This window comes from Gobio gobio, assembly GCF_949357685.1.
Source record: "Gobio gobio genome assembly, chromosome: 2".
NCBI lineage: Eukaryota > Metazoa > Chordata > Actinopteri > Cypriniformes > Gobionidae > Gobio > Gobio gobio.
The window spans coordinates 62,390,736-62,498,163 of record NC_137098.1 but is presented as its reverse complement, the minus strand read 5'-3'; the positions used below and the strand labels follow the sequence as shown (position 1 = coordinate 62,498,163).

Sequence of the window (107,428 nt, the reverse complement as noted above, 5' to 3'; positions counted from 1 at the left end):
TAAATAGGGAAAAATATCTAAACTCTTTGGTCATTTTTGAGCGAGATGCTAACGGTCTAATCAGATTCAATGATCTATGCTAAGCTATGCTAAAAGTACTACCGCCAGACCCGGAGATCGACTGAATGGATTCGAAAACGGTAAAACTCAACTGTTTAACTGTTGGAAAATGAGCCTATTTTCAAAAATAGTGGCGTGTTCCTTTAAATTAAGACTTAAAAGTAAAGAGTTTGAGGAGGCAAGGGAGGCAGTGCCTCCCCCCCAAAAAAAATTGGATGAGAAAATAATCCATATTACAAAAATAAAACAACGCAAATATTACAAAGTGTGTAAATCAGTTGTTTTTATAAAGTACCACAGTTTAACAGCGTCACCCGCGATTAAAGTTACAGCGGGACGCCGCGTCTCTCTTGCCTCCCCTGAGCCCATTGACTTTTAACTAAAGCATGCGGTGGGTTTGATGGGGGGCAATTGAGAATGAATGGGGGAATGTCACATTAGGGGAGGCAATGCCTCCATCTTGTTATGATTGAATATGATAGGTTCATATGATAAATCCCGTCTCTTGTTTTCCTGCACATTCAAGAATTGGTCTGAATGAACAAAATGATGGTGTTAGGAAGAATAATTACTTTAAAAAGTAGGCCTAAGTAAACAACTCACCCATCACTGATATCACTGCTTTATGTTACATCAAAATCAAACTTGAAACGGAATGAAAACATGATTGCTGCGGGGTTTTTTGTAGTGAGTTATAGCTTGGTGAAATTAAAGCTCAACTTCGTGACCAGTGTTTACCGAGCTTCATGACCGATGATCCGAAAATAAGTTGAATATTAAAAAGAACAGCTGAAAAACATATCAGTTCACAAATCGTATATATAGTTTCAATTGTTACTGCCTTTAGTTTTTGGAATAAAAAAAATGCTTTTGGTATAAATAAATAAAATAAAAATAAAAAAATGATTTTTTACTAGGTTTAAATAAATAAAACATTAATTACATTGTTAATTCAAAAATACAAAATAGAATTGCATTTGTGTTTATTTAGGCAATGAAAAGTAATGTACATAGGCTATTAAAACAGAAAAATGTGACAACATTAAGTGTAACTGGGACATTAATTTTTATTTGATTGATAAAAAAGACAACAACAAAAAACTGAGGACTTTGCGATCTAATTTCAGAACACCTCTACAGGCCTATCTGTAGAATTAATGAAAATAGGCTCATGAATGAAACTATTGTTGTACTCATTCTACAATCTTCTGAGTGATTTTCTTTACTTTGACCAGTAAAACAGCACTTTCTTTTAAACTCGATCAGCTTTCGATTAGCTATGCCTAAATCGATAACGCGTTTAGCTGTTTGCCATTACTTACCGTCGGCTTTAGCAGTGCGCATGCTCTGTTCCACAACTTCTACTAGCCTGAAGTGACCATCCAACATGTCGATGTGGCTTTAATGTGAACTCCTATTGAGTCCAAGTTTGTAAACAGAGAGGTCACTATGGAAATGTTTGCAGTTTTCTTGCTTTGTATGTTCAGCCTCGTTTTGGCAAACCAAGAGGAGCGATTGCCGAATAAATGCGAGGGTAAGAAACAGAAAGTATCCTTTCCCCTTAGGTGTTAAATGTAGAATGACAAAAGAAACTATCATGAAACCATCCTAAAATGTTACACTAGTGCAGAATTAGTCTGTGCACTTATATTTACATGCGAAAAGCGTGCATGTTATATGCAGTCGGGTTGTTTTTCAACTACAGGAGCTATTGCATTATTAATATTTTATGGCATCTGTTTTTTTTATAGTTTGTAAATTACTGACGGTGGAGTTGCAGGATGCTCTAGCAAAAACTGGCCGCTCGAAGGAAGTTCTGGAGCTCGGAGAAGTTTTGGACACTGGCAAGCGCAGGCGCAAAATCAAATACTACACTTCGTAAGTATGACATAGGCTACTATGGCAAGCCGTTTTGACTTTTATTCATTCCCAGGATATTAATTATTGATATCAGCAACTCAATTTTCACTAGATAAAATGCTTTCTTAATGACCGGAATTAGATTTCTACTAATAAATATCTTAATTCTTGATATCAACAATCGTCATTCGCAGAAATGCGAATTCTTGATTTCAAGAATTACATTTCAACTAGTAAAAAGTATAATTATTGATATCTGTAAATCAGGGCTCCAGACTAACTTTTTTCACTTGGAGCACAGTGGCCCCCAACTGAAAATTTTAGGGGCACAACCAGAAATTTTAGGGGCGCACACCATAAATCAACATGCTAACCAAATCTACTAATTTCCACTGTATTACTAATAGGGATCGGTATCGTTAAGGTTTTAATGGTATTACTACTCTTACCGATACTGCTTATCGATCCGGTACTTTAACAGTATTCTTACCGGTTCTTTTTATTATACTTTTTTTTTTTTTATAAAAAAAAAAAAACATAATTAAGAACATAATTAACATGGCTTTATAATCTGAAAAGTAAAATATATATAGCAAAAGAAACCGCAAAGTTTGAACAAAAATATAAAACATCTATTTGTAAATGGACCAGTGTGCAGGCATTCGGAAGGTCTGCTAACATTAATATTACAGTAAAGAACAAACCTACAAAGAAATCTAATAAAGTAATGAAATGTAAAATAACACTGCATAGTTTTCACTGTATAAATTGATAGATTAATGCTTATAAAAGCTAAAGTTATTAATTCAAGAGATGTGAATATTTTCAATTTGCCTTTTGTTCGATTCAAATTAATGGCTCAATCGTCAGTAGGTTTATTAGACGCTGCCCCTTTAAGACCGATCAATGTAGAAATAATATCATATTCTCCTATTTCTCCAAACTATTTACGCCCATTTAAGATATAAACTGTTAAAATAACTACTCTCCAATCCGGTCAATTTGACACCGGCTATTTGTTGTTTATTTGATGGTTTAGACGCGCACACGAAGCCTAAAATATTAAGTGCAAGTCGGTCAATTTCGCAGCACACACACATAAGCCGCCTTGAAGTTGGAAACAGCTAGCCTGGCTCCGCCCTCCTACGTACTTCCGCTCAATTTTCATTTTCCTTCAGTACTATGTACAAATGAAATGTACGAGAGTCTGGTAAAACCAGGCTAGGAAACAGCGTCTCTTGCGCGGATTATTGTGCATTTAATAGCTCTTTATTATCACACACATCCCGCAGCAACAGTAGAGACTGCAGTTTACAACAATCACTGATTCTGACGTTTAGTTTAGGTTTAGGGAGAAATGACAGCGCAGCTGTGAAGGGAAGGATGTCGCGCTCGACGGAACACGGCACGTGTTAAAACTAATAGTTTTACCTCATATCATCTTTTTATAATTCTTGGAAGCCAAAATCGAAAATAAAATTAGATTAATATCACAGCACATCCCTAAAGTTTAAGCAGACTAAACTTCTGTGTAGTTCTCTTGGCCATCCTCACTCATTAAGCTGACTGTGGTGGTGTTGTGTTCGCTGCAGCTCCACGTGAGAGCTCGCTCGCTTTCTCTCTCTCTCTCTCTTCTGGATTGCGAATGGCAAAAATGCATCACGGACAAATGATATAATATTATCTCATATAGAAACGGCTGGCAAAGATAGAATTTGCCAGACATAACGTCTATCAATTATAATTAGTAAGTGTATTTTCTTAATTTCTCCAGTACCGACAGCAGGCAAATTTACTGGTCGCACATGTGCGACTGGATGTAAAATTCAGTCGCACACTCTCAAATTTTAGTCGCAAAATGCGACCATTTAGTCGCACTCTGGAGCCCTGTATTCACCATAAGCTGCGTTTCAAATTCAATTATTAATATCAAGAATTTATTTTTTACTAGTTGAAATTCCAGTTTCATATTTCAGAAATACCATTCTTACTAGTACAAATATTTTTTTATATCAAGTATTACATGGTTACTAGTGCAAATATCTGTTCTTTATGTCAACAATTGAATTGCTACTAGTAAAATTTGTAATTTTTAAAAATCAGTAATTCGATTGTCACAAGTGACAATGTTAATTTCTGATATCATGAATATGATTGTTACTAGTAAGAAAGCCATTTTAGATCTGAAATTACTCTCCTAATTTTTAATATCAGAAATCAATTTTAAAATATCAGAAATTATAAATGTAACTTGTTGAAATACGTTTACAGATATTAAGAATTAACATTTCAAATAGTGAAATTACTAAATTATTGATATCAAGAATTTATATTGTTACTAGTTACCACATAATTATTGATATTAAAAATGATGTATTGTATTTCTTATATGTGTTCTTGGAATTTCAACTAAGAATTCAAATCTTGGTATCAACAATTAAATTTGAATGGCAGCCTATGGTGACATTTATCTAGTGATAATACAATCACAGATATTAAGAATTATAGTTTTTACTATGGTTGAAATTTAATTCTTATATGAAGAATTTGTATTTCTTGATGACGTCATTGTTGATATCAAGAATGAACATTTTCACTAGTGAAAATTGAGTTGTTAATATCCTGGGAATGAATAAAAGTCAAAACGGCTTGCCATATCCACTCTGTACCTGTGAGCAAACTGCCAGAGAGAGAGAGAGAGAGAGAGAGAGAGAGAGAGAGAGAGAGAGAGCGGAAGAAAGAGAGAGAACCCTGAAGTTTAGGAAAAAATTTAAATCTATTGATGTTCTCCCTCCTGTTGCCATTATTACGATTTATTTGTTTCCAGAGAGACACGACTCACTGAGGCCATGGACAACATCTGTGAAAGAATTCTGCAGTATAAAGTCCATGCTGAGAGACCAGGAAGCCTTCGCTATGCCAAAGTATTAAGCTCACCTTGGCACCATTTCCCCAGTCCTCAATTGCATAAAATTCTGTCAATTCTCATTTAAAGAGAAACTATGAAAGTGTGGCTCTTTGTTTGCAGACTAATGATGGTTGATTTTCGACTGCTGTGTTTGTCAGGGCACAAGTCAAACCATGAACACACTTAAGAACCTGGTGGATAAGGGAGTGAAGGTAGAACTGGGTGTCCCTTACGAACTGTGGGATGAACCATCAGTGGAGGTGGCGGACATGAAGAGACAGGTAATACACATTCACACACAAAGAAAGAGCTGTAGGTGATGTAGTTTTCATGCGCCGCTGCAGCCATGGTACGGCCGCGAAGATCCGCGACTATTACGCAGGAATGAGAAAGTAGTTCCTAGCCATATAGGTGTAGAAAATCGCAACTTTTAATTTTCAGTTGGTCTTAGCACACGATGTTACTGTAGAAGAGTCAAGTTTTAAATAGGAAAAATATTGAAAGTGTCTTTGGTCATTTTTTGAATGAGATGCTAATGGACTGATCAGAATCAATGATGTATGCTAAGCTATGCTAAAAGTGCTACTGCCAGATACAAAGATCGGCTGAATGGATTCAAAAACGGTAAAACTCAACTATTTAACTCTAGGGGAGTTGTAAAATGAGCCTATTTTAAAAAAAAGTGGAGAGTTCCTTTCATTTCGTTGACAAATAGTTTTCGTCATAATTTTCGTCAACAACCTTTTTCCACGGACGAAAACGAGATGATAACTAAATGAAAACCAGTTTTGGATGACAAAAACTATGACGAAAATCTACTGTAATTTCCATCAGCAAATAAAAACAAGATGAAAATGTTAGGGAGAGACGATTAGGGAAGAGATCCAGTCAGAACTGATGTCCTGTGTAACCGATGCGCACATGTGAATTGTAACGTGCGGATCTAACCATCCAAAACTGTTGCTCGTTCTACACGCTCACGCAACAGTGCTTCGGAGCAGCTCAATCAATGATGAATAGCGCATTTATGCCAGGTAATTATTTATGAACTAATGGTGAGGAATAATGACAATGTTTACTTTACCCTGTTTATATGATATGTTTTAGACGGTTGTAACAAAGCATATTTTATCTCCCTCATCTGAACTTGAATGAACAGCTGTAACTACAATATTAAGGCGTAGACATTTCAAAATAAGAGTTACTGTGTAGTTCGAGCTTAAAAGTCACGCATTATATATACGTTTTTGGTTACACAATAAACTGTATTTAATTTAATGCCCATTTAATTCATAGTATCCGGGTTATAAATTAAAGTTATGAAGATTTTTAATGGTCTTAGTTAACTATTATAACTTATAATAGTTAACTAAAACCATTAAAAATCATTACTTGAAATTAAATAAATGTTAACTGAAATTAAAAAAATAAATAAACTTAAACTTATTTGTAGCTTTAGCTGAACCTGATATAGTAACTAAAACAGAAATACATTATAAAAACAAACAAAAATGTGAATTGGGCTCTCTTTCGTGTGTTTTTGCGCTTGAACGGACCAAAAACACACAATAAACCCGTCTCCGGCGTGATGCCTTCGATCTTTCGAATATTGCACTTTAATAATTGTTTCATCAATACGGCATAAAACTAGACTAAAAATAAAAACAATTCAGGTGTCTAAAATATCACTAAAACTCAATGGCATTTTATCAAAAGACTGACTAAATCAAAATTTGCAGTCAAAATTAACACTGAACAAAATTTAGTGTTTTGCTTTTAGATTTATTATAAAAATAAAATGGATAGGGGTGCTCCGATCGATCTGCAACCGATCTCGATCGGTCAATCATCGTTTTGGGATGATTGATCGGCGGTCTCCAAAAAGGCCGATCTCATGAACCGATCGCATGCTGACGACATAAAACCCGCACCTGCCGTGAGAGCGAGGGCATGATATGCAGCGACACCGTCTCATTCTCTTTCCAGCGCGGGTAAAATAATTATAATGCTGAAGGTGAGGTACAATTCATATTTCTATATTAAATAACTTACGCAGTCATTTGAAAACGTTCTGTGGGACGTAACTTAAGTTCACCAACAGCGCGAGTGAATCACCGCGTGCGCGCGCTCTCTTTCAAAATGCTCAAATGGCTTCACATCAGCGTATCGCATCTGCTCTAAAATCGAGCTGCACAGTTGACACAGGATTTGCCACTTTGCACAATCGAGGCAGTGTCGCATCGTCACTAAAGTTTATCATTTGCATTTATTTTTAAGTCTTGCCAGTGTTCAAACCGCACTCACGCGCACGGTCTGGAGAGACACACACACACACACACACACACACACACACACACACACACACACACACACACACACACACACACACACACACACACACACACACACACACACAGGCCATCTCACAAAAAGCTTGCGAGTACAAATTGCGCTGAAATGGTCAGATACACACAAATGTATGTACTAAATGACCGTCTTGACGAGTGTGCACGTAAACCCCGTCGTGACTCGCGAGTGAACGTTTGTGCAGCTGCATGTAACCGCATTCGCTCTTAAAGTGACAGCTGTCGAATAAACTGCTGCTGTCTCTAAATTTCTCTTTGTCTTGTGTTGTTTGATGAACCTTTATGACACTCACTGCTCTTGAATGACTAACTTTTGCAACCTTAAGTGTAAGGATTAAACTAATTTAATGTATTCAGGGAAGACCAATATTAATTTACATTTGATTTCTTATTAAATGTCTTTAGTATTTCTTACCTCAATACTAATGTTAGACCTACCTGAAAAATTGTTTTTAAAAACACAAATGCACTGCATGATCAAATATTTAGGTGAGATAATTATATACATTTATTATATACATTTATTTGGGAAAGATGGCCTACAGTAGCCTTAAGTTATCTAATTTTCTAAAATAAACACTTGGTGGTTCTTCAAGATCTTGACTCAGTTAATTTAGAGTTAGTTTCATTTCTACAAATGGTGCAAGATTGTAGATAAAAGATTGCCATTCTGTGATCGGCAATCGGCAGATCATGATCTTGGTGATCGGACCCAAAAATGCTGATCGGAGCATCTCTAAAAATGGATATTATAAAAATGATCCCTCTGAAGTATAGCGAGAGTAGGAAAAGTCACAAAGTCTCATGCCATTTAGATGAGAGGAATTTCATAAAAATATAAATAAATAAGCTCAGATTTTACGATGGATAGTCTTGAATTGCTCCTGCATCATGTTATGTGAACTGCATTTATGACAAAGAACTACACAGATGCAGATATCATAACAATCTATCAATAAATGCACATACGTTGTTCTGTGCTTCTGACACTGGCGCTGCGCTGCTACGGTTTGAAGAACAAGCCGAATAACGCAGACTAAAATACAAGGAGGAGCCTAAGCCTGCTGCCGGTTTCATACGAGTTTTACAGGGGACTGAGGAGATCATGAATTAGTGTAAATATTATGACAATTATCGCACATTTTTAGGGGGGCTGGGTGAACATTTAGGGGGCTAAAGCCCTCCTACAGTGAGCCTAGTGACACCTGATTGAAGTTATTAAAAATTAGGTTTTAGTGGTAGTGATGAGCCTGACGTTGTCATACTCAGATTCGAGTCAGAATATGAGATACTGCTCCATTAGGCTGTGATTATGGGGTGTGTTTCAACCGAACCAGGAAAGAAAATGCCTCTGCACTCAATTGGATAGACCTACAACCAATCAGAGCAACGGAGTAAGTGACGTGTTGAGTGACGCATAGTGGTCAACAGACGCTGGAAGAAGTAGTAGAAGAAGAAGACGAGTGTAAACGATCTTTGCTGGTGTTGTGAAAAGAATTTAAGGAGACACAGAGCACTTACCAACACGATCATCATCTTTGAGAGAAATAAAGGTGAATACATATACCAACAAGTTCTCCGTTTAGTAAACAAATTCAACCCAAGCACTCTTTGGTGACGTGAATGATTACGTTACTGTTGATCATCTGTCCATCATCGTATAAAGCCCGCCCCTGACAATTTGATTGGTCCGAACAGCTCTGGTTCGAGCATAGTTGCTCCACAACGGATCAAGTCCAGACCGAACTTCCCGACCTCAAATGTTGTGGGCGAGGCTAAGTTTGGCTGGCATTCAGGCTAGGTAGTTATAACGCATAGATCTGGATATCCAAATCAAAATTCATTTTGGGTCAGTATGTTGTCTTTTTATGTTTTGTATTACAGTGTGAGACCATGTTAGAAGAGCATGAAGAGGTTGTGGAGAACTGGTACTTTCATCATCAAGACGAGAAACTTGAACGATTCTTCTGTGCAACCCATGTCCTCAGAGACTCGGACCAAGGTAGTACATACCCAACCCAAACACACACTTACACACACATCAAGCCGCCTCATTTTCCATCTCTTTCAGAGTGCCTGAATGAGGTATGGAAAGGTGACTTGGGAATGAAGCGATCTAAAGAAGAGAGTGAGGGAGAGGATGGAAGACAGACGCACGACGCAGGAGAACTGTGAAAGCAGAGTCATAATGGTTGATGAATGCATGCAACCTGGATGACGTATTTGCACAAAGCTACATGGGAACCAAGGAAACGTCAAAGAAAGCATTTTCTCAAGCGTTAAGATTAACGAAAATGAACTGTCAGTGTTCAACATTTTATAAATCATGGGGTGTGAAGTCCTTGGTGTTTTACCTCTTTGTCCATGCAGATATTTTAATGTCTATTTTTATGCTGTGTTATAGAATGTGCCTTTTATTGTTTACTGTCTTGTGTGTTAGAGCAAATACAACACTAACACTCTTTACTGATAGACCAGACTGGGAACTGTATTAGTATTTATCGTTACAGAATAACTATGCACAAACCATGGGTTCATGATTTTTGTATTTTGGGATACTTTTAAAATATTGTTTTCTCCTGATGTAATATGCACAGTATTTTTTAAATGATGCATTGTTGATATAATTCATGTGTGTGTCTTAATTTGTTGACGAAGTCCTACAAGGTCTTCAGGTTTTTGGACTCTTCATTCTCCAGTCTTTTCAAGATGAAAAATAATCCTATTCTATATCAATTGGATATACAGCTCCAGTGGCGCAATCGGTTAGCGCGCGGTACTTATACAGCAGTACAAAGCAGAGCAATGCCGAGGTTGTGAGTTCGAGCCTCACCTGGAGCAGTTTTAAAATGGATATGTCCACTAGTCATCATGACTTCGATGTATAAGTCGAGTTTTAAATAATCAAAACCGAGTTTTCCGGGTTGCATTTCAAAAAGAAATAAACGCTATTGTCCAGTTACCAGAAAACTCTTATTTATAACTGAAGGGATATTATTAATAAGGGTTTTTAAATTAAGGGATTTGATGCAATTGTCTCCAGATTCTCACGGTTGGGTTTTGTGTCCCTTGCTTTGAATTAAAGAGCCTTTAAGTGGGAAGTTAATAATTTAAAAATGTCAGAAACTGTCCTCAGACCAGAAAAATTATGCTAACTATATATTTAATTGTGTAAGCAATTAAGTTGCAGGGTGCATTTAGAGCAAAATGCTATTCTTCTGATGTTCTATTAAATTGTAACTAATATTTAAACAACAACATTTTTTAAAAATTATTTATGATAAATTATATGAAAAATTATCCATTATTGTTGACCCCAATTGGCTGAAGCTATATGATGTGCATGAACTGTCACCTAGTGGTTACATTTGAATTCATGCTTCTAGGTCTGAGCAGTAGCATTATGTAAAACACACATAAAATTAAAAAAAACGAGTTCAATACAACACTTACCCTTAATTAGTAGGTTACTTACGATTAAGCATGGGTTTTAGGAAAGATACAGTTGCGACCAAAAAGGGACTTAAACTTATTAGACACCACAAGGGGGCAGTAGAGCTCCAGCCATAACACATAAACTAAGAAACAAATTGTCCATTCATAAACTGGTCCAGATGATAAACTGTCCGTGTGAATAAACCAATAACTGATGCCGTTGCGTTGCGTGGTGAGAGTGGGTTACGTTCACATTTCAAGCTTTAGAAATACGCTTTCAATTCTATTGTTGTTATTATGAGATGCTCAGATTGCGTAGTGATGCGCATCTGAAGCTCCAGTGGCGCAATCGGTTAGCGCGCGGTACTTATACAGCAGTACAAAGCAGAGCAATGCCGAGGTTGTGAGTTCGAGCCTCACCTGGAGCAGTTTTAGGCCTAAAGCCGTTCTGTGTCCAGTTAAATAACACAGGATATTGTGTCTACATCTCTTCAGGGGTTCAGTCTTATGAAGTGTTCTACTTGTGTGTCGCAAGAGGTCAGTTTTATATCAGTCGCCAGTGAGCTGGTTATGCTGAACAATTAAGATTTAATAGCAGTCAAATGTATTTACATAAAAAACACTGGTTGCTGATTTATGATTTATTACCATAAATTGACAAATAATATCATGTTGAATATATTCGAGTTACTTTTACAAATTAAGGCTCCAGCTGACTACACTTCTTTCTTTTTGCTTTAAAGGTGAACTATGTAGGATTTTGGCAGTAAAATATGCAGAAACCACTAGGCCAGTGTTATATATTTTGTTCAGTTGAGTACTTAGAATATCCCAAATGTTTTCAACTATTTGTAATTCGTGAGAAAATTGCTATTTTAACCAAGGAACCGGGACGTGTGAGCTATGCGTGTGAGGGAGTCGCCTGTCGATTGCGTCATATCTGCGTCACCCTCGGTCTCCGGTTTTATTCAGTGAAACACTTTACTCTCACTGCAGTGTGAACAAGTGTCATAGCAGCCGCCGAGCGAACGTCATAACTTCCTTTTCAACACACTCAGATATATCTAATACGATAAACAGAGTTGCGTTACCTCATATACTCATGACTGGAAAAGAGGAAGTGACGCCGGCAACCGTGTCATAATAAAAGTCCCGCCAGCGACTATGCCGCGACAATCGCTCCTGCGGTTCCTCAGCTCCACAACACTCGCTCCTGCTCTGCTTCAGACTACAGTAACGTAAATAATCTCATCCATCAACATGATTTCTGCCCGAGTCCTATCCTGACTGTTTCCCACCGGCTGTGAGGTGAAGACCACATGTCCCGAGAATCTGCGCTCAAACGTGGCGTCATCAAACTACGCCTTTGTTTTGAACAGGCGACCTCTAGTGGACGGAAAAGTTACATAGTGTAGGTTTAACAGAGACAGACATCTCAAATCCTCCATCCATCATCAATCCTTCAAAAATGTGTTTTTGTCTTACCCCAGTTCACTATGTTAAGTCTATTATAAGTGTTTATATTTTAGACCATAGACCGTGAAAAAATATGGACGACGCGACTTCCCTCTCTTCCGCAGAAAAAAGTGAAGCCGTTGGAGGTTTGAATATGGCGCTGACATCTAGTGCAGATTTGGGACCTCGGGACCGGAGTCTGTGCGGTAAAGAGCAGGAAGTAGAGCCGCAATATCAAAAGCCTGCCCACACTCTCGCAGATGCAGAACAATCATTATGTCGGTGTGAACTAAACAGATATGGAAATGTAGAAATTAAAGCTAAAGCTCCAATCTCCTCCCGAAAATCCAGAAAAAAGTCAGTTAGTGCCTCAGTGACAACTTCACTCAGAGAAGCCGTCAATCTCAGCTGTCAATCATGACGTCACCCCCCCCCCCCCCTGTTTTTTATAGCATCAAATAACTAACTAAAACTAAACTTATTTAAAAAACGAACACTTGAAAAGAAATCAGCATGATAAAATTGCCTAAAATGACAGTAACCAACTTTAGGAAGAAAACATTTTAAATTGTAATTTGATTGTTTCGTTTGTCTCGCGCCCATTAGAATACATGGGGGTTATGAGCTATACTGGGACCAACCACCTGGGGGCGATCAAGGCGCTTTGGCTTCAGTTTTTAACACAAATGCGACAGGCTTGTTTTAGACCTGTCATGATGGTTTTCGCTGGAAATCGCATACATGCGTCACACGCCTGTGCGTTCCTCATCATAATAGAGAGAATCATCGTGTACTAAGACCGACGGATAATGAAAAGTTGCGATTTTCTAGACCGATAGTCTCTCATTCCTGCGTAATGATCAATGAACTTTGCTGCTGTACCATGGGTGCAGCGGCGCAGTGATATTACGCAGCGCAACTTTTCATTTTCCGTCGGTCTTAGTACACGATGTAACTATACACATTACAACATGTAAATAGGAAAATGTTGGTGTTATTTAGTCACTTATTGAGCAGTAGGCTAGCTGGAGCCGTTTACCTCCAGTCTTTGTGCTAAGCTAGGCTAGCTGGAGCTGTTTACCTCCAGTCTTTGTGCTAAGCTAGGCTAGCTGGAGCCGTTTACCTCCAGTCTTTGTGCTAAGCTAGGCTAGCTGGAGCTGTTTACCTCCAGTCTTTGTGCTAAGCTAGGCTAGCTGGAGCCGTTTACCTCCAGTCTTTGTGCTAAGCTAGGCTAGCTGGAGCCGTTTACCTCCAGTCTTTGTGCTAAGCTAGGCTAGCTGGAGCCGTTTACCTCCAGTCTTTGTGCTAAGCTAGGCTAGCTGGAGCCGTTTACCTCCAGTCTTTGTGCTAAGCTAGGCTAGCTGGAGCCGTTTACCTCCAGTCTTTGTGCTAAGCTAGGCTAGCTGGAGCCGTTTACCTCCAGTCTTTGTGCTAAGCTAGGCTAGCTGGAGCCGTTTACCTCCAGTCTTTGTGCTAAGCTAGGCTAGCTGGAGCTGTTTACCTCCAGTCTTTGTGCTAAGCTAGGCTAGCTGGAGCCGTTTACCTCCAGTCTTTGTGCTAAGCTAGGCTAGCTCGAGCCGTTTACCTCCAGTCTTTGTGCTAAGCTAGGCTAGCTGGAGCCATTTACCTCCAGTCTTTGTGCTAAGCTAGGCTAGCATTGGGTGCGTCAGACAGTTATGGCACGCACAGAGATGAGAATGGTATGTATGGACTTATCTAACTCTGGGGAATATACGGTCAATAAGCTAAAGTACCAAAAAGTCGGCGTATTCCTTTAAGTCCAATTTTTATGCCCTTTCCCTCGCTAACTTCCCTCCATCTCGCGGAACCCTTGAATTGTGTTTAATTGGAACTTCATCACTTGTAATTCACTATGGAGCTGATTTATTATTTGCAGTTTTTTTCCTAATGAATTAGTTTTATACACCATTCTATAGGCCTGTATGTATGATTGGGATGTTACAATTTTAAATATAAACAAATATTAAATATGAGTATATTTATAATATAAAGAATTAAAATATACACAAATGAAAATGATAAGAATAAGGTAGCAGCAACAAGTATTAAATTATGTTAAATGACAAAATAATGCCAATATCATTCACTAGAGTTGTGTGTGATGGGGGTAAGTCAAGCACTACTTGCTGTGATGTCACAATAATGGTGCATTGTGGTCTATGAATCTGCCTGAAGTGTACATGTTGAGTAGATTCGAGTAGACAAGAAGTTGAACGCACTTCAAAATGGCAGTGGGGATTCCCTCGAGGGGAAGTGCTTAGGGAAGTTTGTGAGTGTATGTCTAAAAGTGGAGTTAAACACAGCCCTTGTCAGGATGGTTTTCGTGGGAAACTGCATATTTACATCACTTGCCTATGTCTCGTCATATCCATAAATAGAGAGAAGTTGCTCCGGCTACTTTGATGTGTGTCTGGTGTGAGAGTGGCAGAGGTTAGTTGTCACAACAAGTGAGAAATGTTGATATCGAGCAGCTAAATCTCAAACCTCCAGGGAATCACTTGTTTTAAGCAAATGCTGAAAAGAGGAGAGTCTGCTGGTGAAAAGAGAACGAGACAGAGCTCGTAATAAAACCAGAATCAACATTGGCTTGGCTTGTGAAGTGGAGCCGAGATGGTGGTGTTTTTATTACTCAACAGGTGAGTAAGGTATTTTATTAAACAGATAAATGGCCATTTGTAGCTCTCTAACAGAGTTCATTGTGAAGCATTATCTATTGTGAAGGGTCATATTCATCCGCACAGTCACGCAGAGCCGAAGCACAACCAAAACAATGTCCTTCCGCAGAGGGCATGCAGTTTTGATACAGCGTGGACCTTTAAATCAATGGATTGTGAATTTAAATCGCTTATATAATGGACCGTTTCTTACTTTTTTCACTCTCACTTTTCCTAAAATATTCCAATTTCAAAGGGTTTGTTCAATAAACTTCTTAAATTCCCAGGAAAAATCAGGGCTAATGACTTCTATGACCAATTGCAGTCATTAACTTTACTACACATTCTTTTAAACATTATTAATCACGCATGCATGACTTACCACAAGTGCAGTTCTTTTGTTCTTGGTCATTTATTCCTGTCCATATGCATATAGGTAATGTCTGTACCATATAGGCCTAGCTCAGATCATTCTTGTCTCTTGATCAGTCCTGCATCACATGATTCACTGTCAGTGTGAACAGCAGGGTCGCACTCCGTACTAAAGTATAGTTTTGAAGAGAAACCGTTCTGCAGGCCTGCACATTATTTAGAATAATAATCTGTGAATAATGTGCCTGTCTCAGAACAGTCCTGAACTGTGAAGAGTGATTGTTAACAGGACAAAGCATATTTGATTTCCACAAAAATATCATTTGAACTTGTGAAAACTCTTTATTCAGCATCCTCCCATTAAAGGGTTAGTTCACCCAAAAAAATGGATAATGTAATTTATTGCTCACCCTCATGCCGTTCCACACCCGTAAGACCTCCGTTCATCTTCGGAACACAAATGAAGATATTTTTGTTGAAATCCGAAGGCTCAGTGAGGCCTGCATCAAGAGCAAAGCAATTTACACTCTCAAGATCCATTAATGTAAAATTTGAATCAGCTCATGTGAGTACCATGGTATAATATTAATACTATAAAGCGGCGAGAATATTATTAGTGCGCCAAAAAACTAAATAACGACTTCTGCATCATGAAGCTTCGGAGTGGAAACGAATCAGCGAGTCGAATCCTGTTTTGGATCGCGTATCAAACTGCTGAAATCACGTGACTTTGGCGTTCCGAACCACTGATTCGACTCGCTGATTCGTTTCCACTCCGAAGCTTCGTGATGCAGTGTTTTGAAATCGGTTATCACTATATAAGTCGTTATTTATTTATTTTTTGCGCACGAAAAATATTCTCGTCGCTTTATAATATTAAAGGGTTAGTTCACCCAAAAATGAAAATTCTGTCATTAATTACTCACCCTCATGTCGTTCGACACCCGTAAGACCTCCGTTCATTTTCGGAACACAAATGAAGATATTTTAGTTGAAAGCTGATGCTGAGAAAGGCTTCAGATAGGCCTCCATTGGCATTCAGTACATTTACACTCACAAGACCCATAAAAGGCACTTAAAACGTCGTTACAAAGTCCATCTCACCACAGTGACTCTACAATAATTTTACGATGCGACGACAATAGTTTTTGTGCGCAAAAAAAAAATCTAAATAACACCTTTATCCAACTTGTTCTTATCTTCCGTGTGTGCCTCCACGACGCATGCGCGAGAATATGACGCAGATCCGGCGTTCGGACACATGACCCAGAAGCGATTTGTTTACAAGCAGAGGAAGACGCGCGTGTCTAAGCTGTTGGATTCTACATTGATCGTGCTTTAGGTCTCGGCGTAGTTCTCAAAATGGGGTTAAAGTGCGCATTTCATGGATTCCCGAACCCCGGCGCTACATCATATTCTCGCGCATGCGTCGTGGAGGCACACACGGAAGACGAGAACAAGTTGGATAAAGGTGTTATTTTGATTTTTTTTTGCGCACAAAAACTATTGTCGTCGCATCGTAAAATTATTGTAGAGCCACTGTGGTGAGATGGACTTTGTAACAACGTTTTAAGTGCCTTTTATGGGTCTTGGGAGTGTAAATGTACTGAATGCCAATGGAGGCCTCTGAAGCCTTTCTCAGCCATCAGCTTTCAACAAAAATATCTTCATTTGTGTTCCGAATATGAACGGAGGTCTTACGGGTGTCGAACGACATGAGGGTGAGTAATTAATGACATCATTTTCATTTTCGGCCGATCTAACCCTTTAATATCGAAGGACTTGTACTCACATGGACTGATTTAAATATGTTTTAGTACATAAATGGATCTTGAGAGTGTAAATTGCTTTGCTCCCTATGGAGGTCTCATAGAGCCTTCGGATTTCAACAAAAATATCTTAATTTGTGTTCCGAAGATAAACGGAGGTCTTATACGGGTGTGGAACGGCATGAGGGTGATTAATAAATTACATTATTTTCATTTTTGGGTGAACTAACCCTTTAATACTCTCTACAAAAAATGTGATAGAATGGTTTCAACATCTATTTTAATTTGGTACGAAATCAAATTAAGATCATTTAGATAATTCGCCTGAGCCTGAATTTCTGCCATCTTATATTAGACTACATATTTTTCTGGCACCGTAATGTTGAAAGTTATTCCATGCGATGCTTGATCCAAACATTTATGAAATGTGTTTTCATGGTATTAATTATGACGCGTTTCATTCGAAATCAAAACACAAACTATGCCAAGGATTCAGACTTCCTTTCGTCTCTAGGAAAAACAAAGCTCTCACGAGCAGCTGCTTCGAAATCAAACACAGTTTGCACTGTTTGCATCATCAAATACTCGAAACCTAATTAAGGATGAAATGAGACGAGTTGCGACAACAAAAGATGAAGGAGAAAAAACGCGGTGATAAACGACTAAAGCTGGTTTTGATAGTATTTAAAGAGGTCGCAGAACCTCTAATTGCAATCAAAGGCTAATACTCGAGCGCTGGGCTTTGAACAACAAATTAAATCCATAACTTGACAACACTGACAAATGAAGTGCCTTTTCTGAACCGTTTTGCAGTCCGACCACAGTAGCTCTCACCTCTTTTTGGTGACATTTGCTCTTGCCGCTCACTTCTCTCCAACACTCTGGACCTCCTCCAGCCTGCTTTCAAAATCACATGGTGTAATACATCCAGCAGACACTTTTGTGTGTTGTAGCTCCCCAGTCAAACCGATCTGTGAGGTGAACGAATGCCAAGAATATGCGATATGCTCAATTGTACCAGTTCATCCCTCAATTAAGTGTTGTTGTACTTGACAAGCGTCCAAAAACATCAAACCTTAAAACGGCATGCTCTGTATATGGGCACACACAGCCATCCACCTGGGAAACAGTCCTCCGGGGAAGCCATCAATCAGTTTTATGGGACTGCTCTGGGAGAGTTTCTTTTGTTTTCCCTTTCAATTCAGTTGTTCTTTTTTCACTCTCTCCCCTTGCCTCACCCTTACTCACTATTTCCATATGTGTCAGCTTAGATCCTCTCCAGAGAGGGAGCGCCTCGTTCCTGCAGGGGTTACCCAAAGTGGTGTTTCAATTGCGCACTGAACTTTGAATTGACGCCCGCGGGGGTACAAGTTCAAGATCACGGTGCGTAACCAAAATTGCCCTAGGTGATATTTTCTCAGCTGAGGAGAAGAGGGAAGTTTGTGCATACATTCTTAATATGCTTAATGCATGGCATTCCGTGTGTGTGTGTGTGTGTGTGTGTGTGTCCTATGCCTGTGAAGGAGTTGACGTCAGGGTGATACGTAAACCCTGCCGCGCGCACCGAACGCGCTGCTCCGCCTGAGAATATCTGTCCACTTGTCGTGCTCTTATTGATCAACCAGGACGCGGCTACACTGGCAACCCGCATTGACACGCACATGGTAGGTAAACTCACTTTTGCTCGTGCATGTGCACCTTTTCTGTAGCTAAATTAAAACAGGCTTGTTCAGGACTGCTGACAAGAGATTTAAATTTAGACTAACACACTGAGCTGTTGATGAGTCTTAACCGGGGATAGTAAGTGGCCTGCGCAAATGTGTTCTTTAAAAATAAAAACAAATTCACATGGTGATGTATTTTCTTTTTTTATTTGATTTGGAAAATCCAACGAAAAAAATATAGGGACATAGCAAGTTTTTTTTTTCTGGCAACCTCAAGCAGGGTTTTAGTTTTAGAATCTCAATATCCAGCCAGATTATTTATTTTAGGCTACATCAGGCCTATTTGATATCATTTTTATTTGTTTTTTCCGTCAAATATAAATATTAACAGAATTTTCATGCAGTTTAACACATTTTTTTCCCACCAAGGAATCCGTAGTCTTTCATATATTGTCAGTTGTTGTCCTGTAAAAAAAAAAAAAAAAAGATTAAAAAGGTAAATAAATAAACGTTCTACATAATTAAAACGCATACTTCCTAATATTTAATAAAGCATGCCATTTGTAAATAAATGAACAATTATTTTATCACTATATTATTATTAGGCCTATTATTATTACCGTTAGGCTATTGGTAAATATTGCTTTTATAGATCTGCATTTTATAGGTTATATGCCATATAATAACGTTCTTTCTTTTAAGCGCGCGTGCATGACTCAATATGGCTAACATAACGCGATGTAAAACACAGGCCTGTGAAACCAAGTGATTCATTGTCAAAGTCAGGGCTCAGGAACCTGTAGCTGTCAGATGCGGATGGGCTGGATGATCTGTGAATTGTACCAAATTGTTCTGCCGGAAGGCTACGCGTAATTTAAGGATAATGACACCATTCGTCTACGCGCGCACCGCAAATCTTGTCAAACAACCCTGAAACATTAGGCTCGGTTAAGGAATATATTCTTTCGCATTCCCTTGCATGTTAGGAATAATTGTGTTTTCATTATAGCCGTAGTTTAATTATAAAAAAATATACACAGGTTGTAGACAACATTTTCCAGAATCGCGCGCGCAGTTCAAGTAGCAAATCTGGCATTTTGTAAAGACGTATCTCTTATTTATATGTAGGCTAATGGTGTTTTATGTCTTGTTGGGGTGCATAATTATGGTGATTTTTTTTTTGTTGGCAAAAGTGCCCCAATCACCCTGAATTCACCCTATCAAATGTAATGATGCAAACTAATTTAGAAAGTTTTCCATTTTTCCATCGGATTAACACGCATGTGACACAATCAGTTGTGTACTTGCAATAGCCTACAACAACGGGGTAAGACAAAAGTAAAAAAAAATAATAATAATTTAATAATAATAATAACAGCTTAAGGCCATGTAGGTGGCCAGCTGCGAAACCGTTATATTTGAGAAAAAATGCAATTTCCGTTCCCTGTTCTGCGGGCGCACTTCATGCCTCGTTATACTGTGACATATGTCGGGTCAACTGATAAACACGAATGGTTGTAATTATAGCTCCATAAAACAGAATTTTTCATTAAACGATCATTATAGGGTTCGCCTTAGTTCACCTCCCATGCGATTTAAATCTCATTGCGCAATTCAAACGCAGATTACAGTGGGAAATATAGAATTTGGAGGAAATCTCGATAGGCCTGCGATGATCAGTTATCTTTTTGTTTATATATAGGATGATCTGAATTTGAATGGAAGGATTGCCAGCATACTTGACAGGATGATCCATTCTCTCGTGCATCTTCTAAACACATGGTTAACCTTTATTTTAAACGTTTAATTAAGGATAAATGGGGTGAAACCCCCTTTGCTAATTGTTCCACCCCAGGTTCATCATGGAATGTTGTGCTTGGCATAAGTGGAGAGTGGAATCACGGACGGCCATTTCATGTGCATCTGTTTTTCAACATTGAGACGAAACCTGCAGGGAAATTTCATGATTTCACTGCCAGGGCACATAGCGTGGGAGAGAGAGAGAGAGAGAGAGAGAGAGAGAGAGAGAGAGAGAGAGAGAGAGAGAGAGAGAGAGAGAGAGAGAGAGAGAGAGAGAGAGAGAGAGAGAGAGTCTCTCTTTTTTCCCTTCTTTCTCTCCCTGTGCCGCTGTCTAATGTAGCCATGCATGTGTTTTCCCATTCAAACATGTATCCTTGGACCTATTAAGCATATGTTAAAGTTGACATGAGTGCACTATGAATATTTTTATGTAAACTTCAAAGCACACAAGGTTACATATGGCGTGGCTGTTTGAATAAGACTTCACAAAACGCGCGTCTCTCAAAGTCATAATTATTAAACAGACCTACTTTACACGTCACGACTGCATGTTCAACTGTACTGACAACAAAACATAATTTTTAATGTTTCGTGGTGTTTTTTTCACTGTAACCTGCTTTGGTTGTGCATCAGGTTCCCAGAGGTGTGTCTGATTCTAGCTGTACTTGTGCTGAAGGATGTTAGGCTAGTGTTCGACATTCATCACTGAAAACTGAAAGCTAATCTAATATCAATTCAAGAGCAATGTTTCCATACTTTGCACATCTTTAATTTTATGCAAGAGGGTCATTTGAAATCAAGCAGACGCTTGTAGAGGTGTTACTGGCAGCTGCTATTGCTAAACAGGTGTGTGTGTGTGTGTGTGTGTGTGTGTGTGTGTGTGTGTGTGTGTGTGTGTTCATGTTTTTCTATCCCGGTGGGGAGTTTTTCTATTCAGCCCGAATGCACACAGACTCATGGGGACTCTTGTCACTTTGGGGACCTAAATTGAGGTCCCCATGCGGATGCACGCTTATAAATCATACTTTTTTTATGTAAAAAACTGCATTAAGTTTTGTGTGATGGGTAGGTTTAGTGAAAGGGAATAGAATATACAGTTTGTACAGTATAGACACCATTACGTCTATGGAGAGTCCCCACAAAGATAGCGAACCAGTCGCGCGCGCGGGTGTGTGTGTGTGTGTGTGGCATGAGAGAAAGCGAGCGAGCTTGTATCCCTCGTACAACTCATCTATTTGGAAGAGCAAGAGTATGCGCATTGTGTTCTTGCTTGCTTTTGCTATCCTTCTGAGGAAAGCGAACGGACAGACAGTGATTGATGAATTAATGATGGACAGGGACGCAACAGTAATAAATCAGGCAATTTTTCAATCAGTCCATTTCAAGAACATGGATCCCACGCGTATAGGCCTATCTCGGGGATCGCTCGTCAAGGATTCAGTACAACCTTGGCTGGCTGTCGTCCACGAGGAAGAACGTTCAAATGTGTTAAGCAGGCCAAATCTTTCTCATCTGTCCGACATCATACCCAAGGGTTACGTTTTAGGAATTTAAGAGCAGCACTGTGCGCGCGGGAACTGACAGGTATCCAGATCTCCTAAGAATAGACCCGAGTCCTGCCAAAATCATATTTCAGAGAGGAAAAAAGGGAGACTTTCTATCACATTCTAAATCATTGGCTTTTATTGCAAATATGATGATTTTATTTAAATGTTTTTTTTTATTTTATTTCATGATGTAGGCTAAAAACCTATTATTGTTTTTGTCACAGAGTTTTTTCTTCTTGCTTTATGACAACTTAATGGCACAATATGTAAGATTTTTGGATTAAAATATCCAAAAACCACTAAAACAATGTTATATATTTTGTTGACTTGTGTACTTACATTATCCCAGAATGTTAAAATCCAGAGAAATAAGCAAATTTAACCAGGACACGGACCGTGTCCATACGTGGCCTATCTATGACATCATACCCGTGTTACCCTCGATTTCCCGTTTTATTTTAGAAACCATAGAAACACCAAAGACTCTGTAATAGGCCTCTATTATGTGTTTTATTAGACCAGTGAGCAACTGTTTGGATACATTCATCGACAGAAAACTAGTCTTGTTTTTTAAATCTTGTTTTCTTGATTTACCGCGAGTAGCCTACCATGTTTTATCATGTCTAATATTAATCTAGCTCACTGCAGTGTGAACAAGTGTCTCATAGCAGCTGAACGAATGCACAGAGTAGCATTATAACAACTTTCAACACACTCAAATGTATCTAATATGATAAACAGCACTGCGTTACTCAACATACACATGAAGGGAAGAAGAGGAAGTGCTCGTCTGTGGCATAATAAAAGCTCTGCGAAATCAAGGCACCATTAAGCTACGCCTGTGTTTTGAATAAGTGACCTCTAGCGGCGAAGAATTACATATTGTGGCTTTAATTTGATCTCTGTTTAACTTGTAAAGAGCATGAATAAAATATAGACATGTCAAAGTAGGCTAACGCGTTCTGGTCAACTAGCTAAATTAGCATTTTATTTTATTATTTATTTATTTTATATAATATAAAATAGTAAAATACTTTCTCCTATCCCACCTCAAGATGCAGAGACAACCAAGTAAGCCATTCGAAAATCATAAACAGTATGAAAATCCCCCTATTTGTGTTGATTTACTCGACCATTGATTTACTTGGGGGTGGGGTTATATGTTTAATCATGTCTGATTGAAAAGCTATTTGCTTCTGCACTTACTTTCAGTGGCATAGAAATTACATAGTAGGGTACAAAAACTAAAGGTGTACCGGGGTAAAAGGCGTATTTGACTTTATTCTCTTTTAAACCACTAGATGGCACAAGTTCAGCTCAGCACTTTTCTTAACAGCTTTTTGATGATGCACGTGGAAATTTGGCCTTCATACGATCTTGGGGAGCAGCGCAAAGTTAATTCTGTGCTAATATTTAATGCTTTTTTTAAAATGTAGATTTATGTAGCAAAATTATTGTCTATATTTTCAGACAAAGGTGTTTTGTTGAAGGTAATAAAAGGCGCCCCTGCTGTTGGGGCGAAAGGCACAATAATTAACATGATGATAAACAGCCGGCTGACTTTTCCATTTGTTGACGTCACATGGTTATATTCAGATGGTAAATATCATATATTAAGTTGGGTGTCCACCTTAGAGATAATACCCATATTTATAATGAAATTTTAAAAATATGATATTAATCCTATTATATAATAATATAAAAAATATTTTATATATGTAAATCTATTATGGGATCTCATTCAATGCTTTCAAAACCTTTACTTTTTAAATAATTTTGTTTCTATATTTTTAAAAATGAACATTTTAATGACAGTATATTTATTGAACAAAAATTAATTATTGATCAAAATAAACCAAAAACAGCACATTCTTTGCTAAAGTGATTGTTCTGAAGAAGTATTAACTTGATACATTATTAACAACATATTATTTTAGCTGAAGTATTTGTATATCAATACTTTGAGCCTTTTACCCCGTGTGAGGCCTACCTCGCCACCTCATACATTTACAAGATTTTTAAACAAACAAACCATGTTTATGATTTATTTTCACACAAAATCTGTTGCACCATCACTGTTCAATAAAGACATATTTGTTCTGCAATCATACACTATGGGAATAGTGAAAAGCACATTTTCTTAGGGTGTGCCTTTAAGATTAATGTAGGTGTATTCCTAAAACGAACAAATTAAGCAAATTTCTACTAATTTAAATGGACTAATTTTAGTGGAGAAACATTCGATAAGTGAGTCAATTTTAAATGTAAATAGGTAAACTTGCTTTTTGTAAATAGGCCCACTGACTTTCAAGCTTGTAATCTTTCGACTCAAACATGGTTAAAAAGTCCAGTAAAATAATAAGTCTAACTTCTTTTTTACAGTCCCATTATTCTTGTGCTTGTGAGCACATTTTATATTAGCTTGATGAAATATATATTTTGGCAAACTATTATAAACATATTTGTTCTTATCGCTATCCCCCAGTCTATCAGTCAAGACTTGTGCCTCGTCTTGTCGGCTCGAGCACAAACAAAGCTGATCCGATCATTTCTGTCTGACTTTGTGATAACTTATGAAGAAGTGCCCCCGATCACTTTCAAAGCTAACTTCTGGTGAACAGGAAAGGACACTTAGCAGCTCTCACCCTACGCTGGGTGTGAATTTATGGTAAGAGCTAGGCAAATTGTGGAAACTGTATCCAGGTGCTGCTTTACTGAAGTCTAGAACTGAATTTGTCCACTAGAAAGGGGCTTACGAGCTCAATAAACACATTGGTTAAGCTTCAATCCATCAAGTAGCTGTGTGTAATGAGCTATGTTTAATTAGCTTGGGGTGCAACGAAGTCAGGGACAAACGCAAATCATGCTAAGAGAGTATCAAACCCTCCCTGCCCGTGACCCGACAGCCGTGAATATCTCCACACCCTCATCACTTTCCCAACTTACAGTCTTACGCATCGCCCTCAGATACTTTGCCGCCTTTCTGAAACCGGAGATTCAATTAATCAGGCGATCAATTAATGCGGAAGGGGTTTTCACAGTGTTCTCAGTTTTCCCCTGGGGCACGTCGCAACATGTGTGGAATGATGGCGCGCTGCACACCGGACCCTGGGAATGCGGGTAAGAGCGCTGGACTGTCCCGCAGCTGGCCGCTCGTCACCTCGCGTCGTAGACTTTTCTGAGCAAAATGAAAAGAAGTATTAAAAACGTAAAGAAACCCAAAGAACAATAGACGAGCGAGTGTGTGGTTTTACCTCTCAGTGCGCTTGCTTTGACCTTTGTCCCTCAGGGGTCCTCGTATTTCAGCCCATGAGCTAATTGAGCCAGTGACTCCTCTCGTGAATCTCTCAGTGCTCCCCTCTCCTACCGGGACGTTTATGCATCCCTGCTGACTTCACTGTCGATGTCAAACGCTTGTTAGGACATCATCAATCATCAGCACTTAGGAATATTTTCAGAACAGGTGATGCACTGAGAGGGTGAGGGAACCGCAAATGTTCATAAGATGTCCTTCTATCGGTTAACAACCGATCACGCGAGGAACACCAAGGGTTTTACGGTGCGTTTCATTGGAAGCGAAGGGTGTTAGCTCTCAAATGCAGCCCATCTGCCGGCCTGTTTCTAAACCCACAAGTTGTCAGGGCTCTACATCACTCTGTGTAAGGATAAGTGAGCGCATTGTTTCTCATGTCTGCAGGCGAGACTTCTGGTGTAGATTCTCATCAGATAAATAAACAGACTCCATCATCGGGCCAAGAAGACAGAGATTCATTACCGAAGGCCTGCAGACAGGCGGGTACAGGCTTACGCCGTCCTGCCAAAGGAAGTGGCTCAAGACGAACATGCATTTCTCACATTCATTCTATAAATCTGCCACTCTATTTTATCTTCTAATCTTAGCACAGATCCCCTCATTTCTCTGTCCTTCTCACTTTCTCTTTGTCCCACACACAAAGCGAGGAAGAATTTATTCAGCCATCTTTCCTGAAGTGAATTACTATTTGGAATTTATAGTCAGGGCTCAGGGGTGCCGATCAAATGTTGAGTCCTGGAATAGATGGGACTTTTAGACCCTAATGTGACGTATTAACACTAGAATGCATAAAGGGGGTCAAACTGACCCAATTAAGTGTGATTTATGAAATCTTTGTTTTCCTCATATATCTTGTATGTGATCACTACCACAGTTCTTTTTAAAGGGGACCATAAAGACATGCATTTCCTAAGGAATTTTGACCACAGTGTTTTATTTAGACAAAATAATATTTTATTATATGTTTTATAATAATAATAATAATGCACTATTTTTAACCAATATTTATATTTAACGCCTACATTTTGGTTTGTTATTTCAATTACATTTTTTCTAACCGAAAAATGGTTCTGCATTTCAATGTATCAATTCAAGGGTCAATGTACCACAGGATTTTGTCCTAATTTATTATAATTTTCCATCTTTTCCAAAAATATTTTCATACACTATTCAGCCATAGTTTGGACACACGTATTAAAGTTTCTCTCCATCTAAGGGTGCGTTTACTTTACACAACAACAATGTACTTTAAAAAGTTTTTCCTTCGCATTTTTTTTTAAGTTTCACGTACAGACGACAACTTTGTCAAAATGATCCAGCGAAAACATCTAAAAACGCTGTGTTATGCATCACTGGCCAGTAGTTGGTGATGCCAGAAATCAAGTGTAGCATCAGTTCTGGCTGGTCACGTTAGTCAAGCTCGCATCAGCTGACTGTCAGCTGATCACGTCTACCAATAGGAATACGACGTCTATCACCGCATACATATATATAGCTCCTCAGTATATATCGCGTTTCTCCAGAGCTCATTTACCCTCCTCCATCCCCAGCTCCACCTCTCGTCCAGTCAGGATTTGGTATTCTCATTACCCATGAATCAGACTAAATTGCCGAATTATTTTGTACATTTAATATTGACATCAACGATATCTGCAATACATTATGTTGGTTCTGTTCCGTTTACCCTAAGGGGGTTATCGCTGCTCTCCCATGGATGCGCATGGAGTTCTTGCCCAGAACAGAACCATACCGTCAATCCAAACTATATGCTAATTGTCAATCAATCATCTTTGACGATAGTGGTCCTGACAGATTTAGAATTAATTGGTGATGTAAGAATTTGGAAAAAATAAATAATGCGTCTCCGATGGGTCGTAGTAGTGGTGCAAGTCCCATAAACACTTTGCAGGAGAAGCATTAATAAACTCAGTATCTTGAGCAGCAAAAACACAATCCGGTAGACTGCCATTGTTGTTTTGTTTCTCGCCAATGCCTATAGACTTCATTTGTAATACGCATGCGCATGACGTCACCGTTTTCACGTTTTTGTAGTTTACACGGAGACGATAACGGAATCATTTTCAAAAACGTGCACTTTGATACCCCTTTTACAAAGTTTGCGTTTTCAGGCCCCCAAAACGCTGTTGTTGTGTAATTGAAAGGCCAAAACATAAAAAGTTTTCCATTTATGTTGAAAATGGTGTCGTGTAAACAGCCCCTAAAAGACCACAACGTGTAAGTCAGTCCAAACTTTTGTATAACGTTGGCTAAAAAGGAAGCGGGGTAAAATCGGTCCACGCTGAAAACGTTTTTGTGAGATGTGCTGGCCCTTTCTGCAAGAATCATGGCCAAATAATCTGCGAAAACCATGTTAGTTATAGTTATAATTAGTTATATTTAATTACATTTTTACTCCATGGGCCAGTTGTTCAAAGGTAAACTGATCAGATTTTGGTTATCGGATTGGATCAAATCTTGAAAATGGGTTGTTCAAAAGGGAAAGAAGGAATCTGAAATCAGATTAAATAACGGAATCCAATCCTAGTTTTAATCTGGATCAAACCTTCAGTTTGTGTTGTTCAAAACTTGTCAGTAGGATTTGGATAACTTTGATCCAAAAAAAACAGGATTATCCTGATCCCAACAGTGGGTAGGATTTCAAGGTGGATTCCAGGAAGAAAATGTAGTAATACTTTAAAAAAAAAAAGTATCATAAAATACACAACCACATATTATTATATTTTTCTCTTGATTAGTTGATTAGTTAGTGTTAAAGTAATAAATTAGAAGTAGACATTAGGCTACCTATTAAGCCTTTCGGTAGCCTACAGTCAAAGTAAAAAAAGAAAATAATCCCCAAACAGCTGTAAATATCAAACAAAAATATATAAAATTTAAAGTGTTTTTTTTTTTTTATCACTTATAGGACTTTTTACTTCTTATCAATTATAAGAGATGAACCGGTCAAAAGTTCTTCACGAGCGAACGCAAGGTTTCTCAGGTGAACGCTACGTGAAGCTTTTCTGAGTGAATGCAAAAGCATTTTTTCCCAACTCATATTTTTTCCATTACCATGTCCCTTTAGGGGCTCCATAGAGCACTTGTAATCCAGATTTGGTTATCTGAAAAGGTGTGTATCTGGATCAGGGTGATCCAATCCAATTTTGCTTTGAAAAACCAGCATGGATTACCATATCCTGGATAGCAAAACCTGGGATTTCCAAATCCAGATAATTTTGATCCAGATTAAATGTTTTGAACAACTGGCCCTATATCTACATGGCAAGTAAACAAATGAACAAAATTCTTAAGTGACTTCATAACACTGAAAATAAAGATAAAAAAACAGGATCAGGATGCCTTTTCTTTGTATAAAGCCATAGATTCCAATGTGGTTCTTTGGTCATGTGTTCAACAGCCTAAAAAGAACAAAAAGCGGCTTTTGTACTTTGTAGACTGTTGGACACATGACCAAAGAACCACATTGGAATCTATGGCTTTGTTTACAGTTTGTATATCTGCAGTCCTTTTTGAATGATGAAAATAGACTATTTATACCTGCTGATATAGACCAGTATTTACTTACACACAGGCGCAGAACGCACATGCTAGTTGACAGTCGCCTTAAATCCTGTTGGTGTGTTCAAGCGTAGCTTGAGGAGAGGCGACAACATTATCAGCTATACAACAGAGTCAGCTTTCATCGCCGCTAGTTCTTTGACGTTGGCTAGGTGTGTCCCGGGCGTTAGTCCTTTTTATAATGCTATCTTCCTATCTCCACATCTGCATTGGGCAGGTTTAGATTAAAAGAGTGTAAAGCCATAAATATGATAAACGAGAAAAGGGTTGGAGCAGCTGCTCCACATGCTCTATGTCATGTCTTGCAATCTCTCTATGTTTACACTCATTTGCCCTAGAGTTGAAAATGTCAAGATGAATATTTATTAAAAAGCATTGAGTTAAGATGCATTGACACAGACCAGATAAAGAGAGGCCTTCTTCTGACAAATGGGTCTCTGATTGGCTGGATTATGTGTAAAATGGTTGACTAGAATGAGTGTCGTGAGCTGGGACGTTTTTAACTCAAATGTCATGTAAATCCATCAGTATCCTGACCTCTTATAAATGCTTTTATCTTTCTTTTCTCCTTCCCTACTATTACAGGCTTGACGACATCATGTCCAGATATCACTCCCCTCCTTTCCAGACACTCTCCTTCCTCCCTCTTTTCCTCTTTGCCCTCTTCCCTCTCTCCCATCTCTCTCCTCTACTTTCTCAATCTCCTCTCAGCTGGACCTCTCCTCATGACCCCTGCTACCAACTGGATGGGCGTCCACGCCACTGCCTATCTGAATTCATCAACACGGCCTACGGGATGCCTGTGACGATGGAGGACCTCCAGCAAGGACCCAAGACGAACATCAGCACTCTAACAGACCTTCACAACCCCCACAACCTGACGTGCTGGACGGCTGCCGAAGGCTCTGGTGCTGGGGATTGGACTTTGACAGTTCCCCTGGGCAGACGCTTTGAAGTCACTTACATTAGTCTTCAGTTTTGTCAACAGGTGGAGTCGATGGAGTCCTACTCCATCTCCATCTTGAAGTCAATGGACTTTGGCCGGAGCTGGCGCCCTCTACAGTTTTACTCAAGCGACTGCATGGGCGCATTCAGCCGTCCTGCACAATCCATCGCTCTGACAAAGCACCAGGAGACGGAGCCGCTGTGTTCAGATCCCAGACCACTGCAGAAGCATCGTGGAAATGTCATGCTGGCCTTCTCCACTTTGGATGGACGTCCTTCCTCGCCGGATTTTGACTATAGTCCAGGGCTCCAGGACTGGGTGACTGCAACAGACATAAAGATAGTGTTTCATCAATCATTGGACAAAATGAAAAAAAGTGAAGAGAAACTGAATGAAGTGGGAGGCCCGTTTAGATGGAGAGAAAGGGGAGACAAAGTTCTGCGGTTTGGCGAGAAAAACACTGGCGTTAAAACATCTGAAATTTGGGGAAATGGTCGAGAAAAACAGACTTCAACTCAGAGAACTAGGAATAAAAGCACTGTGCAGCAAAGCAGCCACAATGTTACCCAAAAGGAGATGGGATCTCAAGGTAGAGTGGGAAGGGGCCGTAAGAAGGACGGTTACAAGCCATGCCAGGATGGCACATGTGATTGGTCCCTAAATATCCCGCAGCAGGGCTCCAAAGGGCGAGAGTTGAGGAGGAGGAGAAACAATGGAGGGAGGGGGAAGTCCCGTTCCAAATCGAGAAAAAACGCCTCGCAACACCTCGTCCCATCTTCTCTTTACGCCTCACCGAAACCCCCTCTTGCCCTTTCCGACCTACAGGTCGGAGGCAGGTGCAAGTGCAATGGCCACGCCTCTCGCTGTCGTCGTGACAACCAGGGGCGTGCCGTGTGTCAATGCGAGCATCACACATCTGGGCCGGACTGTGACGTATGTGAGCCATTTTTTTATGATCGCCCATGGCAACGGGCCACACCCAGCCAACCACACCCGTGCGTCCGTGAGTTTAAGCCTGTGTGTGTCTGTGCTTAAATGTCCATTTTTAATTAGGATAATTTTTTGAATAATTCGCTGTTTATAACTTAAGGGAAAATGATTTATGGCATATTGTTTTCCACACAATATCATATAAAACATGTAAATATCTGCATTGTAATCCACTGTAAAAAAATGTATTCGTATTTTTTGTTTAATTTACCAGTTTAAACATCTAAAAATCCTTAAATTAATTTACATGATAAGCAATACTTCATAAAATTTTATAACATCCAACACCTTTTATTTTTTACTTTGGATGATTAGATTGATGACGTACATCTGTGTTTTACAGTCCTGGTGATTAATCAGATCAAACTCACTCTGATTTGACTCCAGTTGCAATGCCTACTGGGTAATCAACAGTGCTACATATTAAGGCTGCGTCCGAAATCGCATACTTCACTACTATATAGTAGACGAAAAACAGCACGGGACAAGAGTAGTATGTCCGAACTCCGAATTTACGGTCGAGCTGCAAGATATTGGTTAAGCGGAAAATCACAATTTCTTGTTTCAAACAGTAATCACAATTCTTCTATGATTCTGAACAAACAACTAAAGAAAATAAGATGTGATTTACTAGAGGTTCTAACGATATGTTAATTGCTGCAGTCTATTTAAAATGTTTAATTAAACTGAATTAATTATTTAAAAAAACGGTTTTGAATGAATGATTCAATGACTTCACTTGTTTCTTTACTGGATGAATAAGCGTCTTTGAAAGAATCTCTTGAATGAATGATTCAATGACAAATACATCATTTAATAGTCACTTGTCGCCACCTACTGGTGTAACAATGTAATCGATACAGTCATTTGAAGCGCCAAGTTACTTTCAAAAGGTGATTTGCTCTATTTTGATCGCGTCTGTGGACATGTGTTTACATTCGAACTATAAACTTTATCCCAGTACTTCTGTGATAATATGAATATTTGTACACACAGAAATAACAAAACTGTGTGGTTGACGGTTTGTGAAGCTGTTTTATACCAGTACTGATAACTGCTCTTTGCTCAGCGGCAGTGCAAACACAGATTTGAATGTTCCAGGTGTGATTTTGTAGTCAAGCCTCTCCTCTAATGACATTCATTCAAAAAACGGCCTCTGTCTCCTTCCCTGCGTACCACAGCGTTAGCAGGCGTTACCTTTTTTTCGGCTAAGGTTGCTGGCTTGCCTTCAAGTGGCTTTGGTAGTACATCCAAATGACATTCATACTACACACATTCATGCTATTTATACTACGGGGCTGTTGAATGCTTGAATCTGATTGGTTGACGCACGTTCTAAGGTTGGCTTTTTTTTAGGGAAACGCACGGCTAAAGTAGTTCCAGGCAAGTCTTGACCGCATTACATGTCCATATCACTTCGCCAAATGATAGACTACGACAGCAAAAGAACCAAAACCCACAGCAACACTGACCAAGCAAATAAATATAGTAAACAATAGCATAAAAAACGACAAATTATTTCCATGTTTTTGCCACAAAATGATGTTTTATTATGTACGGAAAGCACATACTCTCTTTCTACCGCTCAAACGCACACATATACAGTACGGATACGGACACACACCTGAACAAAACGTGTGAACACCTGAAGTGAATTCGCGTCTGACGCCCGATTTGAAAAATTTGAACTTTGGCGTCAATTTGCACCGCGTTAACCAATCAGGAGCCTGCTTGCTGCTGTCACGAGGTGAAGTGACGTGATGAGAAACCCTTCATAATATAAAAATACTACTATTGTGTCACAAAATGAGGTTTTAAGACTTTTTCAGGTGAGAATGTAGTTGTTTAAAGCTCAAATCTGTGGTTTATTTATAAAGAGATATATAGATCGGCCATTAGATCCACACAAGACGAACCACTACAGGACATCAGAGCCAGCGGCAAACGTCAGAAGGACTGGCCGAGGAAAGGCTGCTCTCGCCGGGGTTAATGAGCGCTGAGCGCCCGGTGATCCACTGGATCTCACAACTCGCAAGATAATTTTTTTTTCAAATAGGTGCTCTCTTTATAAATAAACCACAGAATTGAGCTTTAAACTACATTCCCACCTGAAAAAGTCTTAAAACCTCATTTTGTGACACAATAGTAGTATTCTTAAATAATTGAAATCCAATTCGCTGTGGATTCAAAATTTGGATTCAAAAATGGATTCAAAATTTTCAAGCGTCCAATTAGACGCAGTAGACGCGATTTTGACGCTCTATTCGCGTTTGGTGTGAAAGCAGCATAAGTAATTAGTCCTACACACAAGAGCTTTTTAAGGACAAAAACCTGACAAAAGTCTTGAAACACATAATCTGGCGTGGTAACCGTAGTATGAAGGGAATAACTGACTCCGGGATGTTGAATAATTCGAAAAACAATGCATTCCCAAGGTCGTCGTCAATTGTTCCTTACATAGAACATATGTTTTTAGTGCTATTCAAAATAAGTACCTACTCAAGAGGGTGTGGGGTTTCGGATGCAGCCTAGGAGTTGGTGTCAGAGAATCTTTAATACGAGTATATTTTACACATCTCACAGCACTGGACGATTTTGTTTTTATTTAAGTAAGAAAAAATCTGAAAGTGCAGTAAGAAAAAAATCTAAATGCGTGTATATTGTATGCAGTGTTGCTTCTCAGATAAATGTAAGGATTTTTAAAAAAGTTGTTTTTACTGCTATCATTCAATCCTCTTCCTGCCCTTATCTTTGTCCGTTTCTTTCTCTTCCAGCATGTGAATGTAACGGTCACTCTAATAAGTGTAGGTTCAGTATGGCCGTGTATCAACAGTCTGGTCGGGTCAGTGGAGGAATTTGTTTGAAGTGCCGGCACCACACAATGGGACGCCACTGCCAGTTCTGCCAGAACGGATACACGCGTGACCACAGCAAACCACTCAGCCACCGCAAGGCCTGCCAACGTCAGTAACAATTGATCTGTCTGTGTATATGTTTTGTGTGGAAATCATGTTTAAGCTGGTATGTCAGAGAGTGAATCATTCTTACTGTTCCACAAGTGGAAAAAAATAGGTGGCTTTGCCACCTGTGGGGTCTGAGGTGTGTGAAAGGCAGCATAGTTTGTGTCTATGTTATGGCTACACTATGAGTGATGGAATGTGCACTGACACTTGCCCTTTGACTGCTCTCATGTCTATGGCACGCTCACGGAGCATTTTAGTCAATGTCCCAATATAACATCAGTTTACGCTGCATGCTTGTGCATGCATACCATACATCAATATTTACTTGTAATTTAGTGTGCAAATGTATACACAATCTAAATTATGTCTTGGAAATACCATAAAACCTCTGCTAACAGCTAAATATTTGAATTAAGTGATAGAATTATCTTAAAAAATTTGGGAACTGAAAGATTTAGAACTTGTTAATGTTAAAACAGACCTGACTTTTTAAGCGTATATAAATGTTTGTAGGACGGCTGGAGCTTTGTTTGGATGAAAAAGAGTTGAGCAGAAGCAGAGAAGCAGATCTTTCCTCTCGATGGTCTCCAGCCATCAAACATATGTTTTATGGGGAAAATGTTGCTCAGGGGTCAATGAGACTTGAATTACAACTGAAGACGGGAACCACAGCTGCCTAGTTCTGTGTAGTATTACTCGTCATTTCCCTTCATATGTCTAGTCTTACATTAATACCCTTAGTCTTGCGATAATTCTCTTGTCTCTTCTGAACACGATTTTTCCAGCACTGCCATGCTCTAGTCCTCTTCTTGCTACATGTCCTTTAAAGGGATAGTTCATCCATGTCATTTCCTCACCCTCAAGTTGTTCCAAACCTGTATGAGATTCTTTCAGCTGCTGAACACAAAAGAAAATGGTTGACATTCTTCTTAAAAAATATCTTCTTTTGTGTTCAACAGAAGAAAGAAATTCATACAGGTAAACCATCCCTTTAAAGATCCTAATCTCTTCATTTTCACTTGTCTGTCTCAGCATGTCAGTGCCACCCCATGGGTGCAGTGGGCCGTTGGTGTAACCAGTCCACAGGACAGTGTTTGTGTCGAGAAGGAGTCACGGGACAGAAGTGTAACCGCTGTGCCCCCGGGTACAAGCAAGGCCACTCCCCCCTCCGGCCATGTGTCCGTAAGTATCACACCTCAATCTACTCCTTTCAATTGTATTCTGTATAATAACTAAAGTTGCTGGCCTGAACAATCACTGTGTTTGATGTATAGAAGTGTTTATCTCCCCACTTTGTCAGTTTCACAATCACATTCTTGTCTCAGTGTTAATCAAGCTGCATCATGTTTCGCCTATAGGCACGCTACAGTCAAATGTGCATGACATTCATAACTGAATATTTGATGGATTAAATGCAAATCGTGCATCAGGTCTGTCTTTCGGAGCATGCGCACTACGAAGTCTGATTATTGCTACATACCGGACAATTGTTAAATGACTTTCACATTATCTAGGTCTGACTTTAACATTATTCTAATAGGCCTATGACTTGCATCTAATTAAACTAGACAGCTTTCAGTTAATATTAAACAATTTCTGTACTTTTGTAAATTTTACTACATTTTTTTATTTTCATTTGTGTGTGTACACGACACTTGCTATTACTGTATTTACACTATCGTGAATGCTGTGCTTTTAAACTTTCTATTCAGTTCAATTCAATTTGAAAACCTTGGTTGTGCTGTTCATAAAAAGAAAAAGAAGAGCAAAAAAACAAAACAAATAAAAGTTCCAGAGAATTAAAAGCACAAAGAATCCCGAAAAAAAGCATCACAGTTTCCACAAGACTATTACGCAGCACAACAACAAAAACATGTCTTATATTTGTTTTGTACTTGTCTGTAATTGAATAAAAAAAATATATATATATATATATATATATATAGTAGTGGTGGGCATAGATTCATTTTTTTAATCTAGATTAATCTCACTGTAATCTTGGAATTAATCTAGATTAAAATGGCTCATTTGAATTCTGCTGAAGGCATTCAGAATATGTGTGCTCGTAAGTGATTGTTTGTCTTTTTGTAGTTTGAATAATAAATAACTTCTGTCCCTTTAAGACCTGACGCACGCATGGATCCCTAACACTGTTCCTGTGAGCTGGTTACGACTGTGTTTACATTAAAACTCATCAAGATGGGCATTGAGACATTTTTGAGTGTTTTTGACCATTAATAAGCTGGAAAAAGGAGCTTGTTTTTCACTTGTATGTCAGAGGCGGCTTTATTACGGTATATGTGTGTGCGCTTCAGATGCGAGTGCGAAATCTGCAGGAATTAGTTGAATAAACGTTATGTGCAACCCCGCGCAAAATTCAGACCGGTCACACCAACACTAACACGCTGTCAATAGGAAAAATCCAGCAGAGCACGCGTTCGCCGTGTTCAGAGGGTTAAACGGACTGAATGAGAGGAGGCGGGTGCGTGTCAACTCGCTGTCGGTCGCAGAGAAGAGCGAAGCTGATATCGATACTGTAGAAAATGAGTATCGTATCGTTTCAGATATTTCAGTATCGATACATAGCGAAATATGGATATTTTTGACAACACTAGTAGGCATACACACAGGTTCGAAGACTCATTCTCTCGCCCCTACAGTGCAATTCGGCTAGGTATACATCCGCGCTAAATATCAAGGTGAAAGTCATCATAGCTTGCGTAGTATAGACACAGCTCCCAACCCAACTTTGAGAATAGATTAACGGCAATATTTTTTTTTATCGCCCGATAAGAGTCTCACGTTAACGCAGCACGTTAGCGCCGATAACGGCCCACCACTAATATATAGCCTATATGTTTACAACGTTTAGGCCTATACCATTTCTACGGCTGCGTCAGAAATCACATACTTTCTTGAGTAGGTACTTATTTTGAATAAGTAATTACTTCAAAAGTATGTTCTATATCGTATGAATGTGTGTGTGTAGTATGAATGTAATACGGACGTACTACATTCGATTCGCCATGTTGTCTCTATCATGTGACCTACCAGTGTCACGTGACACTGAATACAGGCGCAATCAGGGTTGCCAGGTTTGCATAACAAAGCCAGCCCAATTGCTCCTCAAAACCCGCCAAAACTAGCCCAACTGCAAAAAACACGTACTAGGGCTAAAAATCAATCCGCAGAATATAAAAACAACCCACAGCAACAGCGAACCGCAGACTTGGCCCCACTGCTGGCTGCTGAAAATGCAGCTTTGTTTGCATGAATAAATATATATTTTTTAATTGTAATAATATTTAACAATATTACTGTTTTAGCTTCTTTCAAAAACGTACCAACCTCAAATATTTGAACGGTATTGTATGACAGGTGTGACGTCAGAACCCGGAAATCTAAATCACCGCTGATTCCTTCGGCATTTTCCTATGGGGTTTTTCAATTCATGTGTAAAATAAAGCCTGTGGTGAACATAACTTGACGATACTTTGACATTTTGTTCTACGGCATAAACTGCACACACCCAAACAGTCTTATCTAGTTCCTCATTAAAAACATACCGTTTCAAAAATGAACACAACCTCTCCGAACTTTGCATTTTTGCTATGGGTGTGTGCAATTTATGTTGTAGAAAAAAAAAAGTCAAAGTATCATCAAGTTATGTTTACCACAGGCTTTATTTTACAAATAAATTGAAAACCTCCATTATAAACCCCATAGGAAAAGCAAAAGAACCAGCAGCGAATTCTGTCATCATACCCAGATAGCAAAAAATATCGGCACGGCTTCTTTTTGCCGCCGGCCCTAAGCTGTCGGCTATAGGTGCGTCCCGCTGGCGGTGATGAAACGTTTGCCGCCGAATACGTCACTCCCATTTCTTGCGAGATGCCGCGGCCGACTAGCCGGCGGGCCGCCGGCTTCATTTTCTCTGGCGGTTGCCTCCGCCTAATGGACCGCGGCCGGCTGGCGGCAAGCCGCTGTGAAATACAAGGATTTCTACTCTCAAATTCGACCAGCCACGTTGGCTATGTTTGGCTTGTTGGGAAATAGAGTGGAACTGACAGCATTTTAACTAGTTCTCACATTTGAAGCGATTATAAAATCATAATAGCCTATATGTGAATTATATCAAATATTAGTTTTTTTTGCTCCAAAGCCATTAGGGTTTATAACAGATTCTTGACTCTTGATTCCATGATAAGGTTAGGTTTAGGAAATTACATTTAAATTTTCACTTGATTATTTGCATGTCGAGTGTGTTTAAACAGTGTTGGTCAATTTGACCCATAATGGATGTAATACTTTTTTTTTTTTTAGCATAATAGGAGGGTTAAGAAAGTTTGAAAGTTCATTTTAGGATAACACTTATTTTTGTATTGGCCTTTTTTCTATTTCTTTTTGGACTGACTTTAAAATAGACATGACAAAAAATTAGAACTAACTTCATGACATTTTACTTTGTTTTCAAAACCCATATTTTTCTGAAAAACAAAAATATATTATTAATTATTTAGGAAAAATTCTACATTCATAAGACAAGAATAACTCAAAAGAAGCCCTCTAATATTACCTCTTATAAAGCTGATTTTTACAATATTTGAAACCCTCTCAAACATGAGGTCGCAAAACAAAAAGCTTACAAAAACAGAAACCTGAAAGCTTTTCAATTTCATGTGACTGCCTTAATATTATAAAGTATTTTCTATCTCAGAATTCTTATTTTTATTATTTATTTTATATACAGTGTTACATTTGTTGTTATTCTTTGTTCTACATATTCGGAACTGTACCACAATGCTTTATTATTTTTATTTTTCTCTCATTGTACTTTTTGTATTGTACTTGTCTATACATGTACTAATTTAAATAAAAATAAAATAAAAAAAACAGAGAAGTACCTCCACCGGCCGAGAGGGGCAGTATACTTAAAAAAGACGGAAGACAAACCGGTAAAACATACAGATTTACCAACAGCGGCCGCTCATCACATGGTTTTAGTATTTGAAGAGAGGAGATCAGAAAATATCCTCGACTACGAGCGTTTAAGTAAGTACATGTTTCCTTTTTGTGTCACACAATATTATGTTCATTTTTGATGTATATACCGGTAGGTTGTTTTAATTAGTTTGTTCAGACACGCACGCTGATATAGTGCACAATACACAGTGTTAGCTAACACGTGCTGTTTCGCCTTTTTTACACACTGAGTTCAAGCATGTTCTACATGTTAAAATGTATCTAGCTACTGTAGGTAAGTTAGCCAAAGCTTTACATCTAGAAAGACTTAAGTTTAACTTTTGGTGTTTTCTAACAAAACAGAATGATGTATATAGGTTATTTAAATTATTTTGTTAGTCCGAACAAGCATGCTGCTAACGTTAGGTCAGTTTTAGCAAGTGTTAGCTAACATGTGCTGTGTTGCTACTGTTCTTCTAGCATTTAAGGTCATTTATGAGTTATTTCTCTGAACTGCTGTACTTATTATGTTTGAGGACAATGCAGTTTACTTGAATCACTACACTGAATGAATACATTTTACTGTTCCACATTTGGCTGACCAGTTTTTCCCCCCACAGCATAGCTACTGTATATTCTGTATTTAACGTTAATGCGGTTTTGTTCACATTTTCTTGCAGATACCTTGACCAGAGCACAATCGGTTATCTTCATCCAAGAGACCTATTGTTGGACAATCGTTTCGGCTTTCAAGGTAAATAAATTGTTAGTCACAATGTCTAGTTACTGGGCTATAAGGAGAAGAATATTGAAAGGAGTTGAGATGGACAAACAGGAAATTGCAGATGTTGGAAACTTTAACAGTATGGAAAATTGTGCCTGTAGTTGTTGATATATATATATATATATATATATATATATATATATATATATATATATATATATATATATATATATATATATATATATATATATATATATAATTAAAATAAAATATTTTTTATGTAGATTTCCAGAATGAGAACCAAGCCCTGAGGGAAAGCAATGCACGAGCAGGTGAGAACATGCACTCTTTCTTAAATTTTACTTTTTTGACTGTGATGTAGGTCCAAAATTACCAAATGCCTTTCATTTTGTAGCTTCGGATGACAGCGGCTCACTTCATGAGCAGGTGAAGCAAGTTGGGACAATGTTGACGACGTTTGCTCGTACTGGGCAATCAGGTACAACTTGCAAACAACACCTGTGGTTGTTGGTTTAATTCCCACTGGGGCCACCTGTACATGTAGTAGACCTAGTTGTAAATGTCATAGTTTAGTAGTTGAGGGACCAGGACTGACTGCTTTATTCTTTTATTCTGTGAACCCCTGTAGGTGCAGATCAGACCCTAATGCTGCGACGTCTTGGAGAGTTTGGCGATGTTGTGCATAGCATGGACAACAAAATGGACACTATGCTGCAACATTTCAGTGCCAATGTGTCTTTTGGAGAGTTATCCCTGCCAGGGGGTCTGTTACTCCCCCTAGACAACCCATTTGGCGTTGCTTGACAACAGTTTGAGGCAGGATAAAGAGCTCCAGTAAGTGTGCTGATTTTGTTTATAATGCTGTAGGGTAATCTAAAAAGTAAAATTTAAGATTGTACACTGCATATTCTACAGTCTGAATCACAGCCTGTCACATTTTTATATTTATGTATGAGAAGCTTCAGAGATATGTAATTTGTAACACTTTTTTGTATTTTCAGCTTCGGTTTTTGGCAATCAAATGTGGGAGGGACCTAAAGACAACCGTGTGGCGAATGCTTTAGAGTATCTTCTCTAATCACCTTTCCATTAATACAACCTGGACGGGTGTAGGGGATAAAGCATGTTTTAGAGACATGTTCCTGAAGACCATTGTTCAAAGTAATATATATATAAATATATAAATTTGTTATATATTTAAGTAGATGTGTGTGGCCTTATGACATTCACATGGAATGACAGATCTGTATTTTCTACAGGAGCCATCCGGAAGAACCCGGCGACCCAGGATGCCACTGATGAGGCGGTCCAGGTTAGCGCTATGCGTTACCTGAAAGGAGCATCTGATCGTGAAGGTGGAAAAAGACGCCGCACAGCTGAGAGGGACCCACAGCCGACCTCTTACACCTAGGCTGACTACTGACACCTGGAACCCTTTCTTTATCCTGCAGTCAGTAACATCAAGACCCCTAAAGAAGCCAGAAGTTTCAGGCTACACTCACCCAATCCACACTGTTCACTGTGGAAATTACTTTTTTTTTATTCCCTGTGACCCTGCCTTGAAGGCAGCTCCTTGGATAGATATGGGATGGCGAGGTTGTTTGTCCTTTATATAGGCGCACAAGAAATCACTGAAGATAAGCCAATTTGCGCTGCCTCATTCTGGAGGTCGGGGAAAACCGGAGAACCCATAGTCAGGCTTGTTATAATGTTCTGTTCTACTACTGTTCTATTCTTCTCCAGAGCTTTACTCTAAATTATTACCATTTATGCTATTGTTAGAAATGGCTTGTTAAATGTGATGTTATACCTCGATTTATTTGGTATCCTGCACATTCTTTGGTACCAAATATCCTCATTATTTGATATAATATTTAATGGTAATTCTTTTCATCCCAGAGCTGACCTATTTGTTATTAACAAATATTGTAAGTGTTATAATTTGCTTGTAAGGCTGTTTTTTTTTTTTTTTAAACCAAAATTTAATTGGAAACATGCAGGTTCTTTAGTAAATGTTTTTTGTTATTTATAGGCCTATTTAAGCTTATTTATTGTCTGTTATATTTAATTTATATTATCTTGTATCATTGACAGTTAATGTACTTTGAAATGTGGAATAAAAATGCCAAATGGGAATTTATCTGGTTTGTTCAATTATTATCCATCATAAACTGCATGTTACAAATATATGAATAATAAATAAATATATATATTATTTATTACACAATAAGCGGAGGCAGATCGTTCGAAAAAAGCGTTTGCCTCCGCCGGGCCGCCTTCTGGTATAAAGGCGGCGGAACGGCGGTTTGCCTGCGGGCCGGCGGCGGTACGAAGGCGGTAGGAAGCCGGCTGCCGCTTTTAAAAAGCGGCTGCCGCCGGCGGTGCGCCGTCAAACATGTTTGCGATTACGCAATTCTGACGCTTCTACAGCCGCCGGATCACCGCCGGTGGTCCGCCGACTCATTGCTATCTGGGTACCTGCACCACTCCTGAAAACGAGAAGTACAGTGTGTTCAATTAATTTTAGGCTATACATACATTGTTCAGCTGACGAAACGCTTTTCAATTTTTTTTGTTGAGTCATAAAAAAAGATGTGATCTAGGACCTTTCTGCATTGAGTGCCATTGAAAAGTCTATCCCAGTTTTCTTCCGCATTAAATTCAATACGCCGTCAAACCTGACTAAGGTCTATCGTGTTTTTTCCCTGGTTTATTTCTCCCCTCAAATGCCCTTGACTCAATTAACCTGCTTAATTTATCTAAACTCCAAAGTCAGTATCATTGTCACTTCGCAAACTGCTGTTTGTTTATGAAGGATTTAGTAGAAGCCGCTCTCTGAAACTCTAACACCTTCCCCTCATTCCTGTGAATAACTGGTTCCATACAAAGTCCTGAAATTTCTCAGGTTGTGTCGCTTGGCTTTCATCAACATTGCAATGGTCTTTCTGGGTGCTTCGCTCTCAGTAAGTGATAATCCAGTGTGTATTGCCGCATTTTTATATCTCAAAGTTCACGCAACGGTGCAAGCTACAGGGAGAAGGTTGACATGGTCTGGGCGAACAGCACCTGTCGCGCCGCACAACCAGACCCGCTTCCCTCCCAGCACGACAGACGCATAATTCTTCATGGGTTACGGCTCAGTGATAGAAGAGCTTGTTTGTTGTTCTACATGGAACGTCTCAACATGGATATTTATAGCGTGAGCTCCCGTCTTTCCTGCACCAAAGGCGAGCCGCGGCTAAAAACATAACCAGCACCAGCGGACCGCTTGCCACCTCTCATGGAGCAGGAAGCGCAGCCGTCGTTTATCACAGGGAAAGTGACCCAGACATTAGATATTATTAGCACTTGAAGATTTGTGGGGCTTTTATTTTGGATAACAGTGGCCAGGAAGTCTCATGTTATCCATGTTAAACTCTATCTATACACTACATCCTTTAAAGCAAATGGATTTGTTCAGGTCTGCATTCGCGAACGATGCCAACGCCAACGCCAACGCCTCCCAGGCTAAAAACACTCAAATGAGTGAAGCATTTGAAGCATCAAGCGTTTGACGCTTGATATGAGTTATTGCTGAGGGACTTTAGCGTTTGGGGGGTTGGAGGAGGAGGATAAGGTGTCAGTGCCCCAGTTGTGTCAGAGATATGGGCAGAAGTACAGAACTCATGGGTAATATATGGTTGACCCAGCGCTCCAGACCTATCATGGGCCGTATGTATGCGTGTGTGGCAGAGGGCGTCCTGATAGGTGGCCCTATTGACCTTTAAGACCACACACACGCACCAAATTGTCTGGGCTCACTCGCTGTGACAAACGTACGCTTGTTTTTTTGACACAGGCATTCCACATGCACTAAAAGACAACAGGGCAAACTGCAGTCACAGCACACACGTCCCCTTTCTCCCCACACACTCACAAATGGCAAGTATGCCCTAATGAGCCAGCGCAGGGATTAGAGGCAGTCACCCACAGCGGAGGTGTGAAAAAGAGGAAGGACAAAATGAAAGACACACAAATAAACTTGTCACTGCTTGCTGTAATTTAATGAGACCCTCTTCCCCCTTTCTGCCTGTCTGTTGTTCGTTCAGGTATTCAGGAGATTGCACCGCCCACCCCGGTTTACCAGCCTCAGTACAGCATTGGTAAGCCATTGGTTTTTCCTTTCACCTGCAACAAATATATATATATATATATATATATATATATATATATATATATATATACACTACCAGTCAAAAGTTTTGAAATCCCACTATTTTGATTGTTTTTGAAAGAAGTCTCTTCTGCTCACCAAGGCTGCATTTATGTTATTAAAAATACAAAAAAGCTGTAATATTGTGAAATATTATAAAAATGTAAAATAACTGTTTTCTATTTGAATATATTTTAAAATGTAATTTATTCCTGTGATCAAAGCTGTATTTTCAGCATCATTACTCCAGTCTTCAGTACCACATGATCCTTCAGAAATCATTGAAATATTATGATTTGCTGCCCAAGAAACATTTATGATTATTATCAATGTTTTTTTTAGGATTCTTTGATGAATAGAAGTTCAAAAGAACAGCATTTATCTGAAATATGGGACTTGCTTTAAATGCATTAAATTGATCAAGTGACAGTATAGACATTTATAATGTTGCCAAAAAAATTGGATGAGAAAATAATTCATATTTTTAAAAAAACCCACAAATATTACAAAATGTGACATTAAAAAGTGTATAAATCACTTGTTTTTCTAAAGTAACATGAATGGGGGAAAGTCACGTGAGAGGAGGAATTGCCTCCATCGCGCTATGATTGGTTCACGCGATAAATCAAAAAATTAATGGGAAGGCTAATGAAAAAGTAAGTAAACAGCTCAGCCACTTAGATATCACCACTTTATCATCAAAATCAAACTTAAAACGGCCTGAAAACATGATCACTTTGGGTGTTTTTAGTGAAATTAAACAGCTTGGTGAAATTAAAGATAGCTCCATCTTCGTGTCTGTGACCATGTTTACCGAGCTTGATCCGAAAATAAGATGACAATTAAAAATAACAGCTGAACATCAGTTCACAAATAAAATATATTGTTTAAATTATTATTGCCTTTAGGTTCTTTTTTTTTTTTTTTTTTAATGTAAAAATGCTTAAAACATTGACTTGTACTTTTGTACATGGTTTTAATAAATACATTGTTAATGTAAAAAATACAAAATAGAATTATGTAGTGTAAAGTAATATTTATATATATATATATATTTATATATTATATGTGTTGTTTTTCAATTTAAAGTACTTTATTTTCATGATTCAAACAATATATAACAAATAATAAAATTGCTTTAGGTGCATATTGTATATACTGTATAATAAAGCATATTAATTGTGATTTACTGCCCCCTAGTGGGTTAGCTTTGTGCTGTAGCATTTGATGTGTAACAATTCTGTTCAGGGTAAAATGCTCAAGCTGCATGTAGTTTATTGTTATTCATCCCTTCAGTCACTATAGCGTTCTGGCTCCATTCAAATGTTTAATCATTAGATGCATTAGATAGTTTAGAAAAGCAATAGTATGTGTCACCTTAACAAGATGCACTATTGGAATCATTCACGTACCTATAATCAACTGTGTGAGACAAGTAATGCACCAAATATTAATAATAGTATACTAATAATTATCATAATCATAATATAAATCCAAAATAATATAGAATATAGATTATAGATGGGCTTTCCTATTTTATTTTAAATACAAATAAATCTGAATGTATATGTAGAAAAGTCAATGTGCTAATGCATGTTTTCTACACACAAAGGAATATCAGAATCACTCTATGGCCACTTTCAGGCCTGCAAAGAATTATGGAAACTTGTTTCCGCCACGAAAAAAAACAACTTTTTCTCTCACAATTCAGACTTTTCTTCTCAGAATTGCAAGATATAAACTCGCAATTGCGAGTTATAAAATCAGAATTGCCTTTTTTATTTTTTATTCAGTGGCGGAAACAAGCTTCCATAAAAGAAACCTGGAACTGGCTCTACCGGACACAATTTTCTAAAACTGCAAAAGGTGCTCCTGCTGTTTTTATACAAGAACCTTTCATATGAGTCTCAAGTGAAGTGTTTTCCAGCGCGATATTATCTTGAAGTCTGGCCTGCTGACCAGCAGACAGTAAAAAGTTCTCTTTCTGAATAAAACGTGTTTTACCATTGACAGCAACAGAATATTGTACAGTCTGCCATGATTATGGTAATATATACCTGCCGCAGCTGCTTCGCTAATATCTAAGAAAGTGCAGTGCAGTCCATTACTGCTGATTGATTTCACACACATTACTGTGATCTGCACTGAGTACACAGGCCAACTCCAGCTCTCTGGAGACTCCAGAGCTGCCTTTTACTCCTGGACCCCTGAGCTCTTTCAAACTCTTGAATAGAGAAATAGAGCAGCCTTGCACTTTCCCTTCTGGTGGTCTAGTTTGTACAAACTCATTTAAAATATATTTCAAAATGTGTCAGTTTTGAATTTATAAGTGGGATTCATCTTTTCATTGGACTTTTTATGGTCCATTATTGCTTTCACGGATAAAAAAACTATATAAAAAGCGTGTAATTAACTTGTCTCTCTTTTTCTCTCACCGCAGGCGAGGAGTGTCTTTCTTACTGTCCACCTTCCCAGGCAAGAGTCAAAATGAATTTGGAGACATACTGTCTCAAGGACTATGGTATGTCCTTAACTAAGGAAGTTTGTTTACACCTCAGAATACAAATAAAAAGTTGAATCAAGATATAAAGTCACACTATGTAATATAAAGTCACAATTATGGGAAACAAGGTGGTAGCTGTGAGATATGTAAGTGACAGCTGAGACATAAAAAGTCACAATTATGTTTTTATTTACATATGGCGGAAATATATAGATTTACATTTCTTTCGAAATTCACTTAAGTATGAGAAGCTTGATGACGAACCTTAAGGCTCGAATTCAATGCATGACTCAATGCATGAAAATACTAGGCACTCGCTGATTTTGTAAATAGTTACAGAGGACACTCTTAAAGGTTCTTAAAGGTTTTTTCTCACAATGATGCCATGGAAGAACCATTTTTGGTTCCCCAAAGAACCTTTTAAGTGATCCATTTTTAAAATAACCATTTTTGTCTTTGTATAAAGAACATTTTAAAAATCTAAAGAATCTTTTTCCACTATAAAGAACCTCTGAAACAATGGAAAGATTCCATTGAGGTTAAAGGCTCTTCATGGAACTGTCAATGCCAATAAAGAACCTTTAGTTTTAAGAGTGTTGACATCATACAATAAACAACTAAAAAATCAAATGCTTCCAGACTTTCAAGTCGTTCCGAAAACAACAAACTCGTGCAGAAACATGTGCCTCGATGCTTGAAGATGCATGAAAACACAGGGCTTGTCACCCGGGTAATTGTCCCACTTTTAACTCTGGGGAAAGGAACATGTCACACTTGTAATTTAGAAGCTAGGTTGAGAGTCGGGACCCTCTTTTACCGTTGTGTTAAGGGATCATTAGTCTCGTGTAGCCAGACCTTCAGACTGATGCAGAATCATCACAGCTTTCATTGGCCAAGGACCGTCCAAGAGAGCGTCTGACTGGCATGTAAAGCAACCAATCACAGATCGTTTTGTTCCACGTCATGTTTAGGGGCGTGGAAATGTAGCATCAATGTCCCTACGATTACAGACCAATGTGCATCTAATAAATGATTAATTCAAGTACACAGTGCAAGTTTAATGCAACAGATCCAACTGATAAACGCGACACATGTCTACCGGAAACCCTGTAGAATTCAACCAATCAGATGACAAGTCCCATTTTGTGTGCCTAACACCGTGTCTACAACGGACATGACAAAGCGACCGCTGCAAATCCATTTGTCCTTCCGATGTGAAGAATCGCGAGTGCTTGGAGTACGTCAGAAATAGAATGAGGGATCAGTTTACTGTCTGGGATTTGTCGTGTCATGCCACATCCATTGTAGACAACATCACTGATTATAATGGGTTCTACTGTCTTTAGTCGAGTCGCATCGCGCTGCTTGCATCGTTCGGTTTAGATCCGGTGTTATGCATCAGACGGTGTGTGGGCGTGAGGTCTGAGGCTGAGACTAGGGGACCGGTTTCGCTGAACATGTTTTTCCCCTGCACTTTTTCTACGTAAACCTGTGCTAGACAGATGTGTTTGACAGTCTTTTGCAGCTTCTTGGGCATGACATGGCATTCTCAAAGCTTGTAAAGTAAAAAAAAAAGTTAAACTTTTAAAAAATGCATCTCTAGACAATGTTTATTTACGCTCCACTGACCTGTGAACGGCCCCTAACCCAGCATTTTGGTGCCTAACATGTACAGTGTGAAACGATGCCGTGTTAGGGGCCATCCTCACAGTATGCATTTTTGCAGTTAAAAATGCGAGACGCTGGTCAGTGTGAAATGTTGGTTTATAAATACCCTAGATAAATGTTTAACCCCAGGTTAATTAAGAGCAATGTGAACCGTGAAGCAAGGATTGTTTACCTGAGGTTCAGAATGACCCAGGACAAAGACTTTAGATACAAAGATGGTGCACGCCTATTACAATGAATGGGAGAAAGTGCAACACGCAATATGGCGGAATAAGTCCCGCCTTCTAAATAAAAAGCGAATTGCCAATTGGTAAATTAATTGCACCATTGCATCTGCCATTACAAGCTCCGGTTGAAGTGAAAGGACTTGCCTTAAAGGTCCCGTTTTTCGTGTTTTTTTGAAGCTTTGATTGTGTTTACAGTGTGCAATATAACATGTGTTCATGTTTCGCGTGTAAAAAAAACTGTATTTTTCACACAATTTACTTATCTGTATACCGCTGTTTCCACTGTCCTCAAAACGGCTTGAAAGATTTCCCTGTTCTATGAAGTCCCTCCTTCAGAAACATGTAACGAGTTCTGATTGTGCCAGCGGTTCCCGTGTTGTGATTCGACAGCAGCTTAGCGCACGCAGAGCGCACGTTACCGGAAAGGTCACGCCTCTCACCATAACGGGGATGCATGCGCTCAATGATCTCTAAGTACAGCGTCCCTGGGAAAGCCAAACAAAGGTGACTTGACTCCGGGATGAAAATAACAGCGTCTCGACGACATGGCAACAAACAAACTATACGAACGCAACCGAACGCAACACTTCCTCTTCTCCACACGGGAGCAACAAGACCACGCCCCCTTTTTTGCGTATTCTTGTGGGCGGAGGTTAGTCGACAAACTGTTCTACTGACGTAATTAAAGCAGGAAATACCAGGATGTAGTCCTAACCAGCCGTTCGCTGTAGGCTTTGAAAGGGAACTTCTGTTAAATAAAATATCTCGCTTGGCATTGAACTTTGAGCTTTATAATTTTACAGGTATTATAAATGCTCTAACAGCAACATTACACACTAACTAAAGTTTGAAAAATGGGATCACGAAGAACAGGACCTTTAAAGGGGCTTTTAGGGGTAAACGTTTTCAAGCTTGAAAAGCCAGACATACGCAATTTCCTGTAGATATTTGCCAACTCTGATTGCTGAAATTCTGCAGACTGGCTCTGACTTTTGGCAACTGGGGTTGACTCGTCCAGAATACAAATAAAGGCCAAAGTCCTGTAGTGTATTCCAGTCTTTAGTCATATCGTCTAACATCCTTTTCCCTGTTTTCTGTCATATTTTTGTTCCAGTGCTGAAGGTGCAAGTAAAAGGTAAGGAACGCTCTGGTCCCTGGTGGCAGTTTTCCATATTGGTGCAGTCGGTTTTTCGAATGGGCTCTTCGCACGTAAAGCGAGGCATTCAGGCCCTCTGGGTTCCAGATCGGGATCTCAGCTGCGGCTGCCCTGCGCTTCAGATGGGCCGCACCTTCCTCCTGATCGGTGCGGAGGAAAGCGGTCGGAGTTGGGTCCCCGAAGAGAGGCGATTAGTCGCAGACCGCGCCACGATGGCCTTGCAGTGGAGGGAACACTGGAGCCCAAAATTAAGAGGCTTCCGCGGGCAGGACACCCGAGGAAAGTGCCCTCAGGGAAACACCACTGGACAGAAACACACTCACCCAAACGTGTACGAGGAATACACACCCCCACATCTGGACAAACTGCAGTCTGAGCCACACAGACCACATAAACATACACACACGGCGCATAAGCAGCATCATTTAACCACACAATCCGGAGGATCAGACCTCACGCACACACAAAGAGGGACTCAGGACATACATGGACAATACACAGTAACGCACCTTGTGGAGGACCGTACGTCTGAAAACGTCACGCCACCCTCTCTTCAGCTCACCCACAATCCTCTCTCAGGTACTTCAGAGACAAGGCAGGCCAACAAGCATGAGCGGTACCGACCGACAGCGTGTCCAACGTGGTCACCCGGGCCACCTGTCTGACATACTATGAGCGGGAATATTCAAAAAGCAGGAAGTTAAGAAATGCCTGGTGTGGCTCTTTGGCTCAGACAAATGCATGGTGAGGGATATTTCGGTTGTGTCTAATCTAGGCCGTTTCTTATACAGAGCCACTCCATCCAATGAATATTTGCAAGCTTTGCTGTGAGTATCTCAGTATTTTTGTACTTACATATTCACTATCATATTACAGAGCTATTTGTATTTTGTGAAACGAAACATGCAGGTATTTTTTCATGCTCTTTTTAATGTCACATGCTTTGCACCTTTCCTTCAGGAAAAGACGAGTCTAATCAAACTATTAAAAGACTGAAAAATCACCACGTTTTACTCACTTGAGATGTTACTTAAATGCCGTCCCGTTCAATACAGTGTTGAAATCCACAGTTATTATGTCTGACAGTCAAACGTGTGAGACTCTTATTGTTGGACTGTAAGAGATACATTGTTTTCAGATCAGCAGCTGACAAATCTTACCCAATCTGGGCTCAATCATTGACAGACATGTTAAGTGTGGCTAAAGAGAGTAAAATGTAAAACATGCCAGTGTGGATTATGCGCTCACACTAATTAAAGTAGTTTTTTTTACTCACCATGTTTGGTGTGTACAGTATATTTATATATATATCTCAGTGAATTCAGACTGTATACAACAGATTGTTAATATGGTGCCTTTTAAAGGGATAGTTCACCCAAAATTTTTAATTTTGCCATCATTTGCTCACCCTCAAGTTGTTCCAAACCTGTTTATGTTGAACACAAAAGAAGATATTTTGAGTAACCAAACAGTTGACGAGTCCCATGGACTTAAAAAATAACATGGAAATGAACTGTTTGGTTACCCATATTCTTATTCTAAGTATCTTTGTGTGTTCAGCAGAAGAAATAAATTCATAGATGTTTGGAACAACTTGAGAGGGTGAGTAAACGATGGCAGAAGTTACATTTTTGGGTAAACTACCCCTTTATGTCTTATTACTTGTGAATATTTTAAACTATCATACATTATGTAAATGTTACAAATATTTGTGCATCAAATGTGACAACTTTTTCTGTTTAACTTAACGCTCTACCTCATAATAAATATTGTTAACAAGACCGGTATTGTTGTTTATTCGATTTATACTAGCATTTAATAATTGAATAGATTCATTTCAGGAAACAGAAGGTACAAAATCAGTAATTTAAAAAAAAGTGTACAAAAGGGAGAGGAACCACGTATATATGAGACACAATGAAGTATAGTTCATGCATATGAGACTGAAAGGGGAAAGACAAATGGAGACAGACCGTAAAAACGGCAAATGATGCACCTGCTTTGTTTGCACAGGAAACACCTGTTTCCAGCCTTCCTCCCTGGCTGACTGACGACAGTTAATTTAGTGTAAAATCTCCCACAGCTTGAAGGGCCAAGCTGCCCACTGCTTGCCTTGTTTTGAGAACAATATTGCAGGAAGTCTTTCTCGCTAACTCTCGTGCCCTAATATCCACATGTCCTCTATTTTGTCTAGCAGCCAAGTGTATCAGATAACACAATCTGGACACACAGTTGTGAGATGTCTAGATATGGCATGTGTGCCATTTTGGTCACATAAAAAATAGTTCCAACTCACCTGTACATTTAGTCATGAATTTATATATAGTAATAGGCATATTCTGGGTTCAGTACAAGTGCATTAATCGACAGCACATTATCACAAAAATAAACGTACATTTACCACTCCTTTTTCTTGTACCTATAGGGGAATACATGCAGAATTCAGAAACCCTTGTTATCAGTCAACCACAGCAACTCTGGCTCACTCTCCATAGTGACGCAATTTTCCCGGCAAAAACGTCCCGACTCCTTCACATAAAATCAGTCTACAGGCTTTCAGACAACCTAGAAAGTCTAAAAAAAAATTATTTTTCTTGTTTTCTGGGGGACAAATCTAAATGAAGTGAGTTTTTGCTTAAAAACAAGCTAAATTATCTGCCAATGGGATAAGAAATATAATCTTATTTCCGTTTGGGACAGAAAAGACACAATATAATTTTTCTTACACGCTAAAAAATGCTAACCCAGCAATTGGGTTGTTTTAACCCAGTGAATGGGTTGTTTCAAGCAAACATTTAACCCAACCGCTGGGTTAAAACAACCCATTCACTGGGTTAAAACAACCCAATTGCTGGGTTAGTCCATTTTCAACCCAACTTGGGTTGTTTTTAACCCAGCATTTTTTTAGAGTGTACCCCACTGACAGATAATTCTTCATTTTGATTTTATTTCCCAGGAAAAAATATCTTATGTCATTTTACTTATCTAGTAAATGTATCTTGATTTTAGAATTTTTTGATATTTAGACTTTAGGCTTTCATAGACAACATTGAGAGTTGAGGAAGGTCTCGATTTTTTAAGTTTCGTTTCAAGCTGTTCACACGTTGGCAATAAAAAAAAGCGATTAAAACATGGAAATTCGTACATATAAGCCTCTTTAAAAAAATCTTACATTGTAAGTAAAAGAAGTGCTTGCAACTGTACATAGCCTACCCGTTGAGGCTCAAAAATCAGTTTACAGGCTTTTGTAGACAACCTAAAAAAAAGTAGAGGAAGGTCTGTTTTTTTTTAAGTTTCGTTACAAGCTGTTCACACATTGGCAATAAAAAAGCGATTAAAACATGGAAATTCTTAAAGCTGCTGTCCGTAACTTTTTTGTGTTCAAGATTTACAAAAATTATATATTTAGAATGTACAACATGAATCCATTTTCCAAACCGTGTTTTTGTCTTACCCCGAATCATTATGGTACACTTATAATAAGTGTTTATATTGGGACTATTTCAGACCGGTAGGAACGGCAGCGGAGGAGCACAGTCCCTGCGTGACTCGCCATAGACATAAACAGAGAGAAGTAGCTCCGGCTGCAATGTTCTTCCGCAAGAGGCACGCAGTTCTGTTTATTAACCGCTAGAGCGCAAAAAGTTACAGACTGCAGCTTTAAATATAGACCCTTAAAAAAAAAAACAACAAAAAAAACATTGGAAGTGAAAGATGTAGGCCACTTACAGCTGTGCTCACACTCCATAGTGACGTGATTTTTCCCAGCAAAAACGCCCCAACTCAAAAAATCAGTCTACAGGCTTTAATAGACAACTTAGAAAGTCGAGGAAGGTCTCGTTTTTTTAAGTTTTGTTTCAAGCTGTTCATACATTGGCAATAAAAAGCGCAATTAAACCATGGTTAAAAAAGAGGAAGAGACGATCAAATATCACTGTTTCAGAAGGAAGTAGGCCTCCAGCAAGACAAACAAAATGCATGTTGCCATGATTTTAGTGTTTAAAATTGCGTAATAATATTTTCTGTGTAAAGTTAAATCCCATTATAGCAACACGGCTTTAAAAATACAAGTTTTAACAGAATGTGGTTTTATACATTTATAGGCTTTACATTTTTTTTAAACAATTCCTAATGGAATATAAAACCAAATCCCACCCTGTTTTTTTCTGGTTTGAGAAGCCATTTTACATCCGTCACAATAGGGACTATCAAAACTTCTGTTTCATGCTGACTTTGAGGAAAAATGACGGAGAGTAAATTTGATTCATTTATTTATTCTGAGGAAATCCACATTATTGTACTACGCCGTCAACTTGTATTGTAGAAAATACAGAAATGCATGTGGAATAAACGGCAAGTTCTGGATCCCGTGTGTTTACTGGCTGGCAAGAGGAATTTTTACGAGACATGAGGCCTACAGTACATTACAGAGGCAAAGTTCAACAAGCTCCACCGCACTCTCTCACTCGCTCGCTCTCTTTCTTCTGTTCTTTCTCACAGTGTGAGTAATGATACCGCGGATTGAACCTCACTGTTTAATAAGCCTTCCCGAACATGTTGCTAACACACTCTTGTCCAGAATCACGCACACATACGCCTAGACGGGCACAGGGAACCAGATACACACGCGGCTTCTGTTAACCCGAGAGTGAGGAGGTCAATCCAGTTGATCCCTTGCATGCATGCCTCTCATACGAACACATTGCGTCCATGGCAACAAGATTCCTGCTCGCCGTTGACTCTAATAAAACTGGTGCCATCTGTGGTACATATATATTGGTTCACTGTACCAAACTGATGAACCTCAACAGAACACACATAGGCTACTTAATGTGTAAAAAACACACATCCAATGGCAGCTCAGTCGATGGAATGACCTTTAGGTTTATAGTGGATCCGCATCTGCGTGTCATCAGGATGTTGTGCTAGGTGGGTTTGCCAAAATCAAAATGACCTTCGACCTTCCAAACCTCGGTTAAGCTTGATTAGGCTGACTGATTGGTTACTAAAAAAAAGAATGCAAACACCTGCCTTTCAGAAATGTTACTTCCACAAGCGGATCTTGCTTTTCCCATATGTGCAAGTGGGAAAGCTTGGGTTAATTTCAGATTTTTCTGCAAATGGAAAAATCGGTGTAAAGTTGATCATGACATATTTAATATATTTCTACTCCGATAATATTACTAAATAATATCACTACATATTCAAAAATTGTGTCTGCATGTCTCTCCTTCATTGCAACAGTAACGTTTTATTTCGCAAAATAGGAATATTGCATAAAACATTTGCGAATAAAGTGTTTCCTTCCCATGTGTTCAAGAGAGCAAAATAGTCACTTCCTGGGAAATTGGTGCAAAAAAATCTGTTATAAAAATGGAAGTTGCCGCAATTGGGGAAGAAATGGTGGCTGTGTCGATAATCGCCCCCTATAACCTTAAATAGGTCACTATTTGAGGGGACTGGAATTTGTAGTGGTGTCCGAAACCACAGTGGATGTTATCGAGAGCAATCATTCAATCCCATAATGCACCGCAATAACGGCTAGAGAAATCCCATAATGCACTGTGAGAGCCGCATCTGACCAGAAGAGGAGGCCCGTATCTGAATCATCCATCCATCCATTTTCCAAACTGCTGGTCCAATGTGGCTACAGCGTAACATCATACAGGTAAACTCCTTTTTAACTGATTATTAGATTGTTTAATTATGGTTTATACAATATAAATCTTTTCATTACTACTGGAGCTGCCAGTTTGATAAGTTTAAAATGATTATTATAAGCACAAACTATGCAAAAGCAGCCGCCCTTCTGATGCACTCAGTGTCCAAATTCGCTTCACTCATTTTCATTCACTCCTTCAAGTGGACTATATTAGCTGAGTGATGTAGGGAGTAGGGAATGAGGGTATAGGGGGCAATTTCAAACAGCCTGTGGCTCTTTTTTCCTCAATCATAATGACTTGTATCTCAGAGCATGCAGAAGAAATGCAATAGGCCTTTATCACACTTCTGCATTCGAAAAGCGGAAGCTTCAAATAGTACCGTAAAAAACTTCCGCTCCAGTCTGTATCATTAACTGGATAACAAGCGGACGTATTTCATAGCACAGCATTCATTTACACTACTAATCGGAGCCGGATGTGAGGACACGTGAACTGTGATAAAGGCGTATAAACGCTGTCATGTTCGGATGCTGGTGTTTGTGAACACTCATGTGAGACGCTTCTGTCATTCTGATGACAGACTTTGACTCAGGCATTTCAGAATGATCAAACCAATATTACAATAATGGTATAATTTTGGTCAGACAGTTCTTTAAGAGTAATGGACATCTGTTTAGTTACTGTGAATTCCTTCATTATTATAATATCCCTGTAACTGCTAAAGAGTTTGCAGTAGTATTTGATGCCATTCCTAGTGGCCTTATTCAAGTTTTTTCAGGCAATGCATCCTCTGAGTCTTTCCATATAGTACTAATCAGTTAAGTATTAATGGTGTGTATATTAACTTTTATATTAAAGAATTATGTAGAACTACACAATTGCCGAAATGCAAACCTTTTTGGAACTCGATGTTTAATCAGATTGACTGGAAAGAGGTCTGGAGTTTACTCAGTAAATACTGTCTCACCAATACAATTGAAGAAATTACATAAAAGATCCTTTAGAGACACGGAGACAACGTTGCATCTTTTGTAACACAGAAGAAGAATCCATAAAACACTTATTCTTTGAATGTGTATTTTCCCAATTGTTTTGGATTGATGTTGAATATTTTATATTTAAATTCACAAAATTAAAGATACGACTATGTGGTAAAGATATATTTTTGTTACGCAAAAATAAGTGTTTGGAGCAAAATTTGGTGGTTAACTTAATAATTATGTATGGAAAATACCATATACACAAATAGAAATGGACAAATAATAAACCTAACATTATATTAATTTAAAATTGAACTTAAACATTATATTGAGGCCCTAAAAGATGCAAGAAATAAAAAAGCGTTTGATGTTATTATGAATGTAATAGATAATAATACACTGTGATCCTCTGTATGTGTATGTTCTGTGTTGTTCTTGTTCTGCATAAAATAAAAGATAAAAAAAAAAAAAAAAAAGATAAAACCAACATTTGAGATATTGCGATGTGATTGGTCCGCTGGTTAGACCAGTCATCCAATCACATCCACTGTTGAGGCAAAGTCAAGTGAGTGTTTTGGTTTTTTTTGTTTTTAGGGGTGAGGGATAAAAAAAAAATCGAGGGATTTTATTCGGTAAATGTGTTTCCATTGTAGTTCATGTGCATGTCTTTTCATTAGGGATGCACAATATTATCGGTACGACATCGGAATCGGCCGATAAACGCTTAAAATATAAAAATGTATATGGAAAAATGATGCCGATATGATAACGAGTTGATATGCGCCTGCAATTACTCACGTGGCAATCATGTCAGCAGTGTGGTCATTCTTGAAGTGAACTTGTATGTCAACAAGCAAATACATTGCATGTATGCTGATTTATATCGACAGTTTTTAAATGCTGCCTTGAATTTGTGAAAAGTGTGTAAAGAAGGACGTGACCGTCAACATTTCGCGCGTGCAGCCAGCAGAAGCTCCTCCAGGTCCTAGTGTCCGCCCGCTAGACTGTTATATATATTTAGTGGGGGCGCTGTTGTTACAGTAATAAAATGAAAAGTAGAATACACAAATAAATAAAGCAGTAATGATGTCATAAATTACAAGCATGACATTTGTAAATTAAATACTTTTATATACAGTTTATTAATCTGTAATGTAATTTTATGAGATTGATGATGAAAAATAACCAGAGGAGCTCTAAAATAATTGTATTTTTTTTTTTTTTTTGAAGCCAAAGACAACATCAACTGATGCCATGCCACCCCCACTTCATGTGCACAAACAAAAATAAAATATTTAGGTTACAACTGCATCTGTCTGAGGGTGAAAAATGACTGACTTTATTATTGTTATTTTCAGAGCTTTTAATATACTCTTATTATTAAAAAGCACTTTAGTAACATTGATTTATCTTTAACAAGTATCATTTTAGTAAGGAGAGCTCAGAAATCTAAAACCAGAATGAAAAAAAAGAAAAATTTTTGCTCAAAATGGTGTTGTTTCCAAACAAAGGGGAAAAAATAATGTTTATCGGTATCGGTTGAAAGATATCGGAGTTGAAAAATATCGGCATATCGGTTATCTGCAAAAATCCAATATCGCGCATCCCTACTTTTTATCAGATAAAAAAAAATTATCTGCCTCAATATATGTGGATCTTATAATTTCCATCCAACGTTTTTTTTATGCGATATCCCAAAATTCACATATAAATAGGTGGAAGGAAACACCTAACGACAATTTAAAAGCTGAATAAAAACATGTTGTGTTTACTATCTTTCACACAGTGCAAAAGTGTCATGAATATATAGAGCTGCTCTATATATAATACGTGAATATATACAGCTGATTTTATATTTTAGGAAGGTCCTTGCAAGGGGATTATCATATTTAGGGGTCCTTGGCATCAAGATGATTGAAAACCCCTGCACTAAAGTGATCTGATCATATTTCATGTGGCTATTTTGTCTGTTAGCATCTGAAGTACATTTCAAACTATGCCCTCAAATCTAAGTTTCAGTCCGACCCCCTAGAGAGGTACAGCCGTTGCTAATAACGTCCGTCTTTCATTGTGCTTTTCCCGTTCAATCCATCATTCACTCCTTTTTATTCTAATAGCAAGATCTTTTCTGATCGTCCCGTCTGCGTTAGCACTTAGCCGCAGGAACCTGTTTTATTGGTGGCCGTCTTGGCGTGGGAGCACTGATTTTTTTCATAACTCATTTGATGCTGTACGTTGTAACCGGGGCATGTCTGGATGGCGTTACGGCACACATCTGAGATCCCTGCACTTTTCCTGACTGGAACGCTGGGAACGGGAGCGCTTTTCCGAGTTTGGATTATGGATCAAAGTCAAAATCAGGCTGAGGGAGGGAGAGCGAATCCCACCCCGGCCAGGTGGGGCATAAGCTGAGGTGAAAAGCAACACCCAGCGACCGCGTTTGAGAGGTCAGGAGGCATGGATCTCTTTGAAGTGCTGGTGCATGTCATGGTGAACTTGGTCTTGTTGAAGCTGAACCGTAGCGGATTGATTTGCATGGAGGTGGGAATGAGGGGGTGGGGAGAGCGGCAGAGTTATTAGTGACCCACACAAGTGAGTGTGTGAGAATTGGCCATCTGTGGTAGGATATTACAAGTGTCTCACTTCACCTTTCTCCCCCTATTACCCTCTCAGCCCACCCAGAGTCTCCGTTTCTATGAGGTCCTAGTCCGTCGAGGCCTTTACATACAACAAGAATACATTAATGTCCCGGATTAAAGGACGCTCGCTCACCAAGAGTAACTAGTTAGTCAGTTATACTTCTAAAAGCGTCCACAATCTCACCGGTAAAGATGAAGTCACATTAGCTAAATTTTGGTCAAAAGCTTATAGCGCAAATTGACTATGCACTCAAAAAAAAAAAGGTTCTATATGGCACCAAAAATGGTTCTTGGCTCGTAATCATAGGGGAACCTTTTTTAGTGCTATATAGCACCAATTTTGGTGCTTCAGCGGTTCTGCTATATAGCACCTTAGTCAAAGAACCGGTGAAGAACCTCTGAAGAATCGCTGAAGCACCAAAATTGGTGCTATATAGCACTAAAAAAGGTTCCCCTATGATTACGAGCCAAGAACCATTTTTGGTGCGATATAGAACCTTTTTTTTTTTAGAGTGTGTGTACACTCTGTCAGTTTTTGGGATTGACAACCACATTTACTTAACACCTGGTATTAAGATGCTTTTTGGTCGATCGGATCACAAGTGGACGAGGGAGACACATTCCCGTTTACACCTGGTGTTTTAATCCGTCTCTTTTGTCCACTTTCAACCACTTCTGTCCTGATTTTCTTCGAGGGGAGGGTCTATGGGCGGGTAAATGTATGGGCTTTTTCAGATCTTTTGATCTAATGGACAAAATAAACTCACACAATTTACATATGATCCCGACCGTAGACGACGGAAAACATACGGAAACATACGCTTTCGTTTCTGCTCTGACAGCCTCATGATCACGCTGTGAGTGTTAGAAATCAGGAATGGTGAGAGAACATTGCGCTTGGGACGTTTTTCATCTTCAAACCAAACTTGAGTCTTCAGCCGACAAAGTTTAAATCCCGTCTGGCTGGCGATTCCCATAATGTTTACGCGTCAGGTCAGTAGCGGAGAGTAGGCGTCTTTTATGGCTGTTTGATCCAGGGCCGTAGGCAGGGTTTTAAAATGAGTGCTCCCCCGAGGAGATTTAGATTTCTCTGATATACATACAGTGTGCATTTTAAGACGTTTGAAGGCAAAAAAAATGAAAAATGCCATGTTGGGCAGTAGATTATTTGTCATGCCTGCTCTCTCCTCATTTCCATCACTCTTTCACGCTTTTTCTCTCAGTCTCATTATCTTGCCCTGTCTCTTCCCTTCCTAAAGCTGATCTCTGACTGATAGTCTTTTCATTTTCGTCTGTGTCAGTAAAGAAAGTATACTGTACATAGGGTCAACAGATATATAACAGGGCGGCAGAGGCTCAGTGGTTCATGTAGGTTGTCTACAAACCGGAAGGTTGGTGGTTCGATCCCCGGTTCCACCTGACCAAGTGCCGAGGTGTCCATGAGCAAGACACCTAACCCCAGCTGCTCCCGACGAGCTGGATGGCGCCTTGCATGGCTGACACCGCCGTTGGTGTGTGAGTGTGTGTGTGAGTGTGAATGAGTGTGTGAATGGGTGAATGTGAGGCAAAATGTAAAGCGCTTTGGATGGCCGTAGGACTGTTAAAAGCGCTATATAAAATGCAGTCCATATTTAACCTATATGTTTTATTAAAGGGATAGTTCACCCAAATATGAAAATCATTTCAGTTGTCATCATTTACTCACACTCAAGTTGTTCCAAACCTGTATGAGTTTCTTTGTTCTGCTGAACACAAAAGAAGATATTTAGAAGAATGTTGGGAACCAAGCAGAGAGAGCAACCATTGACTACCATAGTATTTTTTCCCTTCTATGGTAGTCAATGGTTGCTCTATCTGCTTGGTTGCACACATTCTTCTAAATATCTACTTTTGTGTTCAGCCGAACAAAGAAACTCATACAGGTTTGGAACAACTTGAGGGTGAGCAAATGATGACAACATTTTCATTTTTAGGTGAACTATCCCTTTAAGCATTTTCTTAGACAAGTTAATTTACTGAAGACTACAAATGCTAGGTAAATAAGTTTAAATTCATTCACAATATGTACACATTCATTATCTAATGCCTAATCTGATGAAATTGGCTTTGTTAATGTTTCTTGTCCCCTCATATTGACAGTTGACGTAAATTATAAGCCTTTTTTAATTCAAAATGGCAAAATTATACAATTTTATTATATTAGTTTGCCTGATTATTTTTGCCGGTTGTTTAACATTTCTATCCTAACAGCTGTCAAATACGAAATGTTCAGTTTAGCTACTTGGCACCGTTTACAGAAGCGACTCGTGCTGCAAATTCACACTAAGCAGCTTCTGTGAACATAAAGCCTGCCTACTTTAATTTGATTGGTCATCTCAAAATATTCTGACATTGACAAGCGGTGACAGACCGTAGCGGCAGCTCAGATGAGACAATCTTGGTGCTGTGCAATATCCTTGCAGCACTAAAGTAGTGTTAAAGTAATTATTTCACAACATTTATTATATACACCTCGGGAAAATACCTAATAGCTGGCCACGGACGTGGTTCAAACGGATTCAACTACATGAGCGCTCACACTACGAAAGCAATCCGGTCTGATGTGTTTTTGACTTCCTCTGGAGGTGGTCGAAAGAGGACAAGTTCAGAACGTTTTAGACCCTGTTCACACCTGTATTTAGTGTCGTCCACTTGTGATCCGATCAACCAAAACTCATCTTAAAGGGTTAGTTCACCCAAAAATGAAAATTCTGTCATTAATTACTCACCCTCATGTCGTTCGACACCCATAAGACCTCCGTTCATCTTTGGGACACAAATGAAGATATTTTAGTTGAAAGCTGATGGCTGAGAAAGGCTTCAGATAGGCCTCCATTGGCATTCAGTACATTTACACTCCCAAGACCCATAAAAGGCACTTAAAACGTCGTTACAAAGTCCATCTCACCACAGTGGCTCTACAATAATTTTACGATGCGACGACAATAGTTTTTGTGCGCAAAAAAAAATCAAAATAACACCTTTATCCAACTTGTTCTTGTCTTCCGTGTGTGCCTCCACGACGCATGCGCGAGAATATGACGCAGATCCGGCGTTCGGACACATGACCCAGAAGCGATTTGTTTACAAGCAGAGGAAGACGTGCGTGTCTAAGCTGTTGAATTCTACATTGATCGTGCTTTAGGTCTCTGCGTTTTTCTCAAAATGGGGTTTAAGTGTGCATTTCATGGATTCCCGAACGCCGGCGCTACATCATATTCTCGCGCATGCGTCGTGGAGGCACACACGGAAGACGAGAACAAGTTGGATAAAGGTGTTATTTTGATTTTTTTTTGCGCACAAAAACTATTGTCGTCGCATCGTAAAATTATTGTAGAGTCACTGTGGTGAGATGGACTTTGTAACGACGTTTTAAGTGCCTTTTATGGGTCTTGGGAGTGTAAATGTACTGAATGCCAATGGAGGCCTATCTGAAGCCTTTCTCAGCCATCAGCTTTCAACTAAAATATCTTCATTTGTGTTCCGAATATGAATGGAGGTCTTACGGGTGTCGAACGACATGAGGGTGAGGAATTAATGACAGAATTTTCATTTTTGGGTGAATTAACCCTTTAATACCAGGTGTAAACAGGGCATTAGAGGTGTGAGTTCCGAAATGCCTGACTCAAACAGCAACTTACAGAAGCGTCTCGAATACGCTCTGTATGAACATGCAAGGGGAGTCAAACCTGTATCTCAATCGTGCAGATTTCTATTACAATGCCGGGATTTTGCGTGTGAAATTGAGCAGATCAAAGGAAAATGTGACTGCACTTTAGTACTGAAACATTAAAACAAGGTCAACTTGTGGTCATGCCATTTTTTAATGACATTAAAAAGCTTGAAATAAAATATAAAACATCTGTAAAATAAGTTTTTTTTTCTTTTCTTTTTTCTACAAATGTACAGACGACCATGGATACGCAGACATACAGAAGTCTGGTTGTTGAAGGCTCATGTCTCTAGCTCATCAATGTCCAGATGTTTTGTGAGAAGAGCTTCTGGGAGGTTCGGACACTGCAGATAGAGAAAAATCACCTGAACCTGTGACCAGAAAAACAAAAACACACAATGTGTAGATGTGAAAAATCATGTAAGAGGACACAGGGCTAGAGTTGCCCGCCTATCGTATTCTCTTCCTCTAATATCCGAATAACAGGTATGAGCAGGGATGCACGGTTAATCAAAATAGAAACAAAATCAGGATATGGTTTAGTGAAGTTTTCAAATCAGCATGTGTGCGATTTAATTAGATGATATATGAGCTGCATGTTTTGGAGTGAATGTAATGAGAAGTGCTTACAAACTGGATGTGGTCAACAAAAGAGAAGCTTTAAGGGCTCGCTGTGGTTTTCCAGCTAAATAAAAGCTTGATGATTTAATGTTTGAATATGAAGAAATCAGGCTATAAATATTTGTATTGTAATTTTACAGTAAAATTAAAAAAATCTTAGTTAATATATTTTTTATTTTATTTAGATTCATATTTGATTTAGTGACAATAATAATCATAAGAATTATAATTCTATAATCGGTTGCTTATTAAGATAAATAGGCCATTAACCCTAAAAATTGTGTAATAGCTTTTTTTTTTTTTAACACAGAAAGGGGACTTTTCTTTCCCCATTTCATAAGCCATTGTAGGGACGATACGCTAGTGTAGAAATGTGCTGTTTCACTTCTTCTAAAATAAACCCCAGACGATCAGAAAGAATACAAAAAAATGGATGTGTGTGCGTCAACGGTCAGGCTTCAAAGAAACTTATAACACCACAATACTACACTGGACACATCAAACATTTCTTTTGTAATGCAGAAGCAATAATAGCTCACCTGAACCTCCACTTCTTGAGATATGTCGACACGAGCCACTGGGGGGCGCAAGAGGCTGGGGCCAAACACTGTGGCCAAATTACTCAGAGACATTTTATTCTCTTCCTTCCTCTCTGCAACACTGAGGAACACAAAAGAGAGAGAGAGAGATGAGAGGCATGAGAGGGTGAGAAAGAAAATCATTCTTCTTATTTACATCCACGATCCATCAATGGCAAGTGTGATCTCCGGGCAGTCTGGGGTGAAAATAAATCAGTGTTTTGACAGTTGCGAGTTCAAAGGATGTTATGTACCGTCTCAGGTGATGTAAGAGGAAGAGGAGAGTGTTGCGGTTAACATCTGGTAGAGCCTGCAGCAGAGTCAGCATGTTGTCTGCCCTGAGATATGGATCAGCAATGTCTGCCACAGCCAGAGGGAGAACGAGAGAGAGAGAGAGAGAGAGAGAGATATTGTCATTCTAACTGCTTCATTATCATCATGTATACTGTTCTCAAGTTGCACATGCAGTTGTTGACCATGGTAATTTTGCGTTCAGGAAGGGCTTACCCAGTGCATCTGAGAGCTCCTTGAATTGCTCGGCGGGAATAAGGGGTAAAGGAAGTTCTCTAAAGTACAGTTTCAGAGTGCCTGATACGGCATTCACATCTACACTCCTCAGTTTACTCACAGCGTCACGGTAGTCTACAGAGAGAGAGATGCACACTTTAGAGATAAGTACTGTGAAAATCTGTGGACAGTTTGACACACACACACACACACACACACACACACACACACACACACACACACACACTAGGGGTTGCACAGACTTTAAAGGGGGGGTGAAATGCTGTTTCATGCATACTGATCTTTTGGCACTGTTAAAGACTTGGATTCCCATGCTAAACATGGACACCGTTTCATAAGCTAAGGTGGACGTTTGATGGGAGTATTTCTTTGCCAAAATTAGTACTTCCTGTTAGTCATAAGTTTCGTAAAGTTTTTTTTGATCATGGGTCCGCTTGACGTCAACAGGGCGGAATTTCCTTGTATGGGCCGTACGGACAATTCTACCGGAAGAGCGCGCGCGAGAGAGAGAGAGAGAGCGTGAAAGCAATAGGCTACGCCCATCAGAGCGCTGGCTCGTACAGATGGAATTTGCTTTTCCGGATCAACAACTGAGTTGCGCAAATATTTATGTCTGTTCCCTGCATTTCGGTGCCGATTGTTTTATAAACAAGGCCCAGTTCGACGCCGGATTTTCAGATGCCTAATACTGAAGGATGGAGCGGTCCCAACGATAAAGGTCCCAACGTTGGAACCGCAGGTTTGACTGCTTCAAATGTCTGTTTTTGCCTATGCCCATCAAGTAGCCCAAACATGATCACGTATTGATCAATGGAGCATGCGATGTATAGTGTGTGTACATTTGTTTAGCTGGCCACTATATGTGTATGTTTGTGTATTGTAAAAGCACTCCAAACAACAATACACAAAGAATGGGGAAATATGTTGAACTAAATAAGCGCGCTTCTTCATTCAAATGCGCTACTATTCCATGTCTTTCTATGTAAACACTAGCCTGACGCGCAAAACCAGTCCGCTTACTACAAATCATGTCTTCACAAACCACGCGTAAACACACACATACACACATACACATATACACACACACACACACACACACACATTGTAACACTCGCGCTTGACATGGTGTTCTAAATAACACAAGCCGCTAAACATATTATATAGTTAGTGTAACTTATACCACATAGTCGACGTCCTGCTCTAGCCGTTTTTGCTGCTTCTCCTGTTCAACTTCAGCCTCTGGGTCTGATTCCGGATCATAGATGTATGGCTGTATCTGATTAAAAGCCATTTTTTATGTTGAATAAAGTTTTTCCCCGCTTTTAGGGATGACGCAGCTTTCAGACGCACTCAACACAGTAACAGCGGCGCACGCTCGACATTCTTTAGCTCCGCCCACACGATACGAATGAAAGACAACAACTCCCAGAATGCACTTGCTTCGCTGCCCTACGAGGCCACTCCGTACACTGTCATTTTGATCTTCATAGTAATACAATCATTTCATTCAGTTAGAGAATAAACACTACAATTAAAAACTGAACGTGTCTTTTCAATAAAGTGTGAGTGAGCCAAACGAAAGTCACGGCACAGACGCAGCGGTGTCAGATTTCCTTCATCACGAAGAGCTGAGCTGAGCTGAGGTAACGTTAAGCGCCAGTCTGGCACGTTTTCAGATCGCATATGGAGGAAGCTAAACTATACCAGGAATTCATTGAAAAGTTGAAACACTCACTTTGCTCTGCACCGTGCCCCGTTATGAATGTCCGTCTGTGTCTTACATTCTGTGTGTGAGATCTCTCCGCTATGGGCGGGTTGATAACACGCGGAACAGCTCCATCTAGTGACTGTAGTCTTTAGCCTCTGGCCAAAAAATCCTCAGATGACGCAAAATGACGATATTTGCGTCATCGGAGGAATTTTTCCAGAAATTAAATGCATAATTCTCTCGTCTCAGAGGGACACGAGGGGGGAAAGTACCATAATTTGAAAATACTACCAGGTTTCTACTGATACAAAGCCTAATGCTAAATCACTGAAGTGACCCTTTAATGCTCTGCCATGATGCTTTAAGATTGATGGCAACTAGTCTCTCGTAGTCAGACTGACGGCAGAAGGCAGCTTTCATTGGCAAAGGACCGTTTGACTGACATGTAAAGCAACCAATCACAGTTTGTTTTGTTCCACGTCATGTTTAGGGGCGTGAAAATGTAAAGTCGATGTCCCTGCAACAACAGACCGGCGTGCAACTATAAATTATTCATTCAAGAGCATTGTGCAAGTTTACAGCAACAATGGAGCCGCGAACTTCACATACTTCTGAAAACCCAGTGTTGATCCTGGTATGCGCTCATTGTCACAGCTGTAAACACGACGGCGTTCTTCTTCCACGAGGGGGTTTGGCGTCACGCCATTTGTTTCCAGGCGGACCGTTGAAGAACACAAACCACACGTCTCGCGGACATCCTGTAGAATTCAACCAATCAGATGATGACTTCGAAAAGTGTTTCCAGAAAAGTGTGCCATATGCATCAGACGTTCAGTCGTCGGCACAACGTCGACTAGTCGCTGATCATGGCCTATAGAGGGCGCAACAGGATAATAAATCTTTGTAGTCCACTTTTACACCGTACAGTTAAAATGACAAATAAATGCATATTCTATTAAGATATGTTTGATTATACCATCTGGATTCTCAAAACTGAACGGGTGAATGCACTGTTTAAACAGCGTATTGTAAACGTAAGTAAATCGGCGTTCTAAACTAAAGAGCTGCTGCATTGTAACCAATAGGGGTGGTGAAAAAAATCGATTATCGATTAATCGCGAGTATGTTATGGACGAGTTTGAATCGATAATTAAATTTTCAAAAATCGATTTTTTTATTTATCTAAACCTGACACTACCATTGCGTGTGTGTGTGTTCATTAGATGAATGTAAATCTGTCGTTAATGCTGAGATGATTCTGAGGGAACACTCTAGAAATCCTCCCGCCTCGCCTCCTCTGGAGCTCAGGCACATTAGCATTAGCTCGTTAGCACGGCTCAGATTCGCGCACAAACACCGAATAAACGCCTTCAATCCGCAGATTTATGAGCGCTTCAGATGAGCGAGCGCGACACACATCGACGCGCACAATCGCGGGAATAAAGGCGATCCTGAGGACGCGATGAGCGGATCACACACATACACACACACACACAGCCGGACTGATGCTGGAAACACACCGCCGCTCCGCTGCACCGACCCGCGGCTCCCGCTCACGGAACCGAACGGGCCTCGACACGAACCCGTTTTTCTTCTGTCGTTTTTTCCCCTTTTGTCTTTCTCATGTCAGGAAACGAACGAGAGGAGCTTGAGCGTTCCACACGCTCCCGCCCCCCTCACGCGCGCACCGCATCCATCACTCTTGACATTTTGTCACTTTGTTCTACAGTACAGTATATAAGCTGAAGCTACAGTAAGTTGTTCAAAAATGTTCATTTTGTCTTCTTAATGATTAAATTGGACAATTTTCTTCTAGAAAGACAAGGTGTTTAGGTGGAGAAAAAACTTCTTCTTTACCTTGACATGTTTCGACTGCAACCTGCAGTCTTCCTCCACCTGAACACGTTTTCTTTCTAGAAGAAAATTGTCCAATTTCTACAGTATGTTGGTTCTGATCTACTTCCTAAAGGAAATAAGCCTTTCATTTATTTGTTATTGTTTAGTTCAACTTGATGAGTCACAACACAATGTGATGTATTCATTTCTGTGTAACTACACGACACTACACGACAAGTGCTTTGAGTTGTTGTTACTCAATAAAAGAGTTAAGTAATTCAGTAGCTGACTTTTTTTAAATACTGCACTTTGCACTTTTTAAATCACTTTGTAGTGTATTTTCGTTTACTGTTGTGAAATGGAAAATCAATAATCGCTAATCGAGAATCGTTAATAATCGAAAATCGACTGTAATCGAATCGGGACTTCAATAATCGTAATCGAATCGAATAATCAGACAGATTAACCACCCCTAGTAACCAAGCCTGCAGCACTCCTCTCAGAAACTGAAGCCTCCGCGCCTCGATCACCCCCCGGTGGCCGGTCCCAGTACAGCTCCTAAACCCCGCCTCTCCATGTATTAGAATGGAAGCGAGACACACTAAACAATTAAATCACACTTCAAAATATTGTTTCCTAAATATGGTTTCTGTCATTTCAGGCAGTTTTTATCACGATGATTTCATTTCAAGTGTTCGTTTTTTAAATAAGCTTACTTTTAGTTAGTTATTTGATGCTATAAAAACGGGGAGGGGGGGGGGGTCATCATGATTGACAGCTGAGATTGACGGCTTCTCTGAGTGAAGTTGTCACTAAGGCACTAACAGACTTTTTTTGGGAGGAGATTGGAGCTTTAGCTTTTATTTCTACATTTCTATAACGGTTTATTTCACACCAACATAATGAATTGTTCTGCATCTGTGAGAGTGTGGGCGGGCTTTTGATAATCGCGCCTCTACTTCCTGTTCTCTACTGCGCAACTCCGGTCCCGAGATCGCTACTGCGCAGACTCTGTCCCAAGATATCAGCGCCGTGTACGGGCCTACGAAAGCTTCAACTCTGGTCAGCGGAAGTCAATGAAGTTGCGTCGTCCATATTTTTTTACGGTCTATAATTGTAACGCACACATATAGACAGTAGCGCGCACATCACGCACAGATCGCGCATACAGAAACCTTCAATAGCGCAGAAATGCTTTATTAACACTGTTCTGTGAATAGTGAAACTGAAAAGTTCTAGCATATATTTCTTAGAAACTAAAACACACAGCTTCACACTGTTAGTAGAGAGACACTACCAGGTAGAATTAATTCACACGCAAGTGCTCTCTCTCTAATGCATTCATGTAAATGCAATCTTTACTGTGCTACTTCATCTATATCTGATTTAGAACGAGCAGAAATATGTGAGAAATATAACCACCCCCAAAAAAGTACGCTGTTGTGTAGGAGCAATAGCCTTGTGGGCAGCGCTGTGTCATATGCCAGAGCTGTGCACAAGCCACCCCCCGTTCGAGTCTCAGCTCAACCCCTAACACACACACACACACACAGACTCACTAGTGTTGAATGCATGTTTAAGTGCTTGTATCTCGCGAGTGGCTCCTGAGATTCTGTAGATGCCCTCTTCATCCAGGCCCCTCCTCTCAACCTCCTCCACACAGGACCGGACAATGTGAGGAACCAGCACACTCTCTTGCCTGTAAACACACATAGACAGACACAATTAAGCCTTTAAACACTTCTTACTGCGTTTTCATTATCCTCTTCCTTTTTTGCTGACAAAACAGCTCTATTTCAACATAAAAAGCAGAATACAAACGTGCACATGGAAACCTCATGACGAAGGAAGGAAGGAAGCTTATTACAATTATAACATACGTCATCCTCCTAATTTACTTTTACTTTTTTTTTTTATTATTTGGACATTTAAATCACTTTGAAATCGTATGAATATCATTAAATTAAAAAACTAAATATTAGTTTAAAATAAGCACATTATGGATGTTCCATTAATGTTTCATTACCAGAAAGTGTGGGTCTACTTCTATATCTATGTACACCACCATTCAAAAGTTTAGGGACAGTGAGATTTTTGTATTGTTTTCAAAGGAAATTAATACTTTTATTTGATTAAAAGTGAGAGTAAAGACAGAAAATGCAGTTCTTTTGAACTTAATCTAAGAATCCTAAAAAAGATATCACAAATTATGTTGCTGAAGTAATTGCTGCTTAAAATTCAGCTTTGCCATCAGAGGAATACATTACATTTTAAATATATTAAAATAGAAAACGTGTAATATTTAAAAAATTCTAATATTATTAATTTTTTTTTAATAATGTTTTTACTGTATTTTTGATCAGATAAACGCAGCCTTGGTGAGCACAAGAGACTTTGTTCCAAAAACAAAACAAAACACAAAAACACACCTAACTTTATATGTACACAGAAGAGTACATATTAAGATTTTCTAAATATATATTTTTAAACGTTTAGCTTTAATAATGTTAAAAATTAAAATACATTAATGAAAAATTTGCTTCAATATTCTTGCTTTTTTGCTTTGGTATCTAATGCAAAGGCATTCATACAGTTTTAATTGTGGCTTAAAGGTGCAGTATGTAATATTGACATTTAGTGGTTGAAATGGGTACTGCAGTCCAAAACCAAAATATCGGAGAGCTGTGTTTCCCCGCCCCTTTCCTCCTCCGACTCTACACTCATGTCGTTGCCAGATTGAGAACGCGCAACAGAAACGAGTGCAAATGACAGTGGAAGGTGAGGCTCTTTAGTCGGGTATAATTTGTGATATTTGACCCAGTTCTTTTGCTGGCTTCCATGGCAACAATACCCTGGTTGCATCTGAAATCGCATACTTCCCTTTTACTGTATATAGTAGGAGAAAATCAGTACAACAGTGACAAAAGAGGCATGTCCGAATTCACAGTACTCATAAAAGAGGCAAAAAGTACCCGGATGACCTACTTCTTACATTCAGTCTCGGTTCCAGAATAAAATCACTGAGGGTGCTTCTGAAATTACTGAGGGTGCTAGATAGTAAAGTGCAGATAGGATAAGCAACGACTCCACCATAGCAGTGTTCAGTGAGAAATTTATGATCATTTATTTACAAGTCATCATTTTTACCAATAATTGGAATTTAAAAAATATTAGTTTCCCTTACTCTGTGCCTTTACTTTTTGAATATAGATTTTTATTCCCGGTCATTACATTGTTTGGAGCATAAAAAACAAATTTATATTCTTTTAAATTCCTATGTTATATGCTATATCCACCAGAACCCATTTATTGAGAAAATTAAAAGACATGAATAGACAAACAATGGGATTTTTTTTTTCATTCACCAATCAATTTTTATGTTTCAAGTTTTTTTTAAAATCCAAACTTTGTATAAAGATGATTCTCAATGTTATGAAAGATACAGAATCTACCATTTTACTTTATGCAATATGTGTGTAAACATGGCCATAAATGCCATTCCCATTCTAGGCAATGCATCTATACACTGTATCTAATTTGCATATTAATGTATTTTGGGACAATATGTAATGTAAAAAGACGTGTAATAATATTTTCATTAGAATGTCTTATATTTCTTAAGAATATCCAGACTTAAAACTGCATATCATGTCAGAGAAATTCGCTAAAATATAATGTCCTCTGCAGAGGCAAAACCTCTAATCTGGGTCTCAGGAGGATATTTCTGTCTCATGCAGAGTGGCATTTATATTTAGATGTCACTTCCTAAACTTTGCAGCATACAATTGGCCGCCGGTCCTCTTAGCAACAATAGTTTTATTCAAGGAATGTTATAGACTGTAGTCTCGAAAGCGAGCCAAGATCGCTACGATTACTAAAATGCTGTTGCTTTGTCAGTTCATCGCGATCTCACAAATATAACAATGAAGTTGTCAACAATAAATCTCTTACTTACATTGTTAATGAGAGGTTTCACAAGCCTGCATTAACTCAGCACTGAATAGCCAAAAAACTTGTGAGATTCTGATCGCGTTCGAGAGATCAACAACTATATCTGAGATTGGCTAAATTACTCACCGCTGCAAAAACACATAGTGAATAGATCGCATTTGACGCTCTCCAGAGCTCGGACACAAATTTGCAAATCTGCCAAATCTGTTTCGCCGATATTATTACAGTGTCAACTGAAGGTGCTTTTGCTTGCGTTTGAGGGTGCTTAGCAGTAGAACCAGGCCTGCTTCAATTGAGTATGAAGAGTGCAAATGATGGACACTTTACTATCCCATGAGGCCACGGAGTGGATTTGTGAATGGCAGTGAAGCGACGCAACTGACGCCGTAGGTCACATGATAAAGACAAATTGACACTACACACATTCATACTATATAAAACATACTTTTTTAGCGGTCGTGAAGTAATTACTTATTCAAAATAAGTACCTATTCAAGAGAGTGTGTGCTTTCGGATGCCAACTGGCAACCTGGGGTGTCAGAACATGATTGGGTAAATTGGCAGTGGGCGGATCCACACAGACCAAAACAAAAACATTTCGACACGGAACACATTTCAAAGTAGAATAACTGGCTGTAGCACAGTTTTTCTGAGAAACAAGTATCTGACTCGGCATGTTTCCTAAATATCTGCAAACATATTATGGTATTTTTATGCTTTAGTACGGTTAAAAAAATAATACACAGAGCACCTAAAGTGTTCAAATCTGTCATTATGTGTTGGATTGTAAACTCACATTGCCACTTGTCCAATCGGCACGCAGAACACTGGTTCCTGTACGAGAGGGGCGGTGCTAGGGGGCTCGAGAGGGTGGGGCACGTACTTGATTGACAAGGTTACATCAACTTGGCCCAATGAACAAGTGACTTTCTTCCACTTCTTAAACATGCTGTCAGGGTCCAGCTATAAAACACACATATACAGATCCTTTATACATTACATCAACACATACATGGACAGACTGAACCAAAACTGTATACATTTGTGTAGTTTAACCTAAAGCTTATGACAGATGATGGTAAAACAGTCAGAGAGTCTCAATGATTCGGTAGTATTATGCATTTTGGACCCAAAAACGCACATTTTGTCACCATATTGTTGAGCATCATATGGCTTCGGATTACTTAGAATATAGTACACAAGAATTATGGAACAGCCACAGATCACTATTCAGTTTTATTGTACGTTCAGCTGAATTTTCAGCATCATTACTCCAGTTTTCAGTGTCACATGATCCTTCAGAAATCATTCTAATATGCTGATTTGCTGCTCAAGAAACATTTCTGATTATTATCAATGCTGGAAACAGATTTTTTTCTGGATTCTTTGATGAATAGAAAGCCGGAAAGAACAGCATTTATTTTAAATACATTTTTTTGTAACATTATAAATTACTTTACTGACACTTTTGACTCCTGCGTACTTGCTAAATAAACGTATTGATTTCTTAAAAAATAAAATCTTACTGACCCCATACGTTTTAAAGGTAGTGCACGTGTGAACTCACATTTAATACCGCCCTGCCCACAATGTCGTCCTGTGTGTCATTCTCATACTGAGACACAAAAAACAGGAACAGCTGCTGAGCTCCGTCCACTTGAAACACAAGCTCCTAAACACCATAACACATAAAATTCAAATCAATTCAGCAAATTAAATACATTATTACAAATCACAGATTGTATGATCTGATTACTACAAATTCAAAATGGCTTCCCCCCACTCACTTCATCCCATTGTGGTGTAGCACAGAAGGCTGAAAGGCAGGTTTGTTTTCGCCTGTCGTAAAACTCAAAGCCGTCTACCTCCACACACACATACGCACCTGAAAGGTCAAGTAAAATAAAGACAAGAGGCTTATTATTGGAAGACACTGTTCAATGCATACATTGCATGGTATTTTAATTAAAAGTGTGTCACACGATTTCTGAGAAACACTGTTGATATTTGAAATCAGCCCAAACAAACACACCCCTCACTTCATTGCTACGCCGCCCCAAAATGCACAAACACGCAGTGGAAGAGTGGATGTCTCTTTATCAGAAGCGAAGCAAAATAATGCTTTACTCATGTATGGCTCACTCACTCCTCCTCACCACGATTAGACACACCCACTACTGCTGATTGGCTCACTCACTCCTCCTCACCACGATTAGACACACCCACTACTGCTGATTGGCTCACTCACTCCTCCTCACCACGATTAGACACACCCACTACTGCTGATTGGCTCACTCACTCCTCCTCACCACAATTGGACACACCCACTACTGCTGATTGGCTCACTCTCTCTCCTCCACCATCATGAGTGGATACGCCCCCTAATGCTGATTGGCTCACTCTCTCCTCCCCCCTCATGAGTGGCTACGCCCCTTACTGCTGATTGGCTCACTCTCTCCTCCACCATCATGAGTGGTTACTCCCCTTACTGCTGATTGGCTCACTCTCTCCTCCCCCCTCATGAGTGGAAACGCCCCCTACTGCTGATTGGCTCACTCTCTCCTCCCCCTTCATGAGTGGATATGCCCCCTACTGCTGATTGGCTCACTCTCTCCTCCCCCATCATGAGTGGACACACCCACTACTGCTGATTGGCTCACTCTCTCCTCCCCCATCATGAGTGGAAACGCCCCCTACTACTGATTGGCTCACTCTCTCCTCCCCCATCATGAGTGGACACGCCCCCTACTGCTGATTGGCTCACTCTCTCCTCCCCATCATGAGTGGATACGCCCCCTACTGCTGATTGGCTCACTCTCTCATCCCCCATCATGAGTGGAAACGTCCCCTACTGCTGATTGGCTCACTCTCTCCTCCCCATCATGAGTGGATACGCCCCCAACTGCTGATTGGCTCACTCTCTCCTCCCCATCATGAGTGGATACGCCCCCTACTGCTGATTGGCTCACTCTCTCTCCTCCCCCATCATGAGTGGATACGCCCCCTACTGCTGATTGGCTCACTCTCTCCTCCCCCATCATGAGTGGACACACCCACTACTGCTGATTGGCTCACTCTCTCCTCCCCCATCATGAGTGGAAACGCCCCCTACTGCTGATTGGCTCACTCTCTCATCCCCCATCATGAGTGGAAACGTCCCCTACTGCTGATTGGCTCACTCTCTCCTCCCCCATCATGAGTGGACACACCCACTACTGCTGATTGGCTCACTCTCTCATCCCCCATCATGAGTGGAAACGTCCCCTACTGCTGATTGGCTCACTCTCTCCTCCCCCATCATGAGTGTATACGCCCCTTACTGCTGATTGGCTCACTCACTCCTCCCCCCTCATGAGTGGCTACGCCCCTTACTGCTTATTGGCTCACTCTCTCCTGCCCCATCATGAGTGGCTACGCCCCTTACTGCTGATTGGCTCACTCTCTCCTGCCCCCTCATGAGTGGATACTCCCCTTACTGCTGATTGGCTCACTCTCTCCTCCCCCCTCATGAGTGGCTACGCCCCTTACTGCTGATTGGCTCACTCTCTCCTGCCCACTCATGAGTGGATACTCCCCTTACTGCTGATTGGCTCACTCTCTCCTCCCCCCTCATGAGTGGCTACGCCCCTTACTGCTGATTGGCTCACTCTCTCCTGCCCCCTCATGAGTGGATACTCCCCTTACTGCTGATTGGCTCACTCTCTCCTCCCCCCTCATGAGTGGCTACGCTCCTTACTGCTGATTGGCTCACTCTCTCCTGCCCCCTCATGAGTGGATACTCCCCTTACTGCAGATTGGCTCGCTCTCTCTCCTCCCCCATCATGAGTGGAAACGGCCCCTACTGCTGATTGGCTCACTCTCTCCTCCCCATCATGAGTGTATACGCCCCCTACTGCTGATTGGCTCACTCTCTCCTCCCCCATCATGAGTGGATACGCCCCCTACTGCTGATTGGCTCACTCTCTCCTCCCCATCATGAGTGTATACGCCCCCTACTGCTGATTGGCTCACTCTCTCCTCCCCCATCATGAGTGGATACGCCCCCTACTGCTGATTGGCTCACTCTCTCCTCCCCATCATGAGTGGATACGCCCCCTACTGCTGATTGGCTCACTCTCTCCTCCCCCATCATGAGTGGATACGCCCCCTACTGCTGATTGGCTCACTCTCTCCTCCCCCATCATGAGTGGATACGCCCCTTACTGCTGATTGGCTCACTCTCTCCTCTCCATCATGAGTGTATACGCCCCCTACTGCTGATTGGCTCACTCTCTCCTCCCCATCATGAGTGTATACGCCCCCTACTGCTGATTGGCTCATTCTCTCCTCCCCCATCATGAGTGGACACACCCCCTACTGCTAATTGGCTACAAGTGTGTTGTTCTGCTCGGTCAGATCGATTTTCAATAGTGCTTCTCAGAAATCACTTACTGTGCTTTATATTATATTTATATTTTATATCACAATACATGCTTTATATTTAGAGCAGAATGAATGTGACGGGTTTGTGGGTTTGATGTGAGGCACGGAAACTCCCATTCGTCTAAAGAAAACGTGTGTTTTGTCACTTACTGCTCGGGTGTTGCAGACCACACGCAGATTGAACCATCACATATAAGCTCCCACATATGTGTCTACTCTCATCTGTGAAATTTAGAGCGAGAGAGAGAGAGAGAAAGAGAGAGTTCATTGTGCACAAGTGTGACTGAAAAGATAGTGAGAGCAATATTTACTGAGTAAAAGTTAAAATACAGAGTGTCTTTACTGGATTGAACGCGGTGAAGGGGAGGTTGTTGAGTCATTCTGAGTTTGATACAGGAACCGGTGACAGACAGAAGGTCTGGAGGAATCGTCTCTATACCTGTGAAACACATACATACACACAAACGCATGGGGTCGTGATCAGAAAATCAATCACCAGGACAAAATATACAGTTAGAAAGATGCACTCACAGTTTCCACTCTGTTTCTCAATGGTTTCTTTCCACTCATTCAGGTCAAACAAAGAAAACAGTCGGATAGTGTGACTCTGTGGAAGGAAAAAAACTTTACTGACCACTAACAGGAAAGACATGTAGCTCAAAGGCTTCATGAACAACATCGTATTTAGAGTCATCTGCCAAAAAAAAAAATTATTGTGTACTTTTTATAAGGTTTTCTATGACAATTATATGAATTTTGAATTCTGCTTCTTTGCATTCAAATTTGAATTGCACTTCTTAATCTTGCATTCTGAATATTCATGTTTGATGTGAAAGAGCTTTTAATCTAGTCATACTTAGGTCTTTGTTCACAACCTCTGGTTCCTTTCAAGGTTTCTTCCTCGTTTAAACATCTTAGGGAGTTTTTTTTTTTTTTTTACTTGGCAAGCCTTTAAGTCAATTTCAGCTCAATTGTATTAAACTTTTATTCACTGTATCTATTCAGCTGCTTTGGAACAGTATGTATTGTGAAAAATTAAAAACTTAATCAGAAAAACTGAGGTCTGTGTTAGACAGAGAGGATGTGCTCGCATGTTCATGTGTGACATTGTTGTGGTTTTACCTTTCCACTGGTGCTATGTAGGTCTAAAGTAAAAGATGGTGTGTTTGTTAAGAGCCAGATCTCACACTCTTCAAACTTCCTCCTCAAGCGTTCAACAGCACGAGAAACTGAACCCTTGCCTCCTTTCTGTAACAAACATACAATTATGAAGCTATCTAAAAGGGAACTTCACTTATGTTGTTCCATTTTTAAATTGTGTTGTTTCTTTTTCCTCTTGAGAACTTTTTTTTTGGAGATGTATCTAACCTCTGGGCCATTGTCAGCATTACTCTTCAAAAAAAAAAAAGTTACACCCTGATGCATTAATGCTCTTAAAGGGATAGTTCACCCAAAAATTAAAATTCTGTCATTAATTACTCACCTTCATGTCGTTTCAAACCCGTAAGACTTTCTTTCATCTTCAGAACACAAATGAAGATATTTTTAATGAAATCTGAGAGCTTTCTGTCCCTACTTTTGACAGCTACACAACTACCAATTTAACGCTTCAAAGATATTGTAAAACTAATCGGTTAGTCCAACCCGAATTAAGCGGTTTAGTCCAAAAAGATTTCTGGAGACACAGTCGCTTTATATGATGAACAGATTCAATTTAGACTTTAATTCACATGTAAACGTTCTTCAACTCACACATCAGTTGTAGGGCTGTGAATCTTTGGGTAGGAAGCGAATCGAATCGATTCGATTCACGATTCATAGGTTTTCGATTCGATTCAAGAACGATTTTTGACAATTCAGAACGATTCGATTCGGTTCACATTAAAATTCGATGCGATTCAATTAATTCGATTCGATTATGCATTTTTTTTTTTATATGCATTCATAGGATTAAAATGCTTCCCCTAATGTGTCTTAGTCAGGGTGTGGATTACACAGCGGCCTTCAGAGGTCAGAAAGTGGGCAAAAAAAACGGTAACACTTTACAATAAGGTTCATTAGTTTAACATTAGTTAACTATTAACAGGAACTAATAAAATAACTGCACTTATAAAGCATTTATTTTACCTTTGTTATTGTTAATTTCAACATTTACTAATGCATTATTAAAATCTTGTTAACATTAGTTAATGCACTGTGAACTAACATGAACAAACCATGAACAGCTGGATTTTTATTAACTAACATAAACAAATATAAACTAATGCTGAACAGAGGAGTTGTTCATGGTTAGTTCATGTTAACTAATGCTGAACAGAGGTGTTGCAAAATATAACATAACACCAGGTTAGTCGGTTAGGTCATGTTAACTAATGCATTTACTAATGTTAACTAATACATTCTTAATGTAAAGTGTTACCACAAGAAAAAATTTGTCCATTGTTAATGTTAGTTCATTATTACTTTATGGTTTTATTATACACACTTTACTTCCCATATAAAACGGCATTTGTAGAAATTTACATAAGCCAGAATTTAAAAAAGGCTTTAAAAGTATTGTTAGTTAATGCTAACTATTGTGTAGGATAATGGTTAAAGGAGAGACTCATATTATGCACTTTTCCAACTAATCCTAAACTAACTTTTCTTCACAGAATAGAAAGAAAAACCCTCTTTGTTCTCTTTATACGGATCATTTTCCTTATGATGATTCTGAAAGAAAACGCACCGTGTCTACTGCTGCTATAGTAGCCTAACGGCTGCAACTTTACTGCGCATCTGATTGATATATAAACCGCACGCTCTTCTTTCAGTGTTGGTAATGTTGTAGTTACTTTAGCAGGTTCCTTCGTATATTCAGTTAAACGACATTAAGTACAATTTCATGAATCATTCATCAGAACTGTGCGTATGCATTTTAGACACATTTTATATAAAATAACGGTGACGTTCCCACGCAATGAAAGCGTTTTATTTAGTGACCGCGGTGACTTGGCAGTTGACAATGGCTTGCGGTTTGACTCGGGACAATTCCTGTCTCGATAGAGAGCGGTCATCTGCTCATGTGGTCGCAGTGGCCATCCTGAGGAGAGCTCAAACATGAGCTGCTCAAACATGTGTCAGTGAGCGACGGACGGAGTGCGAGAGCGATCCAGTGAAGGCGGTAAAGCGTGTGTCTGTTAAGGCGAGCTGTGAGGGCGCAGATGACGCAGACCGACTATTAATTCACGCATTTAGTAGATATAATCTAATGTTAATTTTAAAGCACTGAATCGCTATTGAATCGCGATTCATTCGATTCTTAGCATTTTAAATCGATTATCGGCCGAAATAAACAATTAACGATTCACGATTCAAAATGCACGTTTCAAGATTGATGCATATGCATCGTCAGAATTTGTAATCGATGCATCGAGAAAACGAGTGAATCGTTACACCCCTAATCAGTTGTGGTAAACAGAGGCTCAAACATGTTCGCTTGACGTGGGAGAACCAATGAGGTTCATTCTTGTGTTACGCATCACTTTTGAGCTTCAGCAAGAACCAATGAGGTTTGTTCTCGTGCATCAAGCAGGTTCGGTTGAGCTTCTGTTTATGTTTGCTGATCAATGTTTAAATGTGAATAAAAGCCTAAATTAAATCTGTTCATCATATAAAGCGATCGAGTCTCTTCATAAATTTGGACTAACAGCTCAATTCATATGGTTTAGTTTTACGATCTCTTTATGAACTTTTTGAAGCGTCAAAGTGGTTGTGTAGCTGTCAACAGATGGACAGAAAGCTCTCAGATTTCATCAAAAAGATCTTCATTTGTGTTCCGAAGATGAACCAAAAGTATTACGGGTTTGAAACGACATGAAGGTGACATCGTTTTCATTTTTGGATGAACTAACCCTTTAAAGGTGTAGTAAGCAATTTCTGAGAACACTTGAACACTGTTGGTATTAGAAATCAACCCAAACAAACACACACCCCAAAAAATACCAAAATAATTGTTTTGTGAAAAATAAAGCAAAGAAGATTAACAACAACAAGGAAGAACAAAAAATGAACATACAGTACACAAGAGTAAATACAAGCAAGAGTTGGTTGTTAGTCTCCATTAGCTCCAGACAAACAATGACACTCAGAACTGTCCTGTTACTAAAGCTCACATTACAACAACAGCATTTCTTGATTCTGTGAAACAGCAAAATCAATGTTACTCATGTGTGGAGCAGAAACAACACAACCTCTGCGTCCGTTTTCAGGCCTTCCCTCTTCAGTCTTTCCAGCGCTGGAAAGCTTTTCTAATATTAACGCGGGTCCTAAAGCTCTTGCCTGATCATAACCCAGTGATATTCCTCTGAGCTTTTCTCTTTTGTAATGTCTCTCAGCCATCTCTCTTTCTACAGTCTTTCTTCAAATCTCGCCCCCTACTGCTGATTGGCTCACTCTCTCCTCCCCCATCATGAGTGGACACACCCCCTACTGCTGATTGGCTCACTCTCTCTTCTCCCCCATCATTAGTGAACACACCGCCTACTGCTGATTGGCTCACTCTCTCTTCTCCCCCATCATGAGTGGACACACCCCCTACTGCAGATTGGCTCACTCTCTCCTCCCCCTTCATGAGTGGACACACCCCCTACTGCAGATTGGCTCACTCTCTCCTCCCCCTTCATGAGTGGACACACCCCCTACTGCAGATTGGCTCACTCTCTCCTCCCCCTTCATGAGTGGACACACCCCCTACTGCAGATTGGCTCACTCTCTCTCCTCCCCCTTCATGAGTGGACACACCCACTACTGCTGATTGGCTCACTCGGTCCTCCCCCATCATGAGTGGACACACCCCCTACTGCTGATTGGCTCACTCTCTCTTCTCCCCCATCATGAGTGGACACACCCCCTACTGCTGATTGGCTCACTCTCTCTTCTCCCCCATCATGAGTGGACACACCCCCTACTGCTGATTGGCTCACTCTCTCTTCTCCCCCATCATGAGTGGACACACCCCCTACTGCTGATTGGCTCACTCTCTCTTCTCCCCCATCATGAGTGGACACACCCCCTACTGCTGATTGGCTCACTCTCTCTTCTCCCCCATCATGAGTGGACACACCCACTACTGCTGATTGGCTCACTCTCTCTTCTCCCCCATCATGAGTGGACACACCCCCTACTGCAGATTGGCTCACTCTCTCTTCTCCCCCATCATGAGTGGACACACCCCCTACTGCTGATTGGCTCACTCTCTCTCCTCTCCATCATGAGTGGACACACCCCCTACTGCTGATTGGCTCACTCTCTCTCCTCCCCACCATGAGTGGACACACCTACTACTGCTGATTGGCTCACTCTCTCTCCTCTCCATCATGAGTGGACACACCCCCTACTGCTGATTGGCTCACTCTCTCTCCTCCCCCATCATGAGTGGACACACCCCCTACTGCTGATTGGCTCACTCTCTCTCCTCTCCATCATGAGTGGACACACCCCCTACTGCTGATTGGCTCACCCTCTCTCCTCTCCACCATGAGTGGACACACCCACTACTGCTGACTGGCTACAAGTGTTGTGCTTCTACTTTCAACAGCGTTTTTCAGAAATCGCTTACTGCACCTTTAATGTTGATTATTTGTTTAGTTTAATGACCGAAAAACCAAACCAATCACATGCAAAGTGCCTTACCATGTGTTGCTGGAGAGCTTGTTTGAGCTGGTACATTTTGGCTCTGGCTTTACTGATTTTCATTTGGTAGTCTGATGAGGGCAGGTGCTCAGCTGCCCAATGCATCTTCAGACCGACCAATGGCAGGTACCAGCAAAATCTGTACTGTGCCTGCCTCCTTTAAATGACAATACACATAAGCTCATACAGTACACATCCATATCATGCTAATACGTAACAGATTGGTTAAAATGATGATGTCATATTTTCAGTGTGCTGTGATTGGAGGTGGCTCACCCTGCATTTGTCAGTTTAGCACATAGCAGCATGTCGGCATACAGGAAGAGGTGTCTCAGGCTGGGCCCACTTTCACACACATCTACCACAAACCCATCACGCAATAGTTGACGTCTCTGTGGACATGCACACACACATGCTTATGATGATGAATGTTAAATATTAATAGGACAGTTTAGGAAAAAACGTGCATAGGCATGTGCAGTGTAAGGTGCGGGCGTACCTCTCCTCTGCTAAGCATGACAGCTCGTTTGCACTGCGACCTTTCATTGACCCCAGAAAGGAAGCTGCTGGTGAGACGAAGAGCTTCCTGCAGCGTGACGCTGTCGGGGTGATCGGGGGGCGTGTGCTTCCACAGGTCCTGAGGAGCATCGAGAAAAACGTTAATAAATCCATAGGCATGAATGAATTTATAAATAAGCGAGAGATGTGATCCTGAACAGTGTCTCACATGCAACACGAGGGTGGTTTTCATCACTCTGTCTAACGGCTTATACAGGAGAGCTGTGGAGAAGAACAATAATTGAATGTTCCCAGCATTTAATGATGTATTCAAAACCATAAAGAGAAGCACTGTTTACCCTCAAAGGTGTACTTCGTTTTGACATTGTCTGACCCTTTGGAGGACATCATACTCTAAAGATAAAAAGAGACAAAGGGATTTGAGCAGTTCTCCTAAAAGACAATGAAGTTAACCCTCTATGGCAGGGGTGGCGAACTCCGAGCCTGGAGGGCCACTGTCCTGCAGAGTTCAGCTCCAACCCTGATAAAACTCACCTGCCTTTAGCTTTCTAGTAACCCTTCAGACCATGATTAGCTTGTTCAGGTGTGTTTGATTAGGGTTGAAGCAAAACTATGCAGGACAGTGGCCCTCCAGGACCGGAGTTCGCCACCCCTGCTCTATGGTGTGCACTATGTTCTAGTTAGTTATTACATAAAATAGCTTCAATCACACAAATCAAAACAAATTTTTGAAAAAAAAAATTATAGGGGGGTACTTTTTGCTATATGGCAATGCTGTACCACAATGGAAAATGGTCACAAAAGTAGGTTTTCTATAAAAGTGTGATTTCCTCTTCTATTTAAATGCACGTTTAATTTTAGAAATTGATAGATTTATATACCTGAAACTCAAGCAAACCAAAAATAAGTAGATCCCTATCATTTAACCTTCAAAATGGCTAACTCATTCTCACTCTTATCACATGGAGGAGCTAACTCTGCACGCTCCTATTGCCCTTTCTGTAAATGTATTCATATATACGTTTTCCGAAAAGAAGACATAATATTGTTATTTATACATAAACACAGCTATACTACCAGAGTTGGGGAAAGTTACTTTGAAAAGTAATGCATTACAATATTGCGTTACTCCCTTAAAAAGTAACTAATTGAGTTACTTAGTTACTTTTTAAGAAAAGTAACGCGTTACCTAACTTTTGCGTTACTTTTTCTCACCCAAAAACACTTGTTTTTGTTTTGTTGTTGTTTTATAACAAAAAAGTAAAATTTTTGAGCAAATGTAAAGACTTCTTCATACCAAAATTGAAATAATAAGCCTCAGGCTGAGGTTAAAATAAAAATTCACGCATGAACAGGAGAATTTGCAGCTCTGCTGTGCTGCCATTCTGGATAATGGAAGAAGAGGACGCAGGAGAAAAAAGTTTTATCAATAAAAACAAAAAATCTAGTAATTTTTGCTCATGGTTTAACTGAATCATCAAAGGTCAGCAGCAAGACATTGGTCAATAAACGTAGATTAAATGCATACAAATATTAGTTTTATTTAACAATTATTGGAGGTTTGCATAGTACTCTGATTTTGCATTTGACTGATTTTATTCATTTTGAGGAGTACTAAATCTTTATTGTGCAAGTGAGATGAATATATGCTCATATTTAGTCTAGAACTACAATAACCATCATGTTTACACACAGCACATCTGCACTTACTCACAATTTTTCTCAACATGGGGACAGGAGAGCTGTCAGTCAAATAAATGTGAAAAAGTAACTCAGATATTTTGTTGTAAATTTGAAAAGTAATACATTACTAGTTACTTGAAAAAGTAATCTGATTACATAACTCAAGTTACTTGTAATGCGTTACCCGCAACACTGTATACTACAATAAACACTTTAAATAAATAACGGCAATCATATTATTGATGCTACTATCTATAAAAAATCCCAATGGGAAAATACATTACTGCAATTCCACTGTGGGACAGCGTTGCCAAATGGAATCATTGATATTTTCTCAATTTACAGTAAAACTATGTAAGACAAAGCTATACTTTCCAAAGTTGCTGTCAAAAATCCGCCTTGAGTAGATGTTTAGAAATGAGGTTATTGGAGCAATTTCTGGAGCACTTCAAGGTGTCTTACATGTGAGGGTGACCGTGAGAAAGACAGTTTTGGATGGACATTCAAATGTCATTTGGCTTAAAAACAGCACATCATTGGCTACCTTACAGGGATAGTTCACCCAAAAATGTGAATTATCCCATGATTTACTCACCCTCAAGTCATCCTTGGTGTTTATGACTTTCTTCTTTCAGACGGATACAATCGGAGTTATATAAAAAAAATGTACTGGCTCTTCCAAGCTTTATAATGAAAGTGAATGGCTGATTTGTCCATAAAAGTGCATCTATCCATCATAAAACTCTTTCGCCGTAAATCGACGCATACGGCCTTCTGTCGGAAGCCAGTTATTTTAGTTAATAAAGTTTTAAATATGGATATTTTTCTCACACAAACGCATCGTATCGCTTCAGAAGGCCATTGTTTAATATAACTCCGATTGTGTTCGTCTGAAAGAAGAATGTCATATACACCTAGGATGACTTGAGGGTGAGTAAATCATGGGCTAATTTTCATTTTTAGGTGAACTATCCCTTTTAAGGCCTATATTGTATATTTGCCTGAACAACAAGGAAATGAGTAGAAATTAAATCTTGCCATATGACAACTCTGTACCATAAAGGGCTAACTAAGTGCAAGCAGATGCAAGGGCATTCTGTGTGATTGCAGACATCATCCCATGTCTGTATGATGTTCTGCTGCTGAGATTTGGCTTACTCGTGTTGTTACTCGTACTCGTTTGCTAGTGTGCTCTAAATAGTTGGTATGGCACCGAGATATGATCTCGCAAATGGCATGCCAATCTTAACTCTTTTTCGCCCAGAATAACTATGAGAGTCAACTATGAGAAGCAACACTTATAAAAAGGGAAACATGTAAGACCTCAGCGAGCGTCCTGAAACGTTGGTCTGACTGCATACACTTCAGCACGATCTTCACTGCATTCTCATAGTTGTCAATGAAGCCCCGATACACTCCTAACTGGTTGACCTGCAAATTACAGCACAATAAAGAAATGAAGAAGAAAATAAAGAATTACCCAACTTATTTTGAAACGCAGAAGTAAGCTGTTTACTGCGAATGAGTGAGACTTCCGATGAGTTGCTAAGAATAACAAAGCGCAGTGAACAGTAAAACCATTTGCACTACAAACGAGTGTGTTTATAATTATGACAATACCCGATTTTTCAAATCTTGTTTTTATGCCCTAAGAGCAATTAAAACACAAAGGGGGAAAAAAAAGACTGAGGTTATCATAATTCATGAATGAAAGGGTTAATAAAATCACCGAATCGTTCACAGCTGCTTCGGAATACTAAACAACAATCCCATGAAATTGATTTATGATTAATATGACCAAAAACAAAAGTTAAAAGTCTGGTAGGTCTTGAGACAAACCCCCGATTTCACAGACAAGGCTTAAACTTGTCCCAGACTAAAATGCATGTTTGAGCTGTTTTAACTAGTGCTGGGCAAATTAATGCGTTAACGCAGGCGATTAATTTTTTCAGTTTAACGCATTAAAAATATTTAACGCCATTAACGCAGCATTCGTTTTTATATCCATTTTTGCCCAGCGTTACATTATATGATCACGCTCTAATTCATATAAATGCTTTTAAACCATTTAAGCGCGACAAGACACAAGAGAACGCGCTTTGTCGAGTATTAGGAGTCTCATAGTCTCATAATAGGAGTCTTAAAGGTGCACTATGTAACTTTTCTATCCACTAGAAGTCGCCTGTTCAAAACAAAGGTGTAGTTTGATGACGCCAAGTTTGAGCGAAGAATCATGTGAATCAGAATCAGGGACATGTGGTCTTCACCTCACAGCCGATGGAAAAGAATCGGGATAGGACTCGGGCAGAAATCGTGTTCACGGATGTGATTATTAGCGTTACTGTAGTATGAAGCAGAGCAGGACCAAGTGTTGTGGAGATGAGCAAGGCCGCTGGAGCGATTGTTAATAAGATGAACGCAACACACGCCTCGCGAGCAGCAGGACTTTTATTATGCCACAGTCGCCGGCGCCTCTTTCGCTTTTCCGGTCATGAGTATGAGGTAACGCAGCTCTGTTTATCATATTAGACACATCTGAGTGTGTTGAAAATTATGTTGTGACGTTACTCTGTGTGTTCGTTCGGCGGCTGCTATGATACTTGTTCACACTGCAGTGAGAGTAAAGCGATTCAACAAAATAAAACTGGAAACTGAGGGCAATGCAGATATGATGCAATCGACAGGCGACTCCCTCACATGTCCCAGTTCCATTTACAAATAGTTGGAAACATTTGGGATATTGTAAGTACTCAACTGAACAAAATATATGACACTGGCCTAGTGGTTTTTGGATATTTTACTGAAAAAATGCAACGTAGTGCACCTTTAAATGAGTTAAATAACGTCTTAAATGAACTTGAGACATGAACGTGAGAAAATTAGATGCGCGTGTCAGATCCGCGTCATGTTTGGCAGCGGCGGATCTTAAAGTCACAGCAGTCAATAATGATGTCTGGCATTAATGTTCATCACAGAACAAAGGGAACTGAGAAAAGTGTAGCTTTAATGATGATTAATCTATATTTCATTTATTATTTATGCAGTAAAGAAAGGTGTTGATAACTATACATTTCTGCATTTGTCTAACAGGGAAGGCCATGGGTAAATATAACATTTATTATAATGGGTTTATGTCAAAAAAATGTAAGTTTAATTAAATTAAAAGTTTTTTTTTTTTTTTTAGCCTATTAAATGTTGAAATTGGCAGCTTTCAGTTATACTGTAATGTAACGTCATTAATGTTTCATAGAGACAGTATCAGTGATACTGGCCTTCATTCAGAAAAAGATGCCATTACAACACATATTTAAAATATGCTGCCTTTAAATTGTTGCTACATTAATTTGGAGAGTAACTGAAATTATTACAATATCAAAATATTAAAAACTCCAAAAATATTAAAAACTTACAGAATTTTTTTTATTAATTAGTTTTTAAAAAAAATCGATTCCCAGCACTAGTTTTAACTTAAAGAAACTTGCACTGATATATCTTAAAATGTGTCAGTGACATTGTACATTGCACACCAGTAATGTTTTTTTTTTCAAGGGCACGTTTATACTTAAATGTCCTAGTTGAACTAAGAACTAACCCTGGCTTAATCTTAGCCCTGTCTGTGAAACCGGGCCTAAATCTTTTTAGGTGGGAAATGATACAACCAAATGGGTCAATAGAGTCAAATCTTTCATGTCACGCCAAAATTTAGGCCAAGATAGAATATAGCATCTTCAATTATCATTACTGCTGATGTCAACTGTGAACTGCGAATGGTTGTAAAATATGATCTGTTTAATAATATGATCGACCTAAACACATGTTTGCAAAAAAATTATAATAATAGCAACAACAACAACTCACAAACTTAAGAAACAGGTCTCCCACAGATAAAGAATGCTCCTCTTGGTAAAGTTGCATATCTGGGCCCTCCTCCCTTCCCAGGTCTTGTTGTGACATCCCTTTATCCGGCTGCAGTCTAGTCCGAAGGCTTGTGTAGAAGTCCTTGTGCAGATCTCTGAGCTCGGGGATTTGATAAAACACAGTCTGAACCTGCTCAGTGGACAACACTGGTTGAGAGGTACCTGCTGTTGCCCTCAAAGCTTTCATGGGCTGGAGAAATTATAGAGAGAAAATGGACAAACGTCAAAGAACGAAAGAAAGATTGGAAACTGAAATTTGCTTATGCTGAAAATAACTGATCTAGCTTGCTGAACTATTACACACACGTATATAACTTCATTATAGTATTGACGATGTAAACCAAGGCAGTAACCACGTCTTGAACATTGTGGGGGTTTTCTTCTTTTCTTTTTTTGGAAGGCGGTGTTTTTTTGTTTTTTTTTAAAAACTACATTAAAGGATTGGGGGAGTTTATATTTAAAGAAATTACATATTCGAAGGATTAAAGTGGATTCAAGGGAATACAGAAGAAATAAGAACAGTAAAATAAGATTCTAGATCTAATTATAGTTGTGAAGTAATCCATTTAAATGCAAATAATATTTTATTTAAAAATAAGCACACATTCACTCTTGTTAGTATGTCTAATATGTCAAAAATGAGAAGAAGAAAAAAAAATTCTTGTCTCATCACATTCAGTTATGAATTACATCAGTTAAATGATTCAAAAAATTACAAAATTGCAAAATTACATAAGTTGAGTAGAGTAGATTGTGGGAAAACACCCCCTTATGGTAAAACACCCCCCCCCCCCCCCCCCCCCCCAACGTTGTTCCCAAAATAACCACTAGATAAAACCAAGATAAGTTTTTGTTGTTGCTATGGACTACTTTGACCATACTGATGTAAAAGTTTTCACCGCGAAGCTCACACTGGTGACGTACCTGAGAGAAAACGGATTTCACGTTAAGTGATACAATTTTTAACATTAAGAAAAAAAAGCATTTTAAAGTGTTTCCTTAAATTGGGCCGTTTGACTCTTGGCTTTTTATACGAGTTTGTGGTTTTCGTTACAGTGTTAACAAAACACATAATCTGTTCAAATCAAAAGAAGCCATAAACAAAAATTATCATGAAGAAAATTTTGTTTGACTAAACTCATCACTGACTAAAAATATTAACAAATAATATTCACCAACAATACTTTCTTGCCACAGATCAGACATTCTGAATTTGGGGGGGGGGGGGGGGGTAAAGATAAAGATAAAGAATGATTCTTTATCACACAGATAAAGAATCAGCATATGCATCTCAAAAATGGTGACATACTTAATGCTGCAATGCATGCTGGGAGCCATGAGTTTTATACTGTGGTGACTTAGTAGGGTTGGAGCTGAGCTCTGCAGGACATCCGCTCTCTAGGACCGAACTTGCCTACCCCTGACTTAGAGGTACAAAAATGTACCACAAAAAACTTTTCCCCCACTCTACCCTAATTTGCATCACTGTATGTTACTGTGGGTCGTTAAACATATCCATCATAAAACATTTTTTGTGTTTTTATGTAAAATGTTTAGCCACTTATATCTTATCATGCACTTTCAATGTAAAAACAAAGCGTCTGGTTGGAATTCACACTCATCTTCAGTGAACATTAAGCCCAGCCTTCTTTGATCTGATTGGCCATCATTTTGACATTGATGAGCACTATTAGACCGCTGAGGCAGATCAGCCTAAAAATTGACATTTTTTAACTCTCTGCCATCTTAACAACAAACAGAGTGGTGCGCAATGGAGAGAGCAGCATTAAGAAATATCAAATATTGGGGGGGGGGGGGGGGGGGGGGGGCAATTTGTCCATTTACAATTATTGGGGGGACTCAATGCCTATAGGGTGGTTACGGCCCTGATGAAAACAACAAAAGCAAACTAGTAGAATAAAACATTTAAGTATACAACATTTAAAATAGCCCTACTCTATATGTGAATTCCTGCCACCATTCCTGTGAGGAAGTGGTTGAAAACATGACACTTTTCATACATTCTGTACTTCAACATTATGTTGCTTGTCATCCTGGGCTTTTTGGAAACTCTCTAGTTTAATGATAACCACTAATGGTTTGACTAGAAAGGGAAGCAATACTTCACTAAGAGAAACAGAAGTTGACCTACAGGAAATGACAGAAGGTTCGGTTTAAATAACGTGCATCTGAAACTGGCAGAAAATCGTAAAAAAAAAAAAGTGCCGAAGTGCGTCTTGAGCATGAGAACAAACACTAACTGGATATAGACCGGAAAACTATGAATAATTTTGAGGTGCTTAAAGACAAAGCAAGAAATTGTGAGCAAGGCAGCCAACGGCATTTCAGTCGAGCTTTTTTTTTATAAGGGAAGTAGTTGATATGCAGGCTTGGTAATATATGCTAGTAATAACATATTTTTCTTTCTCATATCTCTGATGCTCGACCACAGTGGTTTTGTCACAACTCACAATCTGCACAGCCTGGAAAGTAAGAGTCTTTGACACTGTGCTGAGGAAGTGATTAGGCCAGGAAATGTGAACATTTCTATACTAATATATGATTTTTATCTATGTAAAAATGTCCACTGCTTTTTATCCAGACGCATATTACCGTGAGCAGCGTCTCGAGCTCTTTCAGGTAGATCTCCTCGCTGATTAGAAGCCTTTTCAGGACCACCATTCTCTTCTGAAGCAGGTCATCTGGGCTATCGGCCGACTGGAAAACATCACAACATTGTCCTCGCATCACTCAAATAATTCAGCTCTAAATCAGCTAAGGTAGCATATAAATCATGCATTTGAATTGTTTAGTGAAAGATAAGTCTTGTTATTCTGATATAGACCTGCAACAATAACATACGACAACATATAGGCTAAGCAAGAACTCACTGACTGATTCATTTTTGTTAGTTCATATACAGTATTAGTGTGGATGTATAACTGCACACTTACTGGAGTGGATGGCAAACATGGTTCAGTTTGCAGAGGGCTGTGAGAAACCCACTCTGTCTCCTCAGGGAACACATCCTGCAGTAAATCAGGGTCCACCATCTCATCCTCTTCAGTCACTGTTAGAAAAACACAACTTGATATATAATACATAGCAGGCCTACGCTATAGGCTATGCTTCAAGGCTGAAGTAAATAAACTAGACGAATATTTTAAGGTGAATGCGAATTTGGCTTGAACGGTCTTACCAGGCGAGATGCCATAGGCATTCAGATAGTCCATTGCCTCCGTGTATATCTCCATCAGCGGCAGAGAGCCGTCCAGAGTCACGACACACGCCGCTATAGTTTTGTCTATGGTGTGTGAATCTCGCTTTCACTCACTGACAGTCGTTTGTGGTTAACAAGCTCACGTTCTTCCTGCTTCTCAGAAAGTGCAATAAGAAATAGGCGGGGGACGCCTCATTCTCATTCAAATAGAAAACAAGTCACATTTTCAATGGCAGTTAGGACAGGAAGAAGCAGTGTTTGCTCACTTGCTTCGGGAAAAAAAAGGGAAAAGGGTCCTTTAAGATCGAATTTGCACATTGGGCAAATAATTAAACTGTTGCATATAGATTTCACAACAACAACAACAATATATAGCCTACGGTAATGTACAACAACAATATTATAGTCTATATATTCGTAATATATGTTAAAAAAATGTATTCCTGTGAATGATCAAAGCTGTATTTTCAGCATCATTACTCATGTCTTCAGTGTCACATGATCCTTCAGAAATCTTTCTGATATGATGATTTGCTCAATAAAGGTTTATTATTAGGCTATTATCAAAGTTGAAAACAGTTGTACTACTTAAAATGTTTCTGGAAACTGGTAAAAATGTTTCAGGATTATTTGATGAATAGAAAGTTCAACAGCATTTATTTGAGATAGAAATCTTTTGAAAATATTAAAAATGTCTTTACTGTCACTTTTGATCTTTTCAATGTGTCCTTGCTGAAGAAAAGCAGTCATTATTAGTAAAAAAACAAAACAAAAAAAACATCGAACTGATTCCAAACTTTTACAAAATAGCCTTAATAAAATAGGCTATATATAGATGTGTAGATTGCATTCCGTTTATAACAAAAGCAATGGCAGCAGCAACAACACTATTTAAATCCATTAATTACAATACAAATGGGAAAAGTAGCAGTACACATCCATAACTCTTGTTGCCATAACTTAAATGTAGTGAGGCGTTCACTCACTGTCTAACACTGCCACCTACTGATAGAGCACTGAAACAAACACAATCTACATATACTGCCCTACATCCAAAATGCCCGTTTGTTTGAACCCTCTTTAGAAATCAGCACATCCGAGACCAGAATACAGACAGTATATTTAAAGACTCACGAATATGTAAGATTTTGAAAACAATGTTTACTAAAAGCAGATCGTTTGGTCCTACAGCATTCTGCAGAATCTGCACACAACAAACTTTCTGTGCTCAGTTGTAACAAGAAAATCCTTGTTTTATAACTATGGGGGTTTGTTGTAGGGATGGACGCTTTCGAAACCTTTGAGAATCATTTCTGTCGAATTCGGAGACCGCGTGTTAAACGGCCAAAGTCACGTGCTTTCAATAAACGAGCGTTCGTTACGTCATAAGCGTTCCGAACGTTTCGAAACTCCAATGGTTCTTAAAGGTCCCATGGCATGAAATTTTCATTTTATGAGGTTTTTATGAGTTCCCCTAGCCTGAATATTGTCCCCAAGTGGATAGAAATGTTGATCGGTGTAAACCCGAGTTCTGCTGTCTTTCTCTGCCTTTGAGAAAATGACAGGCCAGACGAGCCAATCCTGAAGTCTCCTGGTTTGACGTCCAAGCAGGAACGGTTACCTCCCTTTCCTCCACCCAGAGAATCTGGCACGCCCATGCAAACGCTATATTATTGTCCTTGGCTTGTGAACGCTGGCAGTTTCTCAGTGTTTGGATGTACAAATGAAAACAGAAGTCTTTTTTCAGTTCCTTCTGATCTGTGATCAGTGATTTCTTATGTGTAGCTAATTATTTATTATTCGTGCACACGCTGCGGCTCTTGTGAGTCAGTGTTTTTGTACGTCTTCGTAGTGTCTGTTCAACAATGTGCATACAGTCGTTTCTGCTCAACATCGGCAGAGTAACATCTTTAGAGATAAACCTTACACACGCCGAGGCTCGGGCTGCACTGACCAGTCGGCCTCCAACACCCCCGACCCCCAGTACTGCATCTGGCCCACAGCGGAGGCACCAAACGCGGCGTGAGATTAAGCAGAAGGGGGGTAAGCGTGAGGGTATTTGGAAACGACTCGCATCATGTGCTAATATTTAGATTGACACCAGATGTCTTAGAGAAATTGTTTTAATGATTATTGTATAACACTTAGAACTAAAGATGTAACTTAAAATTGCTCACATAATTGTCTGTTGAATAAATTTTGTGATGCCTTTTAGTTTCAGTCAGTCTTACTGTTTTTATTTATTTTTTATTTAGTTACTGATGTGTTTAAAATTGTAATTGCAAAATGTGAAAAGTCTCGAGAAGTTGCTGAATTTTGTAATTTTGGTTCAATCTCTGTAAATCCATGAACAAGTGTCTAGTTTTCTACATTTTTTTTTTAAGTTTGATAAATTTGTAAACATTTTAATGATACAGTTGTATAATAAAAATTAAGAGTTTTAATTAATAGTCTCTTATCGGCTTGCTTAACCATGCTCTCCATAAAACAAGCCACACCACTTTTTTGAACACCTTTATTAAAAAAAATAGCAATTAATTTGTCAAAGGTGTTTTTATATGCAAGTTTTCTTTGCATTTGCACCGTTCTGACAAGCAGGAGTCACCAGCGGATGCTGTTTCAAGAGCTTCAAAACAGTCCCTGCATCCCAATGTGCATACTGTTCACCCTATCCGCCCTAAATAGTACTGAATATGACTAATGTCACATACTATTTAGGATTTAGGTTGGATAGTATGCACATTGAGATCCAGGCAGTGAATCTTTTTGTGAAGCTAAAGAGAAACGCAGATGTGTCATGTTTTCTTTATTCTCTCTGGTGTTATTCTTAAAGGGATAGTTCACCCAAAAAGGAAAATTAGCCCATGATTTACTCACCCTCAAGCCATAGGTGTAAAGGACTTTCTTCTTTCAGACGAAAACAATCTGAGATATTTTAAAAAGATGTCCTGGCTCTTCCAAGCTTTAAAATGGGAGTGAATGGAGGATATTTTGAAGCCCAAAAAAGTGCATCCATCCATCATAAAAGATTTAATAAAGGCCCTCTGAAGCGAAGCGATGGGTTTGTGTGAAAAAAATGTTATAAACTAAAATAACTGTCTTCCGACAGACGACCGTACGCATCGATTTACGGCAAAAGAGTAACCCTTGACCTGACACATGACGTATTGATGAACGCGAAAGTGCAGAGGATAGAGCAAAACAAAACACCCGTCATGAATTAAAAGTCTAAAATGAGATTTTTTAAGATAAATGTCGGAGGATTTCGATATAAGTGGAGCTTGAGTTTGTTGCCCAGCTCTACTTGTCTGAACCGCGAGAGGCGTCAAAGCTATACATTGCATCAGGAGTTACTCTTTTGACGTAGGTCGACTTGCATAGGCCGTCTGCCGGAAGCTTGTTATTTTAGTTTATAAAGTGTTAAATATGGATATTTTTCAAACACAAACGCATCACTTCGCTTCAGAAGGCCTTTATTAACCCCCCAGAGCCATATGGATTACTTTTATGATGGATGGATGCACTTTTTTGGGCTTCAAAATCCTCTATTGGAAGAGCCAGGACATTTTTTATAAGTCCGATTGTATTTGTCTGAAAGAAGAAAGTCATTTACACCTATGGCTTGAAGGTGAGTAAATCCTGGGGTACTTTTCATTTTTGGGTGAACTATCCCTTAAAGAATAACACCAATAGAGAGAATAAAGAAAACATGACACATCTGCGTTTCTCTGGACAATCCTGAAGGGGGCGCTGACGTCCCACTCACGTCTGCAACTCCCATCAATCTTCCTCAATCTAGAAACATGATTGCCAAAGCTTCTCTTTTCTCATTTTTTGGCTTGTCACACATGGATATTAAAAAAATGAAACAAACACAAATATTAAGAAAGCACTAATACACTTCAATGATTATTTTTTAAATAATAAGTGAAGATCTTAGATGTTGTCACATGACTTCAGATGATCTCATCCAGCTGCATTTAATCCAGAAAGTGTCCAGTTTAAAGGGATAGTTCACCCAAAAAGTAAAATGCTGTCATCATTTACTATCATTTCTTACTAGTGCCTAATCTTAATTGTTCTGTTAAGAAATGTTTACGTTTTTATTGACTAGTTTTTATGTGGTAATGTAAAAAGTAATAAGTGTTCCGAATGTACATGGTCTATCCTATATTAGCATAGTTTGTTAGGTTTTGGAAAAAGATTAACCTGTTTGAACATGGAAACGGTTCGACTGTGTGTGAATCTGAAACTGAAAGGCAGATGGATGAAGTCCAATATCTTAAAGTGGAAGTTAACACAAAAATTTGTGTTTTTCATTGTTGGCAGTTTTGTTGTTCCAAACCTGTGTGACTTTCCTTTTTTTCCTGTGGAACATAAAAGAAAATATTCTGAAAAATGTTGGTTAGCAAACAGGGCTGCATTTTCCAAGAGCATTGTGAAAAGTTGATCGTGGAGTCCATTGCCTCAAGTAATCTCTATGATCAACTGAGCACACAATGCTTTTGGGAAACACAGCCCAGTTTTGTTTCTGTTCACTTCCATTTTATGGACAAAAAAAAAAAACACTTCTCGCAGCAATATTGAGAATAGAAAAGTACAGTAGATGCCATTTTAGTCAAGGTAGGATTTTTTTTTTTTTGGAGAGAACATGAACATCGAAAATCACATTAATAAAAGTATTATAGTAAACAATGAATCCGACTTGTGACCTATCAAATACAGGTTTCCAGCTCCAAACCTCTACTCCATTTCAATTTAGAATACTATCACAGCCGTTTTTAGCACTATATATTTATACCACATATAAAATGTCTGTCTCCGTGCTTACGATGTCCCCACTCACCAATATTTGAATCATGTGTTTTGTGTGTTTTCATGACAATTAATTTTTCACGTACAGGCTACACTATTGTCAAACCGATCCCCCGTTCAACTATAGACTGTAAAAAAATATTGACGTAGTCTTGAAGCGTAAAGTAGGGTCGAGCTGGTCGTTGCCATCTTGGCAGCGCCTCACTCCCGGATAACTGAAAACGGGCAAAGAGGCGGGACGTGGGTGGAGCTGAGGTGACGCGATGACAAAAGGCCGGTTCACACCGGGGCGATTTTCACGTGCGTTTATCGCCGACGTTTAACGCCTCATGACTAAACAAAGGGCGCCAATGTGAGTGTGCACACCGGCGTGCAAAACGCCAGGCATAAAAGCGTAATAAAAAAAAAACGCCTCGGGTTCGTTTTTATATTTTGACGAGGCGCGTTAAAAACTGGCCGACCAATGAGATCGGCGCTTTTGTTCACGTGCCTGGAGCTGCTGAAGTGACAGTAAAACACGACTTGGTGGCGCTCAAGCACAAAACGGTCTTGCCGAGCACACATTGATACGATGAAGAGGAAGTAAGTAGACAAAGAAGAAGATGAGCTGCCAATGCTGCTTGCCAGTTAGCAAAAATTGTGTGAATGGTTTTGGCCATAGACATAATATGTCTTATGGGTTTTGGCAAGCACGTAAATACTGTCTCTCTTCTTCTTCTGTGTGACAAGCGAGTGTCAGAGGCTTAAAGTGCTGCAGCACCACCTTGTTTACCGGGAGCGCTATCTACTGAATTTGCATGTTCACTCGGCACACCAGTGAAAATCGCTTGGGTATGAACACTCTATCTGTAAAATTCTGTTTATAGTAATAGCCATCTGTATATTATATTCATAGTACATATTCACCTGTAAATTCTGTTTATAGTAATAGCCATCTGTATATTTATTCACTGTACATATTCACCTGTAAATTCAGTTCTGTTTATAGTAATAACGTCTCTCTATTTATACATATTTATACATATTCAGTACATATCCATGTCCTGCACTTACGCATCCATTGTATATCCTGCACTTGCTGCTATTGCACTTCTGGTTAGACCTAAACTGCATTTCGTTGCCTTGTACTTGTACTTGTGTAATGACAATAAAGTTGAATCTAATCTAATCTAATCAAGATAAGAGTATCTGTGTTCGTGCAGATCACTCGCCTTACATCAGGTACCACAGAGTCCGCCAGAAAGCTTGCCTGTGACAAGATGGCTGCCGGTGATGACGTTAGAGACTCTAGACTCAAGACATCTAGCCTTTATATACATATCTTTGTTCAGGATCACTGTAAAATCACAGGAAGGTGTGTTTGATCTGGGTTGGAGCTTAACTCTGCAGGACAGTGGCCCTCCAGGACCGAGTTTGAGGAACCCTGGGCTAGACTGAAAACATAATACGTGAACGGTTTTTTGAAACCAGTTTTTTTCAGAAGTTTGCGAAATGCCGCTGTTGTGTAAGTGAACAGCCATAACTGCAAGGCCGATTGAGGAAGTCCTAAAAAAGTTATAAAAAGTGAAGCAAAAACAATCTAAAAGAGGATCTTCTTTAACTGAAGTGTTAAAGTGAAGCCATAAATGATAGTCCTTTCACAGTTTACTCACTCTCACTCTATTCATAACATCAAGGAAGATATTTTGAAGAATGTTGGTTTCCAAACACTTTTGGCTTCCATTGTATGGACTTACAAAACATATCTTAAAATATATACTTTTATGTTTCACAGATGAAAGAAAGTCATACAGGTTTGGAACGACACGAGGATGAGAAAATGATGACATAATTTCCATTTTTGCATGATTATGATTGTGCCACTGTTATAACACGGAAACGTGATGCAGTGTCTCCTCTAAATTTATTTGCAATTCAAAGTGGTTACTTCATAGGCCTATGACACTCCATGCTCATCTGATTTCAACTGTGGTTTGTTGTTTGAATTTAAAAGTTATTGAATGCATTTGTGTATCCAGCATTTATTTGATTTTCAGACTCTAATGCATGATCTCGGTTAGGATCAAGACAGTGTTTGCCACACCCTAACCGCTGTGACTAGCTGGTTTCAAATGGAGGTAGCTCATTTCCTTTCTAATGGTGAAACAGCTTCCTAAGTACCTTCGAAACCACTAAATCCAATTATATTCTAATACATCTGTAAGGCACATCTCATCTGGGAATAAGGGAGGGGGGAGGGATTGTGAGGGAAGCAGAATGACTTGGACAAATCAAAAAATGAATTCTGTGTACATTTAGTTTGACCAAAAATGAAGAGGGAGAGCCAAATTAAAAATAGACCTGGGGAGAAATAGGATAGCAGGAAAATATGGGGATTTGAATAATCATAATCAGAATCAGAAAGAGCTTTATTGCCAAGTGTGCTTGAAGCTTCCAGTGCACATATACAAAACAAACACAACAAGAGCATAGTAATACAAATTCTAAGAATAAAAATATGAAAAATAGTATAAAAAATATAAGGTCACAGCTATGTTTAGTCAGACTAAACATTTACAGATTATGAACATATTTACAGTATTTGAGTAGTATGAATATATAAATATAAATAATCTCCTGAGTTTCGAAGATTGCACTAAACAGTCAGAGTATTGCACTTTAGGGAAGGGGGTGTATTTAACTGTTCAAGAGGGAAATGCCCTGTGGGAAGAAACTGTTCCTGTGCCTAGATGTTCTGGTGGCCAGTGATCCTGATGGTAACAGTTCAAACAGGCGGTGTCCAGGGTGAGCGGAGTCTGTGATGATTTTCCCTGCTCTCTTCCTCACTCTGGAAGAGTACAGGTCCTGGAGGGTTGGCAGGGGGGCACCAATAATCCTCTCCGCAGTCCGGATTGTGCGTTGTAGTCTCTTGATGTCAGATTTGGTAGCTGAACCAAACCAGACAGTGATGGAAGTGCATAACACAGACTCAATGACAGCCGAGTAGAACTGAATCAGCAGCTCCTGTGGGAGGTTGAGCTTCCTCAGCTGACGAAGGAAGTACAGTCTCTGCTGGGCCTTTTTCACAATGGAGTCAATGTGATTGTCCCACTTCAGGTCCTGAGAGATGGTAGTGCCCAGGAACCTGAATGACTCCACTGCTTCCACAGTGCTGTTCATGATGGTGAGTGGGGGGAGAGCTGGGCTGTTCCTCCTGAAGTCCACTATCATCTCCACCGTTTTGAGCGTGTTGAGCTCAAGGTTGTTATAACTGCACCAGACAACCAGCTGTTCAACCTCCAGTCTGTAAGCAGACTCGTCCCCGTTTTGGATGAGGCTGATGATAGTGGTGTCGTCTGCAAGTTTCAGGAGCTTCACAGAGGGGTCTTTAGAAGTGCAGTCATTGGTGTACAGGGAGAAGAGCTGTGGGGAGAGAACACACCCCTGGGGGGCGCCAGTGCTGGTAGTGAGAGTCCTGGATGTGAGTTTCCCCAGTCTCACTCGCTGTTGTCGGTCTGTCAGGAAGCTGGAGATCCACTGACAGATTGAGGGTGGCATGGAGAGCTGGGTCAGTTTAGCTGAGAGAAGATCAGGCATGATGGGATTGAAGACCGAACTGAAGTCCACAAATAAGATCCTTGCATAAGTCCCAGGTCTGTCGAGAGATGTTGCTGGATATAATGCAGTCCCATGTTGACTTCATCATCCACAGACCTGTTTGCTCTGTAGGCAAATTGAAGAGGATCCAGCAAGGGTCCAGTGATATCCTTCAGGTGGGCCAGAACCAGTCTTTCAAACGACTTCATGACCACAGACGTGAGAGCAACAGGTCTGTAGTCATTAAGTCCAGTGATTTTTGGGTTTTTTGTGGGACGGGAATGATAGTGGAGCGTTTGAAGCAGCAGGGAACTTCACATTGCTCCAATGATCTGTTGAAGATCTGCGTGAAGACTGGGGCCAGTTGGTCAGCGCAGGCTTTCAAACAGGCAGATGAGATGCCGTCTGGGCCTGAAGCTTTCCTAGTCTTCTGTTTTTTGAAGACTCGGCTCACATCCTCCACACAGACCTGAAGCTCGGGTTGGATGGCAGGAGGGGGAGGAGAGGGGGTGCAGGAGGTGATGGGGGACGTGTGAATTGCAGATCGGAGCGGGTGTGTGGTGTGAGACTGGGCTTTTCAAATCTGCAGTAAAAAGCATTCAGCTCATCGGCCAGTTGTTGATTCTCAGCAGATCGGGGGGATGGTGACTTGTAATTGGTGATATTCTTCAAGCCTGTCCAGACTGAGGCAGGGTCGTTGGAAGAAAACTGGTTTCTCAGCTTTTCAGAGTAGCTTCTTTTAGCAACTCTGATCTCCTTTGTCAGTCTGTTTCTGGCCTGGTTATACAGTACTTTATCCCCACTTCTGTAAGCATCCTCTTTGGCATGACAACGCTGTTTGAGTTTCCCAGTTAACATTGGTTTATCATTAGTGAATGATAAGAATGTCCTGGTAGGAATGCATGTATCCTCACAGAAATTGATGTATGATGTAACGGACTCTGTGAGCTCGTCCAGATCGGTGGTAGCAGCTTCAAAAACAGTCCAATCAGACTGAATAATGAGATAATAATGACAACGATAGACAAATAAATGTTGAGAGTTGGAAAAATAAAGTTATAAAGGAAGCATATAGCATTTATTTATTTGTTTGTTTGTTTGTTTGTTTGGGCTGTATGTAGAATTCCAAAACCCTTTTCCATAGGAACACCGGTGGCCATTAAGTGAACTGCAGCCAGAAATGTATTGCTCCTGCGTATTGCTCCTGCAGTATGGCAAGCCATTTTAACATTTAATCCTTAAAACACTATTATCTATTTTCATGCTACAAGTATTTATTTTTTTAAATAACATCTATTCCATTAAATACGTGTACTTATTCATTTGCTATAGTGCTTATTATTTAGGTACTACTACCTTTTAAAAGATACAAGTACTTATTTATTAGATATAGTATTTATTTATTCAATGCTTGTACTTATTCATTATTGTGCGCTCTGGCTGCCCTGCCAGCAACGCTGTAGAAAGATTTGCGGACTCTGACGTAGATTGAATGCTTGGTCTTTTTTTAAACTTTATTTAAAGTTTTATGCAAAGCAAACAAGCATGTTGAACGGCATTTGTGCAGACTGACCACAAGTAGGGTATAAGTGAACCTCATGAAATCTTTTAAATGTTAAAGTAAAAAAAATGCTCGATGGCAGTTTATAGGAGACGTTTGCTAGCCTTGGTCTTAAATTAACATTAACATTAATTTGTAGGGATGCACCGATACCACTTTTTTTCAGACCAAGTACAAGTACTTATATTTGGGTACTTGCCGATACCGAGTAATGATACGAGTACTTAATAATACCATTACAGTTCTTCTAACAATGTTTTATTTTCATCAGATGTTTTTCACTTTCTGACTGTAACAAAGTAAATACACAAATTGATGCTGTTGCTGACATCTTAACATTCAACTTGGTGTTTTCCTAAACAAACATGGCACTGCTGCCCATTTCACATAAATGTAACCTGTAACACATTCAGTGGACTCCAGTACCACACAACATAGTAGCAGAACCACTGAATTAAATTAGTATATGTTACCATAGCCATACAGCCCTTTTTTGGAGATGAAAATAAGCTTCTCTGCATTATCAGCTATGAGCCTGTTTCCGTTTTCATCTAAAATGTGTGACACTGAGCTAGGGATGTGCGAGACTAGTCGATTAAACGTTAGTGCTGCTGCAAGACGACTTGGAAAATACTAGTCATTTACATTTTTTTGTATTTAAGGTTTTGCTTTAAATATATATTTTTTACAAAGGCTATGTTTAAATTAGTTTCGTGTTAATGTTATATCTTGAAATTAATATATTATTTTGAAAAGTGTATATCTGCAGCAAAACAAAATCATTTTACCTCAGGTTTTGCATACGTTTGTCAGGGTTTCTGAAACTGAGGACCCAGATGCAGATTGAACAATGCAGACTTTACTAATAAGACTCTAGACAGGGCACAACAAGGAAGTGGTAAGGTGTGAATTCAAACAGCAGGGCAGGGGACAGACACCACGATGACAGGCAGGGAGGACGACCATTGAGACCAGTCCAGGGAGACCATGAACTTGAGGATGCTTGGAAGGCAACACCAGGCAGATGGTGGGAAAACCCAGGCTGGAACACCAGGAAACTGAAACTTGATGTCCTCTCCCAGAATCAGCTCCAGTCTTGATTGTCAGGGATAAGGAGACAGTGGCCAAGGGAGACTCAGGACACAGGGCAGGAACCAACACAAGACACACGACAACAAGAGAGAAAATAAAAACTAAGAATAGGGAAAATGCAACTAAGTAACAAATCTAAAAAGAAAACAAGAGAAATATAATTCAAAAAATAAACTATAACAAACAAGAGGAACTAAATAAATACTAGAAATAAAAGACTGGAACAAAAATAAAACAAAATTGCCAACTTGCAGGAAACTAGAAAGAGAAAAATAAGACCACTAAAATAGAGAGAAACAAAATCAAAGCTAGAGAAAACCAAAAAATAAGGCTAGGGAAAATAAGGCTAGGGAAAATAAGGCTAGGGAAAATAAGGCTAAGAACAATAACTAGGCAAGAGCAACAGCTATCACAAGGACAAGATAAGCCAGACAACGAATGCAAACAAACGCAACAAACCAGCAAGGACATGAGGGAAAGTAGCACAATATAAAGGGACCAGAGCACATGAGGATCAGGTGAGCACAATTAGTGAAATGAGGACTAGACAAGGGGGCGTGGTAAAGGGAAACAAGGAGGCAGGACAAGAGGAACACACAAACAAAGACACAGCCATGAGCTCAAGCACAAGACAAACAAAGAAACACTAAACAAGGACAAAACAGACAAGACTGTCAGGGCAGGATCCTGACAGCGTTGGTTTTCTCTGGCGCTTGCGGAGGCTTCAGATAAATCTCCACTCTGGTGAAGGAGGATTTTGAAAGCTTACACAAAACTTTTCAATTTTCTTCCATGTCATGTCAAACTAGTAACGTTATAACAATTAAGCTTGCTGAGGCTTGTTATACTACCGTGGTTAGGCAAGTCATTGCGCACATCCCAACTAAACTTCACTTTCGGCAGTCACTAACGAGAGGTATCTGCCTCACGAGCGGTTAAGCTTGGTTTATACTCGCCGCGGCCGCACTAGCGCTCGAGTGCGCGCAGAAAAAATTGCGCCATGGCTGTTGTGCGCTTTGAGAGCGCGAGATCCCTTTGCACTTAGCGCCGCGGTGTGCGGGTGTGCACGCCGAATTATGTAACTTTCCGCTCGGCTCCGCATCCGAAGATGCGTTGCTATAAAGTGGTATCGGGTGCGGTTGTATCGGGGTAGTTTTATGAGTACGAGTACGAGTACTTGACAACAGTATCGGACCGAGACCAGAGTACTGGTATCGGTATATCCCTATTAATTTGTGTGCAACCACATTACAATAACTGTCCTGGTTGAAGTGTAGAGTAATGAAATTGGTCAAATCGGTGTTGTTTTGAGCAAATTAATTGCATTCCCTCTGAAAAACAAGCTTTCTAGCGTGAAAATGTTGCCTTTAAATAGTTTTGTGCGCCTTCTTATCAAACCCGCCACAGCAATGATCAACCTCTCCATTTTGCTTGGGAACTAATGTGGTCAGAACTAGGGCTGTAGCGATACACTAATCTCACGATACGATACTCGATATTAAGCTCACGATACGATATATATCACGGTATTCAGCCAACGATACGATTCGATACGATTCGATACACTTACATCATTTTCTGAAAGATTTAAAGGGGACAGAGTGAATTTGGTGACATCTGGTGAGTGTTTCATTTACTTGGATTGAATTAACTGAACTGAAAACTAAAATCATCAATTACACAATATATGTCTCTGACGGGACAGAGAGTCTACAGCTTGCAAATGCTGGACAAAATGAATCAAAGATGTGTTGAGAAAATGAGTTCCATTTATTGAAACAGTGCAAACTGTAGCTTACAAGCCTTTGAAAAGTAAATAAAGTGCAGTATTGCAATTAACAATGGAGTTTTAAAAATTGCAGCAAGTGGCCTGTTCTGAACAGTTTCTTTGACAGCTTTTTTAGCTTGACAAAGACATTTGGTAGTATTTCCAGAGTATTTCACGTTTGTGTCACACAGCTTGCAAACCAACCGCGATGCTTTGTCTAAGTCAAGGGTCTCCAACCTTTTTTCATTTGAGAGCTACTTTTTAAAAAAGAAAGTCAAAGAGAGCTACTCATGTTATATAATACTTAAAACTCTTAAATAATGCATCATAATTCTCATATTAACAACTATCCAAACTGTTTTACAACTGAAAGAGTATAGTAGTAGTTCCAGTAGTCGGTACAATACCACTATTTTTTTCTTACATAAATGTTTTATTATATATGATGATAATCATAAGTAAATAATACATAAACATGTAAAGGCTGTATGCTGTTTAAAAGTAAACATTGTTTATGCCTATAAATGAAAGATCAAGTGAAAAATAAGCAACCATTAATAATTATATAATTAGTATTATTTATTTCATAATTATTATTATTAGTAGAGACGTATTATTATTACAGAGACGTAGCTAAATTTACTGTAGGCTACAATCTGTAGTCAATCTCTTCACGTTAAACCGAACTTTTATTTTGACGGGTTGCCGTGATTACCAGTGTCTGTGTTCATGATGATATGACAGTGGGTGCGCGTCTCATTCTCATTCAGCTCCATAGTTCAGTCAGGGCTCAGCCCATTGACTTGTGTCCTGATCAGTGCCCTGACTACTGAACCAGGAGCAGAATGAGACGCAGCCAGTTTTCTCAAATGAAACGGTAAATTCTCATGAAGTGACGGTTTATGCCTTCATGTCGGCAGAGACTACAAGAGCGAGTGCGCGCGTGGCGCTCGTCATCCACACAGACGCAGAACATGCAGGAGTAATATTTAAATAGTATTTTGCAGTTTATTATTTACAGACACTAGTATATATTCGGCTTCAGTCTGGAGCCCTGCGCTTAAATTAACACGGAAGCGACTGAACGCAGCTGCCATGGTGAGCTATTTTTAGAACAGACCCGCGGGCGACTCATGTTGTTGACCCCTGAGTCTAAGTCGTCGCTTTCCTTCTTCTTTTTAAACCCAAAGTGCTCCCACACATCTGCTTTTAAGCATGAAGGCGCTGGATTTATATTCGCTGCCATTTTCTTGAATCTCCTCGCTCTGACTCCGTGAAGAGGTAGACGTCGGCGTCTGTGTAAAGTTAGTAGTACGGGTAACTTGCTCTACAGTGGTACTAGCGGCTGGCTGACCAAATCGCTCTTCCTGCAACGCAAATGGGGTAAACACGGGGATTTGAATGGGACTTATGTATCGATACTCGTGGCTTAAAAATCGATACTTTCTTGGGAGAAAAAATATCGATTTATTTTGCAGAATCGATAAAATTGCCCAGCCCTAAAGTTTACAGCACTGTTTTCTCTGGAATCCACTCAAGCGGAGGACTTGTACATACAGATTGGTTGCCGCTGAACCGCGTCATAGCTCATTACCATAAAGTTGACCTGATTTCAACACTCCTCAATGCCCAAATCTCCCAAGACACGCCACTCCACTGCTTACCAGAGCTCGCCGCTGGCTCACACTGAAAATGAATGACTTAAGCCCCGTTCACACCGCCAGCGATGATGTCGCTGCATGTCGCCAGCGCCAGAGATTCATGTCGCTAGTGGGCGTTCCCACTACGGGTTGCCTATAAACGTCATTAGCAGATCACCCTCGTCCTTCCATGCATAATTTTCTTTTTAAATGTGTCTCTGTATGTACACAGAGACATATAGTAAAGAACAGGGAAATTGCTAACAGCTAAAATCTACTTCTCTTCCATCTTGACACGACACCGCAGTAGCAGTACAGCAGACGGATCACGTGCACTCCACTGACTTCACTCCTATAGGTTGTCGCTCGCGAAAATCGCTTCTCATTTGCATAAAGTTGAAATTTCTGAACTTTTGTCGCTTGTCTCGTGTCGCTTGACACGCCCACATTCTGTCGCCAACGGTCACTGTCGCTCATGTCGCCGGAAGTCGCCAGCGCTCTATTGAAATGAATGGGATCGTGTCGCTTTTTGTTACTAGTAACAATTACAAAAGATAATAGTGTATAATAAATAAGTACTAGTATTACATAAATCTTGCATCTTTTAAATAGGTACTAGTATCTAATTCAAAATAAAACTATTCGATAAATAAGTACTAGTATCTAGATGTATGTCTGAAGCCTAAAATAAATGTTGAAACCACTGAATAGTTGTGATATGAAACGGGATGAGCGTGTCTGTTTCTGGCTCAGCGCCAGCCAAAGCGCAAAAACACATTTGAATTTAGCAGGTAGGGATGAAACGGTATGGAAATTTAACATCACGATTATAGTGACCCAAATTATCACGGTTATCAATATTATCACGGTTTTGTTCAAGTTTTATTTTTGAAAATCAACAAACAAACTAAAGCAGCTCTATGCACTTTTTTAAGCAAGACTCTGTGGGATTTCCTTCCTTATAATGGCCGTCGTCAATAGCAACGCATAAATAATAATAATTTCTCGTAAATATAATCTCTAATATTATCTCTGTAAATATATTCTCAAGCAATATTCTCATCAGTGTTCAGCAATGATGCATTTAAATCTAGCATGTTTTGTGTAAGAGCCCAAACAGTATCCTAGAGAAATAATGCATATCCATATTTCCATATGATTTGACAGTTTATTTTATTAAATATCAAAATGTGTGCATCATGCCTGACACCTAGATGATCACTTTACAGTCAGTTTTATGACTGTCATTCTCTTCAAATGCTATTGAAGTTTCAAACGTGTATAACGTTGCCAATGTTGTGTGTAACTTTAGAGACGGTCCCTAAATTCACCGACTTTATGCCAGTCATATCAGATGCGCTGTAGTTCTGCTGGGTTTGTTTGAAACTATTTTCGCTGCTGAAATAGAACAAAAACAGTCCAGCACTGTATGATGAGTGAATCTCTTGCGTACATCACACACACATCTCTGCTTTTAGTGTAGATTTCAGCGTGTGAGCGGCGCGCGCTCTGAACAAAATTCCGGATAATCTGAACGCCTCTGATTATGAGACATTGCATTCATAAACTCGATATAAACACGTGTGAGTGATTATAATGCGCAACGCGATTATAACAGATGGCTTTTGAGAAGACTATAATAAATTCAACCGCCAGAGTGGTGGTGTGCAGCCGAAATAACGTTACACCCGCAAATGGCGGTTGTTAATGTCAAGCCCTGATTATTATCCCTTGAATGTCACCCTAGTCTTGACTGAACTTGTTCGTTCGCTTCACGTTATAATTTGCCAGACGTAGTTTTGGTATTCAGGTCAAAGTCCACTTGCATTGCGTTGGTAGTTTTGAAGTGTTTCCTCTATTACAGCGACTTTCTTCTGGCATGTTCTGCAGACAGGGTGACCATCTTCGATTAAGTTTCCCTCAGGACTTTTGTAAAAGCCAAAATATGACAACGCCTCAGATTTGGTCCTTTTAGAAATCTGAAAAATCTCCCGGCGCTGTCACTGCCTTCTGCCATTTCTTCTCATTCAGAAAACAGCGGTGACTGACGCTGACTGGACAAGATTTACCGCGAGTTTTCACAATCGTGATAATCACACGCGGTTTTAATGATAATTAAATTTTATACAATATTTTCTAACCGTCACTAAATTTTATTGTGGTTTATCGTG

At 39.5% G+C, this 107,428-nt stretch overlaps 3 protein-coding genes and 1 long non-coding RNA gene across 5 annotated transcripts; 3 read left to right on the top strand and 1 right to left on the bottom strand.

Moving 5' to 3' along the window:
* Positions 1-1,395: 1,395 nt before the first annotated feature.
* Positions 1,396-9,819, top strand: cnpy4 (canopy FGF signaling regulator 4). The gene is made up of 6 exons (XM_079838151.1): positions 1,396-1,594; positions 1,812-1,938; positions 4,748-4,844; positions 4,987-5,109; positions 9,079-9,196; positions 9,266-9,819. The coding sequence occupies exons 1-6, from the start codon at positions 1,510-1,512 to the stop codon at positions 9,367-9,369; spliced, it is 654 nt and encodes a 217-aa protein (XP_079694277.1). The 5' UTR covers positions 1,396-1,509; the 3' UTR covers positions 9,370-9,819.
* Positions 9,820-18,180: 8,361 nt separating this feature from the next.
* On the top strand, positions 18,181-50,935 carry ntn5 (netrin 5). Of its 2 annotated transcripts, XM_079810870.1 has the most exons (8): positions 18,181-18,283; positions 18,424-18,564; positions 29,389-30,752; positions 33,514-33,702; positions 34,735-34,884; positions 43,498-43,551; positions 46,042-46,122; positions 49,114-50,935. In XM_079810870.1, exons 3-8 carry the CDS (start codon positions 29,402-29,404, stop codon positions 49,818-49,820), a joined length of 2,532 nt encoding a protein of 843 aa, XP_079666996.1. In that variant the 5' UTR covers positions 18,181-18,283; positions 18,424-18,564; positions 29,389-29,401; the 3' UTR covers positions 49,821-50,935. The 2 variants fall into 2 exon arrangements, with proteins under 2 accessions (XP_079666996.1, XP_079666997.1); XM_079810871.1 differs by having other exon boundaries at positions 18,181-18,564.
* LOC307122701 lies at positions 37,466-41,548 on the top strand. The gene is made up of 7 exons (XR_013816080.1): positions 37,466-38,754; positions 39,345-39,418; positions 39,673-39,720; positions 39,804-39,887; positions 40,038-40,243; positions 40,411-40,570; positions 40,669-41,548. It is a non-coding gene; the product is annotated as an uncharacterized lncRNA (long non-coding RNA).
* Positions 50,936-62,277: 11,342 nt separating the features above from the next.
* Positions 62,278-92,804, bottom strand: LOC307121471 (active breakpoint cluster region-related protein). The gene is made up of 22 exons (XM_079809073.1): positions 90,785-92,804; positions 90,540-90,655; positions 90,199-90,303; positions 87,527-87,775; positions 84,992-85,099; positions 82,324-82,378; positions 82,194-82,246; positions 81,966-82,103; positions 81,743-81,858; positions 81,467-81,623; positions 76,916-77,041; positions 76,325-76,400; positions 76,137-76,232; positions 75,944-76,015; positions 73,159-73,256; positions 72,939-73,043; positions 72,168-72,334; positions 68,980-69,119; positions 63,856-63,990; positions 63,603-63,708; positions 63,310-63,430; positions 62,278-62,520 (listed from the first exon to the last, which is right to left on the bottom strand). The coding sequence occupies exons 1-22, from the start codon at positions 90,837-90,839 to the stop codon at positions 62,431-62,433; spliced, it is 2,484 nt and encodes an 827-aa protein (XP_079665199.1). The 5' UTR covers positions 90,840-92,804; the 3' UTR covers positions 62,278-62,430.
* Positions 92,805-107,428: the final 14,624 nt, after the last annotated feature.

Excerpts from the sequence above, each read along its gene's own strand:
- cnpy4 (XM_079838151.1), top strand. The coding sequence starts at position 1,510 with ATGGAAATGTTTGCAGTTTTCTTGCTTTGTATGTTCAGCCTCGTTTTG. Across the intron at positions 1,939-4,747 it reads AAAATCAAATACTACACTTC|AGAGACACGACTCACTGAGG; the intron begins GTAAGTATGACA and ends ATTTGTTTCCAG. Across the intron at positions 4,845-4,986 it reads GAAGCCTTCGCTATGCCAAA|GGCACAAGTCAAACCATGAA; the intron begins GTATTAAGCTCA and ends TGTGTTTGTCAG.
- ntn5 (XM_079810870.1), top strand. The coding sequence starts at position 29,402 with ATGTCCAGATATCACTCCCCTCCTTTCCAGACACTCTCCTTCCTCCCT. Across the intron at positions 30,753-33,513 it reads CCAACCACACCCGTGCGTCC|CATGTGAATGTAACGGTCAC; the intron begins GTGAGTTTAAGC and ends TTTCTCTTCCAG. Across the intron at positions 46,123-49,113 it reads ATACTGTCTCAAGGACTATG|TGCTGAAGGTGCAAGTAAAA; the intron begins GTATGTCCTTAA and ends TTTTTGTTCCAG.
- LOC307121471 (XM_079809073.1), bottom strand. The coding sequence starts at position 90,839 with ATGGAGATATACACGGAGGCAATGGACTATCTGAATGCCTATGGCATC. Across the intron at positions 90,656-90,784 it reads TGCCTATGGCATCTCGCCTG|TGACTGAAGAGGATGAGATG; the intron begins GTAAGACCGTTC and ends TTTTTCTAACAG. Across the intron at positions 77,042-81,466 it reads AAGCTCTCCAGCAACACATG|AAAGGAGGCAAGGGTTCAGT; the intron begins GTAAGGCACTTT and ends TGTTTGTTACAG.